The sequence below is a fragment of the Pelobates fuscus genome, chromosome 6, assembly GCF_036172605.1.
Source record: "Pelobates fuscus isolate aPelFus1 chromosome 6, aPelFus1.pri, whole genome shotgun sequence".
Taxonomy (NCBI): Eukaryota; Metazoa; Chordata; class Amphibia; order Anura; family Pelobatidae; genus Pelobates; species Pelobates fuscus.
This window is the reverse complement of record NC_086322.1, coordinates 129,552,840-129,686,386: the sequence shown is the minus strand read 5'-3', so window position 1 is coordinate 129,686,386 and position 133,547 is coordinate 129,552,840. Positions and strand designations below refer to the sequence as shown.

Below are 133,547 nucleotides of genomic sequence, written 5' to 3'. Positions count from 1 at the left end.
GTAGTTCATTGGGGAAATAATTATTTGCTGTATTATGACATTCCTTAGAAGAAGAGAATAAATGATATGCACTGCTAATTGGCAGCACTGTCACTTGTCTAAACGTGTCCAATTAGCATAGGGGGCACAGATGAATTGGGGTCAGGTGAAGATAATGGTCAGGGTGACCTCAGGAAGCAGCTAGAATGGCATTTCAAGCAGTAAACACAGCTCAACAATCCCACTTGGTTTTATGGCGGTGACAGTCTCAGCAGCCACATACATACAGTTGATGACAGATCCCACCCAGATCACTAAACAAGGGGATTTGACAAACTATCTGAAGCAACAAACACAGGGGCGACAATTCCACTCTCTCTGCTCGAAATGTACAAAGGCTGCACTTTATTAGAGGCAAACTTTATGGAGAATTTACAACTCAATGATTTGTCCCCTCACTTTGTACAGTCTGGGCACTTAAATAAAAGAAACATGGCAGTTTTCTGTCTGTGCTGTACATATGGTCCAGTTTGACTCAAATAAAATGTAGATATTATCTTATGTAATGACAGGTATGAAAGAGTTCATTACCAGCTATGTCACTAACATTGTATCGAGAGAGAGAGTGTGAGTGTGTGTGTGAGAGTGAGTGTGTGTGTGTGTGAGTGAGTGTGTGTGTGTGTGTGTGATTTAGCTCTGTATTTTAATCTCTATAATTTTGAGAGCATTGATAACACACTAATAAAATTAGTAAGTGCAATAATACTATCACAGAGGAGCAGACAGTGAATGTCACCGGGATTATGCTGTAACATGGGCTCTCTCTGCATTAACACTTTCAGTTTTGCACAGGATTCCGTTGCTGCTGACAGGCAGGGAGGGAGAAAGTGATAGCTATGTAGGCAGAGAGGGGAGAGGAGGAGGGAGGCGGTGAGGAAGGAGAGAAGGGGACAGATAGAGTGAGAAAGAAGACGAGAAAGTGTTAAAGGAGAGAAGAGTAAGGAAAAGACCAAGGGATAACGCAAGGAAGAGAGTGTGTGAAAATCATACAGACTGAATATTGGGAGAGGGGAAAAGTGAAACAAATGGGGAAAGAGATGGAAAGAGAAAATGAAAAACAGAAAATAGAGACAGATAGAAATGGAGATGGGAAAAGGGAAACACAAAATGTGATCAAGGTGAAAAGACTGAGTGAGAGGAATGGCAGGGGGAAATAGAGACAAGTGAAAGGGAGAGGGGTAAAGGGCAGCTTGGGGTAGGTAGGAAGGAGGGAGAGAAAGGAGAGGGGTAAAAGGGCAGCTTGGGGTAGGAAGGAGGGAGAGAAAGGAGAGGGGTAAAGGGCAGCTTGGGGTAGGAAGGAGGGAGAGAAAGGAGAGGGGTAAAGGGCAGCTTGGGGTAGGAAGGAGGGAGAGAAAGGAGAGGGGTAAAGGGCAGCTTGGGGTAGGAAGGAGGGAGAGAAAGGAGAGGGGTAAAAGGGCAGCTTGGGGTAGGAAGGAGGGAGAGAAAGGAGAGGGTAAAATGACAGCTTAGGGTAGGAATGAGGGAGAGAAAGGAGAGGGGTAAAAGGGCAGCTTGGGGTAGGAAGGAGGGAGAGAAAGGAGAGGGGTAAAAGGGCAGCTTGGGGTAGGAAGGAGGGAGAGAAAGGAGAGGGGTAAAAGGGCAGCTTGGGGTAGGAAGGAGGGAGAGAAAGGAGAGGGGTAAAAGGGCAGCTTGGGGTAGGAAGGAGGGAGAGAAAAGAGAGGGGTAAAAGGGCAGCTTGGGGTAGGAAGGAGGGAGAGAAAGGAGAGGGGTAAAAGGGCAGATTGGGGTAGGAAGGAGGGAGAGAAAGGAGAGGGGTAAAAGGGCAGCTTGGGGTAGGAAGGAGGGAGAGAAATGAGAGGGGTAAAAGGGCAGCTTGGGGTAGGAAGGAGGGAGAGAAAGGAGAGGGTAAAATGACAGCTTAGGGTAGGAATGAGGGAGAGAAAAGAGAGGGGTAAAAGGGCAGCTTGGGGTAGGAAGGAGGGAGAGAAAGGAGAGGGTAAAATGACAGCTTAGGGTAGGAATGAGGGAGAGAAAGGAGAGGGGTAAAAGGGCAGCTTGGGGTAGGAAGGAGGGAGAGAAAGGAGAGGGGTAAAAGGGCAGCTTGGGGTAGGAAGGAGGGAGAGAAAAGAGAGGGGTAAAAGGGCAGCTTGGGGTAGGAAGGAGGGAGAGAAAGGAGAGGGGTAAAAGGGCAGCTTGGGGTAGGAAGGAGGGAGAGGAATGAGAGGGGTAAAAGGGCAGATTGGGGTAAGAAGGAGGGAGAGAAAAGAGAGGGGTAAAAGGGCAGCTTGGGGTAGGAAGGAGGGAGAGAAATGAGAAGGGTAAAAGGGCAGCTTGGGGTAGGAAGGAGGGAGAGAAAGGAGAGGGTAAAATGACAGCTTAGGGTAGGAATGAGGGAGAGAAAGGAGAGGGTAAAATGACAGCTTAGGGTAGGAATGAGGGAGAGAAAGGAGAGGGGTAAAGGGGCAGCTTGGGGTAGGAAGGAGGGAGAGAAAGGAGAGGGGTAAAAGGGCAGCTTGGGGTAGGAAGGAGGGAGAGAAAGGAGAGGGTAAAAGGGCAGCTTGGGGTAGGAAGGAGGGAGAGAAAGGAGAGAGTAAAAGGGCAGCTTGGGGTAGGAAGGAGGGAGAGAAAGGAGAGGGGTAAAAGGACAGCTTGGGGTAGGAAGGAGGGAGAGAAAAGAGAGGGGTAAAAGGGCAGCTTGGGGTAGGAAGGAGGGAGAGAAATGAGAGGGGTAAAAGGGCAGATTGGGGTAGGAAGGAGGGAGAGAAAAGAGAGGGGTAAAAGGGCAGCTTGGGGTAGGAAGGAGGGAGAGAAATGAGAGGGGTAATAGGGCAGAATGGGGTAGGAAGGAGGGAGAGAAAGGAGAGGGGTAAAAGGGCAGCTTGGGGTAGGAAGGAGGGAGAGAAAAGAGAGGGGTAAAAGGGCAGCTTGGGGTAGGAAGGAGGGAGAGAAAGGAGAGGGGTAAAAGGGCAGCTTGGGGTAGGAAGGAGGGAGAGAAAGGGGAGGGGTAATGGGACAGTTTAGGGTAGGAAGGAGGGAGAGAAAGGGAAAGGGAAGTGGATACAAAGAAAGAAAACAGCAGATGAGAAATGAAAGGGGAAACTAATAAAGTGGAAAAAGTGAAAAAAGAGAAGGATAGACAGAGCGGAAAAGAGGAAGATAGGTTGAGGAAAAGGAGGGAAACAGGACGAGGAGGGAATGAAAAAAAGATAGTGGAGAGAAGGGTAAAATGATAAATCGAGAATAAAAAGACTACAGAAAAGCAGTGAGAGAGAAAACCAGAGAGACATTGAGAGAAGAGGCTGCTCTCCTCTGTGATCTCCCTCCCTGTCAGCCTGTAATAAGGTGTATGAGTGTGGATTCATGTTAGAAAGTGATATAACTGCTAGTCTACCACTAACAATGCAAACACATCATAGCCCCACTCCCACTCTGTTTGTGAGCACCCACTGAGCGTTTGCTGGTTCCCAGGGGCCCTCACCCAGCATGCTGTGGGTTTTAGCAGCACACAGTCTGCCACCCATGCTGAAGACAGATTAGGGCTTGTCTCACTGGCTTTATAAACCCTCCCGCACTCCCTATGTGTTTGATGTCTGTGATCAGAGCGGTGCTTCTCCAAACACTGGCTAACCTCACCCTCACAGCAGTGAATACACACAGCTCTAAAAAGACTTGACGAACATGGTCCAGAGAGGCTGACAGACCCTGAGCAGTAGCACCTAATCTCTGTTTTCTTTGCCACATGTGATGATTTTATTATCTCCCCTCTGGGACACAGGAGGTTTAGATTGATTGTCACCATCAGTTCTCCCACTCTTGATACTTTAACCAGGCTCCCCCCCCCCCCCCCCCCAGACAATGAAAACAAGTTTACCTTTTCTGTTATTTAGGAGATGACAACTTGAAACCACAGAAGACACATTCAGAATGTTATATATTTTTTATTCACTGTAAATCGCTTTTCACTGCATTACAAAATGACCAGGAAAATATCTATGCCATAAACTGTTTCTGGATATAAGTGATTGATAATGCTAAAGGAAGCTTCCATTGGCCTAAAAGCTGATGCTTTAAAAATGTGTGTTAACAAAATCCAGGAATTTAAACAAATTGAAGCTCCATTCAGACATGAAGTAGCAGCGACACCTAGGGAATTACTGACGGAACTGCAGTATATTGATTGACATAAGATGCCAAAAATATCCAGAGTATTGCAGTATGGAATGATACCCTCTTTTGGACTGACATAACATTTAAAAGACAAGCTTTCAAAAGATTTCCTTTCTTCCCCTAGTCTGGAGCAATACTGATCAATATAGATCAGTATTGAAACTGATTTAAATAAAATTAGGGTACATATTCAGAGGGAGAGTTAATGTATCAGGGTAATTAACTATAAAATGTTGGAAATCAAATTCAGTTTAAACTTTTTGGTCAAAACAGCTTAATTGGTATATATAAAAAAAATCTACTCTGTTTTCAGAGTAGAAGTTGAAAAGTTGAGCTATTATGGCCTACAACCTAAAATTATTTTTAAATTATGGTGTATCTAAAATCCAGCAGTTTTGGGAATTTGTTATTTTTATTTTCTGAAATATCGAAACCAAATTCTGAATTGATCCTCATGATTCCAAAACGGAGCCCTCCATATTCAAACAAAAAATATCTGAATGTGTGGGGCTATGGCTGCTCACATTGTCATTGTACAATGATCTGGAATGTTTTTATCAGTCTAAGTTAAAACATGAAAGATCTAGGGAAAACCATATACCTAAATGGAAACTGCTCAATTCTTCCTATTCTCTCATATATTTACAGGGTTAATAAAGTTGATTTTATCAAGGTTGCCTGCCTGGTTGCCCCCCTGTTGTCTGGATTGTGGAATGGGTTATAAGTAATAAAACATTAAGTCCTGCAGATCTGATTCTGAGTACTGCTTATTGGACACCCCCCCCCCCCCCACCACCACAATTATTAAACATTAGGCTAGCTCTTTTTCCCTAATATATGTCTCCAATTTTGTACCAGGTGGATGTCAGAACACCTGTTCTTTCTTATTACCCCTAACCTGTAACACATAGGTGAAAGGACATGGACAGATTGAGAAGTTCTCTACTAAGTTAATTACCGGTAACCCGTTTCCTGGGGCATAATTACTCTGGTCCTCTTATTTTATTGCATTTTCCCAATGCACAGCTCATGGATTTCTATATTTCTGCTATTTCATCAAAAAGAGTCTCTGAATGTGAATCCATATGTGAAAATTCAGCGGTAATTGAAAGTTTGATAATTGTCCAAATTTCCAAACCCTGTATGGAATTTTAATCTTTATGGTGCTATTGTTTACATCCGCCATATGTCATATAAAAATGTCAATTTCAAAATTTGACCCTAACGTCAAATTAACATCATTATGTTAAGTGAATATCCGTATTGCAATTTAGAGGCACAAGTGGATCTTCGTGCATAACCCCAGTTGTGTGCACAAGATATGCATAGCTCCAGGTGGAAAAAATAGATATAAAACACAATAACTGCTTGTGGTGTTACCACACTTTTAAATGATACTCATTAAAGAAACACTATAGCATTAGGCATACAAACCTGTATTCCTAACACTAAAATGCCCCTGTCCCTAGTTCTATAGGTCCCCCCCATATACCATAAAAATAATAAAATCAAAGTACTGCATACCTTTTTCTGGCATCAAGGTTACCTCTTTGCTGTTCATCACTCTGCCTTCTGTGATGTCATTGAGGAGGCAAAGTCTCATAGAGGAGTACTGGAGATCTGATGCGCATGCTCTCCAATTGCCAAACGCGCATCCAAGCTTCCCCATAGGATAGCATTGTATTCAATCAGTGCAGCGCAAGTGCCTCCAGAGGCTGCTAGAAAAAAAGCCACTAGAGGCGGATTTGACCCTGCAGCATTAAAAGGGCAAGGCCACTGCACCCAGACCACTTCATTGAAATGAAGTGCTCTGGGTGACTTTAGTGTCCTTTTAATATCTTTCACTAATCATTAAAGTAGTTAATTCGTTCATCCATTCAACTCCCTTACTTCATTTAACCCCTTAAGGACCAAACTTCTGGAATAAAAGGGAATCATGACATGTCACACATGTCATGTGTCCTTAAGGGGTTAACAAAGCCCACATATACTGGAGATTTTTGACTCAGACCCCAAAATAAAATATGCAGAGCATTGTTCGGTAACCCTATATGTTTGTATACTGCAATCTTTTATCAGGCTGACATTACATTATACACACCACTTTGCTGTAAAAACACTTTCTAGACCACACAGGTCTTCATGTCAGATCTTTACATGCATTTCACCCCCTCCGTTTGGTTTACAAAAGAAGGAGAATCTCATAAATCTGCCATTTATATGACAATGTTGTCAGGCATCGCTAAATTTTACTCTTTGAAAAGCAAACCTGCAAAACAATCCAGGTTTATATTTCATTGTGGGTGTCACGTGTGTTTATAAAGCTTGTAACTTCCTCTCATTAATTTGTAATTAGAAAAAAATATAAAAAAATATGACACTCAGCTCGATAAATTTCATGTACATGTAGAATGTTTTTTTTTATATAATATAGCTGCAAGTTATTTGGAATAAGCTGCAATGTTCTGCTGAATGATTTCAGGAAAGATGGGAAACCAGAGGAAGAATTGAAGATCTTTGTTTCATTTTAGAAACAGAACACAGAAAATTAGTTTTGTCTGTGCTCCTACCTAAAATGTGTTTTAAAAAAAAAACTCCAATTACTTTCTTATTTCACTAACCCTTTGCCAACTGGCTGCCTGTGCAGGGAGAAGGACTCTCTATTTGTATATTTCCTGTATAGTTTAGGATGGAGTTTCGGTGAGGGTGTCTGAAGTCATTTTAGATTTGTTTATTTTTATAAGCAGTTTAATTCTACTGTCACTAATATGTTCTTTAAACAATTCATTATCAGACAGTTAATTTATCCATTCTTCTCTTCAGCAATTGTATCATAAATTATTGCTGTCTTGGTTATAATGTTTTGATTGGTAGAAGTAAACTATAAATGTTGCTTCATTGAACAACAGCTCAACAGCACCTCCTTTCTCTCACTGTAAAAACTACAGTGGCAATATAATGCAAAAGACAGTAAAGGCAAATATAGTGTTAGGAGTACAAAACTGTATTAATAACACTCTAGTGCCCTCTGCCCCCTCACCCCACCTGTGGCAAATAAAGTGTTTAAAAAAAAAAAACAACCTTTATACACTTTCCATATTCCTGTTCTGATGTCCCTTGAAGCTGGGTCACCCTCCTCCTCCTCTGAAGTCAGGTAATGGGAGGGACCTAATGTGTGACTAGTGCTAGGCATTTAATCAACCTTCCCAATAGGAAGGCAGCGCACTCACTCATCCACTAAACAGCAACTTCAAAGCTCACCGATTTTATTTGTTTTTTTAATAAGTTTTTTTTTTTTTTTAATAATGGGGGTTTAGTTACAGTATATGATCATACATTGCATAAGCCTGCCACAACGTCAATGTTCCCCATTCTTGGCAGGTCCTACTCTAACAGACTAATGTCTGCTCTTATGAGATTAACCCACTTACTTCGGAAAAATAATTCCATCTGGGGCTCTCTGCAGTACAAAAAAAATAAAATAAATATATTTATAATATATTTTTAATGTAAGTGTCTTCCTTACCTAACTGGGTTGTTACTCATACTAATCTACAGTAATACAGCTCTAGGCAGCAGTTGTAGTACTAGTGTTGGTGTCACCGGTGCAGTAACTAATGGTGTCACTCCCAACAGCTTCTCTGTGTTTTGATTGTGATATGTATGAGATAAGTGTGTTTGTTGTGTAGGGGAGGGGTTGATGAGTGTTTGCTATGAATCTGGTTGGCTGAGTGTGATTGTGTATGGCGATTGTATGTCGGAAGGCTGAGTGTGATTGAGTGTACAGTGTTGTAATTAAAAAACAAACAGACATTAATCGAGTAACCGAGTTGTCTTATCTGTTGTTTTTTTATTTGCACGCTAATTCTAATTTTTTATTATATGCCATTTTCAGTGACAAAGCAAATAAATGGAGAGGGGGGGGGATAAATGGAGAGGGAGGGAGGGGGGGGTGGGGGGGAGAAATAACTGGAGAGGGAGGGAGGGGGGAGAAATAAATGGAGGGGGGGTTAATAAATGGAGAGGGAGGGAGTGGGGGGCAGGAGAAATACATGGAGAGGGGGGGAGGAGAAATAAATGGAGAGAGAGGGAGGGAGGAGAAATAAATGGAGAGGGAGGGGGGGAGAAATAAATGGAGAGGGAGGGGGGGAGAAATAAATGGACAGGGAGGGGGGGAATAAATGGACAGGGATAATAAATGGACAGGGAGGGGCTGAATAAATGGACAGGGAGGGGGGGGATAAATGGACAGGGAGGGGGGAATAAGTGGACAGGGAGGGGGGGAATAAATGGACAGGGAGGGGGGAATAAGTGGACAGGGAGGGGGGATAAATGGACAGGGAGGGTGGGGGAATAAATGGACAGGCAGGGTGGGGGGAATAAATTGAAAGGGGGGGGAAATAAATTGACATGGTGGGGGGGAAGTAATTGACAGGGAGTGGAATTGACGGGGTTAGGAGGGGGAATGAGAGTGGGGAGGGGAGAAGAGTGACAAGGGAGGGGGAGAAGAGAGGGACACGCAGGGGAGAAGAGAGTGACAAGGGAGGGGGAGAAGAGAGGGACAAGAGGGGGAGAAGTGAGGGACAAGGGGAGAGAAGAGAGGGACAAAGGGGGGAGAAGAGAGGGACAAGGGGGGGAGAGAAGAGAGGGACAAGGGAGGGGGAAGAAGAGAGGGACAAGAGGGGGAGAAGGGGGGAGAAGAGAGGGACAAGGGGGGGAGAGAATAGGGGGACAAGGGGGGGAGAGAAGAGAGGGACAAGGGGGGGAGAGAAGAGAGGGACAAGGGGGGGAGAGAAGAGAGGGACAAGGGAGGGGGAGAAGAGAGGGACAAGAGGGGGGAAGAGAGGGACAAGGGGGGAGAAGAGAGGGACAAGGGGGAGAAGAGAGGGATAAGGGGGGGGGGGAGAGAAGAGAGGGACAAGGGGGGGAAGAGAGGGACAAGGGGGGGAGAGAAGAGAGTGACAGGGGGGAGAGAAAAGAGTGACGAGGGAGGGAGAGGGGGAGAAGAGAGTGACAAGGGAGGAGGGAGAGATTGACATCCATCACACACACACAATGCACCCCTTGCACACAGAAAAACACACACTGCATTACACACACACACACACACAAGCAATTCAACCCTTACATACAATGCATCCCTTACACACACAGAAACACACAATGCATTCCTTACACACACTCAATGCACCCCTTACACACACTCAATGCACCCCTTACAGACGCACACACTGCATCCCGTACATACACAGAAACACACATTGCAGCCCTTACACATACAAACACAGATTCACACAATGCATTCCTTACACACACATCAGGACATCCCCTACTCCTGTGAACAAACTATTTGGTGGAACATGAACGAGGAGGAGAGAGCCCAGCGCTGGAGAAAGGTAAGGGATTAACCCCTTCCTCCCCCTTCAGCCCGGCGGGAGGGGGGCCATGAGGGTGGGGGCACTCTCAGGCACTATAGTGCCAGGAAAATGAGCTTGTTTTCCTGGCACTATAGTGGTCCTTTAAGGCCTAACCAATCCCAGTGACTTGAGTGACAGTCTTAGGCTCAAATAGAGTAAGTTACAGCCTGGCGGAGTCTCCCCTCCCCTCACCTTCAAAGTGTGCTACCTAGGTGATTTTTGCACCACCGCACCCGCATAGTGATGCCACTGCTAGGATGATATGCCAGGATGATATCTGGTCCAATCAAATCCTTCTCATATAGAAGCTTTGTGACCCAAGGCACATGCTTGGCAGTTACAATGCTCAGATGATCCTCGTTGCAAACCATTCACATCATTCAGTGGCACCACAATGTAGCTGAAAGTGAAGACTTTGAATAATTAAAAGCCTTTAAAAAGGAGGTGCCTCAGTGGCTTTCATTCTGACAACCACCGGTACAATGTTGTTGACAAAATGTAAACACTGCTGGTTCTTCCTCCGGTAATTCTGTCTTATACCAGTCATCATACTAATATCTAAATGTATGTTTTTGAACTAAGCATGTTTATAATGTTTCTAGGTTGCACTCTTTCAGTTGTCAATCAAACAGTGAGAAGTGTGCTCTTCCTGATTAATTTTGCCCTTCCATAAAGTGGAAGGCAATGGTTTTCATGAAGTTGCATTTGGTTTAATGCTTCTCTATGAGAAGCATTGCAGGAGTTGTGATTACCCCTCATTTGCCCTGTGTCACAATGTTTATCTCTGAGAAGCATTGGGTTGGTTGGAAGATCATCAGTACCTATTCTATGGCACAGTGAGGGGGGAAAAGGGGAGGGGGAGCGGCAATAATCAAAATTCTATTATTTTATTAAATACACGAATCTTAGTCATATCTATTCATGATATCTCCCCCACCCTCTTTTCCTTTTCTTTTATATATGCCACTTCAAATATATTATATATCTCTATGTCTTACCAATTTTTATTCCATTTTTATACAAATATTATAAGTATCCGTGAAGATGTCTTTTATGATGTTATATATAAGAACAGTAATTAGTTTTCTCTTTTCTGTTCTTACTTTTATTATTTATTCATATCGTTCTGTGTGAGAACGATGATTCTATAATACTGGTGAATTCACGGACTATGAACTTCAGGAACGCATTTGTGGAACGCAAAAGCAACCATAGCGTAACCGGAAGACGTCATCAACACTCAAAATGAGGCTTGGGACTCAAAGAATCAATCAAAGAAACGCAGGTAATTCACATCTAGTCATTCCTGATTGGCTGATGGTAGCCAAGGACGGCACGAAAATGATCTTTAAAACAGAAATCAGACGTAGGGCCGCGAGGACAACATAGTGACTTTATTTAATGTTTATTTTGTGTTTTTTTTATTTTATTTTCTTCCAATAAATTTGTTGGATTTTATCCTTGGACTTTAAGCTGCTATTCTGTTTCCAGTTACAGAGGACTTTGTATCCTGGGTCTGGAAAATAACACTGTGAGATTTTAAAGTGGTACACTATGTTTGTTTCTCTCCCTTTCTTTTCCATGTGTTCAATGGGATAAAAAAGGAAGTCTACATCTTACAAAGAAACCTTTACGTGCCTGCAAACAATTTACTTTTGTGAGTGCAATATAATGTCACCAGCGTTCTATAGAATTATACATCACACTATTTTGTTTTTTTTCTTTTTTAGATTGTATATTTTAAATATTCTAAATGGACTTGTAAACATTCTATCATTAGCATATAAAGTTTTTAACATTTCTGAGTGTGGACCTGCCATGATCAAGCCTGTCTTCGTTTGTTACATTTTTTTCTAGTTACAGCATAGCTTTTCTGTTCAAATGTGCCTCTTGTCAGATGATACTGGACAAAAAAAAGGAGAAGACAATTGATTAAACTGGATTTAAAGCCTTGGTTAAAAGAACTTCAGTGTCAAAGAGGGAAGTAGAAGCAGCAGAGAGAGAGAGAGAGAGAGAGAGAGACACACAGATGGTTGAATTGTAGTTGGAGAAAACAGGTGCCATTAAATAGGTATTGGAGCACATTTCTACACTGATTTTTACTGCATATTAATGGTCACTCATTTAATACCATTATTGGTGTTTCATTTAATTTCTAAAGAGGAACTGGAGGTAAAGTTTTTTTCTTTAAAAAAAAAAATCAGCTTTGCATTTTTTTGTGAATGCTTTTTTTTTAAATATAATTTTAATTTGCCTTACATGTAGGTCAATCATAGGCATAGTCTCTAGTATATAATTAAAAGTCTTGAGAACACAATGCCACTATGCTAGCAGGACCATGAATGCACACACGATGACTAGCGTGCAAAGCAGGAGTGCTAGTTTATACCAATAGCTGCTTTCAATTTACCTTTGTTCCACTTCTTAGCCCATTGAGTGAATAATAGTATATGATAGGCTGTTACCAGCAAAATAGGTGACAGTGCTTTTTAAACCATGATACTAAAATACATTGTATTTAATCCCTCAGTAATTTAATGTAAATGTCATTTAATGGTGGTTTAACCTTTCAAGGATGCCAGGCATGTCACAGTTTAAAGAGATGTGTCTAACTCCTTGTTCATATGGGGTTAACATACAGCTTTGGTCTGAGGAGGTCATGTGCTTTTGCTCTATATCATATGTAGCACTCAGAAGACATATATATATATCCTGATTTCCAGATATTTAATTGTGTTAAATATTTCCAGTCTGTGTTTCTACTGACAATGAATGAATATAATAACTGCTATCAGTCGGTAAATTTTAGCTAGAATTATCATTCTAAATTGATACATTATCTTCATGTAACCATTAAGCAAGATAATGGATTGTGAAAACATTATGTGTTTAAAGGCAAATTAAAATAATCTGCTCTTAGCTTCTTGTAACCCTCAGCTGGAGATACAGAGTGGCCAACCTAAAAGCGAGTTTATGGTGGCTTAATGCATCTCATGCAGCACTAGATGTTCTAATCTGCAAGAGGATATCATCAGACAGAATTAATAACACCTGCTGCTGCTGTGGTGATTCAACAGAAACATTGCTTGTTTTAGTATCAAAATACCATTAGACCCACATCTGATGTACAGTCTAACTTCATTCTAACTATTTACTGTAGACTCTGCAAAAAATAGTGAGTTATATGACAGGAATCATCCAAATGTCCGTAATAAACTTAAAGTAAAATTAATCTCATCATTACAGATGTGTAGAAGATCAATTGGCGGATATATGAGATCAGTTATCTCTGTCCTAAATAAATAATTAAACAAATATGGGGTCCTTGGGATCCTGCTATTAAACCCTTCAGGACGGAGTCAATAGTACACGTTCTGATCAAAACAAAATGTAAACAAAAACTGGAATTTGCGCTATATGTCTTTTCAACCGTAATTCACCTCTTTCATATTAAGTGCATCCACACTTATTATATATCATTTTGTTCAGGAGTAGCAGGGCTTTAATTTCACATGAAACATAACTTATTATCAATAAAATAAAAAAAAACTGAGAAATTAAGATTTTTACAAAGATTTGTAGTTCCGCCTGACATTTTAGCTGTAAATGTCTTAATACTGTTAGCTTTTACTGCAATAAAACGCACATATTTGTATTCAGCGATGTCTCACGAGTAAAACAGTACCCCCATTAACAGATTTTACGATGTTTTGGAAAGTTACAGGGTCAAATATAGCACATTCCATTTTTCATTTTTTTCACATTCAAATTTGCCAAATTAGTACTGTTACCTTTGAGACCGTGTGGTAGCCCAGGAATGAGAATAACCCCCATAATAAGTTATGTTTTTGACTCTCTAACTTTCCAAAACACCATAAAACCTGTACATGGGGGGTACTGTTATACTTGGGAGACTTCACTGAACACAAACATAAGTGTTTCAAAACAGTAAAACATATGATGATAACAATATCATCAGTAAAAGTGCAGTTTGTGTGTAAAAAATGCAAAAAACTTCACTTTTACTGAAAATATCATCATTGTAATACAATTTATCATTTTGAAACATTAATATTTGTGTTCAGCGAAGTCTCCCGAGTATAACAGTACCCCCCATGTATAGGTTATATGGTGTCTTGGAAAGTTAGAGAGTCAAAAACATAACTTATTATGGGGGTTATTCTCATTCCTGGGCTACCACACGGTCTCAAAGGTAACATTACTAATTTGGCAAATTTGAATGTGAAAAAAATGAAAAATGGAATGTTCTATATTTGACCCTGTAACTTTCCAAAACATCGTAAAATATGTTAATGGGGGGTACTGTTTTACTCGGGTTAAATATAGTGCTTGCAAATTAAATTATCTGCACTTTCTGCCTGGGTTGTCAGACATGTCAATGTGTATACTTATGTAATCATTTATGTAATTATATATATTTATCTATATATATTTGTTGTTATTTGTATTATATATATATATATATATATATATATATATATATATAATGTCACTCTAAGAGTATTTTGTTACCAATATATATATATATTAATAGCAAAATACAGTTAGACTGAAATTACATGTATATATAATTGATTTTAATTAAATTTTTTTAAATGTATTTATTTTATTATTGTATTAATTTAATCTTGTAATTATACGTGTATATATAAATATAATATATATATATATATATATATATATATATATGTATTATATATATCAAATGTATCTATATATATATATATGGGTGTAGAAACAATCGCACTCCTGGGACTTGGTTGAAGTAGTAAAATTTAGCTTTTATTTATTCCATATAAAATATCAACGTTTCAGCTCCAACATGGAGCTTTCATCAGGACAGGTAACATGATTGTTTCTACACCCATATCTACCTTTGCCACAACCAGCACCGGGCACTACAAAAGTCTTCTTGGAGTGCAAGCTACTACAATGTGTATATATATATATATATATATATATATATATATATATATATATATATCATATATATATATGTAACTTCATTCTAAGGGTATTTTAATACTAATATATGTACTTATATTATTTAATTTTAAACATGTTTAATTATTTTTTTTTTCAACTTACCCACCAGCAGGGGGACTGTCTGACAGCTCAGACAGTCCCCCTGCAGGCAGATCCACAGCTAGCTATAGGGGGCCATATGATCGCTCTTTGAGAGTAATCACATGGCCCCTGGGGGTCTGATTTGCCATGGGAGGGCTGCCTGAACTGTCAGGTAGTCCTCCCGAAAAGGATTGCGGCAGAGGTAAGTAGCTGGATGCTCCTGGGGGCTTAAGCCGTTGCTGCGTTCTATGCCGCCGCAACAGCTTTAAAGCCCATTTAAATGGGGATGGCATAGAATGCCGTAATGGTGTTAAGGGGTTAAAGGGACACTATAGTCACCAGAACAACTACAACTTATTATACTCACCAGAACTAGTTGTTCTGTTGAGTATAATCAGCCCCTTCAGCCTTTTTGCAGTAAACATTGTGTTTTCAGAGAAAATGCAGTGTTTACATTACAGCCTAGGGATCCCTCCACTGGCCACTCCTTAGATGGTTACTAGAGATGCTTCCTGGGGCAGTGTTGCACAGTACTGCTCCACACTCAACAGAGGAAAAGGACGGGCAACAACTTTATTGTACCATGGACATGATCACTATTGATAGCACCTTAGGATTATACCTCAACAGATTTACTTAATCACATAGTCCTCACTTCTGCAATTGTTTGTTAAGTAGTTGTTTGCTCCAGTGTACCTTTACATAAAGGCAATTAACGTGAAGCAGATCTGTCACTACACGAATGCCCATCCAGCCATTTTTGGACCCTGAGATCTTCTTTACCTACTATTATTTATGGAGTGCTGGTCCCACTGGCTCTTCTATCTAGGCGCCGACATTATTAAGAATCGAAGATGGCAGCTCCTGAAAATCAAATCCTTTTCCCATAACTGGACGTGTGCGCACTGGCGTACCTACCATGGTCGCAAGGGTCACAGTTGCGATCAGGCCCCTCACTCCAGGGGCCCCTGCCACAACCGCGAGCCCTGCGACAATGGGCTGCCTGGATAACTTATGGGCCGGTGCCCATCCGCATCGGCCTGGGCATGCGGTTCCCGGAGGTTTTGCAGGAAGAGGGAGCTGCACTGTGCTGTTTCCTTCCTGCCTGTGTGTAGTGTGGTCGAGCAGTCTGACAGGAAATGCTTACTATTAGAGCACTTCCTGGGAACCGTGGCCAATAAGGTTTGGGGGGAGGGGGTGAGAGAAGGGAGGATACAGGGAGGGGAGGGATGAAAGAGAGAGAGTATGGGATACAGGCAGGGGATGGGGGAGAAATGGAGGGTATGGGACACCTGGAAGGGAGTGGGAGAGAGGGAGAAATGGTACACAGGGAGGGGAGGGGGAAGAGAGGGAACAATGGGACACATAGAGGGGAGGGGAGAGAAAGGGAAGAAAGGGACACAGGGAGGGGGGGAGAAAGAACAATGGGACACAGGGGGGAGAGAGAGAGAACAATGGGACACAGGGAAGGAAAGGGGGAAAGCGAGAGAACAATGGGACACAGGGAGGGGAGGGGGAGAGAGGGAACAATGGGACGAGGGGAGGGGGGAAAGAGGGAACAATGAGACACATGGAGGGGCTGTGGGGCATAGGGAATGAGGCACATGGGGGGGGGGCTGGGCGCGGGAATGAGACACATGGGAGGGGGACCGCAGGGTAATTTTTGCACCGGGGCCTAGTAAATTCTAGTTACGCCTCTGCATGTGCGATCTGTGAGGAGCAGTCCCTGAGAAAGCAGTGATGTGCCAATACAGGATATGATGCAGTGCTGGAGGTAGCTGAGTAACAGATACAGGACAAATAACAAAATTGACAAAGACAGTGGAGCTTGACTAAAGCACCACAATTCCTCAACTTTTATCAACCTTCGCGTTATACAACCAGAAACATAGTCCCTACTTTCCCTTAGGTGTAACTTTTAACTTTTAACATATTTTGAAAAGAAAAGGGATGGGGGAAATTAAGGGGGGATTTGGGACATGCTGTTCAAAAGATGGATATGCATTAATTCCTCTGTTGGTAAAGGCATCCTGACTATGTCATAGAATAGTGAGCCACTGGAAAGTGTCTAGTAGGAATTATGAGAATTATCAATAGAATATGGCTGTAATTTCAATTTTTAAGGTAAAAGTGTAAATTGGGTATAATTAATTGAAATAACACATACTGTATAAAAGCCTGTCTGGATCCAACAACTGTACAGACCTTGAGAATACATATCATACATATCATACACAACAATAATCCCTACAATTATAAAAAAAATCTATTTTCTACTCTTTCGTTTTATTATTGACAGAAGTAAAAAGTACAGACACCAATGGTAATTTAAACAGACATTTTGAAAGGAAATTCTCTGAGCAATGGCATGTGAAATGAGATTAATTTCATTCTAATCGTTACTGCTCCTCTGGTAATCTTGTAGACTCAAGTTCTTCAATGTTTATGATACTGTGTGATTTAAGGTTGCCATAGCAAACAAAAGATATCAGGGTCTAAGAAGATGCCGCAATATCCAGCTTTCTCATGCTGTTATACTGTTGAACTGATATAGCAGGTATTTCCTTTCACAATGTTATTTTCAGCACCGTAACATCTGTGGGTTTGCAACAGATGTACATTTGAGGCTATAGAGCTAAACTGTATATTTTTGTGTGAAAATGTTGCATAAAAACCCATTATCCTTGTAAAGCAGTGGTGTTCTAACCAGATGTCTATGAACGGCAATTCAGTTAGCCTCAGGTTATGCAAGTTTACAAGATTTGCCAATACATTAAGATAAGCTGATGCTGTTTCTATTTTTTATAGTATATTATCCTGGGTTAAATTTGGATTGGGTATTACTGTTATGGGCAAGTTGGAGTATTGAACATGGTTAGTTGATAATAAAATTACATTAAAAAGGTAAGCCATCTGACAAAAGACAAGTGATCATTCAGCAGGAGGTCCTTCAGAACCAGGAGTTTTACAGTTGTTTTGAAGAGAAATTGTGTGTGCAGCTTTGGGTTCCATGGCAATTAGCTAGGTTGCTTAGTCTATCAGTGTGTTGCCTATGCCTGCAATATCTGTGAAACATAATTTTATTCTGAGTGATTGTTTGGTATTTCACATTTTGTATGCAGTTGTGAGTTCTATTTGTGGTGACAGTTTTACTCGGATGATTGGCCAGTTGGTAAATGTGGGTTGTGGCGGACCGCCAATATATCGCCGCCATGGATTCCCTTTACCCCAATATCGTAGCCCCAATACTCCTGAAAATAATTATCGCCTCCCCCACCCCTCATTAGTCGAGACTGAATGCTGGGAATAGATCTGTTTAATGCACTCAAAGCTTCAGAATTTGTGGAAATCTATTCACAAACCAGACTTTACATAGGACACAAGGTCATCTGTTTAGACTGGAAGAAAGAAGATTTTGTCTAAGGCAAAGGAAAGGTTTTTTTTTTTTTACTGTAAGAACAATAAGGATGTGGAATTCTCTGCCTGAAGAAGTGGTTTTATCAGAGTCCAGATGTTCAAACAACTACTAGATGCATACTTGCAAAAACAGAATATTCAAGGATATCATTTTTCAATGTAGGTAATAACTGCTTGATCCAAGGATCCAAGGATAAATCTCACTGCCATTCTGGGGTCGAGAAGAAATGTTTTCCCCTTGTTTGTTGCAAAATTGGAAGTGCTTCAAACTGTTTTTTTTGCCTTCTTTTGGATCAACAGCAAAAAACATATGTGAGGAAGGCTGAACTTGATGAACGCAAGTCTCTTTTCAGCTATGTGACTATGTGACTATGTTATATGAACACAAGATGGGAAGTAACAATGTTAGGTAAACCTAGCCGGGTGAGGGAAAAGAACATTTGAGTCTTGCAAGGGTGTGGACAACAATGACCCATTTTGGTAAGAATTATTGCCATAAAATCTTAAAGAAAAATCTCAAAAGGCACATTCCTTGATCTTGTATGATTGTCAGGGAAAAATAGCCTACAGACATACCCAGATTCATGTGCTATGAACTAAGTTTTGTCCACAGGGGAAGTGAGCAGCTGGTATGATCCTATACACTTGTGTTAATTCAATAGAACCTTCAACTTATACAAGAGATAACCTTTGTGTGTTTTAGGGAGCTATATCCAAGTTTTAAGTGCTATGAACACTTTACCCAGTATATTCAGAATCGTCATCATTCTCGCACTGGTAACATTCCCTGATGTAGAGAGTCAATGTTATGTTTTCTAAAATGAGTCAGGACTTTGTGTTTTCGAAATTTTTGGCGGTGTGGGGAAGGTTAAAGAGCTTGGCAGTGGTGTGATTTCTTTTAGCATTATGTATTCACTTTTTAATGTGCTCTGGAGAGCAGCAGGTACGGAGCTCCTCTGACTATTTTCCTACTTGCTGTTTTTTTCCCCCCAGCAAAGGAGTTAAATGCCTCAGCAGATGATTACATAAATGCAGCCACCAGCACTGTATACAAAGCACAATGTATTTTAGAAACATATTATTATGTGTGCAATTGTGTGGTCAACCATCGCTGTGCAAAAATATGTTTCATTTTACTTCATATGTAACATTTTGTATTATTGTCTCTATTCCAAGGATTAAAGGCCAATTTCATAGTTACTGTGTCATTTGATATACCTCTAATTTGCATTCTGTTTGTGGTATACATTGCTGTTCAGGGATATCTTAATATATCTAACATATGTACAAAACATTTGTTTGTTCATACTTTACAGACATATTAAAGGGATACAAAATGTACTGGTAATATCATAATCTTTATCTTGCAATTTTTTTTTTTTTCATGGAAACAGACTTAGCATTTTTTTTTTTTTGCCACAGAGTATGCATTAAAAAAATAGAACTGAACCTAATAATATTGATGGGAAATAATATATAAAATAATGTTTGTAAATGTTCATAATATTGCCCATATTCATCTGTATAATAAAAGACATTGCAGGTTGTTCTTTCAGTCCACAGAAATCTGTTTAGTGAACTTTTTACAGAGAGATTTCACTCCTTTTAGCAAAAATTGACGTGGCTGCCATTTAAGTTCCTCCTCAGAGCCGCTAAAGTATAGAGTAGGTCTGAGAAGTTAATTTCTATGCAGTGTGATGTGCATCAATGGAGCACATAATACGTCAATATAGTATATGCAGGCTAAAATCACTGATGAGCAATAAAATATATTGTAAAATGGTCAGTAAAAAATGAATATGTGCATTTACTCAATTTGCTTTCTGGATGACTGGTGACTTCAAATTATTTTGCTCTAAACAGGAAATCATATGTTTTCTTCCAGCCGGGATATTCTTTCAGACAACTGATCGCATTAGTATTGCTGGAAACGTTCCACAAGGGATATTTCAATCTCTTCACCCTTGGGCTGCTTTGAGATTATATGATACTAACTACTTTAATGTATTGGCAACAATAAAAAATAGCAAATGTGTTTACAATGCTTGCTTTATTGTTATTGTAATTGTACAAGAATGAACTCATATAATAAACAGTTACAAAAGATAAACAGCTATAGTCATATTTTGTTTCAATGCATTAACACATCAACAATACATTGTTAAACTATAATATAAAATGTCATAGTTAAAAGCACAAAAACACCTTAAATATTTAAACAAGTGAACACTTTGTTTTTAAATCTAGTTGGGTTGTGCAGTATGATGGCTCCAATAAATATTTAGAATATATACTAACGTGCCATTAATTCATGTAATAGTACTTTAAAGGATCAGTATAGGCCATGTAGTTTTAGTCCTGCAATGTAAAATTTGGCCAACTTGTAGATACAGCAAAGCTTTTATTGCAGGGCTAAACTCATCTCTAGTGGCTGTCTTCCTGACAGCCACTAGAGGGTGCTTCTGTGACGTTCGACATCCACAGGCATTGCATGAAGATGTTGAGCATTTTCTAACGATAATCATAGTGCACCATTGGATTGAATGTTTCTCTATGAGGAGCATTTGAATGGATAAATGCAAAGCTTACTGTGCATGCACTTCTCATCCCCAATGCTTCCTTATGAGAAGCGTGGGATTTGAAGAAGATGAAGAAGAGACTACCTGGAGTACAATGTTACCATAGGCAGAGCAGGTGGCTGAGTGGATGAGTCTCAGCACTGTAAAAAAAATTAGTAAAACCATTTTCCCCTTTTTTTTTTATTTGGGGGAGGGTCTGAATCTAAAAACGGAATATGCTTGTATTCCCCAAATCTGTATTGTTCCTTTAACAATTAAACAGTTTTGTCATTGACTATTTTGTAGATTGAAGTATGGTTGCATAACAAGACATAACAGGTTTTAGCACATCTAGAAACTAAAAATTATTAAATAGAGAGACAATATGGAAAGGGAACTACTACATCTTTATAATAAGTTTATAGAATATTCCCATTTTAAGTTGAGCTTCTACCAAATAAAATATCTTGACTGAAAATGTCAAAAGACGTACTTCACAATTCACACACACATTTACATATTGCTGATGCCTGTGGTCCTGCAAAAGTCAAACAGTGGATTGTTGGCCAAAGAAAGACATCCATACTGAGGATAAAAAGAGTCCAGAATCCAGTTAGGCATTCTGAAATTAAGTATATTAAAATATTGGTAATGTTGATATGTGTGCTAGATTCCCTTACTGATCACAAATTAGTGAAAACCAAGTGTATTTCATATTCTATCCTTGTGGGTGTTGTCAAGTTTCTTTGAGTTTCATTCTGGAATCATAGAAGAAAAAATGTCTAATCTTTAAGAATGACATGCACCACCTCAGCATCTATCACCTCTTCGAAATGTTTGTCTTCATAAGGCTTCAGAGGTTATCCGTACAGGGGACAATATTGAGTTAGTTAACATTTTAATCATGCGTTAATGAAGAACCTGTAAATAAAAACAACACATCAACAGCATTTTTAAGTTATTAAAACAATCTGAAGGCACAATACACACTGTTATAGTCCATTTTATTAAAGGATAAACAGGAAACAAGAAATAGTGGTATAATTAGAAGACACATATTTTTGTCATCACTCTATGTAAAGTAAATAGGGTCTAGTTTTAAAATGTAAGGAAAAAATCAAATGCAACACATGAAAAGCCTTTGGAAAAGGTCTAACTTCATTCCAAAATATCAAGATCTCAACTTCTAATTGTTTTGTCAGTAGTTTTTAAGTTTAACATTAGCTAGCATATGTTCCTTTTCATCTACAAAAGCACTGCTGAAATTGAGTTAACCTGCTGAAGCAAAGGTGGCACTCAGTGTTTACTAAGTTTGCTAACACTTGGAGGCTTCACCAGACTAAATCTGACCAAACATAAGTTCCCAAGAGTTTAGTAACATGGCTATTGGCCAACCAAGATCATGGATATTCCATTTCTGCTATGTGTAAAACTATAGAGCTGCACAAGGCCTGGGAAACAAGTAGTTATTTTAGAAACTATTAGGCTAAGCTTCAGTTTTGAAGAAGAACCTGGTCCAGCTAAATTGATTTTCTTAAGTAGCTGAAACAGAACATTAAGGGTCTGATTTAAAGAAAATGATCCTATTATAATTTTTAATCTTCCCCTGAGTTACTCAATATCTCTGCAAATGACTCCTGCATAAAGTCTAGCTCACTTCAAAATGTTATATCATCTGCTGTTGGCTCTTCTGGTAGTGCCCCTTGATCTTACAGGCAACATGAATCCTTTGTAATTTCCAGTGATATCATCTGTCTAGGTGACATAATCTTCATATTTTCAACAATGCTGGTTTTCTCACCTCTTACATCCGAGCTTGTAAAACCCTTCAATTATTTTGTCAATCACTTTGAAAATTGTTGGTGCTTTATACATGACAATGGGGTGAGACAGTTTTCACATCATTACCAAAACATTGATAATAAGCCAGTCTTTGGGGAGCATTGTTCTTCAACATATTTAGTGCTAAAGGCAATGTTGTGTATACAGGTTGGTGGAAATCTCCATCCCACAGATGGATCACATCTGACAACAGACATGCTTTTTTTCTCCCTCTCTGTAGTCTATAGAAAACAGCCTCACAACGTCTTGTTGGGTAGGATCCCAAGCAAGTGACAGTGCTTGCCTTCAAAGAGGGAATGGCTGTCCAGTGTTTCTTGCCACCAGCTCAGTACAACCCAGTCTCCCCTAAGCAACATCTACATCTTGCCTTGCAATTCCCTTAATACTGTAATAGAAAATTCTCCCAGTTGTGGTCTTCTGAAGGTCACTGTGCTTGTTTTCCTAGTATTATTGCCTGTTATTATTTCCTTCAATTAAACTACATTCCTACCCATGTGTGCTACTTAGAGTAGACACATAATGGGCAGTGAATAAGCCCAACCAACAGGACTCCAGTTATGGGCTTCCCTCTTTTAACACCATATTTGATGTTGGAAGAATAACGCTTGATTTTAATGTGCACTGTGTCTATTAAATAGGTACTACAGGCACCCAGTCCTCCTCATCTCAATGAAGTGGTCTGGATGTAGAGCCCCTGTCAGTTTAACGCTGCATTGCAAAACATTGCTGTTTTAAAGCCTTCCTGACTGCCACTAAAGGTGCTTACACTGCAATAAACTAGCTAGACTCCGTTATTCAATCAATGCTTCTTATAGAGAGCATTTTATTGGTGCAGTGTTGCATTTGCCACACATGCGCACTAGCCTTCTAGTGATTTCCTATGGGAAAGCATTGGATTGGCGAAAATGATTACACTGATGATATCAGCCAGAGAGGTAGGGCGGCCACAGCAAGACCATTGTGTTGTTGGAAGTAAGATAAGTAAATCGTACCTTTCAAACCTTTTTAAAGACTTAAAGAGAACAGTCACCTAAATAGTGAGGAGAATACTGTAACATTACAGATCAGAGAAGATATGAAACAACGTTTCTGTTTCTCCTTCTCCTTTGAAATGTGTGCCCTGGTTGTGCCCGGGACAGAACTGGATTGTGATGTCATTTGCTAAATCTTTAATATAAATTTAAAAGAAAATGGAGCACCAACAAAAAAGGTTGACACTAATTATTTGGTTATTTCCATTGTTTTATTCTATGGTATATTTTCCAGAGAAGTGACAGTTCTTGGTGAAAATGTGCTGTTTCTACATATTTTTTACAATTATCTGCTGAGCCAGTCTGGAGGCTAGTATTAATGGAGAAACACTCTGGATTACCCTTATTCTCTAAACATGTTACTTATAATAAAGTAACTAGCCAACAATCAAAATCCAGACTCTGATAAATATGACACAATCCAAATTTGGGAAAAAAAATAAAAGATAAAAAATAAAAAATGTAAAACCAAACTTATTTAAAAAAATATTTGTCAAAGTCCAATGGTGAATCTTTAAAAGTTCCTTTATCCAGGTAATTCCACTGAGTAGTTTACTCCATAGTGTAGGTCCCGATATATATATAAAATAGAAAATACAAATATATGTAACTTGTATCCTACTTAATCCAAGCAGAGATTTGATTCTTTTAAATTTACTTTATTAGAGGCATTCCTCATAAAGATAGAAAATTCCATAAAATATAGGCATAGACAATCTGTGTCTCCGTCTATAATTGATGTCTATTACATTAGATGTATAAAAGTGCATACCCTAGGTCGATCTCTCGGCATTAGGTATTAATGGAGGTTTTATTGTTATGATTTCAATATATCTATTAAGAAAATGTTAAACAAAACTATAAAAAATAATGCTTTGGACTTTGAGATTTTATTTGAGAAATCTTAACAGCAACATTTATTTTCTGTGCCATTCAATTTGTGGCCACAAGAGGGCATTGAAATACAACCAGGCCGAATTTCAGCCTTGACTTGTTGCCTTTACTTAATTTGTTTAAGTTTTGGCATTTCCGCATGCATTTGGTATCTGCTGGATAGAGCAATGTGTTATGAGTTTGATGATGTAGCTCTGATATTTGTCTTTGATTCTAGAAAAGTGACATTTTTCCCTTGGCTATAAAGACTCACAATGCCTCTTGAGTCAATGTTTCCCATGTTTCCTCGTAGTTCCTCTTTATATGTGATTTTATTATTTATCAAAGTACAAAGTTTACATGTATTCTATATTTATTTGGGTGTTTTGTTTACACCTTGATATTAATAAATGGTTAACCAGTGTTTTAGGTAAAGAAAAAGCAGTAAATATGTATGAGTTTTTTACAACTTCTTATGTAACAGTTTAAAATTTAATCTAAAATTACCATATTGTATTGCTTAGTATGTGATCACTTTTCTAGTAAGTGATCTTGTGTTACTGAGAGAGGATTCAGTTGGATAGTGAGTAACTGCTAGTTTAATTTACACTCTGCACTATAATTCAGGCCTCTTCCAACACTCTCTCTCCAGTCCCAGTGCATGTTCTTACTAGAATACGTATTTAGGGTCCACAATTACCATTGATTGATGAGTGTCCCTTGATCTTATGTAGATCATGGAATTCTGGCCTTGGGCTTGAGGACCCCTAGCACATTGTGATATTCCACAATACAAGGAGATGAAGAAGATAGTGGAAGAATTAAACAACATTTATATGGATTATTAGCGCCCTCTAAAACCCATACTAGTTACTATGAGGTTTATTACAGTTTAGTTCATAGAATCCTTGGGGACTCCCACCGGGAGCATTTACTTGCTCAAAAGAAGTGAGTGCACTAGTAACTGTAATGTAGGCTTTATTCTGGATTCATTTCTTTTTGTACATGTGTCCATGAGTAACAAATCAATATTCTGTTTAGGTGTCTGAGGATCTAAATCAAATTGATCCAACATCCATGTTGATATATACATAAATTAGAAAAATCTACATATATATATATATATATTTATAATTCTTTATGACTTTGATTAGATTTATATCAAACTACTTCAAGAAGAATTTATCTGATCGTATTTTATGCTTCTGATAAAATTATTTTTTTAGTTATAATGCCTTTCATGTCAAGTATTTGAATGCCTTACTTCCTATGTTATAGTTTTTTAATATTCTAAATACCCTTTGTTTTTCTATTTTTAAACAAACACATCTATTGTATTTTGTGTCTTCTTGGATAAGTACTTGCTCACGTTTTATATGGGTATTTCTTTCATTTCTAAAAGTTATTAGAACGTCGTAGGATTTTTCATTGTTTAGATCAGACTTTCCAATTAGGTTGTCAATCACTTTAAAATAATAAATAAACACTTAAAATTTGAGCATCAAGGTTTTTTAAAACATGTCAGATGATAAACCTTTTCTATGTTTCCTTTAGTGTTAGGAAGATCCTGGATAAGCAGATAATTATCTATAGATCTAATTTAAATCCCAGATATTTCATCATACGATAAATCAATAGAAATGACTTCCAATAAAATAAAGATGTGTACAGTTTGACAGTGTCTATGATGTTTTTCACACAAAATGTAACCACTAAAGAGTAATAATTTGAGAATTTTTTTCCATCTGAGCAAATGGCAGGTACAAAGAACAAAGGTTAATCTGCTGTGGTCATTTTTTCCTGTTGTGCTGATGTTATTAATATATTAATTTATTTTAACAACATGATTCTGATAACATTATTTATATATCTGACAGGTCATTTCATTAGATACTAAGTTTGAAAAAATGAGCTGAGTTGGATTATATTTTTTCAAACCAGTTTATTTTTAGTTTACATTTTTCCAAGGGATTTGATACTTAAACTTAATGTTTATTGATTTACGATAGACTATTCAGCTTGATAACATATTATATTTTGTTACATCTCCAGATATGTCTGTCGATCTGCTTGTCTGTCTATCTATCGATCTATCTTAGGAGGTATGGTCCATAGTACTTTTGATGCAGTACTGGATAAAGGATTTTTGTCTCTCGTGTAAAAACTTATAATGCTGCCCCCTCATATGCTTCACCCTCTTTTACAAATACAGATTTGACCTAATTTGTGAGAATTAAAAAATGATACTTCTACATCATCAGCAAATATCTGGACTAGTGCACTACCAAGATTACTCACTAAGGTGTAAATGTCGGGAATTCAGAGTTCATTTAATTTGAATAATAACTTTAAGGTTAAAATAGCTGAATGGAGAACAGAAGGAATTTACTTTGAATTGCCAGCAGTTCCTACTATTCAGAAAAACTCTGAATGATTTACCAAACTGAACTGGTAAATTAAAACGTGAATTGCAATAGTTAGGCTAAATGTGTTGTTCATATTTTAATTCATAATTTAATGGAAAAAAAAAACTCAATACATTTAAATAAAAAGTTTCTGGCTGTGTATATGAACTACATATTCCAGGGTGCTTAAACAAACTTTACTATTACAGTTATTATGGTAATTGTACACTCCTGATGAGCCCAGAGAGGTAAACCATGCATGAGCTCTATTTCCAATATGGTGTACACAAGATGTTGGCGTGTTTATGCCAATGTAGTGTCAGAATTTACAGATAGCTGGGGCCTTCTATCACTCATGATTTTCTCTAAATATCAGCCAGAATTAGGTGGAATTAGATTGCTTTCATTAGTTTGATTTGCTCCTATTCTGTCTTGTGTTAGGCCACTGTGCCTGTGTACACTAAAGATGATGGTTCTATCAATTTAGATCCAAGCATTCCTTCAAATCTACCCAGCCATTATTGCACAGGAGGGTTATTTGAATGAGAGTTTAGAAAATGGTACATTTGCAAATTTTATTGTCCTGAGGCTCAGACAGTTAAATAATTTATCGTTTTACACTTCAGATTATTCTCTAACATACACTTTGGACTTTCGCTTATCTGTTCTGATCTAATAACTTTTTAATGAAAAATATGGATGTAGTGGGTCTGAAAAAAAAGGTAACTGAATTCCACACAGGGTTTTTGGTTCCATTAATCATTTACGTTAAGACATATATTTTATTCCTGTCTCTTCATCTCTGTTTTCCTAGTGTCATTATCTCTACCCTAAAATATCTTACCCCATCTCAATGTCACTTTATTTACCATCTCTCCATACCTCATGTTCTCCTGTTGTTCCTCTGCGTCTTGATCTCAAACGAATGTCATTTTGTAATCCTTCAATACACATCCCATTGCCCACCCTCTATCTGAACAGAGCAAAAACTGTGAATATTCATCACTTTTGCAACAAGTTATCACCACTCAGATGACCTCGATATATTCCAATATTTTGGCACTCAATAATCCAACCATTGATGAAAGAAAACCATAAGAAAAAAGAAAGATAATCATTTACCCATATTTTCCTGTTTAGTCCAGTACATCTCAATCCCTACATGGATACTTCTGTCTTATGGCTGCTTGTTATAAAATTTATATAACTACATCATTTTTTTTATTAGATAATTCTATTTCTGCCACACATTTAAGTCTGGCCGATTAACAAATTAAAAAGCAAACCTCTTAAATAAACAACGCATCTTGCAGCTCACTAAATGAGCTTTTCTTACGAAGACTTTATCGAGAAATGCAAAGTTGAAAAGGGGGCTCAGCACAGCTGCTTTCTTACCATTCTCCTTCTGCCGCACATCTGGAGGAAGCTGTCCTGGAACATACCACTGGTAATCTGGCTATACAGAATAATAAAAGATTATTACAACAATATGGACTTCATGAATACTTCAAACAAAAACTCAGCAGCAAGCTCAAAGTATAAACATACTAAAAGACTTTTTGTTTGTCGTACAGAAGTAATTTAGCTCAGTCCTTCTTGGCTCAGCACATCTACTGTTATAACTCCTTGGGCTGTTTTTTTTGCTCCCATGAGATGAGATTTGGCTGTCTGTACCCATCATAAACATTTTATATATACCACGAGCTGCTCTACATAAATCACATATTGGAACAATTAATTAACACACAAAAGAGACAAAGGGACAGTTTGAACAAGAAAGAAGCTGTAGCCAAAAACCAACACAGTAAAAATAAACATTTTAAGTGGTGTACTTATCAGTATTATCTGTATATACAAATGTGTAGTTTGTAGTACCATTATACCATTAATAGGTTACGCACCCTATAGTTATTTGAGTAATTAATATCCTTAGAGTCAGATAGTTCTGTGAAAAATGAACTTAACCCCTTAAGGACCAAACTTCTGGAATAAAAGGGAATCATGACATGTCACACACGTCATGTGTCCTTAAGGGGTTAAATGAACTTTAACCAAATGTGTCATAACTGCAGTTTATTTTTTTAGGTCCCACTGCAGCTCCCTCAGAGTACATGCAAGACAACTTGTGCAAAATGTTGTTTGAGCTGGTTCATCAATATCAAACTCAACCCAAACAAAAATAAAAAATCGATCTATCTGGAATTTGATAGAATAAGACTCCACAGATCTATCCAAAACACATTGAATTATTCAGGTGTGGAGTAAAACGAGTTTGATTCGTACAAACTGGCTTATTGTAATTTGTTTACAAGTCTAGTATATGCTGTGATGAGGAATGAGGAGGGAGACCTCCCAGTTCAGTTGGGGTCCTTTGGATCCCAGTTCTTTCTGAAAATGTTTGTAGTTCCTTGTTTATTTTCTTTACTCGATCACTGGAAGTTTAGTGAATCAAGTTAGCAGCATTTTTCAAAAGCAGTCCTAGTTGATCATCAATAAATAATGTTTGATAGCCAGACAAAGCAAGCCTAAAATTCTATTTCCCCCCAAGTCTGTATTTTTTTTTCCCCAAATGTGGTATTTTGTAAATAGTGAAGGTCTTCAAGTAACTTAATTTAATCTAAAAAAAGACTCTAAATGACAAGACTTTGTTAGTTAATTTGCCTAAAAAAAACATTTCTACCAAACAATGTGGTTGGTGAGTGTCGATTACTTGTACAACAGTATTATCCCATTTGTTACATTTCTTTTTAAATATGTCAACTTTGAAAATAAAGATAAAGTTGTCCATTCTAAATGTTGGGTGTGAGTAGGGGTGTAGTCATGGTTGTTGCTGTTAAACAAGAACAAAGTATGTATTTTACACAGACTGAGTTCTATACACATTTAATATATCTTCTGTGTGCCTCACCGGCCCACAGGCACTGAGATGCGGTCGCCGGCAGGAGAGGGAGGGAGAGAGGAGAGAGGACCGGCGGAGCTCTAGCCAGCAGCTCCGCTGGGTCCTCTCGCGGGATTCTGAGCGTTACCGCGGCAACACTCAGATCTCGCGAGAGTGAACTCTAGCCTGCAGGCTAAAGTTCACTCTCACCACTGGACCACCAGGGATGGCACCCCACCCACAGGCAGAACGGATCTCCCCCCCCCCCACCCAGACACATACAGCACCCCCAGACACACACAGCAGCCAGACACACACAGCACCCCCAGACACACACAGCACCCCCAGATAAACACAGAACCCCCAGACACACACAGTGCACCCAGACACACACAGCGCACCCAGACACACACAGCGCACCCAGACAAACACAGCACACCCTCAGACACACAGCACCCTCGCTCACACACACAGCACACTCCCCCACACACACACATACATATATATATATATATAAAATAACCCTCATGCACCATACACTTTCCTGGCCCTTTTGTCCTCTGGTATCCCACTTGTGGAGACACCAGAGACAATTTAAAAGCAAACACAGCGCAAGCATGTTATTAAATTTGCTTGCGCTGCGCAGAACAAATTCAGGGCCTTTTTCTAATGCCAGAGCTCTTCAGCGCGGCTCTGCGCATTGAACTAACATGCTAACTTTGAGAGGGGGCGTGCTTGTCATTAGTGATGACAAAACATACCCTCTCTGGCCCCTTCTTAGGGGGCCGCTCTGATTGAAAAATGCCCGGGCCTAATTTGTTTCCCAGTCCGGCCCTGACTGTAAGTATTATTGCTGTGAAGCTCTGATTCAGATACACCAAGAATACTGAGCTCCTACAAATTATGGCAATATGACAGAAAAGAGAGACAGATGGATTTGGTCCCAAAATAGGACACTTTGGAGGTATGTTAATATTCAAATAAAAGCTATATCTTAAGAAATGTTTACTAGCGAATAAAACATTTTTTAAAAACACCTATACGTCGTGTGAACATTTTTTCATGAGATGCTCATTTTCCTTTAAAATTTATATTTAATATATAGCCAGTTACATCATAATCCAGATTAAGAAAAACAAACCTGTTTAATTACTGATTAATTCTGTATGCTTTCTGCATGCTGACATCCATGTGCAAAGTACAGGGCTTGTAACTAAGATTGACAGGGAGCTAAGATAGAGGTACCTAGTTGCAGGATAAAGAAGTGTGGAATCCATGCATTTAAAAAATATATCTACAGAATTTGATATGACAACCTCTTTGAGTAGAGAATTACATTTAATCAATATCCTCTTTTTATACATGACAGCACCTTACTGCTTTTGCAATAGCAGACTAGTGTTGCATACTCTTGCCTAGTTTGTCATCTATAATTGTTCCCAAGTCCTTTTCATTTAAAGTTACCCCTATCTCTACTCCTTTTAATGTATAAGTTGCTTGTGGGTAGTGATGTCGCAAACACAACATTTTCGGTTCGTGAATGGCGAACGGGAACTTCTGCAAACGTTCGCGAACCGGCGAACCAGGCGAACCGCCATTGACTTCAATGGGCAGGCGAATTTTAAAACCCACAGGGACTCTTTCTGGCCACAAAAGGAATGGAAAAGTTGTTCCAAGGGGACTAACACCTGGACTGTGGCATGCCGGAGGGGGATCCATGGCAAAACTCCCATGGAAAATTACACAGTTGATCCAGAGTCTGGTTTTAATCCATAAAGGGCAGAAATCACCTAACATTCCTAAATCACAATGGATATGGATTGACACCTAACATATGACATATTGACACCTTGACATATGGATTGACACCTGTCCTCAGAGACCCTGATACACACTGACACATAGCAGAATAGGGACTATTCCCCCTACATAGGGTCACTTGGCAGATATGGATTGACCCCTATCCTAAGGATCCCTGATACACACTGACACAGAGCAGAATAGGGACTGTTCCCCCTACATAGGGTCACTTGGCAGATATGGATTGACACCTATCCTAAGGATCCCTGATATACACTGACACAGAGCAGAATAGGGACTGTTCCTCCTACATAGGGTCACTTGGCAGACATGGATTGACACCTATCCTAAGGATCCCTGATACACACTGACACAGAGCAGAATAGAGACTGTTCCCCCTACATAGGGTCACTTGGCAGATATGGATTGACACCTGTCCTCAGAGACCATGATACACACTGACAGAGAGCAGAATAGAGACTGTTCCCCCTACATAGGGTCACTTGGCAGATATGGATTGACACCTGTCCTCAGAGCCCCTGATATACACTGACACAGAGCAGAATAGGGACTGTTCCCCCTACATATGGTCACTTGGCAGATATGGATTGACACCTGTCCTCAGAGACCTAATTGTGTAATAATGGTAATACTATTACCTATTATATAATATTGGCAGGGGCAAGGAAATTCCCTCTAAATAGATGGGTATAGGCAGAGAGTATGGAGACCGGAGTGCTAAAGTGTCAATAAGGTGATATAAAGTTAAATGTATCACAGACACACAGACACCCTTTCTCTTAGCTAGTTTCCAGAAATGCTGGATAGGTAAAAGGGCTATAAAGACTCAGAGAGGTCTAAGAAGAATCCTCTAAACTAGCCCTAATCTCCTTAAACACCTTCAAGGGTGTTCTAAGCTAAAGCTCAATCTAAACGTTTAGATGACTGCCTGATTTCCCATCACAGATGCTGGCTAGGAATAACAGTGTGCAAGACAAAGAGTGGGTCTAAGTGCCCATAGTGCAGTAAAGTGTCCCTAGTGAAGTGAAAAAGAGAATAACAAGCTGGCGCCCAAGAGAATAACGAGCTGGCGCCCTATCAGGGGACGTGTATATGGCATCGATTTTAGGAACCGGGAGATGGAAAAAGATGCTTGGTCGGTCCTCCTACTTCAAATTTGGGGCACTGCGCGTGCAATCTAATGTGCCACCAGATAGGAGTGGTGTGTTAAGTAGTACTATTCCTATCAGTTTAATCCCTGTTATGTGCCTTTTTTTTGGTTTGGTTTTTGAAGCCACAGTGCAGCACCAGAGGGCCAAAAAATTAGGCATGTATGCATGCTTGAAAAATTAGGTATTGTTGCAGCGGCCATAAAAAATGATGTTTGTTTCCCAGGCAGAAAGTGCCCTAAAACATTGCGGCTTGAACCCTAGTTGGTGGCGGATAAGTCACGCAAGTCAACCGTCATTCAGAGCTAAAATACAGCAGCGTGTGGACCATTTTTAGCCCAAGGCAGCTCATCTCATCAGGCCTCTTTTAGTCAAATGTATCGCCCACTGTCAGTCCCTTCGGGATCCATCCCTCATTCATCTTAATAAAGGTGAGGTAATCTAGACTTTTTTGACCTAGGCGACTTCTCTTCTCAGTGACAATACCTCCTGCTGCACTGAAGGTCCTTTCTGACAGGACACTTGAAGCGGGGCAGGCCAGAAGTTCTTTCGCAAATTGGGATAGCTCAGGCCACAGGTCAAGCCTGCACACCCAGTAGTCAAGGGGTTCATCGCTCCTCAGAGTGTCGATATCGCAAGTTAAGGCGAGGTAGTCTGCTACCTGTCGGTCGAGTCGTTCTCTGAGGGTGGATCCCGAAGGGCTGTGGCGATGCGTAGGACTTAAAAAGCTCTGCATGTCCTCCATCAACAACACGTCTTTAAAGCGTCCTGTCCTTGCCGGCGTGGTCGTGGGAGTAGGAGGATGACTTTCACCTCTTCCCCTGTTAGATTCCCGTTGTGCTGTGACATCACCCTTATACGCTGTGTAAAGCATACTTTTTAATTTAGTTTGCAAATGCTGCATCCTTTCCGACTTGTTGTAATTCCGTAACATTTCCGCCACTTTCTGCTTATACCGGGGGTCTAGTAGCGTGGACACCCAGTACAGGTCGTTCTCCTTCAGCCTTTTTATACGAGGGTCCCTCAACAGGCACGACAGCATGAAAGACCCCATTTGCACAAGGTTGGATGCCGAGCTACTCATTTCCCGTTCCTCCTCCTTAGTGATCTCAATGAAGGTATGTTCTTCCCCCCAGCCACGTACAACACCACGGGTACCAGATAGGTGACAACGAGCACCCTGGAATGCCTGTTGGGGTTGGTCTTCCACCTCCTCCTCAAAGCCACATTCCTCCTCTGACTCCTCTTCCTCACAATCCTCTTCCAGCGTTGCCGCAGGTCCAGCAAGCGATGCTGATGAGGCTGTTTCTGGTGGTGATGGTGACCACAACTCTTCCTCTTCACGCTCATCTACGGCCTGATCCAGCACTCTTCGCAGGGCACGCTCGAGGAAGAAAACAAATGGTATGATGTCGCTGATGGTGCCTTCGGTGCAACTGACTAACTTTGTCACCTCCTCAAAAGGACGCATGAGCCTACAGGCATTGCGCATGAGCGTCCAGTAACGTGGCAAAAAAATTCCCAGCTCCCCAGAGGCTGTCCTAGCACCCCGGTCATACAAATATTCATTAACGGCTTTTCTTGTTGGAGCAGGCGGTTGAACATTAGGAGTGTTGAATTTCAACGTGTCGGGTTGTTGCAAATCAAGCGCCTCGCTGGCATGTTGTTTCGCCGCTATGGCCGCTAAGTGCGCCATGGCCGTGTAGGAACGCCTGAAATGGCCACACACCTTCCTGGCCTGCTTCAGGACGTCCTGTAAGCCTGTGTACTTATGCACAAAGCGTTGTACGATCAGATCGCTCCTGATCTGCACGGCACATGTGTCAACTTGCCCAACTTCAATGCCCCCAACAAATTTGTTCCGTTGTCACAAACCACTTTGCCGATATCCAGTTGCTGCGGAGTCAGCCACTTTTCCACCTGTGCGTTCAGGGCGACAGGAGTGCTTGTCCGGTGTGACTCTCTGCTTTCAAGCAAGTCAAACCCAAGACGGCATGACACTGCCGTATCCGGGATGTGGAATAGTACCTGGGGAGCTGGAGGGGTGCCGTTGATGTGGAGCAACATGCAGCAGCAGAAGAGGACTCAGCCGAGGAGGTTATGGAAGAGGATGGAGTAGGAGGAGTAGAGGAGGTGGCAGCAGGCCTGCCTGCAAGTCGTGGTGGTGTCACCAACTCCTCTGCAAAGCCATGCATTCCATGCTTGGCAGCCGTCAGCAGGTTTACCCAATGCGCAGTGTAGGTGATATACCTGCCCTGACCATGCTTTTCAGACCATGTATCAGTGGTCAAATGGACCGTTGCCCCAACACTGTGGGCCAGACATGCCATTACTTCCTTTTGCACAATCGAGTACAGGTTGGGGTTTGCCTTTTGTGAAAAGAAATTTCGTCCAGGTACCTTCCACTGCGGTGTCTCAATAGCTACAAATTTTTTGAACGCCTCAGACTCCACCAGCTTGTATGGTAAAAGCTGGCGGGCTAATAGTTCGGACAAGCCAGCTGTCCGACGCTAGTCAAGAGGGTGACTTTCTGACATTGGCTTCTTACGCTCAAACATGTCCTTGACAGACACCTGACTGTGGGCAGATGAGCGGGAACTGCTCAAGGCAAGAGACGGAGTGGAGGATGGTTGAGAGGGGGCAAGGAGGACAACAGTGGTTGACATGGCTGAAGATGCTGGACCAGGAGGAGGATGGTGGCTTTGAGTTTGCATGCTGCTTGTACTCATGTGTTGATCCCATAGGCGTTTGTGATGTGCAATCATGTGCCCACGCAAAGCAGTTGTACCTAGGTGGGTGTTGGACTTCCCACGACTCAGTTTCTTTTGGCACAGGTTGCAAATGCTTCGATGTTGTCAGAGGCAGACACACAAAAAAAATGCCACACTGCTGAGCTCTGCAATGACGGCATTCTGGTGGTGGACACAGCATGCGTTGATTGGCGTGCTGTCGGGCTGACCCCGGGTGCCGATGCATGCTGTCTGACTGTGCCACTAGCTCCTTGCGACAACCTCCCCCTGCTTCCAACTCGTCTCCTCCTCCTCCTCTCTGTCTCCCCATCTGAACTTTCGTCCTGTTCTTCTTCTTGCCGAGCGGGCACCCACGTGACATCCATGGACGCATCGTCATAATCAACCGCTTCACTTGTATCTGACAACTCAGCAAAGGACGCAGCAGCGGATACAACATCATCATCATCACACCGTACGTCCATGTGTGTAATGCTTCCTGCCTGAGACATATCCCTGTTATCTACATCCTCTGGCAATAATGGTTGCGCATCGCTCATTTCTTCAAACGAATGTGTGAATAACTCCTCTGACATACCAAGTGAAGCGGCTGTGGTGCTAGTGTTGGTGGTGGCGGCAGGCGGGTGAGTGGTATCTTGAGAGGTGCCCGAAGCTAAGCTGGAGGAGGATGGTGCGTCAAGGTTCTGAGCGGAAGCTGTAGAAGATTGGGTGTCCTGTGTTAGCCAGTCAACTATGTCCTCAGAACTTTTCAAGGTGGCAAACTTTTCAAACTGGGCATTATTCTAGGGCCAAAGGGAATCACAGCACCACGACCACGATGGCCCCTGCGGGGTGGCCTGCCTCTGCCTGTCATTTTTTTTTGGATAAGTGGTACTATGCATGCAAGCTACTGTGAGACCAGATATGAGTGGCACTGTGCAGTGGCAAAGGTTGGCAGAGTACACGCTGTAGGCCTGACACACCCGCTTGAAGACAACTAACTGCTATTCAATCTATAACAGTGAAAAAAGTTTTTTGTTTTTAAATGCACGCTATTGTGACACCAGATATGAGTGGCAATGTGCACTGGCAGAGGTTGGCAGAGTACACGCTGTTGATTTTCCCTAGCCTAGCTATCAATTTCCCTATCGATTGAGCAGCAGCTACACTTTCCCTCCTCTATCTAAGAATGCAGCTTCAGAATGAATCTAAAATGGATGCTGTACAGGAGGTGGGAGGGTCTGGAAGGGAGGGTCTGCTGCTAATTTTCTGTAATGTGTCTGCTGACCGTGAGGCACAGGGTCAAAGTTTACTCAATGATGACGAATAGGGGACGGATCGAACCACGCATGTGTTCGTCCGCCGTGGCAAACGCGAACACGCTATGTTCGCCGGGAACTATTCGCCAGCGAACAGTTCGGTACATCACTTGTTTAGATGCATTTTAAATGACTGCATTTTTTTTATAGATGATGACTCTTGTACATCCAACAAATAATGATCTACTGAAGCAAGTAGTGAAACTGGCAAATCTCAAAGTCAAGTGAATAGACTCTTGTGACTCTTTATGATTAAAGAGTTACTCCAAGCATCATGACCACTTCAGTGATTTTAAGTGGTCGTGAAACCTGGAGTCTGTATGTGTAGCATTTCACTATTAAATGATGCCATTGTTGTACACCTCTGGCAGTCTTATTGGGGGTATCATTAGACAGACAGGAGTAAGAACAAATATAGATTCTGTGCACATTAAACATCATGCTGGAGAAAGACATCCTGAGGCGGAAAAAAACCCTTCCATGTCGCCCATGATTCCCCTTCAGTCAATGTAAAAGGATTGGGGTAAAAGGAGAACTTAGCTTTGGCACTGGACCTCTACATTTTATTTTTTCAGTTTTTTTTTATGTTGCAGCCTTATGCTACAATAAAAAAAAATAAAAAAATTCCACATTAAATTGACACTTAATATCCCATAAAGACAAAGCAAAAAAACAGAATTTTAAAAAGATAAAAACTCTGCCTGTGGTAAATTCAGTTGATTGGGCATGATTTGGACAGGCAGACACCTATCTATATTATTTCTCACAGCTGTAAATACATATTACAGCAAAACCCAAGTCATGAGATCATAGGAACTGCCTGCAACTAAAACAAGCATGGCATGCTCACAAGAGCACAGAGGCCTCCATAATGTTTAAATGGAAGATGTTTGGAACAAATTGGTTTATTATCCAGATGTACTAATAGGCTCCCTAGTGCTTACACATCATGTAGAAAACTACATGGCTTAAAGGGACACTACAGTCACTAAAACAGCTTTAGCTAATTGAAGCAATTTTTGTGTGTAAATCATTCCTCTGAAGTCGCATAGCTCAATCATCTCCCATTTAAGAGTTAAATCACATTTGTTTCTGCAGCCCTAGCCACACCTCCCCTGACTGTGACTGGCACAGACTGCATGGAAACAAAATGGTTTCATTTTCATTTAGATGTTAGATGTCCAGAGTAAATTCACAAGACAATCGGAGATGCCAAAAAGCAGAATGTTATAAAAACTTAGCAAACTATATAAAACCTTAGAATCAGTTGGAAAGAAACTTGCTTGGTAACACAGATGCTAGAGGTCAGAGCAATGTGTATGCTGGTAAGAAGTAGGGAATAATGGCAGGAAACAATTAGAGTAGAAGAGTGGACCTGAGAGGGACATATTCATAAAATCAGTGACAGTAAAAACTGTAGACAGAGGTGATAAGTCAGAGATGCTATATGTTTTAGGATGGTAACAATGCATTACTGTCATATATGACAAATCTGTGGCTTATTGCAGACAAGCTAATAAAACACTGCTCTAAATTAGTTTTACACTTTCAGTGAGTGCATAAAACATGCCATTCATCTGCCAAAATCAACTTACAAACACCTACATAGTAACAAGTTTTACTTAAAATAGTTATGATTTCCTCTCCCTTAATACAACTTTTATTTCGTAATAATGTTTTATAATTTTTTCAGTTTTTAAAACCCTAAGTGTATCAGGTTCTAACAACTAGGTGATGTAAATCATTATGTAATAAAGCAGGAGAGGACAAGTTACATTTCATTTCTCACCAAGAAAATTAACCTCTAAAACCACACTTTTTAATATTACATTTAAGACTTTAGGAATATAATTGTACGCACATCATGACCTAGAGTCCTAGACTATGACGGTTATTCACTAAATTGCGAATTTACAATGAATTTCAAATTCAAGGTAACAAAGTTGTCACATTTGAAACATTCTCTAAGTCCGTTATGCATCCATATTGACCAAAAAAAAGAAAAATACTTTGAATTCATTTGATTTCTAACTTTAGTAAATATCCCTGTATGTAAAGCATTTATAACCAAATATTGTATCCCAGTTGGATGAATTACAGCTAATACCAAAATAAGATAAAAATTCTAGCAAAGAGAACAAGTAAAACAAAAAGAAAATTGTCAATGTTAAGATTTTAGAGTATAATACTAAAACAAGATGGATTAAAGACATAATACTAAAACTCAATACACAACAAAACAAAAACAATTATCCACAAATCGAATGCACAAAACTGTTAAAACCAAATAAATTGAGGGAAAATCTCAAAGCCTTACTTTTGCATGTGTTTATTTTATAAGCCAGGTACAGGGGCGAATGTAAGGCTACATAGGCTAGGACGGAACCTAGAGCAGCATCCGGAGTGGGTGGAGTGGCACCATGGAGCTGCATCTTTCACTCTGTACAGCGCTAGGCAACCAACCATTGTCATTTAGTGCTATGTAGTTATAAAAACATGCTGTATCTGGTGTAGTAGGGATTTACTAACCCTCTGCCACTAATGTTACTTCTACTCCTACCTCTTACTGTGCAGAGCCCCCCCCCCCCTCTATTCCTCAATAATTTCCAGGTATGTCTGCAGAGGTGAAACTAGAAACCACCAGGCCCTTTCCAAACATTGTCCTTGGCCCCCCATGTGCCTTATACCCACAGCCTCTCCATGTGTCTCATTCTTCCCCCCCATCCCTTCATGTGTCTCATTCTTTCCCAGCCCCTCGATGTGTCTCATTCTTTCCCAGCCCCTCGATGTGTCTCATTCTTCCCCCCAGCCCCTTCATGTGTCTCATTCTTCTCCCCAGCCCCTTCATGAGGCTCATTCTTCCCCCCAGCCCCTTCATGTGGCTCGTTCTTCCCCCCAGCCCCTTCATGTGTCTCATTCTTCCCCCCAGCCCCTTCATGTGTCTCATTCTTCCCCCCAGCCCCTTCATGTGTCTCATTCTTCCCCCAGCCCCTTCATGTAACTCATTCTTCCCCCCAGCCCCTTCATGTGTCTCATTCTTCCTCCCAGCCCCTTCATGTGTCTCATTCTTCCTCCCAGCCCCTTCATGTGTCTCATTCTTTACCAGCCCCTCCATTTGTCTCATTCTCACCAAAACCCCTCCCTGTGTTTCATTGTGTGTTTCCACAGCTAATGCCAAGAACTATGAATATAACAGGGTAACACACCTCCTTTATTTAACTTGCAGCTGTGAGATCCCGGGGAGTTTTGGAAAGAGTTGCACTGACACATTCCAAGGAGTTAATAGAACTACAGCAGATAAGGTTTAATTTATAGTTCTACTCCCGCTTGAATAATTTTTTTTGCCACAAATGTCTTGTAGACTTTAGAGCAGGTGTAAGTGTAACAAGTGTAACAATGTGCCATCTTCTACGTGTCCCTTCCATGACTAACAGGAAGTTATTTTACAAACAGTTTAAATAACATGTAACTACAAGCCATCATCTAAGTAATTTACTAACTTTCTCAAAATTAAAAAAATATATTTACCTTGTTTTCCTGAACAGTCTCCTTTTTCTTCTCCTGTGCCTATGGAATAAATAACATTCTATTTAGCTTTGTAAATTTATAGAAACAAATCAGTAATTTCAGCTCCATGTCAGTTCAACAACAATATATATTTTTTCATATAATTAAAGGCTTTAATTTCACATCAAATATTTTTATATGAAATATCATTTTAAATGAGTTAAACTAAAAAGGTGTGAGAAATAAAAAAACTTTGGTATTTTCACCTCTCTCCTTCTACTACATCCCCCTCCCTCTTCCCATTTCCCCTTTTTCCATCCGCCAAGCCACCAGCCATTTTCCCCTCTAGCCATATCTACCTCCTCTTTTCACTCCCTTACACGATATCCCCACCTATTTCCCCCACTTTCACCTTCAGACATGTCCCGCTCCCTCTGCCTATTTTACCCTCTCTCTCCTTTTGCCATACCTCCCTCCTCATTTTCCAGTCTACCCTTCCACCACCTCGCTCTGCCCATTTTCACCTCCCGCCGGATCTCCCTCCCCTTCAAAACCAGATCTCCATTTCCACCATATCTCTATCTGCATTTTCCCCTCTCTCCACTTCTGCTATATCCACCTCCCTCTGCCTATTTCCCCTTCCCTCTCTTTCCACTATATTTCAATTCCTCATCCCTCACTCTCTTCTATCCTCCATCTCACCACTTTTACATCCCCATTTCTCCCTCATGTACTGACATGGGACTATGTGAATCCTGTTATAATCCTGTTATATTATATACAAATTGTATGTAATATATATATAACATTTCTGCATAAAAGTTTATGCTGATGGCATAGATCTATATACTAACATTTAAGTGGTGAACATTCTTGCACAATCTCTTTCATCATCCTTCCTATAGCACATTTTCTGTAGTTGCAGTTATTCTTCCCCTAGCAAGAGTATTTTGGACTTACTAGAGGAGTATAGGAACTTGACCGACCTGATTTGAACAGAGGGACTAGGAGTAATGTGTGTCTGTCATGGCAGGTTTACTTTAAAGGACGTACAGTGACAATGTCCTAAACATTTGGTGACAAATGACAACTATGGCCTGTAGTGGTAATGAAACAGATTTTAGGTTCTGCATAGTCCGGTTTGTGATTATATCATAAAATGTTTTAAGCTTTAAGGGGATTAAAGTCCCCATACCCAGTCCTTTCAAATTGAACACTATTACTTCGTATAACTGCTTGTAACTAACTGGTGATATACAAAATACATATTACTGGCAGGTACCTTTGGTCATTCCAATTTGTGAAAAATCTCTTTATAATAGCTGGTTAATACATGTTTTATGCTTAGTACATTTAAAATGGTTTAGTTATTGTAGTTAAATATGATAATAGATAATTAGCTATATTAGCTGTCCTATATATATAAAAAAACTTATTAGAAACAGCCCAAGTATTTAAGGATATATGCTATTCCTGCCAATTTAGCCGTAACATATATTGTAAATTCTAGCCAATTGCATGCACATCTTTTTGTATTTTTCAAATGTAGACTTATTTACAAATAAACTGGGAACATCTGGCTGACCTGGGTGGATGAAGTCATCGTTTGGTGCAAGCATGAATACACCCACTTTCCAAGATGATCTCTAATACTTTATGCTCCCATTGCAACTCATAGTTCCGCAAAGGAGAAGTATTGGGACATATTGTATACAAAAAAAGTTACATATTTTATAGAAAACAAAATAATATTCATGGAACAAAACTATAAGTTTTTGGGAGATCTGCAAACAACCTTGATTGTATCCAACATTGTCCATGTATTCTGCTGTTAAAAAAAATTAATTCTACTCACAAGGACTTCTATCTATATCTATGTCTATCTATATCTTATGACTTTTTTTAGGTTGGCTATTTGTCATGCTTTCAGTTCCCACATAGAAACATAGAATGTGACGGCAGATTAGAACCATTTGGCCCATCTAGTCTGCCCAATTTTCTAAACACTTTCATTAGTCCCTGGCCTTATCTTATAGTTAGGATAGCCTTATGCCTATCCCCCGCATGCTTAAACTCCTTTACTGTGTTAACCTCTACCACTTCAGCTGGAAGGTTATTCCATGCATCCTCTACCCCAGGCTTCCCCAAACTCCGACCCTCCAGATGTTCATGAATTAAAAAACTCCCATGATTCTCTGGTTATCTATTTTATTCAAAGAATCATGGGAGTTGTAGATCAGCAACATCTGGAGGGTCGGAGTTTGGGGAAGTCTGCTCTACCTTCTCAGTAAAGTAATACTTCCTGATATTATTTTTAAACCTTTGCCCCTCTAATTTAAGACTAGTTGTGGTAGTTTTTCTTCTTTTAAATATAGTCTGCTCCTTTACTGTGTTGATTCCCTTTATGTATTTAAATGTTTCTATCATATCCCCCCTGTCTCGACTTTCCTCCAAGCTATACATGTTAAGTTCCTTTAACCTTTCCTTGTAAGTTTTACCCTGCAATCCATGAACCAGTTTAGTAGCCCTTCTCTGAACTCTCTCTAAAGTATCAATATCCTTCTGGAGATATGCTCTCCAGTACTGCGTACAATACTCCAAGTGAGGTCTCACCAGTGTTCTGTACAATAGCATGAGTACTTCCCTCTTTCTACTGCTGATACCTCTCCCTATACAACCAAGCATTCTGCCAGCATTTCCCTTCCCGGTGCGCTATTACATTGCCTGCCTACCTTTAAGTCATCAGAAATAACTACCCCTAAATCCCTTTCCTCAGATGTTGAGGTTAGGACTCTATCAAATATTCTGTACTCTGCCCTTGGGTTTTTACGTCCAAGATGCATTATCTTGCACCTATCCACATTAAATGTCAGCTGCCACAACTCTGACCATTTTTCTAGTTTACCTATATAATTTGCCATTTGGCTTATCCCTCCAGGAACATAAACCCTGTTATATATCTTAGTTTCTGTTACAAATCGCTATTTGTAACTGGCCCTTTAAATGAGAAATTGCCCTGCTTCCCTGGATTGTGGAGAAGCCTATTTGCCAGCCTCCTTCCTTATGACTATGGCCCTGTGTGAGCGGTGATACCCCAGATGGCTATGCCATGGAGCCTATTCATATAATGAAAGACTATGGGAAAGACTTTAGCTCCATGGCAATTGAACTGTGTGAATAGGATCTGCGCGCTATTCGGTAGTTTTGTGCGCTCAGATCCCAGCTATCTGGGGATATGTGAAATGTCTGTGTGTTATGTGTAAAATGTGACTTTATGTATTTTAAAGTGTTTTATGTTGTTTTGCAACCATGTGGTTAATGGAGTCTGCCTCTAGTCCTGGATAATTGAATTACTTCCCCCCATTGTCTCCAGGATAGAGGGCCCTGTAAAACCATGCTTCCAGAAGGTCAAATGCACATTTGTACTAACTTCTGAACCCCTGGTCCAATTCGTATGATTTTTGAGTATGTTGTTCCCCTGAATGGATTGATTGTGAATATGTATTTTTATGCGAATGTGATGTATATTTTGGGAGTTATGAATGTTGTGTAAAAACTGTATTTTTACTGTCTGTGATAATTATGTTAATCCCTTGTGTAGCATAATTATATCACAGACATAGGGGAGGATTTTGTGTGTAATTACTGGGAGTGGTTTTAATGATGTACGTGTATGATTGGTTGTTTTGTCCCGCCCTGTGGGTGGTCCTGTATTTTCAAAATGGTAATAAAAACCAGGCTGGGTGTTCCAGCACCTCGGACCTCTTCTGACCCTCAATACGTAGCCTTGTCTCGTTATTGGAGGGAACTGCTATATCACACTGGGGATTGCTATGCTCTGCATATTCCCCATAGCTCTTAATCACTTAGCTCTTTTAAGAGCTTGTTCCAGATACGCTCTCCTGGAGGAGAGGTCTTCCCCACACGGTCCTGGAGGACAGAAGCCGATCCAGGGTGGAAGGAAGACGGCGCGGCTCCAGTTAAGCTACGGCGGTTGTGGAGTCTGCGGTGGTTGTGGTGTCGTCTGCAGTGCTTGGAGTCCTCTGAGAGCGCTAGGAGCATCCATCAACGGAGGGTACTCGGTCGGGGTACACGGAGCTCCGTTACAGTGGTGGCAGCGGTGGGATGGCGTCCTAGTGCGAGGAGAAGCAGCTCAGAGACACTGGTAACGTTTGGAGTTACAATTGAGGGCAACGCTAGCCATTGGGCAGCGCCCCTGGCTACAACAGGATGGAATCAGCTGGTTTGCGGACAGCGTTCCATGATGAGGAGGAGAAGGAGGCCGCAGATTACAGGGATGCAGCCAGAAGGGAACTCTGGTATGATGCCCTGGAAGAGGCCCAGTGGCGGCGAGGTGAGGGCCTCCCCAGTGATGAGCAGCGGCTACAGAAGCGTGTGGCAATGCGAATATGTCTATTGGGGGAGCAGCCCCTAGATGAGTGGGTGGCAAGACTGGAGACCCTGGTATGGCGAGAGATCGGGCTAGACAACGCATACCAGGCCCTCTGGTGGCATACCATTCGACTTACTCCCTGGACGGCCGAGCACGACCTACCGGAGGGGGATGATTATGATGGTCCTGGTCTACTTCAGGATGCCATGGAGGAGGATCTTGATTTCGGCAGCACGGAGGAGTCTAGGTTTTGGGACATCTACGACTACCGGATGGGCATGTATGTCTGGGCTGACGAACGCGAGGTGAGAGAAGACATGACCCACCTGGTAACAAGGGAGTGGGAGCTGGAGCAAGACTACCTACACCTGCTCAGCTCCGTGCAGCCCCAACCTACCCGACAAGCAGAACCAGGTCTAGAGCCCTTCAGCTGGAAGGATATCGTAGAGGTTTACTGGGAAGATCCCCAACCCCAGAGTGAGTGTCAGGGAGCCGAAGGTGCCGTCCTTCCCCCCCAGCAGCAGTGTGTCCTACAGAGAGCAGAGACAGTTGGTCCCTCTCTACAGCAACAGGACAATGGTAAGGGAGTGGAGACAGGCGGTCTCCCTCTCCAGCGGCAGTGTGTACCCCAGGGGGCCGAAGGTGCCGACCTTCCCCCCCAGCAGCAGTGTGTCCTACAGAGAGCAGAGACAGTTGGTCCCTCTCTACAGCAACAGGACAATGTTACGGGAGTGGAGACAGGCGGTCTCCCTCTCCAGCGGCAGCCTGTGTTTCCGGGAAAGGAGCACAGCACACCCTCTCCCCAGCGGCAGCTTACCCTAACAAGGGGAGACACCAATCCCCCAGACGGCGCAGATGGGACCGTGGTCTCTGTGCCTGACCTACAGGGATGCTGGACAGCCTTTCCAGATCCCCAACTACCCTCACCGGGACACCCAGAGGAGGGGGTAAGTACAAATTCCCCTCCCCAGGTAACTCCTAGCGTGGCACCAGAGTTAACAGAGGCAATGTTAACCCCTACTGACGTCCATGTTCCCTTGGCTACTGAGCCGGACTATGTCCCAAGCATCCCAGCAGACGAGCTGGCAGCTGGGCAGAGTGCAGTCGGCCTCTGCCCTACCTTTGTCCCTGGTCCAGAGCCGGATGTCCCGCAGGCTACCCCAGCCGAAGAGCTGGCAGCTGGGCAGAGTGCAGTCGGCCTCTGCCCTACCTTTGTCCCTGGTCCAGAGCCTGATGTCCTGCAGGCTACCCCAGCAGAAGAGCTGGCAGCTGGGCAGAGTGCAGTCGGCCTCTGCCCTACCTTTTTCCCTGGTCCAGAGCCTGATGTCCTGCAGGCTACCCCAGCAGAAGAGCTGGCAGCTGGGCAGAGTGCAGTCGGCCTCTGCCCTACCTTTTTCCCTGGTCCAGAGCCTGATGTCCTGCAGGCTACCCCAGCAGAAGAGCTGGCATCTGGGCAGAGTGCAGTTGGCCTCTGCCCTTCAAGTACCCTCGGCATGTGGCCTCATTACCACAGCCAAATACCCAGGTGCAGTGACTGTGTGTTGTGGGTGGGCTGTTCCTGTACTTTGATGTTGTGGGGGGGCTACTCGGACATCTGTTTATTGTGGGTTGGTGGATCGACTAACGGAGGCACTGACCGTCAGAAGGTCAGGTGCCTGGTTAGTCTTCCCCCCAAAGGGGAGATGTGTTACAAATCGCTATTTGTAACTGGCCCTTTAAATGAGAAATTGCCCTGCTTCCCTGGATTGTGGAGAAGCCTATTTGCCAGCCTCCTTCCTTATGACTATGGCCCTGTGTGAGCGGTGATACCCCAGATGGCTATGCCATGGAGCCTATTCATATAATGAAAGACTATGGGAAAGACTTTAGCTCCATGGCAATTGAACTGTGTGAATAGGATCTGCGCGCTATTCGGTAGTTTTGTGCGCTCAGATCCCAGCTATCTGGGGATATGTGAAATGTCTGTGTGTTATGTGTAAAATGTGACTTTATGTATTTTAAAGTGTTTTATGTTGTTTTGCAACCATGTGGTTAATGGAGTCTGCCTCTAGTCCTGGATAATTGAATTACTTCCCCCCATTGTCTCCAGGATAGAGGGCCCTGTAAAACCATGCTTCCAGAAGGTCAAATGCACATTTGTACTAACTTCTGAACCCCTGGTCCAATTCGTATGATTTTTGAGTATGTTGTTCCCCTGAATGGATTGATTGTGAATATGTATTTTTATGCGAATGTGATGTATATTTTGGGAGTTATGAATGTTGTGTAAAAACTGTATTTTTACTGTCTGTGATAATTATGTTAATCCCTTGTGTAGCATAATTATATCACAGACATAGGGGAGGATTTTGTGTGTAATTACTGGGAGTGGTTTTAATGATGTACGTGTATGATTGGTTGTTTTGTCCCGCCCTGTGGGTGGTCCTGTATTTTCAAAATGGTAATAAAAACCAGGCTGGGTGTTCCAGCACCTCGGACCTCTTCTGACCCTCAATACGTAGCCTTGTCTCGTTATTGGAGGGAACTGCTATATCACACTGGGGATTGCTATGCTCTGCATATTCCCCTGAGCTCTTAATCACTTAGCTCTTTTAAGAGCTTGTTCCAGATACGCTCTCCTGGAGGAGAGGTCTTCCCCACACGGTCCTGGAGGACAGAAGCCGATCCAGGGTGGAAGGAAGACGGCGCGGCTCCAGTTAAGCTACGGCGGTTGTGGAGTCTGCGGTGGTTGTGGTGTCGTCTGCAGTGCTTGGAGTCCTCTGAGAGCGCTAGGAGCATCCATCAACGGAGGGTACTCGGTCGGGGTACACGGAGCTCCGTTACAGTTTCATCAGCAAAAAATACATACCATCAAGACCTTCTGCAATATCTCTAATAAAAATATCAAAGAGAATGGATCCAAGTACAGATCCCTGAGGTACCCCACTGGTGACAAGACCATGTTTTGACTATACTCCATTGATTACAACCCTCTGTTGCCTGTCATTCACCTGTAAATACTGAACAGAAATATTCATTGAGGCAGTCAGCTAGACCTTTATCCTCTTCTACATACCTTCCTACTTTTGATTTTAATCTAACTAATCCTTGTTTTACTTTCCTTTGTTTTGTCCCCTTTGTTTACTGACTGTGCTATTTTCTCTTCTGTGTGTGATTTGGAAGCTCTTATAACTCGCTTAGCCTCTTTCTGTCACATAAAAAAAATATATTGTAAGGAAAAATACATTTATACAACAACATTTGGCAAATATCAACTCTAACCTAACCCTAACACACAAACCTAGACAGAGACAGGATACAAGTGCATACTGGTCCTTAGAGTGGTTGGGCTAGCACTAACGACAGGCAAAAATAATGTCAATGTTAACAAGCCATGATCATGAAGCACAAAGACATAATATAAAGGGATAGGCCAGAGTCAGTAACTATTTAATCAATAAACACAATAGGGTAAGGGACTCTAGTAAACCTGTAAATATATATACAACAGGATTGAATTCTATTTTCCCATAACGCCAAAATATATGTGATCAAGAAGATGAATTTGATCCCAGGATCTTTTGGTGTGAAGAGATATATACCACATATTACTTGGCCTTAGAATGGCCGGATTTAACGTAAAGAGTAGTTAAAGAGAAAGGCAATGTCAAGCGTAGGAGAAAACCGCAGCCCAGACCTTTTTGAGGATCCCCCCATTTCGTGCGGCAGCATCTCAGGCCCGCAGATGCTCAGAGATCTGGGCACCTCGTTGGGTGTGTGGTTGGCCGGGTGTCAGTCACTCGGCCTGTAGGGAGGACATAGGGTTGTGATAATTGTAATAAAATTCCAATTAACTAATTAAGTATGATTGATTGATCACTAATGAGCAAATTAATCTATTATAGATAGTTAAGATGGCACTTGTCTTAAACTGTGTCGCACTAAGAAATTCAACTAAAATGACATTGCATAAAATATTCCATAGCGTGTCTGGCCAATATCCAAAAAGGCCCACGTGCTCAAAAGAGGGATCTGGTGCTAGAAAGATAAGAGTAGGGACATAGATATAATAAGATACCGCATATGTCTGGCATGGGCCTTAGGGGTCATGACCGGCCTGATCAACCGTACTGATTACGTAATGTGCATGACAAGATACATGCTGGGCTGCACTGATAAGAAATCTTGGAAAAGTGACAAACTTGGTAAAAGGTATAAAAGACGGAGAAACTTGGCACTCACTTGGAGAACTACCCACCTGTAATGCGGACGCGTGTTGCTGGTCTCTGCTGTTCCCAGAGAGGGTCCCTCCAAGCCTGACTGTCAGAGTTCCCCCAGTAGTGCAGTGAGGACACAACCAAGCCCCTCTAATGGTGATGTATACTTAAGCTGATATATCTAGATACTAAGCTGTTTTTAAGTGAATGCATGCAACTACTTAATGAGAGTTAAGCTTACTCTGTATTGGGTCCCCTTGTGGACAATAAAGTGTGATGTAAATTCTTATCTGCAACTTGGTCTCTGTGTGGTTTCTGTTTCCTATAGCCCAAGATACTCATTCCGAACTGGGTTGTGTGCCCGCCAATATCGTTATAAACCTTATTAGGTAATTGATTGTTACTTTTTGGATATTGGTGCTTCATGAATTTAATGATTAGGCACAACAAGGGTGACAGTAAACCCCCTGTTTGTATCGGCAGGGGTCGTGGATCATGAGGATGGCTGCTAATAGGTAGCCAAAACGCTTGGCAGACTGCTTTAAACCTGGCCGCAAAGGTCTCCTCCCATGTCTGGCTCATCTGGCATGTGTATCTGTGATAAAGCAGTTGCTCAGCAGCCATCTTAAAAGTACGATGTGCTTACCAGATCAGATGGTTTTAAATTAAGACTGCAGAGATGTGAGTGTGTCCAGTGGGGACCGGTATATCCCCCACCGATCCAAAGGGGGGAGGAGGGGTGATGGAGCCGCAAGGGATCCGCTGGAAGACACAAGCCCACCGAGATCGGCCGCCTCTCCTAGCTACCAGACTACAGGCCCCAGAGGCAGATAAGGTAAGTAAATAAAATCAAAATCAAGATTAGGTAAGTACCCTTCGGGGCACCGGCTTTCAGGCTTTTATTGTTGTAACTCACAGTAGTACTGGCAAAACATGAGCTTAGGACTTCTTCTGACATGAGTGAAGTAGATTTTTGTCCTTTTCTAAAGCTCGGTGAGCAGGAGCTACAGTGAGGCACATCTGACCATCTTGCAGGTCAGGTCCCGCCCCTTAATTGGATTTTTATTTGGTGATGAAACCTCAAAACATTTCAGTTAGCCTTGCCCATAGTTGTTGTGTTTTACATTTCTTAGACATTTCTTGAAAATCTCCTCGTACAAGATGGCATTTGGAAATGGACAAAACAACTGCTCTTGCATCTACTCCACCTGCAAGAGTGTGGAAAAAAAAAGAAAGTTGCTGGGGATAAAAATGACTGATGGCTTGGTGGCAGCCAATAAATGTTGATTTTATTCACAGATCAAGTGTGAAGTGACTTGCCTACCAATCGTATAATGGTTTGTTGAATGACAAAGGAAGGTTAAAGGTCTATGAAGGTTAAGGGTCAGTTTAAGACTGACACTTATGTTCTTCATGACTCTAGTATATGCCACTGATAGTATAGTGGAAATACCAGAGAGGTCAATAAAATGCACAGTGAAATGCAATATGAGAGACAATACTGAAGTTTTAACATTCAAAAAGGTTGCCACTTTTAGCTAAGAAAGCAATACAGATGTAAAAAAACAAAACAAGATAAGTATTAAATTACTTTATGAAGCAGGGCAGTGGGGATATGTGCTATAATATGAGTGTGATGGCAGGACAATAATAACAGTGTGTTACAGAAAACAACCAATAAACAGTTTGAATTAAATTATGGTAGCATTCCCTGTCACTTTCTAATAAGGTCGTTGGTATCTATATAAACTGCTATGTAGACACGCTGACTGATATATGTCATCTACTGAAAGTAAATCACAGAGAAGTACGGTTTAATCAATCAATGTGATTTGGTATAAACTAGCTAATGTGCTATTTGTGATACTCAGAAATAATAGGATTTGACAACAGGAAACCATCAGAGAATCAGTGTGATAAGTCTTAAGGCTTACACACATATCATTTTCATGAAAAAGAAAACTTTCAAGTAAGTAAATGAAGCTGTGTATCAAGTTAATATTATACGTTATAAATAGCTTCTGCACAACGAGATAAACCCACAAGGGCAGACAGTGACACCGCACACAAATATCATAATATTCATTCTAGAAGATTCAGTCACTGTCTAAAAATGTAATCCTACACTATCGCTCTTCCTATCTCATGTGTCATGGGATTTAACTTCCATGGCATTTTGTAAAAGGATTAGAGAGCTCTCCATCAATCCAAGAGGTGCTAAATATGCACAGGTGAGTGTGTCAAGTGTCTCTTTTGCATGTCAATGGCCGACAATGCATTCAACTAATATAAATCACATTATTAAATTGTATTGACTTAGACACTGGTAGCAGTAAATACTCTTAAAAAGGGGTAAGTTTGACCCACAAGTTTCACTTTTATTGAAATGCGTATATAAACATTGCTGACAAAGCATAAACTATATATTTATTTGCCTGTTATATAAAGATAACATATCTTGCTTTAATACAGAATAAGGGCTCAGTTCCAATGTTGACGCTACTTTCTACTGACCCATGGCCACCCTCTAACGTTCTGTTGTTACTGCAAGTAGTGGCTATTTGTCAACTGTAAAATTTAGCAGGTTACAGCTGCACCTCCTATTAGTCTCTAAAGGAGCCACTCACTGCTACTTAGTGACTGGTTTCTGACAGGTTTCCAACCCTGCCGATACTGTTTAACCCCTTAACCACTTCCCGACTGCGGACTTAGTAGGTACGTCAGACAAAAACGTTCCTTAAGGGTATTCTTAGTACTTACCCGATCGGTGATCTGTGATCCTCTCCGTCTGGGGGGACTGTCTGGCAGCCCAGACAGTCCCCCCTCGGCAAACTAGAACCCCGCGGGCCATGTGATCGCTCTGAAAGCGCAATCACATGACAGCAATAAGCCTCCATAGTGCTGACTGCAGGGAGACTGACTGAAATGACAGGCAGTCTCCCTGCATGTGTAAAAAATAAAAATAAAATAAAAATAAAAAAATATATATATGTATGTGTATTTTTTATATAACGTCATACTAAGTGTATTTTCTTATTAATATATAAATATATTAATAAAAAAATACACTTAGTGTAAAATTACACATGTGTATATATATATATATATATATATATATATATAATATATAACTATATATATTGTATATATATTATTATAAATAATAATTAATTAAAAATAAATAAAAATTAAAATACAAAAATACAAAATATGTAATTTTTGTCTAACTGTATTTTGATATTAATATATATATATATATATATATATATATATATATATATATAAAAATCCAGAGAACCCCTGCACTCCAACTTCAATGATAAGAAAAATTTACCTGGTGCTCTGGTGGCTAAACAATACGAGATACAAAATTACCGGCACTCAAGGGTTGAAAGTTGCTTAAATCTTCATTTATTTCGAAGAGAAAAAAATCGACGTTTCAGCTCCTCACAGGAGCTTTCATCAGGACACAAAATATTTAAACACTAAAAACACTCTTATATAGGACAAACAATTATTACTAATGGGTACTCACCATCAGGTGCACTGCATTTGCGTTCGCCGCCGGAACTGCCGGGACCGCCTTCACAGACAACCATACTTCCGGGTTTACAGTCATGTGACCCCCTAGGACGTGTCAATTGGTCAGGCTGCTGTACGTTACTGGGGCAACACCAATACACAATGTCAGGTGGTTGCTCCCGAAGTACCAGAGCTAGCGAGGACCAAATTTCTTTGTGACACTTAGTGTTGTCATGGCAACCCGGACGCGTTTCCGGCGGGCGTGCAAAAGCGCTTAAAATCAAAATACGAGACCTGCCAAACACTTATATACCTATAGTAATATATACATATAAAAATATGTGTCAAAAATATGTGTACACAGTGGAGAGTGCATGTAAACTTGCAAACCAGCAAACATAAGGCTTGTGTATAGATATCGAAGTGATGTGTCTTGTATGATAAAGTGATAAGAATAGGAAGGGCCTAGGACTGCTAAAATGTGAATGATATGTGTGTAAAGAGTTGATCTTACTGCTAAATGATAGTACTAAGACTAAATATGTGAAAAAAAATTTGCATATATAGTGTTTGGTAATTGTGCACCTGGCGTGAGTCCCTTAGATACATACTTGTTACATATAACATATGATAAGGTTAATATGGAATTTAAAAGAATAGTCAGCAGTACTAGAAGAAAGACAAAAGAATAAACGTGAAAAAATAAATAAAAATAAAAATAAAATAAGAATAAAAATAAGAGAATAAAAATAAATAAATATAAATACAAAATAAACGTAAAAATAGAAATAAAAATAAGAATAAAGATAAAAATAAAAATAATAAAAATAAATCTAAAAATACAAATAAAAATAAAAATAAAAATAAAAATAAACATAAAAATAAGAATAAAAATAAAAATAAAAATAATAAAAAAAATAATAGAAGTGAGAACAAAAAATTGGACAACAGTATAACAATGGAAAAAATAAAAATAACAAAATAGCGGATTTGGAGTAAACCGTCCCATGATGTGATAATAATGAAGGACAGGGCTCAGATCCCTATAGGAAAGAGACAAATGAGCATTTCTCATTGAGGCCTCGAGGTGCTAGGGTTCCTAACTGGCAAATCCAGTAGGTCTCTCTTTGTAATAAGAGCCTAGCTCTATCACCCCCTCTGGCCGACAATGGAACATGTTCAATTGCAACGCATCTGAGTGAAGCTAGTTGATGCTTAAGTTCTAAAAAATGTCTGGCCACTGGTTTGTCCGATTTGCCATCACGGTAGGCAAGCCGGATACTAGACCTGTGGCCTCTTATTCTTTCACAGAGTGCGGTTTCTGTTTTACCTATATAATTGAGCCCACAAGGGCAAGTCAATTTATAGATAACAAACTCAGTTCTGCAGTGAATGCGTTGTCTGATCTTATAAGACTTGCCTGTGAACGGGTGTGTAAAGGTTTTGGAAGGAATGAGGTGACCACACGTCACGCATCCCAAACACCTTACACACCCCACATTGATGTTTTCCTTCTTAACTGGTTTGTAGCAGTGTTGTGGGTCCGTCTTTACCAGTAAGTCCCTCAGATTTTTGTTCCGACGGTAACACATCATGGGTTTCTGACGAAATATTTCTGGAAGGGAGGGGTCCATTTCCAATGTGTGCCAGTTGTTGCGAATTGTTGTAGCTAAGTCCCCACCGCCAGTGGGGACTTAGCTACAACAATTCGCAACAACTGGCACACATTGGAAATGGACCCCTCCCTTCCAGAAATATTTTGTCAGAAACCCATGATGTGTTACCGTCGGAACAAAAATCTGAGGGACTTACTGGTAAAGACGGACCCACAACACTGCTACAAACCAGTTAAGAAGGAAAACATCAATGTGGGGTGTGTAAGGTGTTTGGGATGCGTGACGTGTGGTCACCTCATCCCTTCCAAAACCTTTACACACCCGTTCACAGGCAAGTCTTATAAGATCAGACAACGCATTCACTGCAGAACTGAGTTTGTTATCTATAAATTGACTTGTCCTTGTGGGCTCAATTATATAGGTAAAACAGAAACCGCACTCTGTGAAAGAATAAGAGGCCACAGGTCTAGTATCCGGCTTGCCTACCGTGATGGCAAATCGGACAAACCAGTGGCCAGACATTTTTTAGAACTTAAGCATCAACTAGCTTCACTCAGATGCGTTGCAATTGAACATGTTCCATTGTCGGCCAGAGGGGGTGATAGAGCTAGGCTCTTATTACAAAGAGAGACCTACTGGATTTGCCAGTTAGGAACCCTAGCACCTCGAGGCCTCAATGAGAAATGCTCATTTGTCTCTTTCCTATAGGGATCTGAGCCCTGTCCTTCATTATTATCACATCATGGGACTGTTTACTCCAAATCCGCTATTTTGTTATTTTTATTTTTTCCATTGTTATACTGTTGTCCAATTTTTTGTTCTCACTTCTATTATTTTTTTATTATTTTTATTTTTATTTTTATTCTTATTTTTATGTTTATTTTTATTTTTATTTTTATTTTTATTTTTATTTTTATTTGTATTTTTAGATTTATTTTTATTTTTATTTTTATTATTTTTATTTTTATCTTTATTCTTATTTTTATTTCTATTTTTACGTTTATTTTGTATTTATATTTATTTATTTTTATTCTCTTATTTTTATTCTTATTTTATTTTTATTTTTATTTATTTTTTCACGTTTATTCTTTTGTCTTTCTTCTAGTACTGCTGACTATTCTTTTAAATTCCATATTAACCTTATCATATGTTATATGTAACAAGTATGTATCTAAGGGACTCACGCCAGGTGCACAATTACCAAACACTATATATGCAATTTTTTTTTCACATATTTAGTCTTAGTACTATCATTTAGCAGTAAGATCAACTCTTTACACACATATCATTCACATTTTAGCAGTCCTAGGCCCTTCCTATTCTTATCACTTTATCATACAAGACACATCACTTCGATATCTATACACAAGCCTTATGTTTGCTGGTTTGCAAGTTTACATGCACTCTCCACTGTGTACACATATTTTTGACACATATTTTTATATGTATATATTACTATAGGTATATAAGTGTTTGGCAGGTCTCGTATTTTGATTTTAAGCGCTTTTGCACGCCCGCCGGAAACGCGTCCGGGTTGCCATGACAACACTAAGTGTCACAAAGAAATTTGGTCCTCGCTAGCTCTGGTACTTCGGGAGCAACCACCTGACATTGTGTATTGGTGTTGCCCCAGTAACGTACAGCAGCCTGACCAATTGACACGTCCTAGGGGGTCACATGACCGTAAACCCGGAAGTATGGTTGTCTGTGAAGGCGGTCCCGGCAGTTCCGGCGGCGAACGCAAATGCAGTGCACCTGATGGTGAGTACCCATTAGTAATAATTGTTTGTCCTATATAAGAGTGTTTTTAGTGTTTAAATATTTTGTGTCCTGATGAAAGCTCCTGTGAGGAGCTGAAACGTCGATTTTTTTCTCTTCGAAATAAATGAAGATTTAAGCAACTTTCAACCCTTGAGTGCCGGTAATTTTGTATCTCGTATATATATATATATATATATATATACATATATATATAAATAAATCTAGATAGCCCCTGCACTCCCACCATGACAATAAAATTGAAAAAATACCTGGTGCTCTGGTAGCTGAATAATACAAAACAAGAAAAAATACCGGCACTCAAGGGTTTTCATCAGATTAAGTCTTAATTTATTGCGAAGAAAGAGGATCGACGTTTCAGCTCCTCACAGGAGCTTTCATCAGGACACTTTGTGGAGCTTAAACGTCGATCCTCTTTCTTCGCAATAAATGAAGACTTAATCTGATGAAAACCCTTGAGTGCCGGTATTTTTTCTTGTTATATATATGGAATGCATATATAAATAAATAAAAAATAATACTTTCTTCGCAATAAATGAAGACTTAATCTGATGAAAACCCTTGAGTGCCGGTATTTTTTCTTGTTATATATATGGAATGCATATATAAATAAATAAAAAATAATACACAACATATATATATATCCATGTACATAACATAAATAATGTCATAGATATACATGTAGACTGCAAACATAAATATATTATATATATACAGGGAGTGCAATTATTAGGCAAATGGATATTTTGACCACATCATCCTCTTTATGCATGTTGTCTTACTCCAAGCTGTATAGGCTCGAAAGCCTACTACCAATTAAGCATATTAGGTGATGTGCATCTCTGTAATGAGAATGGGTGTGGTCTAATGACATCAACACCCTATATCAGGTGTGCATAATTATTAGGCAACTTCCTTTCCTTTGGCAAAATGGGTCAAAAGAAGGACTTGACAGGCTCAGAAAAGTCAAAAATAGTGAGATATCTTGCAGAGGGATACAGCACTCTTACAATTGCAAAGCTTCTGAAGCGTGATCATCGAACAATCAAGCGTTTCATTCAAAATACTCAACAGGGTCGCAAGAAGCGTGTGGAAAAATCAAGGCGCAAAATAACTGCCCATGAACTGAGAAAAGTCAAGCGTGCAGCTGCCAAGATGCCACTTGCCACCAGTTTGGCCATATTTCAGAGCTGCAACATCACTGGAGTGCCCAAAAGCACAAGGTGTGCAATACTCAGAGACATGGCCAAGGTAAGAAAGGCTGAAAGACGACCACCACTGAACAAGACACACAAGCTGAAACGTCAAGACTGGGCCAAGAAATATCTCAAGACTGATTTTTCTAAGGTTTTATGGACTGATGAAATGAGAGTGAGTCTTGATGAGCCAGATGGATGGGCCCGTGGCTGGATTGGTAAAGGGCAGAGAGCTCCAGTCCGACTCAGACGCCAGCAAGGTGGAGGTGGAGTACTGGTTTGGGCTGGTATCATCAAAGATGAGCTTGTCGGGCCTTTTCGGGTTGAGGATGGAGTCAAGCTCAACTCCCAGTCTTACTGCTAGTTTCTGGAAGACACCTTCTTCAAGCAGTGGTACAGGAAGAAGTCTGCATCCTTCAAGAAAAACATGATTTTCGTGCAGGACAATGCTCCATCACACGCGTCCAAGTACTCCACAGTGTGGCTGGCAAGAAAGGGTATAAAAGAAGAAAATCTAATGACATGGCCTCCTTGTTCACCTCATCTGAACCCCATTGAGAACCTGTGGTCCATCATCAAATGTGAGATTTACAAGGAGGGAAAACAGTACACCTCTCTGAACAGTGTCTGGGAGGCTGTGGTTGCTTCTGCACGCAATGTTGATGGTGAACAGATCAAAACACTGACAGATTCCATGGATGGCAGGCTTTTGAGTGTCCTTGCAAAGAAAGGTGGCTATATTGGTCACTGATTTGTTTTTGTTTTGTTTTTGAATGTCAGAAATGTATATTTGTGAATGTTGAGATGTTATATTGGTTTCACTGGTAAAAATAAATAATTGAAATGGGTATATATTTGTTTTTTGTTAAGTTGCCTAATAATTATGCACAGTAATAGTCACCTGCACACACAGATATCCCCCTAAAATAGCTAAAACTAAAAACAAACTAAAAACTATTTCCAAAAATATTCAGCTTTGATATTAATGAGTTTTTTGGGTTCATTGAGAACATGGTTGTTGTTCAATAATAAAATTAATCTTCAAAAATACAACTTGCCTAATAATTCTGCACTCCCTGTATATTATATATATATATATATATATATATATATATATATATATATATATATATATTTAAATTCTATGTGCATATTTATGTAATATTTTTAAATAATTCAGTAATTTTATTGATTGCAATTTGAGGGACCTGCCTGATGTCACATCCTGCTCTGTTCTGTGGAGATGTCTGGCTTTGGCTTCTGGTATCCAGTACTCTTTTTACAATTCTTGTTTTGTTTTTCTTGTTTTTTTGGTTTTCTATTCTATGTCTGGTTTTCTTTATGCTGGGATTTCTGGGTCCATTCTTATAGTCCGTCCCTGGATATCCCAGTCTCTTGGATTCATTTATATGTGTGTTTTATTTGCCACACCCGTTTGTTTTCCATCATTCCTTTTGGTTTCAGCCTGGACCTGCAACAGTGTTTCAAGTCTTTGGCCTTTCTTGCAGGTAAGTGCTATATATGTCTTCTTTGGTTGTTTTAGCATACATTAGGCAGTATAGGACCTGCCAGATATGGGGTACATTGGCGTTGTTGGCAGGCTTATGCAATGTATGATCATATAATGTAACTAAATCCCCATAATTTCCATATATAGTGCTTAGTTATTTCTCTTGTTTTGCCTATGTTATCTTGTCTTGTTTTAGTTTGTATACCCAGTCCATGTACAGTCCTGTACAGTCATGCCCATGTTATGTTCATGTTTTCCTCATGTCTTGTGTATATGTTCTGGGTTTAGCTTACTATCTTTCTCTGGTTCTGGGTTCTATTAGTTCTGTCTTGTTTGGTGCCTATCTCTAGTCTTGCCTTGTTTCTAGTACTGGATACAATCTTGCTGCAGAGTCTCCTTATTCAGCTCCTTAATTTCCAAGCTCCTAGTTCCTGGTATCCGCTGAAGCTGATTCAGGGTCTTGGTATGTGGCTGCACAAACGCTGGTGCTCAACACCAGGGGGCGTGCGGTTACCCTGCACCAGATCCTGCTAATCCACCTCCACACTGTGACTCCTTCTTTGAACATCAGGCATACTGGGTCCTGGTCCATGCACCGCCGCCCGGACAGGGTCTGGGTCCCGGGCACCGGACTGCCACCCTGACAGTATGGCCGTAGGCCCTTGGAGTTCGTGGAGTGGACTTTGCAGCTTTCCTGTTCTGCTCTGTCTGTGTCACGTCCTGTCTGAGAATTCTGCATGCAAGAGATCCTGTATCTGGACCAGTCTGCTGGAGATGGCTTCCTTATTTTTGTCATGGAGGAGGTCGATCTGCTAAGCGGTACGGTGGTCGCTTCAGGTGTTCCCTTGTGATGCTTGGTTCCTGGTTTCTTGTTCTAGTTCCTTTTGGTTTTTCGGCATGCTAGAGTTCCTGTATCTGGACCAGTCTGCTGGAGATGGCTTCCTTATTTTTGTCGTGGAGGAGTTCGATCTGCTAAGCTGTACGGTGTTCGTTTCAGGTGTTCTCTTGTGATGCTTGGTTCCTGTTTCGTGGCAGTGCTCCTTTTCTAGCGGTGATCTCCATTCATTGCTGGTGGTTCCTATGCAGGAGACCTCTCCGGCGGGGATCCTTGCCTCCATTGAAGTCAAGAGGACTTCGTTGCAGGATCCGCTCGCCATTCCTGGTCTCTGCCTGGGAGCTGTTTGGAGCGTCTGGAGTTCGCTCCTTAAGAGGGGCGTTATGTCACTGTAAGGAAACCAAGTTTAGACAAACCGCGTTCGGTAGTTTCCTCCCGAAAGGTCAGAGTCTAAGGTAGTGCGAGCTTGCTTCGATAGTTACAGGAAACGAAATCCATACGGAATAAAACAGCTGCATAAGATAATTCCCTTGTTACAGCATACGAATTCCAAATAACAGTCAGAGTCCAGGTTCAGGATACAAGTAGAACTAACGTTTATTCACACACATGGCTTTTTATGCAGGTCCCCATGCAAGGGGACATCCCACAGGGAGGAGTAACATTTATCCAATCCCGAACAGTAAAAATATAAAACACACCCAATACAAACAGGCAGTTCCCTCCCCTAGTCCTGGAGATAATCAGGTCTGATATAGTAACAACCTAATTATCTCCAGGCTGAAAATTCACTATTTTCCCCAATTTCTGGAACACCCCTTTATACCTGGGGTATCCCCACAAATACTATATCCCCTGATAGCCCCGATCCGGGTGACCAACATATCCAAATTTCACCCGGATCGGTTCAGGGGTTCGCAAAAAGTATGGAAGTCCTTTGTGACCGGTTCACTGTGGGCGGACTGCCCAAAATAGTTCCAGAGGTTCGTGTGGTTTTGCCGGTCACTTCAGAAAAAGGGAAAAAATGCATAAAAGTACCGAATGAATTCCCCTGGCTCCTAGCAGCGATTGTTCCCCTCATTCGTGTGCATATTTGTACCGAATAGCGCTCTCCTAGCTAATCGGTATCACTAGTTCCAGCGTTCGTATGATTGAGACCGGTGTTTGGGAAGTCGAGTGTCCGATTTTAGTTCCAGACACTCGACGACCAAGTCCCGCTGCCTTTGTTTGGCGAAAAAAAGATGGCCGCGGTTTTCTCTGCCACGTGGCGTTCGGCAGTACGAACGCTGGCCGCACACATAGAGGGTGAAAGTGATGCCGGCTTTGAAGTTAAGTGAGCCAGGGGTTTTCTCTGTTCGGCAGTCCCATCTGCCGAATGAAAAATACACAAAAAAACAAGAACTATGCAACAAAATATTGAATAATATAGTCATTTCTTCACACTGCTCCCCTATAAGTCCATAGGTCGGCATACCCGCCTAGACCCTGTCGGGTTGGCTTGGGGATGTCCGAGAAAAGTAGCGGTTTAGGAGTCCAGTTCGGTCTGGCGTGACAGGCCATCCGCATTACCATTTTGTTTTCCGGGCCGGTACTGCATAGTAAAATTATAAGGTTGAAGGGCTAGGCTCCACCGTAATAGCCTGGGATTGTCTCCAGCTACCCGGTTAAGCCATACCAGGGGGTTGTGGTCCGTCATAAGGGTAAATGCCCGCCCATACAAATAGGGCTGTAGCTTCTTGAGTGCCCACACGAGGGCCAAGCATTCTTTTTCTACGGTGGCATAGCTGACTTCTCGGGGTAACAGTTTACGGCTGAGGTATGCCACCGGGTGTTCCATGCCGTCTGTGCCCACTTGGCTTAGCACGGCTCCCAGTCCGAACATGGAGGCATCTGTGTGTACAAGAAATTGTTTAGTGTAGTCGGGTGCTGCCAACACAGGAGCCTCACTCAATGCCGCTTTAAGCTTCTGGAAAGCGTCCGTGCACTCTGGGGTCCAGGAAACCTGTTTGGGGAGGGCCTTTTTGGTAAGGTCGGTGAGGGGTTTGGCCAGGGCGCTGTACTCTGGGACAAACTTTCTATAATAACCGGCCGTCCCTAAGAAAGCTAGTACCTGGGTTTTGTTCCGAGGTTGGGGCCAGTTCGCTATGGCCTCTACCTTAGCTGGCTCTGGACGCTGTCTACCGGAGCCCACCCTGTGGCCGAGATACTGTACCTCGGCCAGACCTACGTGACATTTGTCGGGTTTTAACGTGAGCCCTGCGAGGTGGATTCGTTGGAGTACCCTGGACACATGGCCCAGATGGTCTCCCCATGTGCGGCTGTAGACGGCAATATCGTCTAGATACGCGCATGCGAAGTCCTGAAACCCCTCCAGGAGCCTATCGGCCATCCTCTGAAAGGTAGCCGGGGCATTCTTCATCCCAAAGGGCATAACCTTGAATTGGTATAGCCCGAAAGGGGTGACGAATGCCGACTTGGGGATGGCCGCAGGCTCCAAGGGGATCTGCCAATAACCTTTGCACAGGTCCAGGGTAGTCAAGTAGTTCCCCCCCGCCATACGGTCTAAGAGCTCATCTATTCTGGGCATGGGGTAGGCGTCTGTTATGGTACGATCGTTAAGCCTCCGATAGTCTACACAGAAGCGCGTGGTGCCGTCGCGCTTCGGTACTAGTACTACCGGGGAGGCCCAAGGACTTTGCGAGGGTTCTATTACCCCTAACTGTAACATATCCCTTAACTCGGTGAGCATACTCTCACGCACTGCTTCCGGGATCCGATATGGTTGTTGCCGCAGTGGCGTCTCTCCCTGGGTTTCCACGCGGTGTACCGCAGCGGAGGTATAGCCTGGGGTGGCTGAAAACATCTCTTGGTATCTCTGCAGCAGTTGCGTGGCCTCACCTTTCTCTAGGGGGTTTAAATTTTGACCCAAGCTTACTTGGTCAATAGTACAGGGAGCGGTGTCTAGTAAATCGGGGAGGGGTAGTCCCTCACTATCTTCTGTGGCGGGCGCACACACGGCGCCCACATCCTCTGTTCTCTCAAAGTATGGTTTGAGCATATTCACATGGAAGGCTTTGGTCAGCCTTTCATCTGAGCATTTGCTCACAATGTAGGTGGTCTCGCTAACCCGTTCGACTACCTTAAATGGTCCCTGCCATGCGGCTTGTAGCTTATCCTTTTTAACTGGCCTCAAAGCTAACACCTTCTGCCCTAAGTCTAGTACTCTATCTTGGGCTCCCCTATCGTACCATTTCCTCTGGTCCTCCTGGGCCGTCTGCAGGTTCTCCCGAACCGATGCGGTGAGCGCCCGCAGACGGTCCCGGAACTCCAGGACATACTGGACGATAGGGACTCCCCCCTCGTCTGTATTGCCCTCCCAGTGCTCCCGTACGAGCTCCAGTGGGCCCCGAACTTTTCTCCCGTACAGGAGTTCGAAGGGGGAAAACCCAGTGGAGGCCTGGGGCACCTCACGGTAGGCAAACAGAAGGTGGGGGAGGAATTTTTCCCAGTTCTTGTGGGACTCCGTAAAGGTTTTTAGCATCTGTTTTAGAGTGCCATTGAAACGTTCACAGAGCCCGTTAGTCTGGGGATGGTACGGGGCGCTGAACAGGGGTTTCACTCCACAGCTCTGCCACAATTGTTGTGTCAGGGTAGCCGTGAACTGAGTTCCCCGATCGGATAGGATCTCTTGTGGGAAACCTACTCGGGTGAATATCTGAATAAGGGCTTCGGCCACGGTCTCTGCCTCTATATTGGTGAGGGCGACTGCCTCCGGGTATCTAGTGGCGTAGTCGACCACGGTTAATATGAACTTTTTGCCCGACTGGCTGGGTCGGCTGAGGGGTCCTATTAAATCTACCGCTACTCGGTGAAAGGGCTGTTCTATAATGGGCAATGGGTGAAGTTTGGCCTTCCGAAGGTCTACCCTTTTTCCTACCCTTTGGCAGACGTCGCACGTCCTGCAGTAATACTTGAGGTCCTGGGTGACCCTGGGCCAGAAGAAGGTTTGGGTTAACCTGTCTCTTGTCTTTTTGACCCCTAAATGTCCTGCTAGGGGAATGTCATGACTGAGTTTTAACAACTCAGCCCGGAATTTACGGGGTACAATTAACTGTCTTTTGATGACCTGGGTGGCCCCCTGTCCCACCCCCTCGGTCACTCTATACAGCAATCCCTTATACCACTCAAACTTTTCGTGCGGGTTGTTCCCTGGGGTAACGGCCGCGGCCTTCCTATAACCCTCTAATGTGGGGTCGGTACGCTGCTCTTGTTCAAACCCCTGGGGGGTATCCCAGAAAGGAAAGGGAGGATCGGGTAAGGGGGGTATTTCGACTCTTACCTGGTTTTCCTCAGAGTGCAGCAGAGCTTCCAGTCTGGCTTGAGCTCGGGTGGTAACTGGGTATGCCTCGGCAGGGGGGTCTCGGGCCAGTTGGGAGGTCAAGCACCCTACATCATTTCCCAACAAAACCTCGGCGGGTAGTTCTTGCATAATCCCCACCTCCAGCTGTTTGGACCCGGAACCCCAATCAACAAGGATATTAGCGGTGGGCAGTTTGTGGATAGCGCCCCCAGCCACCCTCACAGCGACTGTGCGTCCGGTGCGAGCTTGCGCTCTGATCGTGTGAGGTTGCACTACAGTCAAAGTAGCCCCAGAGTCTCTCAGAGCCCGGGCCCCCACGCCATCTACGGTAATCCATTGGCGGTGGTGGTCCCGGTTGTCACCCCCAGCTTGAACTGGGTTGACCTCGTGTAACACACTCCACTGTTCTTCTTGGTTAGGAACACCGGTTGTGCCTTCCTGTTGCACACAATGAGCAGCTGCCCTGGGTTGTTGTGGGGGTTGCCTTTCCCAGCTTCCCCGGTTTAAGCGAGGGCACTGATTCTTATAATGCCCTGGTTGCTTGCAATAATGGCACACTGCAGGGGGACGTGGTGTGTTTGCTGGGTTCGGTGAAGGGTTACTCATGGAGGGTCTAGGAGGGGTAGGGGTTGTTGGAGCCTGGTAGTTAGGCTTAAAAGGTGGTCTGCTCACCCCTTGCTCCTTCCTCCTATTATCCTGATACTCATCCGCTAGCCTAGCGGCTTCCTCCACAGTTTTTGGTTTTCTATCTTTAACCCAGTCTTTTATGTCCTCTGCAGAGTGATTAAAAAATTGCTCCAGTAACATTAGTTGCAAAGCATCCTCCAGAGTGGTTGCTTGGCAGCCCTTCATCCAATTGCGGGCCGCCCGTTGTAGCCGAAAAGCCCATTCCATATGGGAATCTCTCCCAGTCTTCCTCAGCTCTCTAAATTTTTTTCGGTATGCCTCCGGAGTTACAGCATATCTGGCCAACAAAATGTCTTTTACTTTTTCATAATTATGTATGTCCCCCTCAGGTACTGCTCGCAGCGCCTCGGCTGCTCTACCTGACAATTTACTGCTAATGACTGCAGCCCATTTCGTGGAGTCTAATCCCTCCAGTGCCCATTGACGTTCAAAGTCTTGCAAGTAACTGTCAATTTCCATCTCATTGTCATTAAACGATTTAAAGGCTGCATAATTTACCTTCTTTGGTATCTCCCCAGTACTTCCCGGGGAGTGCAGTAAATCTCCTTGTGCCGGCCTGTCCCGGTCCTCTCGCTCTTTTTGCGCTTGTCTGGCTTGTGCCATGACCTGCAAAAGCGCCTCTGTAGTTGGGTTGGGTCCCAATAGACTGACCATCCATCGGATGTCCTTTTGCATCACGGTTTCTTCCTCTTGATCCATCTCTGTATTACTGGTATTATCGCTCTGTATTAATTCCGCAATTAACGTGGCTTTTGTCTTGTTACTTGCCACTCTGCCTCGAGCTTCCAGTAAATCCTTTAGTGTGGTTCTTTTAAGTAGCTGGTACTGCTGAGCCATTCATTCCCTTGCTTGGTTTGTAACGTCCATTCGGGATACGAATCCCTCCGCTTGCCACCAGTTGTAAGGAAACCAAGTTTAGACAAACCGCGTTCGGTAGTTTCCTCCCGAAAGGTCAGAGTCTAAGGTAGTGCGAGCTTGCTTCGATAGTTACAGGAAACGAAATCCATACGGAATAAAACAGCTGCATAAGATAATTCCCTTGTTACAGCATACGAATTCCAAATAACAGTCAGAGTCCAGGTTCAGGATACAAGTAGAACTAACGTTTATTCACACACATGGCTTTTTATGCAGGTCCCCATGCAAGGGGACATCCCACAGGGAGGAGTAACATTTATCCAATCCCGAACAGTAAAAATATAAAACACACCCAATACAAACAGGCAGTTCCCTCCCCTAGTCCTGGAGATAATCAGGTCTGATATAGTAACAACCTAATTATCTCCAGGCTGAAAATTCACTATTTTCCCCAATTTCTGGAACACCCCTTTATACCTGGGGTATCCCCACAAATACTATATCCCCTGATAGCCCCGATCCGGGTGACCAACATATCCAAATTTCACCCGGATCGGTTCAGGGGTTCGCAAAAAGTATGGAAGTCCTTTGTGACCGGTTCACTGTGGGCGGACTGCCCAAAATAGTTCCAGAGGTTCGTGTGGTTTTGCCGGTCACTTCAGAAAAAGGGAAAAAATGCATAAAAGTACCGAATGAATTCCCCTGGCTCCTAGCAGCGATTGTTCCCCTCATTCGTGTGCATATTTGTACCGAATAGCGCTCTCCTAGCTAATCGGTATCACTAGTTCCAGCGTTCGTATGATTGAGACCGGTGTTTGGGAAGTCGAGTGTCCGATTTTAGTTCCAGACACTCGACGACCAAGTCCCGCTGCCTTTGTTTGGCGAAAAAAAGATGGCCGCGGTTTTCTCTGCCACGTGGCGTTCGGCAGTACGAACGCTGACCGCACACATAGAGGGTGAAAGTGATGCCGGCTTTGAAGTTAAGTGAGCCAGGGGTGGTCTCTGTTCGGCAGTCCCATCTGCCGAATGAAAAATACACAAAAAAACAAGAACTATGCAACAAAATATCGAATAATATAGTCATTTCTTCACAGTCACATCTTGCTCTGTTCTGTGGAGATGTCTGGCCTTGGCTTCTGGTATCCAGTACTCTTGTTACAATTCTTGTTTAGTTTTTCTTGGTTTTCTATTCCTTGTCTGGTTTTCTTTATGCTGGGATTTCTGGGTTCATTCCTATAGTCCGTCCCTGGATATCCCAGTCTCTTCGATTCATTTAAATGTTTGTTTTATTTGCCACACCCGTTTGTTTTCCATCATTCCTTTTGGTTCCAGCCTGGACCTGCAGCAGTGTTTCAAGTCTCTGCCCTTTCTTGCAGGTAAGTGCTATAAATGTCTTCTTTGTTTTTTTTAGCATACATTAGGCAGTGTAGGACCTGCCAGATATGGGGTACATTGGCGTTGTTGGCAGGCTTATGCAATGTATGATCATATAATGTAACTAAATCCCCATGATTTCCATATATAGTGCTTAGTTATTTCTCCTCTTGTTTTGCCTATGTTATCTTGTCTTGTTTTAGTTTGTATACCCAGTCCATGTACAGTCCTGTCCAGTCATGCCCATGTTATGTTCATGTTTTCCTCATGTCTTGTGTATATGTTCTGGGTTTAGCTTACTATCTTTCTCTGGTTATGGGTTCTATTAGTTCTGTCTTGTTTTCATGTCTGGTGCCTATCTCTAGTCTTGCCTTGTTTCTAGTACTGGATACAATCTTGCTGCAGAGCCTCCCTATTCAGCTCCTGTGAGGTCTGCTTAATTTCCAAGCTCCTAGTTCCTGGTATCTGCTGAAGCTGATTCAGGGTCTTGGTATGTGGCTGCACAAATGCTGGTGCTCAACACCAGGGGGCGTGCGGTTACCCTGCACCAGACCCTGCTAATCCACCTCCACATTGTGACTCCTACTCTGAACATCAGGCATACTGGGTCCCGGTCCACGCACCAGCGTCCGGACAGGGTCTGGGTCCCGGGCACCGGACTGCCACCCTGACACCTGACAACCCAGGCCGAAAGTCCAGATAATTTAATTTGCTAGCACTGTATTTAACCCTGTAACTTTCCATGACACCCTAAAATCTGTTAATGGGGGTTACTGTTTTACTCGGGAGACTTCGCTGATGTTACGCTACTAGGGGTGATTTGGATTGGAACTCAACAGCAGCTTGTAATCTCCCTAATTACAATAGTGAAGAAATGGAGAATCCTTAAGTATCAATACTGTAGCTTTTAAGAAAAGAGAGAATCACTGATAACTTGATTCAACCGAAGTTTTAATAAGTGTTAAACTTAAATGAATTGCATTTAGGCAATAATCCAATAAGAAGAAGTGCAAGTAATCAACAACACAAAGTTCATTATTAAGTATTTCTTCAGAGATGCATTAAGTAACATTAGTTCATGAGAATAATCTTCAATAGGAACATAATTAGCTAAGAATTAGTAGCTAAGAATATTTGCAAAGTGTGATAGAATTTATCTCGATTCCAAGGCTCAAGCTTATAGGTGTCATATAATGATATCCTGTATTAAAATTGGCTAACTTGGAATCAGGATTGATTGCTTGATGCTTGAACAACACTTAAGACCATATATGTCTAAGTCTCGGGAGCAGAGAGCCCCCACCCAAGATGTCTCTACTCTAATCTTGTTGTTCTCTCTTACCCAGAAACTTATTTGTTATGTATACATGGCGCTCATTCCTATGTCTTATCCTATGTCCTATTCCTATGTCTTATCTGTATTCCCTTGCTATTTTTGTTCTAAGAGTATTTGCACGTAAGCACTTACTTTTTAAATGTATAAAACCCAGCTGATGAATAAAAAACGTCAGAGGCTTATTTTGAATACCAACAGGTGTCTGGTGTCTAATTCTTGCTTCTCCGAGTGCACTTGTAACAACAATTTGGGTTTCCTCTGAATATAACAAAGATCAACATTCTGATCCACAACAATTTGGTGCCGTGACCCCGGGATCAGACGAATCCAGTTCATCCGGACCCAGAAGGGTTGGCTAGGAGCCCAGACGGTTAATCAGCTGCAGCGGGTAAGAAAAAGCTTTTATTTTTCTACCTATAAATGATTTAGACTCTCTGGTGCTCTTTGAGACCCCGGTCCGGGTGGGTAAGGATTTTAAAAACGTCTGATCTAAAGAACTTGGTTTCTGTGGTATTATGGTTATATTCAGGTGGAGGTTGTGTTATGTCTTGTGAAAGGAATCTTGAGATAGTGGAATAGAACTGTGGGTTGTAAGTTATTTTTAATGTTTGCCTTGTCATTTGTTTTATAATTTGAGTTAGAATCCTCCAAGGGCAGATCTCCTGATCTGTGTTTAGAAGACAGAACTGTGAAAATTACACTGCAGCGGTCATAAGTGTTTAAATACACTGTTATTGTACAGTTTGTCTTGTGTAAGGAAGTAATTAACCCTTACAAGTTTTAAGATGGGTAGCTCTGAAAGTACCCAAGGGGGATTTACGGCTTTGACTATTGTCAAGCATCACAAAGGACAAGGAGCAATTAAGAATGTTAAGAGGTTACTTAAGAAAGCTGGCATGCCCTCAGAGGGCACTCTAGACCCACATATATGGAGTGAATTTATGGCAAATTACAGAGGTTGGTTAGAAGATAATAACTTAGTAGAAGTTGCACAAATGGCATGATACTGCTGTTGAATTAACTAAATGTGGTTGTAGAGAAACCACCAGGAAAGGTGTACCATATTATCAATGTTTTGGACCTCTAGGGTCCCAGAGTAGGCAGGATCCTGGGAAAAATCTTGTAAACCCACCCCTTTACCAGGATAATGCAGGGACTCCTTTGGTCCCTAAAGGACAGGCGCTTTCCCTTTTACAGAGATCAAAACCTCTCTTTCCAGTAATATTACGCAGTGGGACTTCATATGGTCCCCTAGCAGCCCCTGTAAGACCTATGGGTTCATTAGAGCAGGCAGATAGCCCAGACTTAAAGGAACCCCTAGTTGCCCCCATAGATACCCCAGTGGGGCCATTAGCTCCACAATTTTCTACTCCAATGATACCCAAAGTTGAGAGCATGTACCATGAGAACAGACAGCCGAGCTCAAGTATCAAATACTGGGAAGAATATAAGCCCTGGACACCCAGTGAACAACTGGCAATAATACAGCAGCTGGCAGATGTTGAAAAGGCCCCCTTAGCTCTAGTTCAGTCTCTATCCACAATTCAAGCTACTTACCAGTGTACTTGGATGGATTTAAAACAGATTGTGGCACTAAAAGCTGGCCCCATTTTGGCTAGAATAATTGCTAAATATACTGATGCCCATGAAGATAACCTCAGAAAAAGCAACATGCAAACAGATGAATGGTTTAGAACCAAGTCTGCATCTGGAGCATGCTATGTCACTGCAATAAGAGAATGGGCTAAGGTAAAGACAGAGGAACTAGCCCATAAATTAGGAGATATATTACAAGGGAAAGATGAACCTGTAGAAACATTTTTCACCAGACTACAGATGGCTTGGGAGGCATTGGGTTACACAGATATTGAAACCACTTCGACCAGACTGCTTATTAACTGCTTCATGGATGGTATCCACATACCCATAAGGACTGGTCTCCAAAATGCTAGACCTGAGTGGAGAAGTTTAACCTATGGTGATCTGGTGAAGGTGGCTAGGGGAGTGGAAGCTAATCTAAATACTAGAAAGAGGAGCACACCTCTAATGGCTGTAACTGTCCCTAGAGCTGACGGAGACAGAAGGCAGGTAGAATGCTGGAATTGTGGCAGGAAAGGACACATTAAACGTAACTGCAAGTGTCCTCCTAAAAATAGAAAACCCCAGGATTCTAATGATAACTCCCAAGACAGCCAACCACCTCCACCACCTCCCCCTCCCCAATAGGAAATTCGCAAACCAGTGTCCCTACATATTATAAATATCACTGACTCTGCAGGACCCTCACCCATTTTCGATGTTACACTACCTGGGGGACCGAATAGTCCCTTTCCTGTTGGACACTGGCGCTGCTAAATCGATGTTACAGGAAAAATATGTGTTCCCGTATGAGAAATCTAATGATGTATTATCATATGTAGGGGTGGATGGTATCGAAAATGACATTCCCCTTACCCACAAGCTGAAATTGAAGCTACACGACTCTACTGCCCTTGTGACAAGGCTACTTGTCAGCCCTAATGCCCCTGTTAATCTACTAGGCAGTGATATACTGTCTGCTCTTAGTGCAAATATCCAGTATAGCCCCACTGGAAAAGTAACATTGTCTGTGCCTTTAGAGGACAAACAAATGATATCTCTTTCAAATGTTCTGGCAACTCTCACTATGCCCAGCCATGTGCCAGAACCTACCATTGACTTGTCCTCAGTCCCTGATTCCTTATGGGCTACAGGGAAGACAGATACAGGCAGACTCTCTGTGCCCCCAGTCAAGGTGAATCTCCTGCCCGGAGCCAAACCTCCATACCAAAAACAATACCCCCTAAGCCCAGCACAGGAAGATGCTATTTCGCAATCTGTGCAAGAGTTTCTGCAGGCAGGGGTAGTTGTCCAGACCACCTCCCCTTGTAACACACCATTGTACCCAATTAAGAAAAAGCAAGAGAAAGGTAAACCTGTGGTTTACCGTATAGTACATGATTTGAGGGCAATTAATGCTGTAACTGAACTGATTGCCCCTAATGTTCCCAACCCACACTCCTTGTTGGCACAAATACCACCTTCCTCTAAGGTATTTACTGTTATTGACTTGGCAAATGCATTTTTCAGTGTCCCCCTGGATCCCGACAGTCAGTTTTTATTTGCATTTACACATAAACACAAACAGTACACTTGGACAGTATTGCCACAGGGCGCACAAAACTCACCCACTATGTACAGCATGGCAATGGCCCAGATTCTTGAAGAATGGGAGAGGCCAAATAATGTAATTTTATTGCAGTATATCGATGACCTACTCCTGTGTTGCGATAATATGGAATCTTGTATTGTAAACACCCTCTCCTTGCTGAAATTCCTGGCAAAAGCAGGCTGTAAAGCGTCAAAAACGAAACTGCAAGCTTGTGTAGAGAAAGTTATTTTCCTAGGACATTGCATTTCCCAGGGCATAAAACATCTCACAGAGAGTAGAAAGACTGCAGTTCAAAATATTAAACCCCCCCGCAGCTTAGCCCAGCTTCGCACGTATCTCGGTTTGATATCTTACTGTCGTCCTTGGCTGCGTTCAGTAGCTATCTACATGCAACCACTGTATGATTGTCTTGCCAACGAAAACAAACCATTTAAATTAAACCATGCGGCAGAAAATGCCTTCTATACACTTAAGATACTGGTAACGTCAGCTCCAGCACTGGGTCTCCCAGATTACAGAAAGAATTTTAACCTGTTCTGTACTGAGCAATCAGGTTATGCTACATCTGTCCTTACACAGGACCATGGTGGTAAACAAAGACCAATAGCTTACTACTCCACCAGATTGGACCCTGTTGCCAGGGGTGCCCCCTCATGTGTTAGGGCAGTGGCGGCTGTTACTGCCCTCCTGGACAAAGCCACTGATATTGTTTTAGATAATCCGGTGACCATATACACACCACATGATATCAACAGCATACTGTCACAAGTTCAACCAAAACACATACATACTGCAAGGCATCTCAGAATGCAATGTGCCTTGCTTATGCCACCTAATGTTACTCTTAAAAGGTGTATGGTAATAAATCCATCTACATTACTTCCCCTGGATTTAAAAGAGGGGAGTGGGAATGGTACTTGTACTTCTGATCTTTTTGTAAATTCACTTTCACCAGATGAGTTAGCTGATGCCCAGGTACCCCATGATTGTGCAGCACTAATGGCACAAGAAACAGCAGGTTTTTTGCATGTAACTGATTCTCCATTATCTAATGCAGATTTTGAGTTTTTTGTAGATGGTTCCAGATATGCTGATGAGAAGGGTAATTTCCACACTGGATATGCTGTAGTCTCTGCACATGAGATAATAAAAGCTGAACCACTCGCTCCTCACTGCTCTGCACAGGAGGCAGAGCTGAAGGCACTCGCTGAAGCGTGTAAAATGGCTTCTGGTAAGACTGCTAATATTTTTACAGACTCTCGCTAGGCTTTTGGTATAGCCCATGATTTTGGCCCTATTTGGCGGGCTCGTGATTTTCTCACCTCAGCAGGAACTCCAATCAAGAATTCTGAAGCCGTGAGTGCACTTATGGACGCTATCCTGTTACCCACTCAAGTAGGCATCATCAAGGTGGCAGCTCACGTGAAGATCACAGATGAAATTTCAAGAGGAAACCACAGAGCAGACGAAGCTGCCAAGCAAGCAGCAATTCAAGTTCATCCCTCTAAAGGTAAAACCTTCCTACAAGTTGTTCTTACAGATGACGCCGTTGACTACAATATACTGTTGAGCTTACAAAGACAGGCAAGCAAGGAAGAACATGACCTCTGGAGGAAACAAGATGCAGAACCTGATGATGACAAAATGTGGAGAAAAGGTAAAAGACTGTGTTTGCCACGAGTATTGTACCCCATGATGGCCCAGATTGCCCATGGACCTACACATCTATCCAAGATGCACATGAACAGCTTAGTAAACACCCATTGGGTAGCACCCGGATTTACTGTTGTAGCAGCTAAACACACCCAAGCTTGCATGATTTGTGCTAGAAACAATCCAGGACAGGCTGTCAAAACACCGAGTAAGCACACACCAAGGCCACTTTACCCGTTTCAAAGACTGCAGATAGACTATATTCAACTACCTAAGGTAGGAGTGTATGAATATGTGTTGGTGTGCATTGATCTCTTTTCAGGTTGGCCAGAGGCCTACCCAGTGTCGAAAGCCACAACAAAGATAACAGCGAGTAAGCTTCTGAAGGAACTGGTATGTAGATATGGAGTACCTGAAGTGATTGAAAGTGACAGAGGTAGCCATTTCACTGGGGAAATAATGCAAGAAATTATGAAAGCCTTAGGGATCAGTCAGGCCTTCCACACCCCTTATCACCCCCAGAGTAGTGGGAAAGTAGAAAGGGCAAATGGCACCTTAAAGAACAAGATTGCAAAAGCCATGCAAGACACAGGGAAGCCCTGGACTGAATGCCTTCCCCTAGCACTCTTTTCTATGAGATTCACCCCCAATTCCAGACATGGCCTATCCCCTTTTGAGATCCTGTTTGGATGTGCCCCAAAGACAGGCCTCTATTTTCCCCAAACCCTCCAGATGCAGCATGGTAGTATGACTGCCTATGTTCAGGCCCTACACCAAAGATTAGACAAGGTGCATAAACAAGTCTTTGATTCTATTCCAGATCCAGACTCTGACTCTGCAACTCACAAACTGCAGCCTGGTGATTGGGTGGTGATAAAGAGGCATGTGAGGAAAGGACTTGAACCACGCTTTGACGGTCCATTCCAAGTGCTCTTGACTACGGCTACCTCGGTAAAACTAGAAGGAAAAGCCACGTGGATACACGCCAGTCACTGTAAACAAGTCACTCCGACTGATCCACCAACATGAAGCTGTTCATATCCTTTACCATATTATGCTCTGTTCAGATATGCTACTCTGACTTGAGACCAGAAAATAATAATGCATGGCAGGAAAATATATGGTTGCAGATAGCAAAGGCTTTAAATTTAACCTCCTTTTGCCTCAACCCTCTCCTTAGTACTGAAAACGCCATAGAATCTTGTCTTATAGCTGTCCCCACACCAATCTCACTGTTGAGGAAGTACCTACATACCCATAGACCCCATAAATCTCTACAACTATATTCTTATGCCTTCAAACCACTGGTAGGCATGCCCCCCCTATCCCTGAAGACAATTAATGTGACAGGCGCTGAACTATGTTGGTCTTTTTCATGTAATTGTTCAAGAGACCCTAATACTGAATCCCTGTTTTGCCCCACATGGTGGAAAAATACCACGAATTGTAGAGCCCTGAGCACCACTATGAATTGTACCAAAACTCACCAAGTTATGAGTTACCACTACAATGTCTATCTTCCTAAAGGATGGACTTTCTCCTGTGGAAATATTACTTATGCTTATGTCCCAGGTAACATTACAGGAGGTCCCTGTGCAATTTCTCGACTAACCATGACCATGTTTTCCAAATCTGACCTGATCACTAAAACCACCCAACTACACAAACTGCTGAGAGACAGGAGAGATGTTAAAAACACCCTTACTTCTGATTGTAACTCTGAAATCACTCTCTTATCCAAAGCCGAATACTCTGCCCTAGCGTACACCTTGGTAGGAGTCCCAGGCTTAGCACTGTATAATACCCGAGTAGTTAATGCTGTAGCCTGTTCCCTTGCAAAAGGTTTAAATGCCACTTCACAGGCCCTAGAAGAGCTACTTATGGACAACCAGGCAAATAAGAAGGCAATCCTTGAGAATAGAGCAGCCATTGACTACTTACTAATGAAACATGACTTAGGATGTGAAGCTATTGAAGGTATGTGCTGTTTTAACCTATCTGACCATGGCACTATGATCCATAAACATATAAAAGATTTACATGACTTAGTACAGGATATCAAACAAGATAACGGCTTCTTTGAGGATTGGGATTGGACATTTGGGCTAGGAACATGGTTGACTTTACTAATTAAGAAAATTTTGTACTTTTTGCTATTAGCTATATTTGTCATTATGGCTATTTTTCTAACCTTTAGATTTTTTTCATGTCTACTAACCTCTCTATGTAAAAGCAAACCTACTGTTGGTCGTACCTTAACTTACATTCCAGCTCCGACCTCGGAAAGGTTTTATGATGTTACCTCGCCTAACAAATGAAGGAATTCTCCTCCGCTGATTCTGGTGGTCGCTCAGTCCAAGGGAACCGTGGTGAAGCAATAAATGAAAGTCCCACAGGCTTTGGCTAGCAGGCCTGGATATACCTTGGACATTTGGGTGACCCTTGGATCAAAAGAGGGGATTGTGATAGAATTTATCTCGATTCCAAGGCTCAAGCTTATAGGTGTCATATAATGATATCCTGTATTAAAATTGGCTAACTTGGAATCAGGATTGATTGCTTGATGCTTGAACAACACTTAAGACCATATATGTCTAAGTCTCGGGAGCAGAGAGCCCCCACCCAAGATGTCTCTACTCTAATCTTGTTGTTCTCTCTTACCCAGAAACTTATTTGTTATGTATACATGGCGCTCATTCCTATGTCTTATCCTATGTCCTATTCCTATGTCTTATCTGTATTCCCTTGCTATTTTTGTTCTAAGAGTATTTGCACGTAAGCACTTACTTTTTAAATGTATAAAACCCAGCTGATGAATAAAAAACGTCAGAGGCTTATTTTGAATACCAACAGGTGTCTGGTGTCTAATTCTTGCTTCTCCGAGTGCACTTGTACCAACAATTTGGGTTTCCTCTGAATATAACAAAGATCAACATTCTGATCCACAACAATAGCAAGAACAGTTCATAGTGAATAAGCATGATAGGAGTGGTCCTTCATGAGATTAGTAACTTGAAGCACTGAATGTAATTGCAAAGCAACAGACAGTTCATAGTGAATAAGCATGATGGGAGTTGTCCTTCATGAGATTTGTAACTTTTAGCAATGAAGATTTGAGTAAGCAAACATTAGTTCATTAATAAATGATATTGTAGCCAAATAGCTGAAAGATATACTTAAGGTTAATATGGGTAGTCCTCCAATAGTTCAGAGATATGGTCCACTTGTAAAGTAGCAAAGTATCCTTTCTTCAGTAATCCTTTATGGCATGCAGCAATCCTTGCATTTGCTCAAAGGCTGGAACGGCTTGTGTGAGCTTGTGAAGAGGTAAGTCTGGTGGAAGTAGCTCCCAGTAGCTGAGCCTGTGGAGCCCATGGTCTCGCGGAGGCAGCTCACACGTTAGCTCACACAATCAATCACCAAGCACCCTCTCTCTGGCCCAGTCTCCCTAAATACCGTCAGAGCTGTGTCAGAGGGGGGCGGGGTCCGGCTCCTCACCGCTGAGTGCCAAACCCAGAAGTGTTACTCCATGACAGGACCCCCCACCTAAGTAGCTCTCTCCGGGTGCTATTACCTCGGTTTATGAGGGTACCTCCTGCGAAAGGCAGTAATCAACTTTGATGCATGTATTTCAGAGGAATTCTCCCATGTGTTATCTTCTTCTCCATAACCCTTCCATTTAATAAGGTATTGTAAGTTACCTCTATGAAGTCTGGAGTCAAGAATTTTCTCTATTTCATATTCCAATTCTCCTTGTACTTCAATGGGGTCAGGCTTCCACAATTGTTCCCTATGGAAGGGATCTGGGAGAAAAGACTTTAGGAGTGAAACATGAAATACAGGATGCAATTTAAGTGATGGAGGAAGTTTCAATTTTACAGCATTTTCATTAACAATGGATTCAATTTGAAAAGGTCCAAGAAAAAGAGGACTTAGTTTCTTAGAAGGACGGTTAGTAGAAATATTTTTGAAGATAGCCAGTGTCACCAATTTTATATTTAGGAGGAGCTTTCCTTTTAATATCATAATTCCTTTTATATAATGATATAGAACTTTCAAGGTTTTTCTTTAATTGCTTGAACAATGAAGACATTTCCATATTTTGAGAAGAAACCATTGGATTAGAAGTTTTCTTGGGAACTTCAGGGAACAAGGAGGGATGGAATCCATAATTTGAAAAGAATGGCGTCATTTTGCTGTTTGTATGTATGGAATTATTATAGGCAAATTCAGCCATGGGTAACCAATTACTCCAGTCATCTTGTAAATACGTACAGTAACAACGAAGGTATTGTTCCAGACATTGATTGACTCGTTCTGTTTGGCCATTTGTTTGCGGATGGTATGCTGAAGAAAGTTTATGTTGGATTTGAAGTGAAGAACACATTTCCTTCCAAAAATGTGAAGTAAATTGAGAACCTCTGTCTGAGATTATTTCTTCAGGAAATCCGTGTAATTTGATTATCTTGTCAATGAAAACTTTGGAAAGTTCAGGAGGATGAGGGTAACTTTGTCAAAGGAATGAAATGTGACATTTTTGTGAAACGGTCTACGACAACAAGGATGGTGGTGTATTTCTGAGAAGGAGGGAGTTCCACCATAAAGTCCATGGAAATAGACTGCCAAGGTCTTTCGGGTACTGGCAATCCAGTCAATAATCCATAAGGAAGATGACGTTCCACTTTTGACCGTTGACATACTGGACAAGACTTAACATAGGATTCAATGGCTTTGTCTTGACGAGGCCACCAATATTGTCTAGTAGAGAGTTCAAGTGTCTCTTTTATTCCAGGATGTCCAGCAAGGGGAGAATCATGAATTAATTTTAAGAGGTTCTTTCTGAGTTTTGGAGGAATGTAAATTCTATTTTTGAAATAAAAGATTCCATCTTTTTTGAACAATTTAGGAGTAGAAGGTAGTTCAAGTTCTTTGTGAGAACTGTTTCAGTTCATCCAATATAGTAGTTGTAAGTTCAATAATTTTATCGTTTGATAATATTGAAAAGGTTTTCTTTTCTGAAGCAGGATTAAATGGAATTCTGGAAAGAGCATCAGCTTTTTTGTTACGAGATCCAGGTCTATAAACTATTCGAAAATTAAACCGATCAAAGAAAAGGTTCCATCTTATTTGCCTGGAAGACAAAGTTTTATTTGAATGGAGGCATTCTAGATTCCTGTGGTCAGTGTAAACAATGATAGGAATTTAATTTCCTTCTAGAAGGTGACGCCAATTCTCAAAAGCTACTTTAATACCTAACAATTCTTTTTCTCCAATATGATGGTTCTTTTCTGCTGAGGTTAAGGATCTTGAGAGAAAAGTGACAGGACGGAGAGAATCTTGAGGGTTCTTTTGCTGAGAAAGAACTGCTCCAATAGCATTTTCAGAAGCATCTACTTCTAGGACATAAGGATATGAAGGATTTGGAAGGTGTAGAACAGGAGCAGATGTAAATCTGTTTTTTAATTCATCGAAGGCTTCTTGGGCATTGCTATTCCATCTAAAGGGATGTTTGTTTCCGGTAAGGGCATGGAGAGGATGGGCTACATTAGAATTAGCATTACAGAGTCCAAATGGCATAACCAAATATTCAAACAGGCCATATCTAGTACAGAAAGCAGTCTTCCATTCATCATCCTTTTTGATCCTAATTAGGGTATAAGCTCCTAGGAGATCAAGTTTAGTAAAAATAGTTGTTGTGCGTAATCTTTCAATTAGTTAAGAAATCAAAGGTAGAGGGTAGCGTTTTTTTACTGTAATTTTATTTAAAGCACGGTAATCAATTTTATAACAGGACAGGAGGCTTCATATTTTGCATAATCTTTCTTTACTAAAACTCCAGCAGCACAGGTTTAACAATTAAGTTTAGTGAAAAAAACATTGCCATGGGGTATAAAAGGCCCTTCCTCTTGCATCATTTCCTCTTTCTTTGCTGCTCCAGTCAGACAGGTCAGAGTATTTTATTCTCTGCTATTGAATTTACATTTACTCTGTCAGAGTGTCCTTTCTCTGCTCATACTTACTATTGAATTTACATTTACACTGTCAGAGCTTCTTTTCTCTGCTCATTCTTACTACTGAATTTACATTTACTCTGTCAGAGCTTCCTTTCTCTGCTCATACTTACTGTTGAAGTTACATGTACTCTGTCAGAGCTTCCTTTCTCTGCTCATTCTTACTATGGAATTTACATTTACCCTGTCAGAGCTTCTTTTCTCTGCTCATACTTACTGTTGAATTTACATTTACACTGTCAGAGCTTCCTTTCTCTGCTCATACTTACTGTTGAATTTACATTTACTCTGTCAGAGCTTCCTTTCTCTGCTTATTCCTACTATGGAATTTACATTTACTCTGTCAGAATCTTGTATTCTCTGCCCAATCTTACTATGGTTTTACATTCACACGGGGTTTGATGGATTGTGTCTATATTTGATTATCACTATTTATTTTCTTAAATTTTTCCCTTTCTCCCCTATATCCCCACCTGTACTACCTTTGCTTCCCTCTCACTATCTCCCTGTCATTCATTTCGCGATCGCGGCAAGTTACCACGATAGCTCTAATCAAACCAGGGACTGGGGCATTGGTTAGGGTCAGCGGGAGGGGGAGTGTGGGAATCCGCGTTACCGGCATTAAGACTTGCACGCGAACGGCGGCCATTTTGGGTATCGCAGACCGCGAGATCCAGGGCGGCCAGCCACCTTCCCAGACCGTGATTCACACGGTCTGGAATGCTCTCATTTCTCCTACAGGGTTTTTCAATGCCTGTCAGGAGCTGTGATATACATAGCACCATGTGTATATGTGTGTGTGTGTATATTTATATATATATATATATATATATATATATATGTATGTGTGTATGTATATATGTATGTATATATATGTATGTGTGTATATATATATATGTGTATGTATGTGTATATATAGATGTTTCACAATGTATTTCATGCATTAGGTTAGCTCAATGGGCTAATACACTAGCAGTACACTGTCCATATCTTATGGTTCACAGGCTCTATCCCCACTGAAGTAGATAAAATAGGAATCACCTATTTGGGTAACCAGAGAATGTGTTCGCGATTTTATATCTTGTGATCTATTAATTTCTGTGTATTTTTCGTATCCATGCTGGCGGGCCGCAACTGCTAGCCGCGCTGTCGTTTGGCGCGAACGGTGGCCATCTTAGATCTCGCACCTGCGAGACCCACGACTGCCATTTGCGCCCCTAGCGGTTATGACTCACGCGTTGGATATGTATAGTTAAGTATTTCCATTAAACAATAATTTACTGTGGAACATTGCTGATAACAAACTGCACTGTACATTAACCATTACACTGCTGCAGAGTGTCTATACAGAGGTGACCCCTCTCAGTTGGGGGTGAACCCCACTCACGCTCCTGCCAATACCATAACAGGAGTGACCCCCTATGCTGGGTGACCCCCAAGCGGAGCCATACAGCACTCGGTGCAGGATTTATTCAGGGGTGACCCCCCTTTCAGATGGGGTGACCCCCCACAGGCTCAAAGAGACACAGTGCACGCAGGTTCAACATCCTGCCATACACTAACAAGATGACTCTATGCAGTGAATATCAGACACCCACACTACGACTGGGGTGATCCACGCACCTCCTTACCAAGGAGTGAGGAAATTGCAAATGTACAGGCTCCACAATTCATATATTGTTGGGTGAACCCCAAACCAAACAGGCCCTCCACCCTTGACGGGTGCGGCCCACTTATACGACCGCTCATCCCGGTCGCACAGAGGGTGACCCCCCTCTTCAGGCCACTCGACCCCTTGCGACCTGAGGGTCTCGGGTCAGATAACACTGGGTGACCCCCAGTCATTAGTGGAAGCCGACTGTACTACTACTCATGTACTTCAGTACCTGACATTCTCCTGTCTTTCACAGAGAGGAATACTCCACTACTTCATGTTGAGTGACTCACCACAATCACCACCATCTGACTTCCAGTCAATGATAAATTTGGCGGTGGCTGCCTCAGTGGAGAAGGCTATTGCCACTGGTGCAGATCCCGAAAACAGACACCGACACCGCAACGGCCACCGAAACGGAAGACACTGACTTCCTTAGAGAAGTCCCCAGAATAAAACTATCCAAACTTTATTTTATGTGCACTTTATTATTGGGGCGACTCCCCTTACTACTGGGGTGACCCCCACACTCAAAGATGGGCATTCACCAATGGATTACTGTGCACTTTTTTATTGGGGTGACCCCTTTATAGGAGGCGACCCCCACAGGCTCAAGTGTCACAGTGCAAGCAGGCTCATCCCCTGCTATACAATTAAGAGTCACAGTACAAGCAGGCTCATCCCCTGCTATATCATTAAGAGTCACAGTGCAAGCAGGCTCATCCCCTGCTACATCATTAAGAGTCACAGTGCAAGCAGGCTCATCCCCTGCTATACAATTAAGAGTCACAGTACAAGCAGGCTCATCCCCTGCTATATCATTAAGAGTCACAGTACAAGCAGGCTCATCCCCTGCTATATCATTAAGAGTCACAGTGCAAGCAGGCTCATCCCCTGCTATATCATTAAGAGTCACAGTGCAAGCAGGCTCATCCCCTGCTATATCATTAAGAGTCACAGTGCAAGCAGGCTCATCCCCTGCTATATCATTAAGAGTCGCAGTGCACGCAGGCTCACCCCCTGCTATATCATATGTATATATGACTCTATGCATGGTACCCACAATACGACTAGGGTGATCCACATACTCCTCACTGAGGAAGGGGAAATATTTTGCAGTAATCAGGCTCCAACACTCGTCTGCGGACTTCTGTGCACTTTATTATTGGGATGAACCCCTTTACTACTGGGGTTATTCCCCCACTCGCAGATGCGCATTCCACATGGAACTATGGCCGGAGGTGCTCTAGGTGTCCTAACACATTTACTATGTCCATATATATAGATATATATACCCAACAGACGGAAAGGTCAACAGACGACCTCTCACTCAAGACTTTCAGCCTAGGTTAATTGCAGTGGCAACCTCAATGCAGACAACAATCCCCAATAGGCTGGGTCAGGGTCTTGCAGAGACTGTGAACCATGGTACCCCATCTGCCTATGAATTCATGAGCTACTAGGCCCGGGGCCAAGCACCCATATACAAAGGACAAGTGCAAGTATTCCATCACAGACCCTCCAAATAATTACATCAAGCCTGGGAACAGAACCTCGATGTGCCGGAAAGTTATCCAAACAACATATTAAGGAAATCTCCAGAGACTCCATGGATTTGACCGCTGCACGGTCAGTCAACACACAGAGATCGACGAAATGGGGGTTGCCAGGCCTTCATCCACGATCCATACAATTGTAGCCACAAAACCGAGGACAAGGAGACTGTGTGTTCGACTCCGGGTCGCACGCCCTCACTCACTTCACCCAAACAACAGGATATTACTGAGAAACAGCTATACTCTTACATTTCTCCGGTTTCAATGCTCTCATGGTGTAACCATGGGCTGCAGTCTACCTTGTTATGAAATAAGGAAGCTACCTCTACTCGAGTAGGGAGGCTAGATTACTCCGGATGGCCGAAGGATAGGACATAGGATTCCTCTATACTCCTGGGCTGAACGACCCAGTAGGGTAACTTAGCTCCATGAACTAATGCTCAATCTGGATACCTGGTCGACCATTGGGGGTCGAAGTCCACATCTTCCAATACCACCCCTCTATGGGTACTGGAGGACCACAAATCTCACATATGAGGAAACTTACTTATTTCCAAGAAGCACTGGGCATTCGCTCCAGACGTCCCTGATTAACTCGGGGATAATTTTATGCTCACAGTAGTCGGGAGACTACCATTCTGGCACCATCCTACAGCTTCCCCACACCTAGTTGGGTTCAATCATTAGGATTGGACGGACACATACCCGTCCAGGATAGTCACACCAGGGACCCATTTGTCCATTATGTTTGTTCATCGACGGGACCAAACAAATCAATTCACATGTCTATCATTAAGGTACGACCCATGGTACCCAAGAAACTTTTATAACAGGTCATGGTGCCCTTTGCCACAAGGTAATCCACTACCTCACCTATCTAGACTACAAGACGTTACTTACTACGCACGTAATCGACAATCAACCTCTAGGGTTGGAAGGCTCGCTGCACATACCCCTACCAGATAACCATGATCTGGAGAAGGGACGGCCGGCGTCGAGATTACCGACAACCTACAGCTAGCCTGGGACAGATCCGATAGTTGTATTCTCCTACATTTGGACAATATCTCAGCAACCGACTACACAAAACACCTGGACGGAGTCTGGTATCGGACTCTAATAATATCGGAGGACATTTACCATTTCTAAATTACACGCAGGGTTACCCTACGACTAGGGTTCCCTCAGAAGATTACCTATATCATGAACTGGGTTTCGTGACAACAACTGACAACGGGACTCCTTGGTCACCATCGCATCACGGAGATCTGGGTGACACGCACCTCGCCACTACATCGGAATCGAAGGGGCTCCCGATCCTATTGACTCCATTCTGGGCTATCCACTGCCCTTCCGCTGTCTCCCATTTTACGGACAACCCACAAGATACCATCGGAGACTTTGGCGGCTCATATTCCACTACAGGACTTTTCGTATGCTGCGAGGCGTCATACGCTCCAGAACCAGTATCGGAGTACACTCGGTTATGGGTCTTAGTTGTGGTTCTCTCTATTCCTACGGGTTTGTCCTATGGATTTGGATACTTACTCCAACTAACCCTCGAGGAATCTCACAATCGAGACAGCCTCTCTCTCTCCCTTTGTATACTATACCTTTCACACCAGTTATGGCCACCACCTTTCTGAGTGGGCACGTTGACCATTGCTCATATGGTTGCGGTGATCGATTGGTTATCAGTCATTCGGGTCATGGATGCGTCTTAGACATCCACGATGCATCTTCCTTCGCCGATGTTCATTGGCCGGGTCACGAGAAGAGAATTTCAGGGTGTTCTACTTCCTCGGACTCTTCACACATCCTGTGTTGTTCCATAGCGTTAAAAATGCAAAATATGAAGCCTCCTGTCCTGTTATAAAATTGTAGATTATGCTAGCGCAGTGTACCTATAATCTTAATTTTATTAAGGACAGGAGGCGAGTATTTTCCCACCCTGCTTTTTCCCTCCCTAATTATCATTCCTTGGGTTGTACTTCAATAAAATATTTGAATTCAGGGGGTATGGTTATCTCTTTATTGTGTGGTTTATTTCATATCACATCTTGAAATTACGACTGCTATCTGTTATGATTTCCTAATGCATACAATTTGACTATATTAATGTCTCTATCATAGCTACCTATTTCGGTTAAAATATTCTTGTCTCATCTGATAAATTCCTTTTACGTAAAGTACTACGGAATAAACTGGCGTTTTATAAACAGTAATATTGATTATGCTAATAATAATAATAATGAGGACAAACAGTTCATTTCCAAATCCCTTTCACGTCTTTTGTTTCTTTTCAGTTTGATTCTTCTTTATGGATCAATACATGGGATCGTCTTCGCACACTACGACAATCTTCCAGTCGGGATTTGGATCATTTACAGTCTGATTCTTCGTCGTTATCATTATTTATTGTAATAGCAGAATATGTTTATGGTTATCTCGCACCAAAGAAAGAGGAAATGATGCAAGAGGAAGGGCCTTTTATACCCCATGGCAATGTTTTTTTCACTAAACTTTATTGTTAAACCTGTGCTGCTGGAGTTTTAGTAAAGAAAGATTATGCAAAATACTCGCCTCCTGTCCTTAATAAAATTAAGATTATAGGTACACTGCTCTAGCATAATCTACAATTATAGGACGTATAGTTAGATCTTTGTTTCTTACAAAAAAGATCCCTGAGGCAGCAGGAGATGTAGAAGGTTGTATGAATCCTTTACGGAGATTTTCATCAAGGTACTCTTTAAGAATTCCCAATTCTTTTTCAGAAAGTGGATAGATGTGACCAAAGGGAATAGGAGCACCAGAAATAAGATCAATAGGACAATCATAAATTCTACAAGGAGGTAGAATTTCAGCTTCTTTTTTTACTAAACACATTGGAATAATCTGAGTATTGTTCAGGTATTGAGGTTTCTTGACATAATTGAAGTATAGGAATCTGTGGGAGACAATTATCCTTACAATATTCTGAGTCAAAGGTGAGAGAGAAGGGAGTCCAACGAATGAAGGGGTTATGAGTTTGTAACCAGTTGATTCCTAAGATGATTGGAAAAAGAGGAGATTTTATTATATTAAAAACAAGAAATTCTGAATGGTTATTATTGACAATTGTCCTGATAGGAATTGTTTCATTTTTTATAGGACCAGAGGGAATTAAAGATCCATCAATAACTCTGATGGAGACAAAAGATGCATTTTTCATAAAAGGAATTTTATTGGTTTCAACAAACGAAGAATCTATGAATATACCTGTAGCTCCAGAATCAATAATAGCTTCAGTCTTGATTCTTTCTTTGTCCCATCGTAAAATTAAAGGTACAGCAAACTAATGAGAACAGGAAGAGGGAAGTGTTTTCAGAAGTGAGGTATTAATTTTAAGCCTTCCTTCCTTAAATTTTTGAGTAGTTTTAGTAGAGGACATTCTTGTAAAAGATGTTCCTTAGAAGCACCTTAGAAGCAAAAAATAAGCTGATAAACCCAACTTCCATAGCTTCACTTGGTTGCAAGGGTTTATTAGACATGCGCAAAGGTGGATTGTTTTTTTCCCAAAATGAATTAGAGAGAGCCTTTTCAGCTTTTCGTTCTCTGATTCTTCTATCTATACTGATAGAGAGTTGAATCAATGTATCAAGCGTTGGGGGAAGAATGGTTCTAGATAATTAATCTTTAATTGTTTCAGACAATCCTAAACGGAACTGATTACGTAGAGCTATATCATTCCATTGGGTCTTTTAAATTCAGCTATATAATCCTCCACAGGATGATTTCTTTGTTTTAATAATCTAATAGTAATTTCAGCAGTAGTTTGTTTATTAGGGTCCTCATTGCTTCGTGACATTGCTTCAACAAAATTATCCAAAGAATCCAAAATAGGATCTTCATTTTCCAGAAATGTATGTGCCGAGGACATGGGTTCACCCCTTAAATAGGAAATCATTGAACAGACTCTAATCCTGTCTGTGGGGTACGCCCTAGGTTTAAGAGTAAACAACAATTTGCATGAATTCAAAAATTCTCTATATTTAGAGCGATCTCCATAAACTTTTTCAGGATTGCAGACAGCAGGGTCACTTGAAGAATGTGTAACTTTATTTTGCATTTCTCTAATATAAGAAATAAGTATCCCATTAGCAATTTGCAAATCCTGCATGCCTTGTGTGAGTATTTCAACTCTATGGGTTAATGAGGTAATTTGGGAATTCACTTCTGCTGGTTCCATTTTTAGGCTTCGTGATTCTGTTACGCTACTAGGGGTGATTTGGATTGGAACTCAACTGCAGTTTGTAATCTCCCTAATTACAATAGTGAAGAAATGGAGAATCCTTAAGTATCAATACTATAGCTTTAAGAAAAGAGAGAATCACTGGTAACTTGATTCAACCGAAGTTTTAATAAGTGTTAAACTTAAATATATTGCATTTAGGCAATAATCCAATAAGAAGAAGTGCAAGTAATCAATCAACAACACAAAGTTCATTATTAAGTATTTCTTCAGAGATGCATTAAGTAACATTAGTCCATGAGAATAATCTTCAATAGGAACAATAATCAAGTAGCTAAAAATATTTGCAAAGCAAGAACAGTTCATAGTGAATAAGCATGATGGGAGTTGTCCTTCATGAGATTAGTAACTTGAAGCACTGAATGTAATTGCAAAGCAAGAAACAGTTCATAGTGAATAAGTATTACTTTGCTGCAGAGGGATTTAGATAGACTGGGCACTCAAATGGCAGATGAAATTTAATGTTGAAAAAAGTTATGCACTTCGGCGTAAAGAATACACAAGCAACGTATACCCTTAATGGAAGCGAATTAGGGATAACAACACACGAAAAGGACTTGGGAATTGTTATAGACAACAAACTATGCAACAATGTGCAATGTCAATCAGCAGTGGCCAAGGCCAGTAGGGTATTGTCATGCATGAAAAAGGGCATTCATTCTCGGGACTACGAGAATATAATTTTGCCTCTTTATAAATCACTGGTAAGACCACACATTGAATATGCTGTGCAATTTTGGGCACCTGTTCTAAAGAAGGATATTATGGCACTAGAAAAAGTACAGAGGCGGGCTACAAAATTAATAAAAGGAATGGAACATATCAGCTATGAAGAAAGGTTAACAAATTTCAACCTATTTAGTTTAGAAAAACGTCGCCTGAGAGGGGATATGATAACATTATACAAATATATTCGGGTCCAATACAAACCATTGTGTGGAAATCTATTCACAAACCGGACTTTACATAGGACACGAGGTCATGCGTTTAGACTAGAAGAAAGAAGATTTCGTCTAAGGCAAAGGAAAGGTTTTTTTTACTGTAAGAACAATCAGGATGTGGAATTCTCTGCCTGAAGAAGTGGTTTTATCAGAGTCCATACAGATGTTCAAACAGCTACTAGATGCATACTTGCAAAAACAGAATATTCAAGGATATAATCTTTCAATGTAGGGTAATAACTGCTTGATCCAAGGATAAATCTGACTGCCATTCTGGGGTCAAGAAGGAATTTTTTTCCTAGCTTGTTGCAAAATTGGAAGTGCTTCAAACTGGGTTTTTTTGCCTTCTTTTGGATCAACAGCAAAAAACATATGTGAGGAAGGCTGAACTTGATGGACGCAAGTCTCTTTTCAGCTATGTAACTATGTAACTATGTATGATGGGAGTTGTCTTTCATGAGATTAGTAACTTGAAGCACTGAATGTAATTGCAAAGCAAGAAACAGTTCATAGTGAATAAGTATGATGGGAGTTGTCCTTCATGAGATTAGTAACTTGTAGCAATGAAGATTTGAGTAAACAAGCATTAGTTCATTAATAAATGATATTGCAGACAAATATCTGAAAGATATACTTAAGGTTTATATGGGTAGTCCTCCAATAGTTCAGAGATATGGTCCATTTGTAAAGTAGCAAAGTATCCGTTCTCCAGTAATCCTGTATGGCAGGCAGCAATCCATTTGCTCAAAGGCTGGAACGGCTTGTCTGAGCATGTGGAGAGGTAAGTCTGGTGGAAGTAGCTCCCAGTAGCTGAGCCTGTGGAGCCCGCGGTCTCGCGGAGGCAGCTCACACGTTAGCTCACACAATCAATCACCAAGCACCCTCTCTCTGGCCCAGTCTCCCTAAATACCGTCAGAGCTGTGTCAGAGGGGGGCGGGGTCCGGCACCTCACCACTGAGTGCCAAACCCAGAAGTGTTACTCCATGACAGCTGAACACAAATAGTAGTGTTTCAAAACAGTCAAACGTATCACAGCAATGATATTGTCAGTGAAAGTGATGTTATTTGCATTTTTCACACACAAATGATGTCCTTGTTGTGATACGTTTTACTGTTTTGAAACACTAATATTTGTGTTCAACGAAGTCTCCCGAGTATAACAGTACCCCCCCATGTACAAGTTTTATATTGTTTTTGAAAGTTACAGGGTCAAATATAAGGCTTGATTTTCATTTTTTTCACATTGAAATTTACCAGACAGGTTATGTTGCCTTTGAGAGCTTATACCATTTGCAAAAGAAGATAACCCAAGATATTGCAAATGGAGTATGTTCAGTCTTTTTTAGTATCCACTTATTCACAAACACTGGCCAAAGTTAGCGTTCACAAACAAATATAAATGCTAACTTTGGCCAGTGTGGCTAAGTGGCTACTAAAAAAGACTGGACATACTGCAAGACCGTGCGCGGCTCGAACAGAGGTCCCCGGCCGGCCCCTGGAAAGGGTAAGTACCTCTACACTTACTTCTACTGCAGATCGTTAACGATCTGTAAAATATCTAGGAATCCAGACACATTCTCTATTCAGTTGCAGTTGGATTGTTTTATAGTAATGCAAAACATGCAAACTTCTTAATTTGCAATCATATAGTACATCAATGTAATCCAAAAACATTACATTCACATACTGTGTTATGATATTCCATAGTAATATGCTATATTGTTATTATTTGATAGCGGCTTTTTATTATATTGATTTTGAAGTAGGAAATACATTGTGTTCTACCTTGTTACTTGTCTTACTGAGCTGGGTCTGCAACTTCTTATTGGTTTCCAATATAGTATCTTTCTCTTCCATTAACCTTTCTCTGTCAGCTCTTTCTCTTTTAAAGTCTTCTTCATATATCTGTATCTGTGGAAACATGAAAAAATTCAATCATTTACCTCCTCATACCTAATTTAGTTATGCTCATAATCTTTACCATATGCATCGCTAATGTTCAATCCGGTTTTCTAGCCAAAGTAGAGTGTCTGCTATCCACTGTTTTGCATCCACCTACACATGTACATGGTTCATCTGTTTTAGAAAAATATCTCTTTGGTCTAATATTATTTTACCCCTTAAGGACACATGACATGTGTGACATATCATGATTCACTTTTATTCCAGAAGTTTGGTCCTTAAGGGGTTCAACAGTGTGCTCAGCTAATGCAATGAAGAGCAGATCTTCATTGTCTATTGTCTATAGAAGGTGTGTAATTTGGTCACACCATACTATACTATAATGTAACTAAATCAAGGCAGGAAAGTTAAATTTAGCTTGTTACTAGTTTCCTGTACACCCTGAGGGTTCAATGCATCTCTATGATGGCCAGGGTAGCATTTGGCTCCAATGCTTCAAATTTATCTTGTCTTACATTTACTGGATGAGGTAAGAAATTAATTCAGAAAATGTTAAGTCACGAGGACACAGGAGGAATGGGATACCAACAGTTTCAATGGTATAACTGAGCATAACTGCTTAATTTTCACATGAAAGCTATGATTTGACACTTGATTTCCAAAATTAAATATTTGTACCAGAAAGCATATACAGGAAGGACATGGTCATAACAGATGCTATCCTCTATAACAGAGGTTTTCAACAAATGTGCCATGGGAATACTTTCCTGGCTCTAGCCACCTCAAAGTGTGCCATAAACTCAAGTGGCTGACAAATATAAGCTTGGAGGTCTGAAAACAAATCCCTGGTGTTCCAATTCCAATCAGGGAACACATTAAAATTACCTTATTATCTTGTTTATTGTATTTTTACTTGTGCTCTTTCACAAACTCTGCCCTATGTAACACCCCATGTCCAATCTAAACCCCAATGTGCTGTATAGGGACCGTAGTGTGGTGTCTGAGTATGTGTGCATGGGGACTGCATTGTCAGTGGCTAAGATAGGGGCTTATGGGTATGAGGGAGCAGGAATTAAATATTTATTTTAAAAAAATAAACAATAAACATTTATTTTTAGCGTTCCAGCATGAACCCTGAGGTTAAAACTGGGCTGAGAGCTGAAGAGAGGTGTTGCTGCTAAAGCCACGCTAGCTAGTATGGGGTAGCACAGCAGCATACTGGATTTATTGTTATTAGTCCAGAGTCCCCTGTTCTGGCTAGGCACAGAACAGGGGACTGGGGACTAATAATAATCAATTGGAAATTTTAGACCATGGGCTTTTTGGGTGCCCGCTATGGGCTTTAGCCAGGGGTAAGCCCCTACCCTGCTGATGCCTCTGATGATAGCACATCTCAGTGATGACTTGAACCAACAGCTCGTTAAATCAGGCTGTCTGCGGTGCATTTCACCAACAAGAAATGTGTAGATTGCCCTAAACAATAAAGGTCACCTGCAGCTTAAGCACTTCGACTTGTGTAACCATGTCTCCGTAATCAACGTTTGTTACAGATGGATTCAAAAAGACTTGTGTCCTTTGAGAATTCTCTTCGTGCATAGCTTCTAATAATGCCTGGAATAGAGAATTAAAGCAAAATAAAGCATCATAAATGATAGATTCAGCATTGTATTTAGACATATTTCATATTAAAGCAACCCCCCCCCCCCCCCAAAAAAAAAAAAACTGTTAACGCTTCCCCTTATACATTTTGTAACACACTGTATTATATCAAGATTTAACCCCTACACTACATGACCACTAACAGAATAATTCACCAAAGTATTAATTTTGCTACAAATTGCCAGAAATTCAAAGTGAATTTCAAATTGAGGGTAAAAATAACTAAACTGAATGCAGCATTGCTTTGGATAATTTTTATAATTCAGCTATTTTGGCCTGAACTTTGAAATTCTTTTTTGAATTGACTTTGAGTTCTCAATTCTCACTTTGGAGAATGCAAGCATTAACACCTACACTTCCCTAACACACTACGCTGTCACTAAATATTATTGCTTGCGCTAAAATGACATTGAACATAAACTTACACATACCTGCCAATGTTCTCTGTCCACCTTCCAGGTCCGAGGTAGACAGAGAAGAGATCAAACTGCACAGTGCATGCTGCGAGTGGGCCCAACTCTCAAATGGTCAATCCACTCTTAAAAAGGGTGCTCAGGCTCAGAGATGTATTTACCATAAGGCAAACAAGGCATTTGCCTAGGGTGGCACTTTCAAGGGGGGCGCCAAAAAATGCCACCTCAAGCTCCCAGACAAATGCCTTGTTTGCCTTGTGTTCTGGGGCTGTCCACCTTTCTGTGAGTGAGTGAGTGAGTGAGTGAGTGAGTGAGTGTAGCTGTCAGTGTGTGTCTGTGAGTGAGAATGGGTGTGCCTGTGAGTGTGTGTCAGTGTGTGTATGTCATTTTATGTGTATCTGAGAGTGTGTGACTGTCAGTGAGTGGGTGTGTCAGTGTGTGTCTGTCAGTGAAATTTTGTGTTGGTTAAACAGTGTGTGCCAATGATTGTATGTATGTGCCAATGACTGTGTATCTGTCAGTGAGTGTATATCAGTGCATTTATCAATGAGGACCTGTGTCTGTCAGTTAAGAAAATGGCCTTGACACAAATTGGGGGGGCAAATTAAGATTTTGGGGGTGCCCGAATTTAGTTGTGCCTAGGGCAGCACAAATCCAAAATACACCACTGCTCAGGCTGACTGAGAGCCTGCCCTCTCAAGCAGATCATGTTCTGTGCATGGTCCTAGTGACCAGTCAAATAACATATTTTGAAATTTTCTAAATTCACGATAGGTCCCTAGGACCAGTACCAGGTCTGCCCAGGCAAATTCAGCACTGTTGGCACCTATACTCTATACTACACTAAAATACTACACTGTCACTAAACATTAACCACTATATTACATGAACAGAAAACATTTACATTACATTCACTCTGACACTAAGACTAACCTATACATTTCCTGATGCATAATGATAAACCATGTACTACAGGAAAATAATTCTGGGGTTCTTAAAGAATAGAAAAGTTGGCTAAAAATGTCTCCAGAATGCTGAGGGATTTCTTTAGTGTAAGGATTAAGGAGAGAAGTTCACTGGGCAGCACCAGGACATATATGGTCCAGTCATGCCTGAGATGGATTAGTGGGAGTTACAGTCCTGTACACAGTTCATGGACTGCACAGAGGTGAAATGTGCATAATTTCCCATCTATAAATCGTATTTCTGAGTCTATGCTAACATTTCAGACCCTGACTGAGATATTATACTGTAAAGGATATAATGCTATATATAGGTTGAACAGTTGAAAAAAAAGTCAGTTTACAAATTTACACTATTTAATGCTTTATATATCTCTGAATAGCAATCTATAGAGGGAGGGGGTAACAGTAACTGAGCAGGGGGTGACCGAGCGACTGAGTAGGGGGGTGACTGGCGACAGTGACTGAGGGAGGGGGTGACTGGTGACTGAGGGAGGGATCAACAGAGTGACTGAGGGAGGGGGTGACAGTAACTGAGGGAGTAGGTGACAGAGTGACAGAGTTGGTGACAGTTACTGAGGGAGTGGGTGACAGATGGACTGAGGGGGGGGTGACAGTGACTGAGGGAGACGGGACTGTTTACAGTGACTGAGGGAGGGTGTGACAGAGTGACTGAGGAAGGGTGTGACAGAGTGATTGCGTGAGGGGGTGATTGGTGACAGTGACTGCGGGAGGGCGTGACAGAGTGACTAAGGGAGGGTGTTAGTAATACCTTTGTTTCCCTGGTGGTCCAGTGTCCTGGCTCCCTGGTGGTCCGGTATGCTGTCTCTCCAGTCTGCAGCTCGACCGGGTGCTATGCTTGTGGACCTTTAGTGTAGCACACAGATTGGCGACCGTGCTTTTCTATTTTTCGCTATTTATTTTATTTTATTTGATTTATTATCTATTCGTTATTTTTCTTAGCAGTTAGCTACTAGGGGGTTGGAGATAGGTGCCCTCGAAGGCACAGGGTACTAGAGCTATATAGGGACTGTTGGATCCCTATCCTCGCTAATAGCTAATGGGGTGTACGGTGTGCTATTTTGGATGAGATACTTACCAGCACGCTTGTCTGAGATTTGTTCTTTTCACCTCCTTTTATATATATCTCTTCAGCACTATTTGATTTATTTTAATTTTGGATCTGCTCTATAGTCAGTTTTCCGTTCAGTTTGAGATTCCGATATTTAGTATACATTAGGCATTCAGTGACTAAATGACAATGCCGCTTTTGATTTATAGCAAGCATCATCAACATTATACTTGAAATATGCCTGCAATTGTTTTCTCTATTTCTCTTGCTCCACATGAGTTATATCGAGTATATTTCATTGCTATAATCCAAACATAATTTTGATATCGACACAATTGTAATGGGCGGCATTAAAGGCAGACTATTTAATAGATTATCGATATTTCTTTTACCTAGTACTTAACTGCCTCCGTTGGGAATTATAACTTTTGTTATGATGTTCATTTGTATTGAATAATACAGGAATCCTTATACAGTACTAAATTGACTAGTTTAATTCATGAGCGCTTTACTGCTGTCATTTGGAAATCGTCATTTTCCAACGGATGGGAGTTGGGACAGACCATTTAAAAGATTACCGATCTCCCACATCGATATTATTCTGCCTAAGACTATTAAGCCTTAACAATTATAGTCTTTATCAGACTTTCTTCTTGTATGTCCATTTACAACTTATAACTGACAGGAGCAGTTTCCACATAGGGCTTCATGGACCACTTCTATCTATGTTGATATCTTGTTCTCATATTTAGACTATTTGTATTATTGATTACAGGTCCGTGTAGCACCTATTATTAGATTCACTTTTGGTGTATATTCTTAGCACTATTTTAGGTTTTTTATTACCATTACTACGTGTTTAATAAAATTTTATTATTTTCCATATTATTTTCTATTTTATTAAGTAGGTTTACCTTGTCGGACAGTCTGTCCTGTATATATCTAGACATTCTATTGGTGCATTAATTTTGCATCATTTCCTAGATACACTATCTTCTGCCTTCTTACTTTATACTTGGGGTTATCCCCCATCTTTTCAGTGTATCTGATTTGGCTTTATTTGTTCTTTTCTTTACTTAATATTTCCTGCTTTGCCACAAATTGGGGAAATTAATTCCTTCTTGAACTTCAAAATGGTAGTTGGATTTCTCCTTGGATCAACAGCTATAACCCCACATATGTTTACATGCACCCCATGTCTTAAATAAATGTTATCCTAAATTTACTTGGTAGATTAGTGTTAATGGAAACACAAGCAGAAATAGAAATCCTTTTTTGCTATGTTTCAGCTGACACATGATGTAAAATTTAGATTATTTTCTCTTGTTTCCTGAGGAAGTCTTTGTGGTTTAGAGAACATTTATCGACTACACCTCACACTGACTGATTTCTTAAAATAAAAAAGAAATGCCTGCATTACTCTGACAGTATTTGTTTTTAGACTGCATTTATAAAAATAGGGACACATGAAATTTAAGCAGGGCTCAAATAAAAAAATATATATATATATTGAATGAGGTTTCGAGTTAAAAGAACACGCCGGGCATCAAAACAATTTAAGTTCATATTTCGGCCTAATATTCATGCTGTTTCCCCTGCATTCATCACATTCAAATCTGAGTTTTGCTTTAAAAAAAAAATAAAAAATAATATATATATATATATATATATATAGCTTTTCTGCATTCTTCTACATAGCCCTGCTTTTTTGCCATGTCTTTTTCACAAAGCATATTAATTGGGGGTGTATGAAATGTATCTCAGCCAAAGATAAATTAGTGTGAGCAGAGCAGCTGGCTCAAATTCCTACAGACAATCATTGTTCTCTTATTATCTGTACTCTCTCTACATGCTGCATGCTTCCATAGTGAATTCATTATGTTTTGTCTCCGTTTCTGGTTTTTTGTCTCCCCTATTTACTGTTTGGGCATAGCAATATTCTTACCTTATTAAGTCGACTGATCTCATTCTCATAGTTCTCTGTTTTCCTGTTGAATAGTGCATTTTGCTTTCTTAACAACTGATTTTCTTCTTTTGTCTCTTGCAACTGAGCTATGAGTGCATCATGGTATCTCTACAACAACAAAAAAAGTATTCTAATAATCTCTATGATAATGGTAACAACATGGAACACATGATATATGCCAGAGATAATTACGACAGTAAACATATCTGGGCAAAAACCTCAGTAATTCATGAATTACGTTATACTAAGTAGGGTCACATGGCATTTGGCACGGGACAAGTGCAAATTACATTCATTACAGTCATAGTTCACTCACTTAGTTCGAAAATCACCCTATATCTTCTCTCATACAGCCAACCTTACATAAAATCATAATTGTGATTGTGTTTTCAGAGCCAAATATTGGATTCATTCTCAGATATTTTCCCACCTCTCTAATTGACTGTCCAACTTCTGTCTGTAATAGTCCATTTATATCATATTCTAATAAGATATAGCAAGAATCTTCCATGTAACCTTCATTTCATTTTCTAGACTGATAAAATATATTGTACATGTGAAGTTCATATTCTGTGGTTAAATGTTCATCAACTCATGCCCGAAGAAAGGAAATGCTGAATGCTTGCTGTCACAGCCGTCTCCCCTAACCAATAAAGGTATGGATTTTCCATTGCTTTTATGATTTTCAATTTGGTCTCATCTTGGTTATCTATGTTTTACCAAATATATTTTAGTGTTACATGGAAAGTCCCACTAACGATATATGTATTTCAACAACAAGTATGTAACGGATCACCTGGCACCCCGACCGGGTACCTCCGTTAATGGATGCTCCTAGTGCTTCCTGAGGACTCCAAGCACTCTGGCAGACACCACAATCACAGAATCCGAGAAACCTTTTAAATTCTCCCAAGCATATGAATGCTGTAGACCATTGAATAGGAACCATACGAATAGGCTTGTACTCCTAGCAGTCAACTGGAACAGCATGCAATAAATCCTTCCCCCCAATAATGAGACGACACATCACTTTGAGGGTAAAACAGGAACTCTCGACTGGCTCATCCAGCCTGGCTTTTATTACACTAATCCACATACAGGCCACACCCAGGGGGAGGCATAAAATAACCAATCACATACATGGTTCAGCCCACACATCCCCTCCCCTCAGATAACATTAAACTCAATTATCCGGTACACTTTTTCAGCCAAGTTCTGGATGTACCCCAAAACCCGGGGGTACACCTTTAAATCCAGCATCGCTGGATAGCCCTTATTCAGGGGGACAACATATCCAAAATTCAAGTCATTCGGATGAACAGTTCGGGAGATATGGGGTTCCAAAGATTTGACCGACCGCATGGGTAAAGTATCCGAAAACAGTTCCATGCATTTTGGCCCTGCGGTCGGTCACAAACAAGGGAATGAAAACAGGCGAATTGCCTGTGTTATAGAGCCTGGAGAGGGTTTGAATGAATTCCCTTGTTTATGGGGTTCTTTCTACCGAACGGCGGGTCATTCGGTAGTTTCCATACAAATTTCTGGAAGTATGGAGGTCTCAGCGGTGTTTGCCTAGTCAAGTGTCCGATTTTAGTTCCAGACACTCGACGGCAAAACACCGCTGTTCGGTAGTTTAAGATGGCCGCCGCCACGTGTTTGTTTCCCGAATGGCGGCCACCCAGAGGACAAAGACCACACTGCACTGATTGCCAATTACCTGTTTGCAACATTGTTGCAAACGGTAATTGGAGGCACACTCATTCCTGGGTGGTCTGGTTGTTCGGTAGTTTCACTCAATATACTGAATGGAGTGATTCTACCGAACAATCAGAATGCTGCATACAAATCACCCAGGATAAACTTAACACATCTATAAATACATATATAATATTACAGGCAGTACACTTGAATATGCTTCACAATCTTAAAGGGACAGTAGTCCCAAAAGTCCCAATATGTCCATAGATGCTGTTAAAAGGGCCAGTAGCAGCAATATACAGTACAATATGCCCCAAATAACCCAGGGGCCATAGTCAGTAGGTAGGAGGCTAGCAAACAGGCTTCTCCAGGGCCCAGTGGCGAGGTTGGTTTCGCCACATTTCTCCCCTTTTCCAAACAGACTAACAGGGTACCTGACCTCTTGCCGGTCAGTGCCCTTGTTAGTCCAGCAGCCCACCCACAAAACAGAAACAGCAGTACAGCCCACCCACAATAAATGGTTACTACACCTGAGTAATGGAAAAACTTGTCCAGGTCCAGGTGCCTCACCCCGGCTGTGTGTGGGACTGGTAGGCTGTTTTGGTGGGTTGCTGAGTGGGCAGAGACCAGCGGTACTCTGCCCTGGTGCCAGCACTACTACAGGAGTAGTCTGGTTGGAGCCTGGTTGCTGGAGACCGACTGTCTCCCCTTTGGCTAAACAGCCCTGTTGTGGGGGGGCAGGACCGACCGTCCCTACCCCCTGTGCTGGAAGTGCAGAGACCACGGTCCCATCTGCACAGGTGTGGGGCTTACAGTCTCCCCCTGGTACATTAAGCTGCCGCTGGGGAGAGGTGGTAACCAGCTCCTCTCCCATTAGAACACTCTGCCCATTGATGATCTGCCGCTGGGGAGAGGTGGTAACAATCTCCTCTCCCATTAGAACACTCTGCCCATTGATGATCTGCCGCTGGGGAGAGGAGGTAACAATCTCCTCTCCCATGCCTACTTTCAGTCTTTGTGGAGGGAGACCGACTGTCTCTCCTCCCAATTCAGTGTCCTGCTGCTGGGGAATAGAGACTGGGCTCTCTATTCCCAAAAAATCACGCTGCTGCTGGGGGGTAGGACCAACTACCTCTGCCCCCTGTAACTCAGCCTTCCGCTGGGGAGGGAGGACGCTGCTCTCCTCTCCCTGCACTTCACACTGCCTTCCCGGCATATCACTCTGCTGCTGGGGGGTAGGACCAACTACCTCTGCCCCCTGTAACTCAGCCTGCCGCTGGGGAATGGAGACTGGGCTCCCAATTCCCAACAAATCACACTGCCGCTGGGGAGGGAGGACGGCCCCTTCAGCTCCCTGTAGCTTGGGCGCAGAGACCACGGTCCCATCTGCGCTGGTGTGGGGCTTACTGTCTCCCCTTGGTGTGCTAAGCTGCTGCTGGGGAGAGGGGGTAACAAACTCCTCTCCCTTACACACTTTCAGCCGCTGGGGAGCAGGGTTGACCCTCTGTACTCCCTGTAGGCAGGGCGCAGAGACCACGGTCCCATCTGCGCTGGTGAGGGGCTTACTGTCTCCCCTTGGTGAGCTGTGCTGCCGCTGGGGAGAGGGAATAACAAACTCCTCTCCCTTACACACCTTCAACCGCTGGGGAGAGGGGATAACAGGCTCCTCTCCCTGCACCGTAGACTGCCGCTGGGGAGCCAGAACGGCACCTTCAGCTCCCTGTAACGCACACTGCCGCTGGGGATCTGGGCCGACTGCCCAGCATCCCTGTAGGGCCGGTAGAGAGACTGCAGTCCCATCTCCACCTGCCATTGGTGGGTCTTCCCAGGACCAATCCGTGAGGCCCCTCAACATTTGTGAGTAAGGGCCACCTGCTTCCCCACCTGGCAACTCTGGCTGCTGCTGGGGATCTGGGCCGGCTGCCCAGCATCCCGGTGGGCCCGGTGGAGAGACCTTGGTCCCATCTCTACCTGCCTGTTGTGGTTCCTCACAGGACCAGTCTATGAGGACCCCCACTTCGGGTTCCGCCCGCCGCCTCAGGGAAAGACGGCTAACCTCCTCGGATGCAGCCTCTACCCGGCTGCTGTAACGCTCCTGCTGCTGAGCATACTTCCTCTCTTTTGCCAACCGGAATTCTCGGTCCAGCCTTGTGTTTCGCTCGGCCATGACCTGGTTCCAGATCACCCGGCGTGTCTCCATGGGTATATCATCCCCATACTCGGCCACTCGCTGCCTCACCTCGGCCAGCCAATCATCTCCAGAGCCAGAACCTTCCATACTTGTCTGCTCCCAGGGGCACTGCACGACTGCTAGCGTTGCCCTCAATTTGTAAATCCAAACGTACTGTGTCTCCGAGCTGCTTTACCTCGCACTAGGACGCCATCCCACTGCTGCCACCAATGTAACGGATCACCTGGCACCCCGACCGGGTACCTCCGTTAATGGATGCTCCTAGTGCTTCCTGAGGACTCCAAGCACTCTGGCAGACACCACAATCACAGAATCCGAGAAACCTTTTAAATTCTCCCAAGCATATGAATGCTGTAGACCATTGAATAGGAACCATACGAATAGGCTTGTACTCCTAGCAGTCAACTGGAACAGCATGCAATAAATCCTTCCCCCCAATAATGAGACGACACATCACTTTGAGGGTAAAACAGGAACTCTCGACTGGCTCATCCAGCCTGGCTTTTATTACACTAATCCACATACAGGCCCCACCCAGGGGGAGGCATAAAATAACCAATCACATACATGGTTCAGCCCACACATCCCCTCCCCTCAGATAACATTAAACTCAATTATCCGGTACACTTTTTCAGCCAAGTTCTGGATGTACCCCAAAACCCGGGGGTACACCTTTAAATCCAGCATCGCTGGATAGCCCTTATTTAGGGGGACAACATATCCAAAATTCAAGTCATTCGGATGAACAGTTCGGGAGATATGGGGTTCCAAAGATTTGACCGACCGCATGGGTAAAGTATCCGAAAACAGTTCCATGCATTTTGGCCCTGCGGTCGGTCACAAACAAGGGAATGAAAACAGGCGAATTGCCTGTGTTATAGAGCCTGGAGAGGGTTTGAATGAATTCCCTTGTTTATGGGGTTCTTTCTACCGAACGGCGGGTCATTCGGTAGTTTCCATACGAATTTCTGGAAGTATGGAGGTCTCAGCGGTGTTTGCCTAGTCAAGTGTCCGATTTTAGTTCCAGACACTCGACGGCAAAACACCGCTGTTCGGTAGTTTAAGATAGCCGCCGCCACGTGTTTGTTTCCCGAATGGCGGCCACCCAGAGGACAAAGACCACACTGCACTGATTGCCAATTACCTGTTTGCAACATTGTTGCAAACGGTAATTGGAGGCACACTCATTCCTGGGTGGTCTGGTTGTTCGGTAGTTTCACTCAATATACTGAATGGAGTGATTCTACCGAACAATCAGAATGCTGCATACAAATCACCCAGGATAAACTTAACACATCTATAAATACATATATAATATTACAGGCAGTACACTTGAATATGCTTCACAATCTTAAAGGGACAGTAGTCCCAAAAGTCCCAATATGTCCATAGATGCTGTTAAAAGGGCCAGTAGCAGCAATATACAGTACAATATGCCCCAAATAACCCAGGGGCCATAGTCAGTAGGTAGGAGGCTAGCAAACAGGCTTCTCCAGGGCCCAGTGGCGAGGTTGGTTTCGCCACAAAGTATATACCTACATTTTATATATATTTATAGTTTCCGACTGATTCCTCTTCTGCAACTGTCACTAGTCTAATACTATCCTTACCTTTTTGTGTCATTTTACCCCACTCCCTCTAGCATGTAAGCTCATTGAGCAGGGCCCTCAACCCTTCTGTTCCTGTGTGTCCAACTTGTCTGGTTGCAACTACATGTCTGTTCGTCTACCCATTGTAAAGCGCTGCGGAATTTGATGGCGCTATATAAATAACATAATAATAATAATAATTTTATAATATCTTCTCTAATCTTGACCTGTAGTTCATTTAATAAAATAAACACTTTAAGGGGATTTTTGACATAATCTGAAACAACAACATTTCTAATTAAGTAGAACAGTATCAAACCCCCTTGAGATTTGCAAGACCAAGATTCTGCTACTATGGAATACTTCTTTCCAGTGGTAAGCTTATACAAATTATTTACCTCCAATAATTAAATAAATACAGGTACATCTTATGTGACAAGATGCACCAATATTTTTGGGTAGGTCTAGTTTGTTTAAAAGTTCCGCTTTTGGGGTCCTTTTCTAGCTATCTTCTGTCATCCTGCTCAGGGAACAGGCAAGTGATACAATGTCATCTAACCTTAGGATTGAGAATTGGCTAAAGTTTTACTTGGAATCATTGCCCTCAAAGGTCACACCCTAGGTTCAGTTGTATTACTCTTTACATTAAGTCATTTCCATACTTTTTCTATATTCAGTCATCAGTAGTGATGTCCCGAACGGTTCGCTGGCGAATAGTTCCTGGCGAACATAGCTTGTTTGCGTTCGCCACGGACGGCGAACATATGCGATTTTCGGTCGCGCCCTATATTCGTCATCATTGAGTAAACTTTGACCCTGTACCTCACAGTCAGCAGACACATTCCAGCCAATCAGCAACAGACCCTCCCTCCCAGACCCTCCCACCTCCTAGACAGCATACAATTTAGATTAATTCTGAAGCTGCATTCTTTTTTTTAGACAGAAGTGTGTTATATTTGAGCATGCTAGGCTGAACGTGCGTATATCATGGCTAGTTGCACTGAGGGTATGAGTATATAGCAGTACATTGTTGTGAAAGATGGCTGTCATGTTTAGGGTGTAGCTTGCACGCAATGCACGTTATCAACTGTGTACTTATATCAGCAGCTCCGCCACTAGTTATAAATCAAGTGTGAGTCGCCCCATGAGTTGAGACTAGTGAATAACATAATACATGAACGGTTAAGGTAAAGGCAATAAACTCTTTAGGAGTTGAAATAATGACATGTTTAAACGCTTGATACTTTACGATTAGTTAATGTGCAGAGAGCAGTTCATGTGATCAAAGGCATGGTGTGGAGGATCGGCTATAGTGGGACATGCTTGCTGTTTACTGCTTGTGCTCATCCGATCCCTTCTGGGTGCCAGGTGCAGACCCTGGGAGTCCCTGATACCTGGAACAACAAAGGCAAGTCTCTGGCTGAGTGCCGGGTTCGCGGCTTGAGGTGGTGGAAGCTTGTTTTGTCGGGTGGTTGGATCTGTCCCGGTGGTGCTTCACGTCCGGTGCGAGATTGTGGTGGCTTAGGGTGGAGGCGAGAGCTTGACGTGGGGCAGGCTCTGCATTTCTGTTTGTGCCTCCGGTCCCGTCTTCGACGCCTTTTGCGTTGGTGGATTTTAAAGGGGACTGCTTCGCTTAGCTGTGGTGGAGCTTGTTGGGGCTATGGTGGAGCTTGTTGGGGCTTCCTGCTTGTTATTTGCTTCCAAAATTGATTAAAGAGTCTGTCCAGCTTAGACCCAATATCCTGCCATGCTTTGCTGGTAAGACTCTGTCGAGTTGCTGATCGCTATTAAGCATGTCGGATCGGTCAGGTAGGAGCAACATTGCTGGGTCATCCCCTTCTGGGGTGAAATTCGCTTGTTGATAGCTGATTAAAGTGAGATATTGAGGGAGCTCACACAAAGTGCGTCTTTCCTCCATGACAGCTAGGCCCCGCCCCCTGGAAGCTGCATTCTTAGTGAGAGGAGGGACAGTGTAGCTGCTGCTGATTTAATAGGGAAATCGATAGCTAGGCTAGTGTATTCAATGTCCACTACAGTCCTGAAGGACTCATCTGATCTCTGCTGTAAGGATAGCACCCCAAAAAGCCCTTTTAGGGCTAGAACATCAGTCTGCTTTTTTTTTTCTGTGTAATCTAATTGCAGTTGCCTGCCTGCCAGCGTGTGTGTCAGGCTCACAGCGTATACTGTGCCCACTTGCCCAGTGCCACCACTCATATCTGGTGTCACAATAGCTTGCATTTAAAAAAAACAAAACTTTTTGATAATATAATAGCAGTCAGTTTCCTTCACACGTGTGCATTTCAGGGCCTGCCAGGGCACAGTGTCACACCAGTGCAACTCATATCTAGTGTAACAGTAGTGTACATTTAAAAAAAATACAGGGGGCTTGTTGTCACCTTTCGGCGACCCTTGGTGTTGTACGTGGCTGGGTGGAGGAAGAGACCTTCAATGACATCAGTGAGGACAAGGAACGGGACATGGCTAGCTTGGTATCCAACCTTGTGCAAATGGGGAGTTTGCGGTTGTGCAAATGGACTGTTTGCGGTTGTTTGCGGTGCGTTAAACGGGGAGTTTGGTCTGTCACTGTGAAGCGGGAGTAACCCTTACACTACCTGATCGATACAACATCATACCTGATGTTTTAAAGCATGTTATTCCAAACAATTTAGGAATGTTAGGTGATTTATGCCCTTTATGGATTAAAACCAGACTCTGCATCAACTATGTAATTTTCCATGGGAGTTTTGCCATGGATCCCCCTCCGGCATGCCACAGTCCAGGTGTTAGTCCCCTTGAAACAACTTTTCCATCACTATTGTGGCCAGAAAGAGTCCCTGTGGGTTTTAAAATTCGCCTGCCTATTGAAGTCTATGGTGGTTCGCCCGGTTCGCCCATTCGCGAACATTTGCGGAAATAATGGATCATCTACATATTGAGTGGTCTCAGAGGCCATTAAAATACTCCACGTCAGGAACTCACATTCTTGGGCTTAACAGATCTAACTAAGATGCTCATAAGCCTGATATCTTAATTCTCTGTTTGCTTTTCAGGCCAGAGAGGTTTGTTATACACTTATGTATGTCAACCTTGCTTTGCTTGTTTGACTGACTGTGTATGCCTTGCCAAGCCTTTCATGTTGCTTTGTTGAACAATTTTTAATTTCTTATACTGGCATGGCCTCCTCCATGATGATCAAATCCAAAGCTTCATGCGCGCATTCAAACTTCCCCATAGGAAAGCACTGAGTCAATGCATTCCTATGCGGGCTTCCATGTCATGTGACTGAGTTTTAATTGGCCAGTGCTGTGCAAACAACTCTAGTGACTGTCATACTGGCAGAGGTGGAGGTAACCCTGCAATGTAAGCATTGCACTTACTAAAAAGCTGCATGTTTTGCATTGCTGGATTTAAAGGACAGTACCACCTTAGTGAGACCATAGTGTCCCTTTAATTAATCTTTTTTTAGATCATTTTTTACATTTGACTTAAATTAAAAATAAATACAGTTCACCATATATCTTAAAAGAGTAGAAAGACTTATTTGATTAAAAAAAAGTATGTTTAAGCTCATACCGAATACAGAAAGATCTTGTCTTTCTCTAAAATGTTCTCCTCTTTTTCTACGTGCGGTACATTCTTTTCTGCATTCTGCTGACAAGATGCTAATTTCCATTTCATTTCTGCAACCTGAAAACATGATTATACATGATGGAGAGGAAAAACGTATTTGTGTCTCTTATTACATCATATTAACTTTCCGATTTCTGGCTTAAGTTTACCTTTTATATATAAATACTTAGGAATCAAAGTGGAAAAAATCCAGAATCCAGTAAATATTTCCCAACACAGATCAGCTTGGCTCACAGTTATGCATATGGTTTGGAAATGTGGAAATACGATATAACTCATCATTATTTTGTTTCCTCAATAAAGGAGGCTTAATGTTAGTGTTTAGTGGATTTTTGTAAAGTAATAAACACTAGTTCTGGAAATGCCCAATATTACAGCCGTGACACGGGATATAAGCAAATATAAATAATCTGTTCCCTGAGGCTTTCAAAAAAGGATGTTCAAATTAAATCTGAGACTAGTATCTCCGTTAATAAGTGACTGTAAAAACCCAAATACTAATGCAACCACATTATAGAGGCCATTGTACATTAGATAATAGAATAAGACACCATTTAGGAAAATATTGATTTACCGTAATGACCTTATGTGACCGAAGTACTTATTATATAAAAACAATGACATAATTAATCTTAATTTGGTCTGTATCACATTGCAATTACTTTCATTTTCACAATTTAATGTACTTTGGATGTTGGATGAAAAATGATTAAATACCATAAATACATAACCAGTGAAGCCACCATCTGGAATATTTTGTATCTGATATGTACATACACACAAGTTCCTAATAAAATATTAATGAGGTAGCGGGATGGGACTGGTGTGATGGTTTGCTAAACGGATCTGTTATTGAAGGATATAAAATGGACATGGAGGAAAGTAGAGGAGAAACCAAAAATGCAATAATTACATTTAAATGAGGAGAGACAGAAGGAAAGGGTGTGATCTACTTTCAGATTTGATGACCAGTTTGCTTAATATGCTTTTGTTGAAAACTAGTCGCATCATTGAAGTGGACTGTCAGTGTTCAAAAATGGCAACATACCTATCTACATCTGTGCTCTACAATATGGCTGTTTATAGTTGGATACAAACTCTTATTTTTCCTTTCTGCACTACTAAATGTACTAAATGTCTGTCTACGTGGCTACTGGGACGCCTAAACCATAAGAAGATCATTTTTTCTTTATCAATAGCATTCGACGAAAGCAAATATAACTAAACTAAATAAAACAAAAATAAGAAGACAAAAATATTGAAGAAAAGTAAAATCAATAGATTGGTTTAATAGAGAATAAAATGTTACCTTGTTTTCATAACGCTGTTTCATCTTCCTAAATTGTTGGTCCCACTGTTTGTTTACTTCCAGAAGCTGTAAAATTAAACTTTTAAAGGGTTACAGAAGGTATATAGTATTGGAATTTGCACTGCAAATTTTAATTATAATCATTTCAACAGTAATATTAGTCAGACCACAGAGCGGCTTCTTAAGTTTAACCCCACCGAGCTAGCCAAACCAGGAAGGAACAGGGCAGGTTGTCTGATTGCTAGTCGGGGGTGTGTAATAATGTTAATTTATAAAAGTGCCAGTTTCTATTAAAATCTGTAGTTGTTGGGAAATTAAAAAAGAGGACACACCATTTAGCAAGCTAAAGGGATTTAGGTGTTTCAAATGTCCCTTTAAATAAATGAAGAAACAGTAGTCTAAAACAAAGCAGACAATGTGAAGTTTTACATCGGTTTCAATATGAGTTAAAGGGACACTCCAGGCACCCAGGCCACTTCTGCTCATTGGAGTGGTCTGGGTGCCAACTCCCACTACCCTTCACCCTGCAAGTGTAATTATTGCAGTTTTTTATAAACTGCAATAATTACCTTGCAGGGTTAAGTCCTCCCCTAGTGGCTGTCTACTAGACAGCCACTAGAGGGAACTTCCTGGTCCCTAGCACAGATTATCTGTGCTAGAGCGTCGCTGGACGTCCTCACGCTGTGTGAGGACCTCCAGCGTCGCTCTATTCCCCATAGGGAAGCATTGAAATTCATTTTCAATGCTTTCCTATGTGGTGCGCCAATGTGCATGCGCGTTGGGACTCCTCGGCCGTTGGGCGGGATCAGTCTCGCCCACCGGCCGACGGAGGAAGAAGGTGGAGCGGCGGGGGAGGAGCAGGCAGCGACGTGGGACATGTCGCTGTCTGAGGTAAGTGACTGAAGGGGTTTTCACCCCTTCAGTAACCGGGTATTGGGGGGTGGGAGGGAGAGGGACCCTCCAGTGCCAGGAAAACGGATTGTTTTCCTGGCACTGGAATTTCCCTTTAACCTGGTATTAGGTTTATTGGTGATTGTAGTTTAAACATTCCATGGTTGTGCTAAGTTGACTTACCTACACAAGCCATTGTTGCATGACTTGGCACCACCCACAGCCAGCATATCATGACTTGGCACTTACCTTGCTCCCTAAAAGTATTTGTAGAGTGTCCAATTCTACATTATGTTTCCTTGAAATAAAGAAGTTCAAACTTGGAAATATCACTTCTGACACATGCTTTGTTTAAAATATTGTAGTTAGTTACTGGCAAATGGTTTATAAACTTAAGATATAAATATTTTAAATGCTCTGTAGATTAATATTAAAATGTATTTAGATGACAAGTCAACTGAAACATTCATCACCAAAGTTGTCAAGATGCGGTAATTCATTATGCAGAGGTTCAGACCATACAAGCTATGGGCTATGTTATTTCTAATTCTATTAATTTTTAATACACTTTTTTATTAGAATTATAAACCTGCAGCATGTGCTGTAAAATATATACAGCATAATAATAAGGAGACTTTGTAAATAAGCCTAGCAGTTATTTGTGAGTAATATACCAGGGTGATTTCAGCTTTTGTTAAAAAGAAAAAAAAGGAATATTTCCTCATGCAAACAGAGTGGGAAGGTGAAGTAATTCCAAGTAAGTTTTTCCAATGCATAGGGTCTTGTCAATATGATTAATTCTATTTAGCTAAGTTTTAGTCATGTTGTTTTATTAACAGAGGCTAAAACTGGGTATTGGGTATATTTTAAATATGATGAAAGGAAGATATTTTACAGAATTTGATCAACACAACATTTAAAATTGGGCCAGAGCAATAGGCCTTCTTGCCTGGTGACATAAAGCATGGTATGGTTACTGCACGTTATGGGACTAGGTATTCATGTTAAATTTATTTTTTGGGGGGTGTTGGATCAAGTGGATCATGAAAAACATTTACAACTTAAAATGTCATTTTACTCCCTTGTCATATTTATAATTAGTGACCTTCCCATCATTGGCATGGAAGGTAGTGTTTAACGGTGTTCTCCACAAAATATTATACAAAGTCTCTGCTTGGTTTATTTTTTTTCTTAATAGCCTTAACCCCTTAAGGACCAAACTTCTGGAATAAAAAGGAATCATGACATGTCACACATGTCATGTGTCCTTAAGGGGTTAAACATGGAAAATCTACTCACAATTGTTTTAGGATTTTTTTTTTCTTGCTATAGTCTCAATTCGCCAGTGACATATTTATGCATCATATGACCATATTTTGCATACCTAGATTTAAAGGGACATTCCAGACCCAAAAGCACATCAACTTTCTCAAGTGATTCATGTGTAAAGAGTTTCTTCTTTTTTCATTTTACAAAATGGTGCAGATTTCAAAAGAAATTAGCAATTTAATAAATGAACCTTGTTACACCCTCTGCCTATCAATCAGACAACTGGCTCTGTTACTTCCTGGTTTGTTTATTTCAGTTGTGCTAAACTCAAGAGGCAGCAATTGCACAGAGCACCTGCCTTGCAAAGACTTCTCACTGAGTTGCATTAGGAAGTCTGTGATTGGACAGCCACAGAATGTCTGGGTTGGGTTAGAAGGGAAAGGCTTGCAAAGGCTTCAGACCAGAGATCTGCAGCTTTTGCAAGCTGTTGTAAGATATGGACACAATAAATTAAATGCATGAATGTTTTCATTTGTTGTATATCTACTAAATAGTGATTTTCATTATTTCATTATTATTTATTTATTGCGTTTGGGCATTGGAGTGTTACTTTGATGGAAATGCTAGTAAATTTGGTGTGATGAAAGAATCTTTTCCAGACAATCTCAATAGCATGGGAGTGATGTTACTGGTACACTATTTAGAAATAAAAGAGTTATGTTGCACATAGGTTAACAAAATAGATTATATAAATTACCTCTGCTCTCTGTTTTTCTAACTTGTGTATCCTTTGTTCATATGCCTCGGTAGACATGCTGTTCATAGTTCGAACTTGCAGGCAGCACTATAAATAGGAAGAAATTACATACAAAACAAATGTGCACATGCAGGGCTGGATTTAGACGAAAAGAGGCCCTAGGCTATTCCACTTATGAGGCCCTTTCACCTCCCATTTTTAAGTTTGTAAATTACATGAGAGACAATAAAATACATAATTACTGTGATATATATATCAATATGTTAAATGAAACATGTTGTGATTGGTACTAACCTTTATAAAAAATGTGGCACGCATAATAAATAAAATAAAAGTCGAGATGAGGAGGGGGGGTGATTGTGAGAGGGAGGGGGGTGATGAGGAGAGGGGGGGTGATTGTGAGAGGGAGGGGGGTGATGAGGAAAGGGGGGGTGATTGTGAGAGCGAGGGGGGTGATGAGGAGAGGGGGGGTGAAAAAAATTACCTTAAATCCCTGGTGGTCCAGTGGGGGCTGCCTGGTGGTCCGGTGGGGTCCCTGGTGGTCCGGTGGCCCTAATTTCCGGTCTGCAGCTCCGCAGATCTGCAGACCATGGATCTCGCGAGACCCAATCAGAGCGTTGCCGTGGTAACCTGCGGCAACGCTCTGATTGGGCAGTGCATGCGAGATCCATGGTCTGCAGCTCTGCACATTGCGGAGCTGCAGACCACCGGTCTCTGCGATCGCGGCAGGAGGGGCTATTGCAGTCTGCCCCGGGCACCCCCCTAGTAAGTGGCACACGGGGCGGACCGCCCCCTCCGCCCCCCCTTAGTACGCCACTGGTCATATCACATGCATAGAATTTCTCCTTATTTTCGGTTCAGTGTATTAGTGTTCACTGTTTTTAGAATAGTGTAATTTTAACTTTGCTAACAAAGTGAATGTAGGCCCCTCTTGATCTTGAGGCCCTAGGCTGAAGCCTAGTTAGCCTATAGGAAAATCTGGCCCTGTGCAAATGAATAAACTGTTGTGGCAGGAATGGTGAAAAAATGCATTTACATTTTGTAGTCTTGCTGAGTTTTGTGAATGTGTAAGGCAGAAGCACTCTGCAGGGTGGTATTAAATTGAATCTGCCCTATGGACAAAAGTATTGGGTCACACTTTGTAATGAATTCACGTGTTACAATCAGACCCATTACCACAGGTGTATACATTCAACACCTAGCGATGCAGTCTGCATTTTCAAACGTTTATTCTGAAGATCTCAGTGAATTCAAGTGTGGTACTGTGATAGGATGCCACCTTTGCAATTAGTCAGCTCGTAAAATGTATTCCCTGCTAGATATTTCATAGTCAACTATAAGTAGTATTAATGGAAAGTGGAAGTGTTTAGGAAGAGCAGCAACTCAACCACAAAGAAGAAGACAATGTAATGTCACAGAGAGGGGTCTATGTATATGTATAATTATATTGGCTTTGCATCTCACGTCTTGGGTTTCTGTTTCAGCTCAAGTCTATGATTTCATTTACTAAACTCCAAATTGCAGTGAATTGACAACCAAGTTTAAAGTTTTAGGCAAAAATAACCAAGACACTATTTTAGCAAGGCAAACCCATTCCCCTACCCATAGATCAGTCAGTGTTAACACAGAACCAGCAATTGCTTGCAATACCCAGTACAAAAACATACATTCTCACTACTGTATCTTTCACCACTATACATTCATATAATGTGGTTTGTCTGCAGTATGGTTGATATCTTGAATGTTTTGCAACATAGATAAATATATAAAAATTAACATAAACCACTTAACCCATATCCTATTGCTTTCCTTATTCTGTAGCAATTTTTTAAGGAAATATTAACATAAGCAGAGATCAATTGCAGTGCCTATGTATGAAATGAACCTTAAAATACCCAATTAAAGGACATTATTTATATAACGTTTGGCCGCATAAGTATTTATGGAATATTTGACAGCAATGATAACAATATCAAACCAAATATGTTACTTCTACCTGATTCCTTCACACTCATCAGGAGATTTGTAAACCAGAAACCAAACAGTCATTTAATAAATACATTGGTTCTTGGTTTGCCCATGTAATCATTTTAGGATGATTTTGTGGTTTTGTTTACAGCCAAATTCAAACACCATTAACCCTTTTAAGTGCCACTATTCTTCATCGATCAGACACTAAAATTTTATTTATAGTGCTTGTGCATTTATATCGTATTAAGATTTTAAACTTATATAAACGTTTGAGAGCTTTTTAATAAGCCTCTTCACTACAGAAATCATGTAAAAACTAATTTTCCAACTGCTAATTAAATTAATTTATTGCATATTAATTGTGTTTGCAATTGCTGTGCTAATGTCAAAGCTGGTTCTACTATTATATTGCCAGCGGCCGTTCTAGCCGGTCAGGAGATCAATAGAACTCCCTGTCCTTTGCTGCTCCTTCTGCCTGGGTGCAGATCACTGCTGATGCTGCTGAATGGTCACGGTCCAGAAGGGAAAATTAAGAGGGGTCTGCACCCAGATACTATCCCACCATATTTCCAGGGATCCCACTGAACTACCAAGGACATTAAGAATTGCCTCCTGCCTGGGGCAAAAATAAGCTAGAGGGGGGAAGTGGGGCAATAGTAAGATACAGAAAAAATAAAACAAATTGCACCTCCTTCACAGCCACCCCACACCATCACTCTGTCACAGTCACATTGCCACAGTCACCCTATCAAACTCATTCTATCACAGTAACCCTCATACACAGAGTCACCCCTTTTACACAGATAGCCTCACAGACAGTCACCCTCATATACACAACATATCCTTATCAAAAACACAACACACACATAGAGATCACAAGCAGCCCCCATACACACAACATACTGCATGTAACTCCTTCATACATGCTCCCAAACACATGGGTACACATGCTACCAGACACAGCGATACAAAGACAGAACAGACACAGATATACACAAGAATATTCAATGCCAGACACACATTTTCAGGCAAATGCACAGATACATAATGCCAGACACGCTGACACGGGTACCAATACATTTTGCCAAAATAATTGCAAACTTGGAGAACTGTTTCTGTTTCAGCTGTTTTGGCCTAAATTTTAAAAGTTGCTTCAACTGACCTTGAATTCAGGATAATTCACATTTTAGTAAATAACCTTAGTAGAGTTGCAGCATGTTTTCCTCAGTCTTAAAACTGTCTGCTTTATATTCTACACTGATTTCTTAATATTTCATATATTCTCATGCCATATAGAAACCTCCAATTATTGTAAGGTGTCTCTCTCAAGAATACCCATGTCCTAAAAACTTCCAGGACTGGTCCCAGAACTGGAGTTTTTGTGAAGACTGGTCCCAGAATGCTAGAAGATTTTGAGCAAAGGCAAATCATGCAACAAATGCATTTTCACTCTCTGATTTTGATCTTAGAGCTGCTGTTTCTATTTTTGAATCATCTGGATAGTCACCTCGTTTTTTTGGGGGGCCCCCTGAGGTAAGGTACTTTTACATCTGTTATATCAGCGGTTCCCTTTGAACTTTTTGATTTGTTATATTTTTGTGCAAGTTTTTTTTTTTTAATACTTTTCAATACAAATATTGTTGTTTTTGTATATTTATTTGATAATTTTTCTCTTAGAGAGGGTTATTTATCCAGTATCTTACATTGCCTACGGTTTTTATACAATTTACATGCAATGTTATAAAAGGTTTTTTTACTAAGATTTGCAACATTTAGTTTCCAAACCCCGTTTGTGTTCACATGACTTTCCCCTTTGGATTGAAACATGCTGCTTCTGTATTAGTTGAAACTGTTACAGTTTTTGGGAAGTATATGTTATGAACCAATGTTAGAATTGGATACATCGTTTATTTAGTGTGTTATAGGTCCTACCTTAGAGTTATTAAATATATCGAGGGTAATTGTTTCTCATTGTTTTAGTTGGCATTTTTTATTAAAAGGATTTATTTTTTAAAGGAACGTTCTTTTGTTTCCTAATTATTTGATGAGCGCACATGCTATATATTTTTAGTTATTTTCACTCTCTGAAAATACCACAGAAAGCACCTGGAATATACTTATTGATAACTTGCCATGGGGAATACAATAAAAACTGTCAAACCAAGTTTTATTTGTATATTTATCAGAAAACATATCAATATTGCCTATACACTTATTATTAAAAAAACATCTAGATGAAGTTGTTATAGTGCCTACATTTGTTCCCCATTCCTAGTTTTCCCCAAAGCTCAAAAGTTTATTAATTAGAAGGTCATTCAAGCCATGCCTCCAAGTCCTCCATCTTTGAGAGCTGGGATTGTGTTTCCTGGCTCTCACACACTACCATAAAAGGACATACTCTATGTCCTTTTAGACGCATACCTCCAGAATAATAGGAGGAGGTCACAGCAGCTGAAGAAAAGGTAAGTTGTTTGATTATTTTTGTTTATATCTTTTTTTTTTTTTTTTAAACATGGGGGCATGGCTAAAATTTGAAGGGCCATCAGGACTGCAGGGATTAGGAATACAGGTATATTAATGTATTTGGTAAATAATCCATGTGAGTTTTGAAAAAACAAACACAAACATGTTATTTTCTGTTCTTTAGATCAAGAAATGTCTTACCAGTACAAAAGTATAGTAATTTAATTTATAAAAGAGATTATATTTTTTTGATTGAGCCTGCTGACGAATGATAGAAACTTCACACTAAAATGCTGTTTAGGGAATTAAGTTAAGTTAAGGTAAATTGAAACAGTAATTACAATTATGCATAAGGAGCAATGGAAAGATAAGAGGACATAATCAAATAATTTACAAAATATTTGGCACCTCCTTCTTGCCTCAGGTAGGCCGTCTTGCAATGTAGGATTTTAGCTCATTCAAATAGTAATTTCTATCATACATAGCAATAAATCAAACATATTGATAGTTGAACAAAATCGAACATTTGCAGTACAAATATCACTATTCTCAAAAAGGACAAAGTTGTTTTCAGGCATCCCAGATTAGAACCATTTTTACTGCATTGGTTGAAGACTAGATAGAATCTTTGTAGTAAACGAATGCAAGGTTAATAATGTGAATCATTTCAAGCTCATCTAATTGAGGAAGTAGTCAGATATGATTGCAAAACTTGGAACTTTTTTGTTCAGACAATATCAACAAATATAGGTATAACTGCATAACCCGAATTCCACAAATTCTCAATCATGGGTGTAGTATGCCATTCTTTTGCATATTTTAAGTTCATTAAAAAAGTATGGGTGTTTTCTTGTATTGTCATATTAATGTCACTGTTTTTTTTTTTTTAATGACGAATCACCATATTTATCAGTTTCAACTCTTTTTATTCTTTAACCAATTCACTACCATATGTATACTCATTTTCCCCCTTCATTTTGCATTGTAAAGCAAAATATAAAACAATTTAAAAATTAAATGTCATCCATATAGCCCCACCACTAATCATCCTTTATACTCTAGAAATATGTTTATCTCAGCATGTGTCAGAGTTGCCCCATAAACATTTGTGGGAGCCCTGGATGAAATATTTTCATGGACTCCATATTATCCTTACAGCGTCCTTCATATTTCAGTTACCTATACTCATTGAAAATTCAAAGTGAATTCAAGTGAATTGCCAGTTTTAGTCCAGAATTGCCAGTTTTAGTCTAAAAAAACCAAACTGGGAAATTCAGATACATTTTCAGTTAGACGATTTAGCTCTAAATGTTTATATTCAGTTTAATTTCACTTAGAATTTTCAGCAATTCACACTATCGTGAAACCTCTTACAAGTGCTCTCACCAGGCCAATGCTTTTCGCTGGGTGAGTAGGACACTTGACCTGTCCTCCTTTTTGGTTAACATTGTAGATGTGAAAGCTGCAGTGGAGCATCTATCACACTAACAATTCTAAATTTTAAGCAGACTTTTAAAGGGACAACCTTCATTGATCACTGTATTGTTCTGAGTGACATTGGAGCCCTCTCTAATCTCTCCATCCCTTCCTGACTGATGGAGTATAGCATATAGTCAAACAAATCCAAGTAAATCAGGTCTGTGCAACGAGATTAAGTTTGCACAACACGGTGCTACCAATCGTTTAATTAAAAGGACAGGGTTATGTAGCAAATATTTACATTGATAAGTGTTTGCATAGACAAGGACATTTGCATTGAAAAAAAACAAAAAAAAATCATTTGGGACATAACTCTGTGCTTCAATGAGCAATTGGTAGAACTGTGGTTTGCACACTTAATCTGGTTGTGCAGACCTAATTTTCTTGAATTTGTTTGACTATTCGCTATAATCTAACGGAAGGGCAGGAGATTAGAGATGAGTTGATATGTATATTCTGGTGCCTGGCAACATTTTACAATATAAACACACACAGACACACACAGACACACACAGACACAGACAACCCCCCCCCCCCCCCCCCATCACTCTATAAAAACTTTAATCAATTAATTTAATACTAAATCACAGCAGATACCAACATTGTGGATTAAATGTGTTGGGAGAAAAACTATAAATTTGATTTAGAGGAAAGATGAAACACATCAATTCTTTTCTTGCATTCAAAAATATTATGTCAAGCTTCTAGCTAGTATTTTCAAGGTCTTCAGAATGTTTTATTGTTTATTCTGGGACTTCCCGTAACGTCATAACTATAACAAAGGTTTTTATTGTGCCATAACATGTGTCTTCAAACAGAAAAAGTTTTTTTTTTTAACAAGGCTATAACAATATGACAGAAGATATAGAGGAGGAACACAAAGGTCAAATACATGCACAGAATGTTGTATTTTTCTTTAATCAGAAATACCAGTCCAGTAGTCATGATTAGTGAAAATTTCTATATTTTTTGGAATAATAAGTTTAAATATTTTCAATAAAAAGCAGAGATTTCTATACAAGCTGTTTAAATTTTTTTTTTTATTGATATGATCATGTACAATTTTATGCATAGTGTGTTAAGAAGTATAGCGTTTAACTGTGTGGGAGTAAATGAAGGTGTGTGATTTACAATTGGCCACTCACAAATTTTCAGATGTTAAACAGCCTTGAATGGAATCTTTTTCTTCAATATCTTCACACTCCCATCAGTCAATCAGAATATTTGCTCAAAGAGAAAATATATGGAGAAAATAAAGTGCAATTCCAGAGTAAAGTAGAAAAAGAATTTAATAACGTACATATAAGTTAAAAACAATCAGCATATCACCACTGGGCGTCCTACGCGTTTCGTCCTATGATGGGACTTCCTCAGGGACTTGGTGCATCAGTAACAGCAAGAATGTGTATGAAAAAACATTCCCCCCCACCAGTTCTTATATATCCCCTCCCGGAGTTCATTATTCAATTATTCCCGGCCGGTGTTTCTTCTCCATTCGGGCGGCACTTCCTGCTTGGACGCGATGTCGTCATCACGCACGCACGCCCTTTGCGTTCCACACGTGCGTTCCAAATACCCGGAAGTGTATGACGGTCATGAATCTTCAGTTCTCCCGGCGATGTATGGGCGGAATAGAGGCATATGAGGGGGAAAACAAGTTAAAAAAGACTCTGGATAGCACAATGTATATGGACAAACATGTCCTATTATCATAATGTTAGAAACTACAGAAAAATGTAGTAAAAAATGTATATATACTTTGTATAAACCGAGTTATACATAGACAATATGATGAAATACAGATGAAAATAAAAAAATATATAAAAATATAAATAAAGGATAAAAATAAAGATAGAAATAAAAAATAAAAATAAAAATAAAAATAAAAATAAAAGAAAAGATGGATAAAAATAAAAATGCACTAAAAACAAGTATATACATCTAAGTTACATTCAGCATCTGAAATACAACTCCATATATTTACATCTTCCTTATGTATTAATTCTTACATTCCCCATTCGGAGAATGTGTACAAAACAAACAGATGGATGAACACACAGCCAAATATCATCACTTTACTTTTCCTTGTAACATATTGGTGATTAAGTGCATAAAGTGAAACCCATTTCTATATATATATTTTCGCACTCCTCCCCTTCATCTCCTATTTCATAGTACTTTAAACAATTTTTTTACCTCTATGGGTTTTCAAAAAGCCCCCCATTTAATACTAGTATGGATAAGAGGGATATATTATTTATATGGCCCATTATTTGGCCCATTATTGCTGATGCCACTGATGGACTACATCAATTGTATATATTCCTTCAAGATTTTTTAAGATTTTTTTAAAAGGAATAGTAACACCCTTATAGAAAAGGGTAACAGTTACATACACATATTGGTAACGCTCTTATGTGGATGTTAAAAAAATATACATAAAAATGGAGTGAAGAGAAGGAAGTGCAACATTCATATAAACAACCAAAATTAATCCTCAAAAAAACTCCACAAGTCAATATCTAGATTTAAACCCCAGGGTTGGGGTGTCTTTAGTTTATTTATCCAAAATGTTTCTCTTTGTGAGAGTTTTTTGGTTAGATCTCCTCCCCTCCAATAAGGATCCACATGTTCAATGCCCACGAAAGAAAGATTATTTTGCCAACCAAATTGGTTGCAAGAGTTGCAATGTAGAGGTACTATGTGTTTCATTGATTTTTTTCTAATATTATTTTGATGTTCCAATATTCTTTCTTTAAGTTTTCTACAAGTTCTTCCCACATATTGTTTCCCGCATGGGCATTGAAGCATGTAGACTACATTTTTAGTATTGCAATTTATGTTGGATTTTATTTTGAATTTCTCTCCGGTTGTGGAGCTCGTGAATTGTTTCTTTTGTGTGAATTTTTGATTTTTACATGCTTTACAGTTATTGCAAGGGTTAAAACCATTGATGTTGAATGGTCTGCCCTTTCGTTGGATTTTGAGTGCATAACTGGGTGCAAGAATGTTTTTCAAATTTCTTGTTCTTCTAAAGATCATAGGCGTTTTTTTGGGTAACACTTTACCTAGTATAGGGTCTCTACATAGTATGTTCCAATGTTTATTAAAGATCTTTTTAATTTTCCAATGTTGTGTATTATATTGCGTAATGAAAGAAAAATTATAGTCCCTTTGGGGGATTTTCTTAGGTTTAGGTGTCATTAGATCTTTTCTATTCTTTTTTTCTATTTCCTCGATTTCTTTATCCAACATGGTAGGTTCATATTTTTTTGCTATAAATTTATTTTTTAAAAGTCTAGCTTGCTCTCTGTAGTCTGATTTTTTTTGTGCAATTTCTCCTCACTCGTATTAATTGGCTCTTTGGGATTGTTTCTAGCCATCTCTCCTGGTGGCAACTCTTTCTGTGTATGTAACTGTTACCCTCAGTTTAAAAAAACAAAAACAAAAAAAAAAAAAAACATACACAGAAAGAGTTGCCACCAGGAGAGATGGCTAGAAACAATCCCAAAGAGCCAATTAATACGAGTGAGGAGAAATTGCACAATAAAAAATCAGACTACAGAGAGCAAGCTAGACTTTTAAAAAATAAATTTATAGCAAAAAAATATGAACCTACCATGTTGGATAAAGAAATCGAGGAAATAGAAAAAAAGAATAGAAAAGATCTAATGACACCTAAACCTAAGAAAATCCCCCAAAGGGACTATAATTTTTCTTTCATTACGCAATATAATACACAACATTGGAAAATTAAAAAGATCTTTAATAAACATTGGAACATCCTATGTAGAGACCCTATATTAGGTAAAGTGTTACCCAAAAAAACGCCTATGATCTTTAGAAGAACAAGACATTTGAAAAACATTCTTGCACCCAGTTATGCACTCAAAATCCAACAAAAGGGCAGACCATTCAACATCAATGGTTTTAACCCTTGCAATAACTGTAAAGCATGTAAAAATCAAAAATTCACACAAAAGAAACAATTCACGAGCTCCACAACCGGAGAGAAATTCAAAATAAAATCCAACATAAATTGCAATACTAAAAATGTAGTCTACATGCTTCAATGCCCATGCGGGAAACAATATGTGGGAAGAACTTGTAGAAAACTTAAAGAAAGAATATTGGAACATCAAAATAATATTAGAAAAAAATCAATGAAACACATAGTACCTCTACATTGCAACTCTTGCAACCAATTTGGTTGGCAAAATAATCTTTCTTTCGTGGGCATTGAACATGTGGATCCTTATTGGAGGGGAGGAGATCTAACCAAAAAACTCTCACAAAGAGAAACATTTTGGATAAATAAACTAAAGACACTCCAACCCTGGGGTTTAAATCTAGATATTGACTTGTGGAGTTTTTTTGAGGATTAATTTTGGTTGTTTATATGAATGTTGCACTTCCTTCTCTTCACTCCATTTTTATGTATATTTTTTTAACATCCACATAAGAGCGTTACCAATATGTGTATGTAACTGTTACCCTTTTCTATAAGGGTGTTACTATTCCTTTTAAAAAAATCTTAAAAAATCTTGAAGGAATATATACAATTGATGTAGTCCATCAGTGGCATCAGCAATAATGGGCCAAATAATGGGCCATATAAATAATATATCCCTCTTATCCATACTAGTATTAAATGGGGGGCTTTTTGAAAACCCATAGAGGTAAAAAAAATTGTTTAAAGTACTATGAAATAGGAGATGAAGGGGAGGAGTGCGAAAATATATATATAGAAATGGGTTTCACTTTATGCACTTAATCACCAATATGTTACAAGGAAAAGTAAAGTGATGATATTTGGCTGTGTGTTCATCCATCTGTTTGTTTTGTACACATTCTCCGAATGGGGAATGTAAGAATTAATACATAAGGAAGATGTAAATATATGGAGTTGTATTTCAGATGCTGAATGTAACTTAGATGTATATACTTGTTTTTAGTGCATTTTTATTTTTATCCATCTTTTCTTTTATTTTTATTTTTATTTTTTATTTCTATCTTTATTTTTATCCTTTATTTATATTTTTATATATTTTTTTTATTTTCATCTGTATTTCATCATATTGTCTATGTATAACTCGGTTTATACAAAGTATATATACATTTTTTACTACATTTTTCTGTAGTTTCTAACATTATGATAATAGGACATGTTTGTCCATATACATTGTGCTATCCAGAGTCTTTTTTAACTTGTTTTCCCCCTCATATGCCTCTATTCCGCCCATACATCGCCGGGAGAACTGAAGATTCATGACCGTCATACACTTCCGGGTATTTGGAACGCACGTGTGGAACGCAAAGTGCGTGCGTGCGTGATGACGACATCGCGTCCAAGCAGGAAGTGCCGCCCGAATGGAGAAGAAACACCGGCCGGGAATAATTGAATAATGAACTCCGGGAGGGGATATATAAGAACTGGTGGGGGGGAATGTTTTTTCATACACATTCTTGCTGTTACTGATGCACCAAGTCCCTGAGGAAGTCCCATCATAGGACGAAACGCGTAGGACGCCCAGTGGTGATATGCTGATTGTTTTTAACTTATATGTAAGTTATTAAATTCTTTTTCTACTTTACTCTGGAATTGCACTTTATTTTCTCCATATATTTTCTCTTTGAGCAAATATTCTGATTGACTGATGGGAGTGTGAAGATATTGAAGAAAAAGATTCCATTCAAGGCTGTTTAACATCTGAAAATTTGTGAGTGGCCAATTGTAAATCACACACCTTCATTTACTCCCACACAGTTAAACGCTATGTTTTTCCATTTTATCTGTATTTAGCAGATGATCCCCTATTCTATTATGCATTTGTATTGAAGACAAGAGGAAGTCTTTGGGGACCTTTTACCCTACACAGGGAAGTTCCGTTTTGGTTTACAAATTATCACTATTTCTCACTGGGGTTGTGTTCACATATTTTGTTTGTTTGTATGTGTTAAGAAGTATTCCTGGTAGTTTAAGACCACATTATGTAGAATCCATGGGTACGGCTGCCATTAGTAAGACAAATTACTCCCAAATCTTATAACTCTAATTCACCTAGCAAGATAGGCACACCTGGCATACTCTAATGCAAGGTTCAACTGTCCACTCTACCCTCCCCATTTAGTTCAATGCTTGCACTAATATACCAGTTTGTACTGGCACACTATCTTATTAAAGATGAAGATGTTAATTTGTCTTGTAAATAATGTGTTTCACTCATTTAAACATAGTTTGAATTTATTTGTGTATTTAGTTAGTAATTACAAAAAAAGATGTTTAGTGAAAAAAAATGATGCTTATCAAAGTATAGTTTTCAATAAAAAATTACAATTTTTTTTCTAGGAGCATCCCCTAATGACATTTGCTGTACACGCCTTATGCCTATTCCCTCAACCGTCCTAAACTGTAAACGCTCACCCTAAATTCTATATCCTTAAAGAGACACTGTAAGCAGTGTAACTGTTTCATCCTATTGAAGTGGTTAAAATGTCTGGAATACCCTTGTGCCATTCTTCTATTCAGCATTAAATAGTTTTTAAATGTTTACTTGTTAAACAGGAGTCCCCAGTAGCCCATCCCATCTAAACTGCTTTGAATAACAAGGACGCATTAGTGTGAGAAGCAATTGGTGTCTGGGGCTGACTGAAAGTGTCAGCGGGCTGTTTTCAGCCTATCACAGCACCCATTACTGTGAATTTGTATGGCCAGAAGGTGTGTAATCTTTACCTTACCATACCTCTAGTAGGGTCAGGGCTGTGGGTGACCACTGACCCCTATTTACTGTGAAACTGCTCAGAACTGTTTAACACTGATTTGCATTATAACCAATTCAAAGAGATGACATAGTTACAGTGCCTACAAAGTCCTGTAACCCCTTAAGGACTGAGGCAGTTGTACAAGTTGTGATCAAAACAAAACGTAAACAAAACTTTGAATTTACGCTATGTCTGTTCAACCAGAATTCACCTCTTTCATATTAATTGCACCCACACTTATTATATATCATTTTGTTCAGGAGAAACAGGGCATTCATTTCATATCAAATATTTATATATGAAATATAATTGAATATGAATAAAATATAAACAAATGTGTTAAGTTTTTTTTAAGTTATGCATTACATTTTAACTGTGAACTTAATAATACTGTCAGCTGTTACTGCAATAAAACACACATACTTGTATTCAGTGATGTCTCACGAGTAAAACAGCACCCCCCATGTATAGGTTTTATGGTGTTTTGTAAAATTCAAGGTCAAATATAGCATGTCACATTTTTCAGTTTATACACATTGAAATTTGTCAGACTGGTTACGTTGCCTTTGAGACCGTATTGTAGCCCAGGGATGAGAATTACCCCCATGATAGTATACCATTTGCAAAAGTAGACAATCCAACGTATTACAAATGGGGTATGTCCAGTCTTTTTTATAGCCACTTAGTCACAAACACTGGCCAAAGTTAGCGTTCAATTTGTGTGGGAAAAATGCAAAAAACTAATTTTAACGCTAATTTTGGCCAGTGTTTGTGACTAAGTGGCTACTAAAAAGACTGGACATGCCCCATTTCCAATATCTTGGGTTGCCTACTTTTGTAAATGGTATGTCATCATGGGGGTAATTCTCATTCCTGGGCTACCATACGCTCTCAAAGGCAACATAACCAATCTGACAAATTTCACACAAAAAAAAAAGTAAAATCAAGCCTTATATTTGACCCTGTAACTTTCAAAAACAATATAAAACCTCTACAACCTCTATACATGTACTGTTATACTCGGGAGAATTCACTGAACACAAATATTAGTGTTTCAGTAAAATGTATCACAGCAATAATATCATCAGAGAAGGGCTACTAAACTGGTTCATGGATTGCAGGATAAAACTTACCAGGAAAGGTTAAAGGATCTTAACATGTATAGCTTGTAGGAAAGACGAGACAGGGGGGATATGATAGAAACATTTAAATACATAAGGGGAATCAACACAGTAAAGGAGGAGACTATATTTAAAAGAAGAAAAACTACCACAACAAGAGGACATAGTCTTAAATTAGAGGGACAAAGGTTTAAAAATAATATCAGGAAGTATTACTTTACTGAGAGGGTAGTGGATGCATGGAATAGCCTTCCAGCTGAAGTGGTAGAGGTTAACACAGTAAAGGAGTTTAAGCATGCGTGGGATAGGCATAAGGCTATCCTAACTATAAGGCCAGGGACTAATGAAAGTGTTTAGAAAATTGGGCAGACTAGATGGGCCGAATGGTTCTTATCTGCCATCACATTCTATGTTTCTATGTTTCTATGTTTCTATTATATATATATATATATATATATATATATATATATATATATATATATATATATATATATATATATATATATATATATATATGATATATACACATATATATATTTTTTTTTACACTGATTGATTTTATTTTACTTTTTTTATTTATTTTACAGATGCAGGGAGACTGCCTGTCAGCACAGACAGTCCCCCTGCAGGCAGATACACAGGCACCTATTGCGGCCATGTGATCAAGTGATCACGTGGGTGCGGGGTCCTGATCTGCCGCGGGGAGACTGCCTGGGCAGACAGGCAGTCTCCTTGGACCAAGTGAAATGATGATCGCCGCCAGGGGACTGACGGTGTTCAGGTAAGTACCCCAAGACTGCTATGATGGTTCAGGACCGTCATTGGTCCTCAAGGGGATGTTTCTGATGACGGTCCTGAACCGTCATCAGTCGTCAAGGGGTTAATCATTTCAAATGTTGGAAAGTATGGGATTGTTTGACATATTTTTATGCACTGTCTGAATAATGATTAACAAAATACAGCAATGGGTCAACTTCATCATGGGGTGTTCTTCATGTAAAATATGGGCTCTATTCACTGAACAGTGAGTTTTAGTGCATTGAGAACTAGCCCACAAATTCATGCTAAAGAAGTTAGGAAAAAAAAAAACATTAAAAATAGTTGGAAACATTTTTCCAAATCCATTATTGTGGTATAAAAGTTAGTTTTCAGTTCATTACACCTCACTTGTCAGTTGATAGACTGCGTGTTACCAGAACAATTTAATGTAGTCATCTATTGTGAACCCTACAAGAAGAGGGGAAAAACTGAACTGTAATATTTAATCTGGTGAGGTGAAAATACCTATGGTGACTAATAAAGTCATAATAGTCGTAATATGTGTCACAAATCTGATGGTAGAACAGTAATGTAGAATTTGATTTGCCTATAACATACATTACAGATGATCCTCACTTGGTCGTAAAACTAATTGTTTGGTAAGTGAGGATGCCCTAGCGAGCATGTGCTAGAGAGCAGGTCTATGTACGACGGAATTCCCCCGAACATAAACAAGCTCACTAGCGCAGGGAATCCCTTGAATCTAAGTCTGGGTAAAATTCGTTGAACGTAGACCAGCTCTTTAGAGCAGGGAATCCCTAAAATCTATGTTCGGGGAGGGGGAATTTCCTGAACTTAGACCACCTCACTAACTTGGGGAATCCCTTGAATCCCTACACTAGAATGCTGGTCGTAGATCCAAGCAGTCTTTTTGTGCAAGTGAGTCACTAAGTGAGGTTTACCTGTATTTAAATGTCAACATCACATTTATTTATGTAATAAATATCTGCAGTTTCAGTCTTTACATTTTGCATCTGCTTAGATAATAGTTTATATCACGTTTCAAATCAGATATGAACAAATTGTATATCAACTTCATGTTATTCGCTATGCAATGTAGATCATTTTACGGCTATATTAGTTAAAGGAGCACTATAGGGTCAGGAACACAAACGCACAAACATGTATTCCTGACCCTATTGTATTAAAAACACAATCTAGCTGTCTGGCCCCCGCTTGCCTCCCTAAATATAGTAAAATCTTACCTTTACTCCAGTCTGCTGCTGGCTCTGCCCTGACCTGCCTGCTTGGCTGACATCAACAGAAGTGTTGCTCTAATTGGAAAGAAGGAGAGGGAAGAGGAAAGGGTAAAAGAAAGGAATGAGAAATTTAAAAAAAAAGGGAAGGAAAAGAGGAAGGGAAGACAACTAATTGGGGACCTGTATGTCCTTCCTTATTGACTTACTCCTGCTGTTGTTGAATGTCAATAAAACATTCATTTACAAAAAAAAGAAGTGTTGCTCAATACCAATTGCACTGCTTTCACATGGAACAGCACTGGATTGGCTGAGCCTGTCAAGGAGGCAGATCGGGGGCAGAGCCAGCACAAGCCAAATACAGCCCTGGTCAATCAGCATCTCCTCTATGAGGAAAGTTCAGTGTCTCCATCAAGAGGGTAGAGACACAGAATGGCAGTGCTGTAACCCAGGAAGTCATCTGAGGAGTATCCATCTGAGGAGTGGCCAGTGTAGGTATCCCTGTGCTGTAATGTAAACATTGCATTTTATCTGAATAAACAGTGCAAGGAGCCTGGAGAGAGTGATTATACTCACCAGAACAAATACAATAAGCTGTATTTGTTCTGGTGACTATAGTGTCCCTTTAAGACAAAAATATATCTGACTAATATTTTTCCAGTTCAGCCATTTTGATCTAAATTTTGCAATTCCCTTGTGAATTATAGACAATTCCCTGTTTAGTGAAAAACCCTGATTATATGTAAAATGTTCATGCCTTTATAAACAAGAGCCAAAATTGAGTCCTGATGCTGTTTCAATTGATCTGCAATGTTTTTTTTGCAGCGCAGAAAACCCCTCTGATACTGATATTTACAATAAAGGTGATTTAAAGAATTAATTTATTGAGATAACAATTAGTTCATGGAACTACTTTCAATTACACAAATTTAATGTCATGTATATAATATGGTTTCCTGTCGAAAAGGCTAAGAAACACAAAGATAAGTATTTATGATAAGCTGCAATTTTAAAAATGACCTACCAAATGATGGATAGAATTGGTTTAGATTCTTGTTCAGCACCTGAGGGTTATCCTTAAATCTGGAACAGTTATTGCATGCCGATATTCGACAGATAATTCTTACAAAGAATCCAAACATTTCTTCTGGTGACAAAACTATATATGTCCTAAAGGAACGTGGACGAATCACTTTTTTAATGAACCCAACACCAGTCACGCCTTTTTTTATTGCTTTACTCATAAAATGATGTGGATTCCACCAGTGTCATAACATTTCCCATTTCCTGGTTGTGTTATATACCCATCTGCTTTATAAATCATGTGTAGTGTACGTCTCATGAGAAACTATAATATATTAAAACAATCCTGATAGTGTTAAGGAAGTTAGGAGTAAATACACTGTGGATTTGTGCAGTGAACATGTTGGTTAGCAAACAAACAAAAACATATATACATTCTTATGCTAGAGGCAGCATTTTCCTTCCAATCTATTATGTTACCTTTACATACACATATTTTTTTTTTTATGTTTTCCAAATCCATCTCTTATATGAAATTATAAAATTAGAACAGAATTATTCACTAAAGTGATAATAGCTGAGAATTCAAAGTGAATTTCTAAATGAGTTTAGAATTTAAAGGGACACTCCATGACCAAAATACAAATGAATACATAAATCACTGTTTAGTAGATATTTAGAACCTCAATAAACATGCACTTGAAATGTGTACCCGTTATACTTAGATTTACAGGACTAATGGATAGAAAGGCATGGAAGCAGAACATGGTAACAGTAATATTTAGGGTTGTTGCTAGGCAGGGTCGGACTGAGAATGAAAAGCAGCCCTGGAAAATAATTCTATACCAGCATCTTAATGCATCGCGCCAGCATAGTGTGCAGATATGGAAGCGGGAAAAAACCAAAACCTTAAACCTGAAAACTATTGCTCGAATGTGAAAGAAAGCACTCATAGGGCTTCAAAATAAACAAAAGAGCGGATTCATTGTAAGCAGACATGCATTTGCATATAATCAATGCTTCAGTACAACTACCTTGACATATTAAGGAAAGTTTCATAATTGGACTGAAATTGTGAATGTATGCTATTGCACAGCAGTAAAAAAAAAAAAAAAATGACGTTATCGTGCTTATTTTGAAGTTCCAAGAGTGTGCTCTTCACCTTGGCTGACAACTGGATGATCTCAGTGAATGCCAAATTATTCCCATAGGAAAGCATTGGGAGACTATTGCGCATGTGTGGCAAAACGCTGTGCTTCACCGCACCAATCAGCATCTACTCATAGAGATGCATTGCATCAATGCATCTCTATGGGGAGCTTTCAGGGCCTCCATGCAGAGAGTGGAGATGCTCAACATAGGCGCTGCACACTGTGCAGCACTGGACTAGGAAGCAGCTCTAGTGGCAGTCTGAGTGACTGTCACTAGAGATGTTCCTGGGCAGCAATGTAAACACTACCTTTTCCCTGAAAAGGTAGCATTTACAGTGCTCAGTCTACAGGGACGGGCTATAGACACCAGAACCACTATATTTATATATTTCATTAGCCTCCCCATGTGTCTCAGTAGCCCTCCCATGTGTCCCATTAGCCTCCCAGCCCTCCATGTGTCCTATTAGCCCTCCCTCCCAGTCCTCCATGTGTCCCTATACCCAGGGCCGGCACGTCCATAAGGCGGCACTTAGGGCGCACCGGCCCGGGGGCGCAAAAGTCCGGGTGACCGGCAGGAGGGAAGCGCACAGCTCCCCTCTCCTGCCGGTAACTTCTTGTAGCGTGGCCGAGCACCAACTGCAGTGCCGCGGACTGTGTGGAGGGGGCTCCCTCTGTAGCACACAGCACGGCTGGCGCCCAGCAGGGGCGGAGCAACAGCCGGCCACCTTCAACTCAGCATGGGAGGAAGTCCTCCCAAGAAGACTGGAGCACGAGAAGGCACAGAGGAGGGGGGCTGGGCGGGACCAGCTCCTCCAACTCCCAACTACCTCAGGCTGCACTTTGGATCCCATGTAAGCCACCCTCCTGAACCTGTCTGTCAGTGTGTCTCTGTGTGTATATGTCTGTCTGTCAGTGTGTCTGTGTGTGTATGTCTGTCTGTCAGTGTGTCAGTGTGTCTGTGTGTATATGTCTGTCAGTGTGTCAGTGTGTGTATGTGTCTGTCTGTCTGTGTGTGTATATGTCTGTCTGTCAGTGTGTCAGTGTGTCTGTGTGTATATGTCTGTCTGTCAGTGTGTCTTTGTGTGTTTGTGTATGTCTATCATTGGGTTATGTGTTTATCTGTATGTTTGTCAGTGTTTGTGTGTATCTGTATGTGTATCAGTTTGTGTATATGTGTATCTGAATGAGCATCAGTTTGTGTATATGTGTATCTGAATGTGTGTCAGTGTGTGTATCTTTGTGTATGTGTATCAGTGTGTGCGTGTGTGGCAGTGTATGTGTATATGTATATGTGCATATATCTCAGCATTCAAACACCAACACTACACACAAATAAACACCTGCATGCAAACGTCAACACAACATACAAACACACCCCTGCATTCAAATGTCAACACTACATACAAACACACCTCTGTATCAGACACCAAAATTATATATAAACACTCACCTGCATTCAAAAACCAACACTACACATAAATGCATGTTTGCATTACATACTACATACAAACACACCCCTAAAATCATACAAACATACTCCATACAAACACATGCTTACAGTCAAACACACAAATACTGCTCCGTGCTAAATACAATCCTGCAAGCATGGGGAATCGGTAGAGCCCCAGCTTTCAAAGCATTGTTGAAGTTGCACGACAGATGGGGATCTATCTTTTAGCCATCCTGTGTACATACACAGACCGTCATACAGAGACATACAGTCTGTACAGTCTGTATGTCTCTGTATGACTGTGTATGAATTCAAAAGGAATAAACGCAGGCAACACTCCAATAGTAAGGATGGTATATTTATTGATAGGTTAACCACCCCAAAGAAAGTGCGACGTTTCGGCTCAGCAGAGCCTTTTTGCATGAGCTGAAACGTCACACTTTCTATGGGGTGGTTCACCTACCAATAAATATACCATCCCTACTATTGGAGTGTTGCCTGCGTTTATTCCTTTTGAAGACTTTACTGGTGGATCCAGCGATGTCCGCCTGACACGGAGCATCCACCACTGTGGATGGCCGGAGCATTTACACGGTATCAGTGTGCAGGGTTCTTTGTTTGTCTGTGTATGTATGTCTCTGTATGCCTTGTCTGTATGTCTCTTTATGACTGTCTGTGTATGTATGTCTCTGTATCATTGTGTATGTATGTCTCTATATGCCTATCTCTATGTTTCTTTATGTCTGTGTCTGTATTTCTCTGTGTGCCTGTGTATGAATGTATGTCTGTGTTTGTACGACAATGTACCTGTATGTGTAGATTGTATGACTGTGTTTGTTTGATTGTGTGCCTTTTATGACTGTGTGTCTGTATATCTTTGTGACTGTGTGCCTGAATAATTATGTCTGTGTGCTTGTATGGTTGTGTGTCTGTATGTTTGTGTATTTGTGCATGTATGCATTTTTGCCTGTATCTATGTCTATGTGGGAGAAAAAGAGAGATAGATAGGGGCTGGAGGGAAGAAAGAGACAGAAAGGGGCTGGCGGGGAAGTAAGAAATACAAAAGAGACACACTAAAGGGGGGTGTAAGGCACAAAAGGGGCCAAAGGGGTAAGACATTCAAGAGAGTGGATATGCAACACTAACGGGGGTAAGACATTCAAAAGAGGGCTACGAGACACAGAGGTGAAGATGCATTGTTTATTTTGGGGGGTGGGGGGGTGGGAGGGGGCGTCAAAATCCTATCACCGGCCCTGCCTATACCCCCTCCCAGCCCTCCACGCATCCCATTAGCCCCCTCCCAGCCCTGTATGTCTTATTAGTCCTCCCATGTGTCTCAACAGCATCCTCACGTGTCCCATGAGCCTCTCCATGTGTGCACCCTACCCTCCATGTGTCCTATTAGCCCTTTCTCACAGCCCTCCATGTGTTTCACTACCCCCCCTCCCAGCCCTTCATGTGTCCCTATAACCCCTTCCCAGCCATTTGTGTGTCCCTATAAAACCCTCCAGCCCTTCATGTGTCCATATAGTCCCCTCCCCATCCCCCATGTGTCCTTGTATAATATTTGGAGTTAATTATACAGCACAGTGTAGGAGTATTGGTGTGGGTGCAGGGTTTTAATGCAATGGGATCAAGGGTTTATACACAATGATTTGGGGCTGATCAACAAGTATATAGTTTATAAATATAGGTTTATGTAATACGATAAATTAAACTGAAGATTTGGCGTCACATTGTGATTTATAAAACAGATCAGTATTTAGGGTGATTTAAGGAGGGACTCAATTCAATATATGCAGAAGAAGTCATAAAATGTACTCTTGGGCTGAAGCCACTGGTCTTTTTGCAAATGTTTTTGCCACATAGCAATGCCCCTGGTAATACTTTAAAGGAGTGGTTAGTTCGATTAAATTGATTACAGAAACAGCATCATGCTAATTGTGACGAAAGCAATTTCGTCACTGATTTTTGGAGAGGACTGTTTGCCAGCCTCCTACCCTGGGACTATGGGCCCTGTGATAACCCAGGTTCAAAAGTACTGATTCTGCCCCTTGGACTTTTAACTGGAACAGATTCAAACATGTGGCGGTGGCCATCTTAAATTGTCCAGCAGTGTTTTGTCTTTGAGTGTATGGAACTGTTTTGGGCATGGGACCATGTGCACGGTGGGTCAAAAAGAAGACTTCCAGGAAATTCCTGAACCCCTGAACCAATCTGGGTGATTTTTGGATATGTTGTTCATCCAGATCGGGGATATAAGGGGATATGACATTGGGGATATCAGGGGATGTGGGGATATGTTGTATTTTGGGGTACTTTTTGGGGTTTGTAAAAATGTATGTTTTTTTTGCTTAGAGTTAATTGAGTGAGTCCATTGTCTTCGATAATTATATTACAGGCAGAGGGAAGGGATTGTGTACACTGTATGGGAGTGACTGAATGTAAAACTATGTTTTTATTGACTTGTTGTTCCTGTGTCCCTGTGCCCCACAAGGTCCACGTGGGTGGTAACCTTGTGGGGAAAACTGTATAAAAGACCAAGCTGTTCAATAAACCCTCAGATCTGCTCAGTTCCTGTTTTACCCTCAACGTAGAGCCTCGTCTTATGTGTGGGGGGAAAGGCTGCATCTACCCTGGGGATTGCTATATCACTATACTCCCCAGGGATTATAATCACTAAGCTCTTTTTAGAGCTTGTTCCTGCTACTCTGTCTTGGAGGAGAGGCTCACCTACTGGAACCTGGAGCATTGTCGTAGGTCCAAGGTGGGTAGAGGACGGCGAGTTCCCAGCCAAGCTGTAACGCTGGATATGGGGACTGCGGTGCTGATGGTGTCTGGTGGAGTGCTTGGAGTCCTCAGTGAGCACTAGGAGCATCGATTGACGGAGGGTCCGTTACACTAATTGTTCTACATAATTATTTAATTTTGTATATTACATAAATTAAAAATTAGGTCATTTTTAAATTGAATAAGTCAATATGATAATGTATATCATGTTCCTCTTTTCAATCACACTGACAAGACTGAAATTACAATTGCACATTACCAAGTGCGATTCCTTGCAACTTGGACATAAATGGTAGACTGGAGGCATGTTTTATAAAAAGACAATGGTATTTTGTCAATATCCGTGGAGGAGCAAGTAACAGTTTTCGTGAGGAAACTTCATGTGATTATAAGGGATTATGGAGTTTCTGTTCTAGCCAATCAGTGACTCCCTATTCACAAAACTGGCTTGATAAAGGTATGTTTCAGAAGTCAGATGCCTCCTGGGGGGAGTTTTGATCGGCACTGGAGGCTACTTTGGGGTTAAACCTTTTAAGAACAGTTTAACCCCTGAAGGTAAGAGTGCACCTCTGGGCCTCCTAGAACCATAACAACTTCATTTAGATTAAGTTGTTATGGTGCCTAAACGGCCTAAACTGTCCACAAGCTTAACCCCAAAGTGTTGAATCTATTGCCCTATCAATCTCCTTCTGCAACAGTCTTTGCCCATCTCCTTCTTCAGGGGTGCCGCTGATGGGCTGAGAGTGTCAGCTGACACTCACTCTAACAGTAACTCCCCATTTACAAAATGGCTTAAGAAAAATATGTTTGTTTCTCAACCTACTTTGTGAATAAGGTATCTACTAATGGCTATATCATGGCTTGATCTTGTGAGCACATTAGCCAATTCCGCACATATACACATTTATAAATACACATCTATACAATGCAGGACATTGCTATTGCTGCATTTAAAGAGTTTCTGTAATGTGCTCAATACTCATAGAACTCCACCCCTTTTACTTCCATGCCTAAATTGCCATTTTCATTCCGTTTGCAGAAAAGCCAGAAGACATAAGGAACCCAGGTAAAGAACTATGCTGTTTCTATGCAGGGTAAAAATTCTGTATAGATATAGCCTTTCCCTAATTATCTTCCTAGATGCTTGAATGCATCCATACAGATTAAAGAGATATTATAAGCACCCAGACCTCTTTATCTCAATGTATACAGTGCCCAGTGGCGTACACACACTCCATGGGGCCCCGGTGCGAAACTGATCCGTGGGCCCCCCCCTACCCTGACCCTCTCCCCCCTGACTGTGGGCCCCTCCCCCGCCGACACATACATACAGACACAAACACATACACACACCCCCGACAGACACATACATACATACATACACACATGCAGACACATACATACAGAGACACACACGCAGACACATACATACAGAGACACAGACACACACATACATACACACATACAGAGACACAGACACACACATACATACACAGACACACACATACACACATACAGAGACACAGACACACAATCATACACACATACAGAGACACAGACACAAACATACATACACAGACATACATACAGATACACACACACACACAGACAAAGACACAGACATACATACACACAGAGACACATACATACATACGGACACACACACACACACACAGACAGACACACACCTACAGACACAGACACAAACATACATACACAGACATACATACATATACACACACAGAGACACAGACACACACATACAGAGACACAGACATACATACACACATACAGATACACAGACATAGACATACATGCACACATACAGAGACACAGACACAGACATACATACACACATACAGAGACACAGACACAGACATACATACACACATACAGACATACATACAGAGACACAAATACACAAAATGTTTCCTACCATGTGTGACTGTCCCTGTGGTCCAGTGGTGGCTCAGCCTGATGGGAGTCAGAGTTTCCACTCTGAATCCCTCCTCCTTTCTGTTTCCTCCCGCGCAGGCTCTCAGTAAGCTGGGAGGAGTGACATGCGGTCACTTCCTCCCAGCAGTGATGATGTAATCACAGGGGGCCCGGTCGCGCTCTTAAAGCACCCAGCGCAGACCGGGCCCCCTTACAATCCATGTCCATCGGGTGGCCCTGACACCATGGGCCACCCGATGGACACCTTAACATGCGGCCTCGGCGGTTTGCCGCACGGGCCGGGGTCGCAAAGCGTGGCAGCTGCTACCCGGTCATGGGGGCCCTGGAGTACCGGGCCCGGTCGCAGCTGCGACCCCTGCGACCGCGGTACGTACGCCACTGACAGTGCCCCTGCTTTTTGCTAACCATATGTAAAACATTGCCTTTGGGGGGCGGGGCCGGACCGCCGAGCTGGATGGTCGCAAGGGAGATTATCTCCTGCATACCCTCAATCTTTAAGCCCCATAACTATGATAATCGACCGATACACGACCGACAGCAGTGGCCAGGGCCGGATTTTCCTATAGGCTAACTAGGCTTCAGCCTAGGGCCTCAAGATCAAGAGGGGCCTACATTCAAATTGTTAGCAAAATTAAAATTACACTATTCTAAAAACAGTGAACACTAAAACACTGAACCGAAAATAAGGAGAAACTCTACGCATATGATATGACCAGTGGCAAACTAAGAGGGGGGTGTGGGGTGGGGGGGGCGGTCCGCCCCGGGTGCCACTTACTAGGGGGCAGACTGCAATGCCCCTCCTGCCGCGATCGCAGAGACCGGCGGTCTGCAGCTCCGCAATGTGCAGAGCTGCAGACCATGGATCTCGCGTGCACTGCCCAATCAGAGCGTTGCCGCGGG

The 133,547-nt window shown here is 41.1% G+C and overlaps 2 protein-coding genes across 2 annotated transcripts; both read right to left on the bottom strand.

Moving 5' to 3' along the window:
* Positions 1 to 21,034: 21,034 nt before the first annotated feature.
* Positions 21,035 to 90,667, bottom strand: LOC134614455 (TNFAIP3-interacting protein 3-like). The gene is made up of 4 exons (XM_063458251.1): positions 90,552 to 90,667; positions 88,944 to 89,069; positions 28,194 to 28,254; positions 21,035 to 21,568 (listed from the first exon to the last, which is right to left on the bottom strand). The coding sequence occupies exons 1-4, from the start codon at positions 90,654 to 90,656 to the stop codon at positions 21,546 to 21,548; spliced, it is 315 nt and encodes a 104-aa protein (XP_063314321.1). The 5' UTR covers positions 90,657 to 90,667; the 3' UTR covers positions 21,035 to 21,545.
* A 438-nt stretch (positions 90,668 to 91,105) lies between these two features.
* LOC134566096 (TNFAIP3-interacting protein 3-like) lies at positions 91,106 to 125,346 on the bottom strand. The gene is made up of 5 exons (XM_063425805.1): positions 125,302 to 125,346; positions 108,467 to 108,553; positions 105,550 to 105,615; positions 95,112 to 95,240; positions 91,106 to 91,117 (listed from the first exon to the last, which is right to left on the bottom strand). The coding sequence occupies exons 2-5, from the start codon at positions 108,530 to 108,532 to the stop codon at positions 91,106 to 91,108; spliced, it is 273 nt and encodes a 90-aa protein (XP_063281875.1). The 5' UTR covers positions 108,533 to 108,553; positions 125,302 to 125,346.
* Between the last annotated feature and the right edge of the window lie 8,201 nt (positions 125,347 to 133,547).

Coding starts and splice junctions, on each gene's coding strand:
- LOC134614455 (XM_063458251.1), bottom strand. CDS start 90,656: ATGCACGAAGAGAATTCTCAAAGGACACAAGTCTTTTTGAATCCATCT. Junction 89,070..90,551: donor TCGAAGTGCTTAAGCTGCAG/GTGACCTTTATT, acceptor ATGTTTCCACAG/ATACAGATATATGAAGAAGA. Junction 21,569..28,193: donor TGTGCGGCAGAAGGAGAATG/GTAAGAAAGCAG, acceptor TTTTATTTACAG/GTTCTTCATTAACGCATGAT.
- LOC134566096 (XM_063425805.1), bottom strand. CDS start 108,532: ATGAACAGCATGTCTACCGAGGCATATGAACAAAGGATACACAAGTTA. Junction 105,616..108,466: donor TAGAAAAACAGAGAGCAGAG/GTAATTTATATA, acceptor TTAATTTTACAG/CTTCTGGAAGTAAACAAACA. Junction 95,241..105,549: donor AACAGCGTTATGAAAACAAG/GTAACATTTTAT, acceptor TTGTTGTTGTAG/AGATACCATGATGCACTCAT.